The sequence below is a fragment of the Citrus sinensis genome, chromosome 5 (assembly GCF_022201045.2).
Source record: "Citrus sinensis cultivar Valencia sweet orange chromosome 5, DVS_A1.0, whole genome shotgun sequence".
NCBI classification, from domain to species: Eukaryota; Viridiplantae; Streptophyta; class Magnoliopsida; order Sapindales; family Rutaceae; genus Citrus; species Citrus sinensis.
In genome coordinates, this window is record NC_068560.1 from 20,024,780 (window position 1) to 20,168,958 (window position 144,179).

General features: G+C 32.0%; 4 protein-coding genes and 2 long non-coding RNA genes across 9 annotated transcripts; 4 read left to right on the plus strand and 2 right to left on the minus strand.

The window, feature by feature from the left end:
• Nucleotides 1–12,096: 12,096 nt before the first annotated feature.
• LOC107176158 (uncharacterized) lies at nucleotides 12,097–97,576 on the plus strand. Its single transcript, XM_052442642.1, has 6 exons — nucleotides 12,097–12,239; nucleotides 12,320–12,799; nucleotides 14,846–14,992; nucleotides 15,212–15,657; nucleotides 15,778–16,355; nucleotides 97,138–97,576. The coding sequence occupies exons 1-6, from the start codon at nucleotides 12,101–12,103 to the stop codon at nucleotides 97,148–97,150; spliced, it is 1,803 nt and encodes a 600-aa protein (XP_052298602.1). The 5' UTR covers nucleotides 12,097–12,100; the 3' UTR covers nucleotides 97,151–97,576.
• LOC112498620 (uncharacterized) lies at nucleotides 25,589–27,078 on the minus strand. The gene is made up of 3 exons (XR_008055297.1): nucleotides 26,642–27,078; nucleotides 26,311–26,354; nucleotides 25,589–25,676 (listed from the first exon to the last, which is right to left on the minus strand). It is a non-coding gene; the product is annotated as an uncharacterized LOC112498620 (long non-coding RNA).
• On the plus strand, nucleotides 50,689–53,351 carry LOC102620417 (uncharacterized). Its single transcript, XR_370005.4, has 4 exons — nucleotides 50,689–51,116; nucleotides 51,212–51,350; nucleotides 52,465–52,571; nucleotides 52,860–53,351. It is a non-coding gene; the product is annotated as an uncharacterized LOC102620417 (long non-coding RNA).
• On the plus strand, nucleotides 56,822–62,443 carry LOC107176159 (uncharacterized). Its single transcript, XM_052442641.1, has 7 exons — nucleotides 56,822–56,964; nucleotides 57,932–58,060; nucleotides 58,231–58,386; nucleotides 58,865–59,341; nucleotides 59,898–60,032; nucleotides 60,810–61,252; nucleotides 61,806–62,443. The coding sequence occupies exons 1-7, from the start codon at nucleotides 56,853–56,855 to the stop codon at nucleotides 62,409–62,411; spliced, it is 2,058 nt and encodes a 685-aa protein (XP_052298601.1). The 5' UTR covers nucleotides 56,822–56,852; the 3' UTR covers nucleotides 62,412–62,443.
• A 969-nt stretch (nucleotides 97,577–98,545) lies between the features above and the next one.
• Nucleotides 98,546–117,222, minus strand: LOC102611324 (uncharacterized). 4 transcript variants are annotated; one of them, XM_052440542.1, is made up of 8 exons: nucleotides 116,997–117,222; nucleotides 116,548–116,620; nucleotides 108,259–109,835; nucleotides 107,879–108,184; nucleotides 106,770–106,947; nucleotides 105,631–105,687; nucleotides 100,163–100,214; nucleotides 98,546–100,018 (listed from the first exon to the last, which is right to left on the minus strand). In XM_052440542.1, the coding sequence occupies exons 3-8, from the start codon at nucleotides 108,837–108,839 to the stop codon at nucleotides 99,903–99,905; spliced, it is 1,290 nt and encodes a 429-aa protein (XP_052296502.1). In that variant the 5' UTR covers nucleotides 108,840–109,835; nucleotides 116,548–116,620; nucleotides 116,997–117,222; the 3' UTR covers nucleotides 98,546–99,902. The 4 variants fall into 4 exon arrangements, with proteins under 4 accessions (XP_052296502.1, XP_052296501.1, XP_052296503.1 ...); XM_052440541.1 differs by lacking the exon at nucleotides 116,997–117,222 and having other exon boundaries at nucleotides 116,548–116,628; XM_052440543.1 differs by lacking the exons at nucleotides 116,548–116,620; nucleotides 116,997–117,222 and having other exon boundaries at nucleotides 98,546–99,985; nucleotides 108,259–110,436.
• A 14,987-nt stretch (nucleotides 117,223–132,209) lies between these two features.
• LOC127902552 (peroxiredoxin-2-like) lies at nucleotides 132,210–134,940 on the plus strand. Its single transcript, XM_052441965.1, has 2 exons — nucleotides 132,210–132,796; nucleotides 134,795–134,940. Exon 1 carries the CDS (start codon nucleotides 132,289–132,291, stop codon nucleotides 132,775–132,777), a length of 489 nt encoding a protein of 162 aa, XP_052297925.1. The 5' UTR covers nucleotides 132,210–132,288; the 3' UTR covers nucleotides 132,778–132,796; nucleotides 134,795–134,940.
• The last annotated feature ends 9,239 nt before the right edge of the window (nucleotides 134,941–144,179 follow it).

Here is a 144,179-nt window from a genome sequence, read left to right on the forward strand (position 1 = left end):
ACTATGTAAAGCACTGATTACTTGCTTTGATACCACTTTGTTGGAGAATTTGTAGAATAAAATAAATTTTTATTAAAGAAAGCTCCAGAACATTACAAGAATAATTCACACTCTCACAAATCACTCTCAAAAGCTTTATTTTTCTTCTTATCATTTTTCTTTTTAGACATGATGCATACAACACAAATGACAAGGGTATTTATAGTACTTAAAAGTTAATTATAACCACACACATAAACTAAACAAATTTAATCAAAACCACTCCTTTATTCTCAACCACCACACTAATTGTCAACTTAACTCATTTCACTTCACCTACAACCCCAATTTTATCTACCAAATATACTGTTGAGTGCTTGAAAGTGTATATTTATAAAAGAGAAAATTGTTATCTTACACTCAAAGTCTCACTAACATCCCTACTTTTATGTATTTAAGTCCCTTGTGATTATGTGTGTTTTATTATAATTAAGTATTTTATGTATTTTATGGGCATCATGGTCATTTCACAATGAACGAGAGATCAGATAGTAATTTTGAACTCAGGACAGTCGAAAACCTTAGTAGGAGCATAAAATGATAAACGACATTGTTCATATATACGGTACGATGACGTGATATTGACCATTGACATGGCACTGACCGATGATGTGTCATTGACCGATGATGTGGCATCATTCGATTGGACAAATGCAGTGGCATTGACTGCTTATGTGGTGTTGACTAATAACGTGGCTTGATTGATGATGTGTCACGATCCTATTGGACTAAAATGCTGATGTGGCGTTGACTGGTGACGTGGCAGTATGCTAGTGGACCGAAAAATCATGTATACGATACATGCATATACATGGAATGATAGCCTTGATGATGTGTTCTATTCAATCATAACTTGCCACGTGTCGCAATCCTGAGCGTCTAAATTGTTTTAATATGATAGCCATAATTTACTCATTGTATCTATAAATAGGGTGCTCCCCCCTAATTTTATTGAATTCATTTTTTAGGTATATTTTCTGTAATTCCTTCTCTATCTTGTATTTTCTACATATTGTAATAAATTCTCATTTTACCCCTAGTTCAGTTATGAGTAGCTAATTTTTTTTAAGCTTGGGTTGAAGATGAAGTCTCAACATGTTCCATGGGCTTAATGTGGTAAATTTACTTTCTCTCCCCCTCTAATTTTTGTGGATGTTTTGACTTTTCGTCGACAGATAATAATAATCTTGTCTAGATATTGCACTGGTATAGCAGTCTCCCTAGTACAAGGTTATTACTATTTGGCACGATGAGCACTTAGCACCATATTTATTGGAGTGAGGTTCATGAGGAGTGGAAACCCCCTCATGATTTAATTGGCATTAATAAGGAATATTAAGCCCATGGTGCATGTTGAGTGCAGATCCAGAGACTCAAGTGCTTCATTTTAATAATTTTCATCTTAATTTATTCCCGCCATTCTAATTTAAATTTTAGGACATTCTAATTTAAATTTTAGGATAGTCTAAATCAATTTCACTACAAATCCAACCACCCACTTAGAAAATTAACTCTACACACAATTAAAATCCACCTCCTCGTGGGATCGACACTCGTCTCCGTTGATCTATTTTACAATAGATTTGTGCACTTGCGAGTTCAATAAAATTTGCACAACACATACTACCACAAATCTTAACTACCACCCAAGCTCACCTAATTTAGAAAGTTTTATGAGATGGGCTAAGCTTTGTTTTTTTATCCACCTCCTCGTGAGATTGACACTCGCCACCGTTGATCTATTCTACAATAGATTCGTGTACTTGTGAGTTCAATAAAATTTGCACAACACATACTACCACAAATCTTACCTACCACCCAAGCTCACTTAACTTAGAAAGTTATATGAGATGGGCTAGGCTTTTTATTTTTTAGGCTTGGATAAAAAACAAGTTTATGACCTAACACTTCTTCCTTACGTTGCATGTCTACGAATGGATTCAGTTAAGCTTGGAACAAAAGTTAGTTTGGCCACTCAGGTATTATGTATCATTTCCTAAAGAGTAATGCCAAGAATTCTAATAATTGAGTCCCAATTAATGTGCTGTTCATGTAGTGAATGGTATATTATTAATTTTATTAGTAATATTTAATAGATAAATGACATATATCAATTAAATTCGAGTTAGGACTCAACTATTGGATCTCAATTATTATTTCCTTAAAGGTATTTTTGAAAACAATTTATGAAAATGAAAATATGTTTGATTTTTTACTTTTTATTTTCAGTATCTAAAGATCAAGTTTGGAATTAGTTTTCAAATGGTATTTAGAAATGAAAATAATATAAATGAACGAATAAAAGTGTAGAGTTCTTTTTTAATGCGGATGTTCGCAAAGTTTTAAATACGAAGATAGTTAATTAAACAAATAATGATAAAAATACTATAATACAATATAGTGTTAAGCTAAATGTAAAGTTAAACGTACACCTAAGATGCAAGACATACTCTATCCATTTAAGAGGCCTTCTAAATAAAAAGAAGGGTAATTATCTACCGACCATCTGTTTTTTCGTGGTACTTAAAAAATACACAATTCTTTTTTTTTTCGGCTAAATTCTACTTGAAATTATATTTTTTTACACCATCCACTGCTGTCTCCAAACTATTATAATGTTACTAATATCATAGGAGTAAAATGTCATTTTACTAAAACTAAAACATACAAAAACGACATCATCTATGCATAGGTAGTCTAAGACCTAGCTTTAAATTAGATTCAGACCCAATCCTAAAATCTGATCAAATTGCCCAATTAAAAAATTAAAAATTAAAACTAAAATATAAATACAAATGAAATTCACTATTCATTTGGTTACTTACACGTGTCTTCTACAAAGATTTAGCAGCCAAAGAATCCCCTTTATTTTTATGATTTCAATTTGATACTTTTTTAATTTAAGTTACATATTTTATTTATGAAAATAATTCAATTTGTTTTGCAAGTTTTCATCTTTTTTTTTTTGGTCATTTAGTTCAGGCAAAATGATCATTTTATGTTTAGGGATAAAATAGTTATTTCATCAATATTCTATTAATTTTTCTAACAAAGTTAAAATGGCAGTGGACAACTATAATACTTTGTAACTTCAGGTGGACATCAGTCAAAAAAATTAAATTTTGTGTATTTTTAAAAATGTCCGAAAAATCAGATGGTTGGTGGATGTTAAAAAAAAATTCACCACTAAAATCTAATGATGTGCGTAAAATTAACTTTTTGAATGTGGCCAGTCCTGTCACTTCGTAACTCACCTCAACTACTGGAAATGAATTGTTCTTAGGAAAATGATAAACAAACTAAAGGAAGACTAAAGGACAACAGAAACGTAGCGTGGGCTTGCCGTTTCACGCGTTCCCTTAAGCCAATTTGGAAATGCATGGGACCACAATAAATAATAAAATAAAGAATAAAAAATGGAAAAGCAGCTCAAATTTCTTCCTTTTATCTTTTTTCTTATACATTATCCAGTAAGATCTCCCCAGAGAGATAGAGAGGACATGAAATTGATTTTTCCTTGTTAAATGCATAACGAGCTTACTATATGCCCCGAGTCAAGCCCCGAATATTGTAAAAACGACATCGTTTTTTTAATCCTTTTTCCTCTTAATTTCAGCTCAGCACCGTGTGAGCATTCCCTTTTCATCAAACGATGTCGCTCTGCTCTGCTTCAATTCATTTTAGTTGGGCAACACGTTGTGAGCTCTGCTTTGTTTCGGAAATAAATCAGAAATATTTTGTGCCCATGCCAAACTGACAAAATTGGAAAACTGAACTGACTCTTATTGATTATCTCTATTACAAACATTGATTTTGTGCCCAAGTCAAACACTGATTACAGAAGCTTGTAGTTGAGACAGGAATAGAAACAGAGACAAACAAAAACAATCAGGAGTTCACACACACAAACACAAAAAAAAAAAAAATTCCAGCAACAAATTCGAGCACCAACTCCAGCACCAGTAACACTTCCAGCAAAAACATTCCAGCCGCAACAACTCCAGCATCAATTCCAACACCAGTAATACTTTCAGCAAAAAAAAATTCCAGTAACAGTTCCAGCAAAAAAAAATTCCAGTAGCAACAACCTAGCTAAGGGGAGCCGTGGTGTGGTGCTTTGTGAGTGGATGAGGAGATGAAGAGGGAGAGAGGTTGACCCGGTTTGACCCGCGAACCCGACCCGACCCGCGAACGTGACCCGGTTGGATTTCACGATCCCAGCCACTGTACCGGCCGATCAAGGTATTGATATGAAGCTTGGAAGCCGACCATCGTTTCCCTGCCATCCTTGCCGTCGAAAACCAACAGGAACGCCAGCGATTTAGCTCGAAAGAACCGCAAACCCGACCCGACCCACGAACGTGACCCGGTTTGATTTCACGATCCCGGCCACTCTACCGGCCGATCAAGGTATTGATCTGAAGCTTGGAAGCCGACCGTCGTTTCTCTGCCATCCTCACCGCCGAAAACCAATAGGAACGCAGGAGATTTAGTTCGAAAGAACCGTGGCTCCAACCACCCCCGTCGCCGTCGATTTCGTCGGAGTTTGGATGCACCACCGCGTGAGTTCTACTTCCTCGATCACGTGATGGTGGTGGTCCATCGTTTATGGGCTCGTCCGTCGTATGTGGTTTGTCAAAAGGAAAGTAAGAGTGCGTGGGTGATTGTTGATTGTGGGTGTGATTTTGTGGTTTATCAAAAGGGAAGTAAGAGTGTGTGAGTGAGTCTGTGGTTTGTCAAAAGGGAAGTGAGAGATGCAGAGAGAGAGAGAGAGAGAGAGGACAAGAAAAAAAATGATTGTTAAATGCTATATTGACTCACACGCCATGTTTAATTTAATTTTTAAACTAATTGTGGGCCCAATTTGAAATTCACGCGTGCTCATTTTCTGAAGAGAGAGAAGACAGGAAACGGCAGCACATGCTGCCGTTTCTGTCTTCCTTTTGTCGTCCCTGAGTCTGAATAGCAGTACTCTTGTTCTTATTCAAATGGAAAACGGAAATCTCCATATTATAGTACATGTAAAGACAACACACATAGTTGCTACAATTTAAGATCTCAATGGAGATCCTAGAACTAAAATCCGATGACTTTATTTAATGACAAAAAAACAACAAAATAAAAAAAAATTACAAAATGAAAAAAATAACACAATAAAAGCCAGCTGCAAAACGTTTCGCCAAAGAGCCTACTCAAAGAAAAACCACCACGTGACCCCTCATAACCTCCATGCACCACCAATCACTCAAACACAGGTGTATTATCTCGATTTGAGCACACGAATGATACCAGAGGTCATCCGGGAGAACAAAAAAAGAGAAGCAATTGAAAAAACAAAAAAAAATCAAAAACTGGTGGAAATTTTTAATAATTGCCGATAGTTATCAAAACTATTATGAATCAATAAGTGATAATTATTTCCCCTCTTATGTTCTTTAAATTTTATTAGATTTCTTATTTATCTCAATTGGGAAATTATTTTAAATTTATTAACAGAGATGCTCTCACCTAGTTTTGAGTTCTTCTGTGTTCTACATGGGTTTTTGGAGTTTCAAGTAGCGAATTGTTAATGCAGTTTCTTATCTCCTAACACATGGATTCTTCTCAAAGACGCAATAATTGACTAGTTCAAACCTTTTGTTATTTTTATTTATTCAATGATTATTATTTTGGGGAAATGTCTTCATTCTTATCTGTAAGCATGTTTCTAAACCCTGATTAGTTGTAACAGCACGTTCCTTGAGCTACTGCCACTTTGTTGCTACTAAATTTTATAATATAAATTCAATTACATATAAAGTATTTAGCTTTATCATATAAAAAGCCCTTTGATTACATCGATGTAGCGAATATCAAAGAAAGGCACGCCGGTCCATTTTTCTTTTTTTTTTTTAAAAAGGCAATGCCGGAAGATACTGCTGTCAACATACATACATACATACATACATACATACATACATACATACATACATACATACATACATACATACATACATACATATATATATATAGTTGGGACCCAGTTCGAGTCGCAGGAAAGTTGCCTTTGTAGGGAGAACCTGTGCCTCCCGGTTCGAGTGGGGACTTCTAGTCTAGGTTGTTGTACGGGCTTAAAGTTGCCTCCCACAGTTGGAGCCCTCCCCAGGATACCTCGTGGTTAAGAAAAAAAAACAAAAAAACATACATACATACATATATATATATATACACAGATCGGGTGCCCTAATTTTTTTTTTGTGTGGATATGTTATTAAATCAAATAATTTGATTGAGTTAATGTTCAATTCGCTATAAAGCCATATATTATAATAGCATGTTTAAACTGATATTTTAAACCATATAGCTTAATATAACATATTCACATGAAAAAAAATAAGGTTGTCCGCATGAGAGAAGTATGTGTGTGTATAGTCTTTCTCTAGTGAGGGCATCTTTACTTTACAAAGTGAGGATACACGCTAAAATACAACCAAAAAAAAAATTACAAATTTTCATACACTGAAAACTATGTTTCTTTTCTGTTATTAGCACCCTCTTTTAACAAAATGAGGATGCTCTCATTAGAGAGTGTGTGTTTGTATATATATATCCAGGGTCCTTAATTTTGTTTAAGTTTAGGAAAGTAATTAAACCATGCGATTTTATAGTGTAATAACCGTAAAAATTATTAAACCACATGATTTAATAATGTACTGACATTATACTATTAAACCGTACGGTTTAATAGTTTTCTCTAACTTAAAATCTTGGACCAAATACACACACACACTAATTTTTTGTTTTTACGAACTTTTAGAAAGTGTAAGATCCTAATTTGAAAAACTATCATATATATATATATATATATATATATATAGGATGAATGTCCTCATTAAAAAAAGAACATATAGTAGCACTTATTTTTATAAATGATCTCACACTTTATTACTGTACGAAAAAATTATTACATCGAATGGTGTAATAGTTCTTTTTGTACTGTAATGAAGTGTGGAATCTTATTGAAAATATTATGTATATAGAGAGAGATCCACACACATACCGCCAAGGCAACTTGACAAAAAGATTTCCGAAATTTGTGTGGGATTTTGTCTAGCGGATTAATGAGGGTTAGAATAAAAAATGCAATACAGTATAAATATACTAATAGTTGGTTATCTATATCATAATATGATTGTGATGGAGAAAGAAGGAAAGGACTTCTATTCTAAATAAAAATAAAACATCAAAAGGAATTCCTTTATAAATTAAAAATTAAGGAATTACAGATATAGAAGGATATTGAACGTGCATGCAAGCCAATAACTAAAGACAATAGTAGGCGCCGTCGGGGAACGAGATAAGTCAGCATTTGTTTTTAAAATTTTCATCCGAACATTTAAAAATTTAGTACCATGTGTACTAATAATCCACAGTTGTCATTGGGGCTAATAAATAAATAAAGTCAGTGTCATTTAGTAAATTTAGTAAAATCTCTAGTTAATGAAGTAAAATTTCTCGTTGAAAGTAAGAGATCTAAAATTGAAACTGTACTCACATAATTGTAAAAAAAAATTGAATTGTCATTAGATTAAATAATAAGAGAAAGAAAATTCACTATTAATCTAATTTTGTATTGATCATTTCATAAAACAAATGATCTGATCATTATTTATTAGAAGGAGCGTATATGTAATTAAATTTTAACTTTATAACAGCGAACAGGCCCATCATAATGCTGCCGTCTTAGATTTGTCTATTACATGAAGGATTGATTGCACATGTTGCCTGAAGTTTAATATGAGTACATTTCACTGTATAAATTTTAAAAAATAGTAGATAATCACTATGTGGATTTTTTTAAAGTGGAAATTTCACTGTATCCCTATAAGTTATGACATAATTCAATTAACCAACAATAATTGAAAAACATCATCGCAAGAATTGAGAATCAAAATATGAGTGATGATATCTCCACCCCACATTTTTTGTAAATTCAACCCATTTTTAAAAAATAATTATAATAATTGCACATTATTTTTAAAAGTTGCACATTAATTCACTTTTTTGTGACTTAGACTTTTTTATCATATTTGATTACAAAGATTGGTTTGACATAAATTTAAATTGACTATTTTACCCTTATAAAGTAAAATTATCAAGAATTTACTTTAACTTTAATATTTTTCTAATTTGTACCAAACTTGTTGTTTCTAATACTATTTTATTAGTATGATTATTATTTTTTAATTAAATTAACATAGTGTCGTTATAACACAATTCTTATATAAATTATTAGATTGTCAAATTTATGTCATTTGCACACAAGGGTAGTGAAATAATAATTAAGGTTCATTTAAAAATATCAGATTATAAGTTGCAAAATTAAATAACTAATTTATTAGATACAATAACTCATGTTTTATGAGGTTAATTTTATCTTTTTATATCATAATAATAAAATAGTGAAATAAAATTTATATTAAAACTTATGATCAAAGAACCTAAGAAAAAAAATTAATAGAAGGATTTAATTGATTAACTATACAAAACTTTTATTAATTTATATTTTTTAATAATATTGTGAACTTATAAATAACACAATTCTTATTGTAATTATTTTCTAGAAGTAGGGTGAATTTACAAAAATAGTGGGTGAAAATATCCCATCCTCAAAATACTCCCTAGGACAAGACTGTTTTACAACTTGTAACTACTTCAAAAAATAACATATTTTTATTTCAAGCAAAAGAACCGTCAACTTTTTTAACATATAAATATTTTACAAATAGTCAAATTTGTAATTTAATACTATCTATTATAACCAAATTTTTTTATTAACTAAATAAACTTCTGGAATGATTTTTGTTAATTAATATGGATAGTACTAGTTTACAAATATTAATAGTTTATTAAAGTAAAATACTTTTGCTTTAATTTTTTTGGGAGAAAAATAGCATTTTCTTTTTAGTCATTGTCACTGATCGTATTTATATTGTTGATCTAATTTTTTTTAAATATTGGAAATTAAATTGAAGAACGTGAAATTCTTGTTCCTTTTCCTGCCAACCCATCTAAAAGGATTATGAATCTAAACCTCCAACGTTTTGTACCACTCCAGAAGGTTTTTCTAACTAAACTAGCTAGAATGTTGTAGCAAGCAAATAATTTTAGACTAGGTTGAACAAAATATATATATTTTTTAAATATTTATGTCTTCATATATCATGTCCATTCTTTACTTATTTGATTTAGTTCCATCAGCAAGTTTAATAGCATATAAATTAAGTATAACTCGATTATGTAAATCAAAGAAAATTATAACTCAAATATAATATTTTAAAAATTCTAAAAAAGCCTAATCAAAATTAAATTATAATTTTTAAAAGAAAATTTAAAAAAATTATAGCTCAAGATGATATGCGATATAAATAATATTATGCTAGTATCTAGAATGATGATTTTCTTGATATTAAAAGTTTTAAAATTTGATGAAGTCTCTTTTCGAGCCAAAAAAAGAGAGGTATATTTGCTTTTCAAAGTTGTTTTATAGAGAAAATAATAAAATTAAAGTGAATGAATTGAAAATTAGAGGAGATAAATGGTGTAGAAGAAAAAATTAAATTGATTTAGGAGTTGAAATAATTGCTTATTTGTTACGGCATTTGAAAAAAGTTTGTTCAGGGCACATTGAACATTTACTCTTTTAGCCGGAGTTAAAAGATATTATCCAAGACCAAGCCGGAACAGCCTAGCCAGTTCTCTCTTTTCGACCACTACCAGCTGGCACCTACTCCCTAAATATTAATATTAACTAATGATATAAAAAATTAACTAATGATCCTTTTTTTTTTTTTTTTTTTAATTCTTCGGGAAAAATAATAATATTTTACGGTAGGTGGTAATTGTATATTTTTGCCAAGTTATAGGCATGATATCCCTCATATTTTTAAAATATGTAAACTAAATGTAATTTCACAAAATTGCAGGGGTGGCTTCTGGGAGTTTGATTAAATAATTCTCAAACAACTTTCGCCCGTCACATTAGTTCGAATCTTAAAAATGTAAAAAGCTAAAAAAATGATTTTAACTCTATCCACGAAATTGTACACAATCGCTGGCTAGGCTAATTATAAATTAAAATTGAAAAAATATTCAAAATGGCTGGTCACTTGTAGTAACAGTTAACTCCTCAACAAACGTCTAGCGGTAATTAATTCAGAATTTTACTGAAAGTTGTTAAAGACTTCTCATATTTTTTAAATCTGAAAAAATCAAAAGAAAATGCTATCAAACGAAGATAGAATCGTAGAAATAACCAAAAATCGAAACCAATAGTACATGCATATAATCATAGCCATTATGGACTACACAATCTGGTAACTAAATTATACCCATTATAGAATGCAAATATGGCAAAATAATACTTATAATAATTGTATTTGATTGTTTTCCGTTATTATATTTTGTTAATAGAGCAACATATTTACAGTAAAATTTCTATAAATTAATAATATTGGGAGTATACAAAACCTACTAATTAAAAGATGTATTAATTAATTAAATTAATAATTAATTAATGTATAAAGTATATATACAATTCAATGAAGATACATTTCACTCAACTAAAAATTCATTGTAATTTACCAATCTAATCAATCAAAAGTGAATTAATGCACTAAATATAAATTAAATTAACAAAAAATTTAAAATTTATTAATTTTAGAATTCGACGCTAGAACCTATAAAAGCAAAAGAAAAATCAGAGATGAAATTCAACTATTTTTAAATTCAAGAAAAAAAAACTAGTAACAACAGAATCATTTTTTTGTTTAATAAAATATCATAAAAATTACATTTGTAATTTTAAGAAATTATTAATTTATAATATGAATGGGACCACATAGTATTTTCAAAACAAAAATATCTTATTATTTTATAGAAATTATTAAGTTTGCCCTTTGGCTCAAGTCAGGACAACAAAAATTATAATATAGTAGAGGTTATTAATTTATTAAAAAATAGGTTATAGAGGTTCTATTATATTTTGTTTATCTAAATTCTTCATTTTCCACTTGATTTTTGGCATATGCACAACACATTTTTGTGTAGATAGGGATAATGCAAACATTTAGAGTACCTATATTCTCAAGCTTAAGTAGAAAACAGAAATAAAATTAAAAATTAAAAAGAAATGGAAGAAAGGGTACACGAAATTTGGGGGGGGGGGGGGGGTTAAGCTGAATGTGCCTATATATGTTGAGTACAGAAAGTGGAGTACATTAATCATAAGTCAAGTATTACTTCTAGTGGGGTTGATTTGGTGACCATATCTCTGTTGGAAGCTTTCTCCAATCAAACTTTTTTTCAAGTATCTCTGTCCAGGTTTTTATTTTTTCATTTTTTTTAAATTTTTTTCAAGTACTGAAGAATCATCACTCTGAAGTCCATTTATACATATGTTTGTATACACTCGATTTTAGTTCATTTCTACATATACTTGTCTATTATAAATTAATAGTGGAAGTGGAAATCAAGTAACGCTGCGCTAATTAATTAACTTAGGTGATGTAAATTTAAGTCAGACTCAGTGCCTGTTTGGTATGGCTTATTTAAGAGTCATAAGTGCTTATTTAATCGTATAAGTACTTTTTAAAATTTTTTATGGTGTTTGGTTATTTTTTTAATAGAGTTTTTTTAGCTTAAATAAGCTAATTTACCTCTACTAGTAAAAGCCTAAAATTTGAGCTTTTGGGAGTAGAGGCTATAGAGCTTTTCTAAAAATATATAATATAAAAAATATCATACAGTTTAATGGTTCAAAAGTACTTTTTTTATTGACAACCAAACACCCAATGACTTTTTGTCCAAAAGCTCTATTAGTATAAGCTCTACTGCTATAAGCTCTACTGTTATAAGCTGTAACAAACGGAGCCTCAAGGTATTTTATTTTCACATGATGGCCTGAACTAAGAAAACAAATGTACAAATTGTTTGTTAATAAGTATTTGCAAGATGAAGTTCAAGACCTATATATGCAGTTCATGTAACTTGCATAGACATGCAAATATGCAGTTCAGGTGAAATGGCTAAAAGGGATTTCAGTTCGAACTCTTGTTCACAAATGGGAGGTTCGTTTTCAATACAAGTGTCAGAATTTGTTGAGAGCGAGAAAAGTTCATTAACTCGAGTACTTAGACAGCCTTCTCTTCACTTGCTTTCTGGTAAGAATTTCTTTTTCTTTTGTTTTCTTTTTTTGATGTTACATAAAATTCAACTTTTATAAGATTCAAAATTTTAACAGGGAAAAAGAGAAAACTATGCTGCAGTATACGTTTGCTGCTTTATAAGGCTTCACTAAAAGGAGAGATGAAGGAAATTGAAGGTTTTTTGGAAAAGGATTATCGATCAATACTATGTGCGGCCATTACAGATGGACATGAAACTGTTCTTCATGTGGCAACAGGAGCAAAACGAACTAGTTTCGTTCAGCAATTGCTAAACTTTATGGATCCAGAAGATTTGATACTTCAGGACGAAAATGGGAACACAGCTTTTTGTTTTGCTGCTGCTGCAGGAGCTGTGGATATTGCTAATTTAATGCTTAAAAAGAATCCGAGTCTGCTGGGTATCCGAGGCAGTAAAAATATGCCCCCGCTCTACTTTGCCGCTTTGTTTGGACAAACGGACACAGCGTCATTTTTATTCCATAGAAGTAAAAAAGAATTGACAACTGAGGACCGGAAAGTTATATTCATTACAAGTGTCGACACTGGTTTATACGGTAAGTACCAAGACATATTCAGATTATAAATTTCTATCTTTTAGATACATAGCACGCCGAGGCTAAGGTTTAGCTCTAGTAGTAAGGAGCAGTTTTTTTTAAGGTTCAAGTTTTGTGTCGAGTTTTTTAAAAGGCACATGATTTATACTAATAACAAATGTCCTTAATTCCATTATGCTTTATTTTGGGACATTAAAACACACATAGATTCAAGAAGATTTAGCCAGAAATTATTTCAGCCTGAGATAAAGAAACTACACTTTATTTTATTTTAATTTTCTTTTGAAAGACCTTTATTATAACATATATCTGAATCATAGAAATTGCTAAAAAAAGTTTCAAATGACATTTCGTTAATATGTAAGAAAAAAGTGTACAAAGAATACAAAAACATGCCACCGCTCTACTTTGCTGCTTTGTTTGGACAAACGGATACTGCATCATTTTTATTCCATAAAAGTAAAAAGGAATTGACAACTGAGGACTAGAAAGTTATATTCCTTACATGTGTCGACACTGGTTTGTTCAGTAAGTACAAGACATATTCAGATTATAAAATTCTATCTTTTAGATACGTAGCCCCCGGAAGTTAAGTTTTAAGTATTATGTTCGAATTTCAATGGGTGCGTGAGTTATATTAATAGTAATAATAAAAAAATTCGATGTTAAGCAAGTGTCCTTAATTTCATTATGCTTTAGTTCGGTACATTAAAACACGCATATATTCAAGAAGATTTAACCAGAAATTTTTTTCAGGCTGAGGTAAGGCCTTTATTATAACATTCATCTCAATCAAAGAAATTGCTAAAAAAATTTGAAATACGTTTCGTTAATATGTAAGAAAAAAAAATATGTACAAAGAATATACATATAATTAAGCACTGTCAAAGTTGCGCTTGACAATACTATAGTATAAAACTGATTAGATTTTGAGAGTTATGATTCAAATAATCAAAGTAAGGACAATAACAAAACTGTAAAGTGAATGCATTAAATATTAAGCTAATATTTGAGAGTTGAAAAAAAAAAGTACTAAAACAAAGAGAAAAAAATAAATTTAAAATATGTGCTAAATTCTTTGGCTTTTACAAATTTGTGTACATGAGAGAAGAAAGAGGAAAATAAAGATTAAGAAATTAGTAAATGGATGTTGGGTCCCCAGATTACAATGACAAACCTCTAATAAATTTTTTAATAATTGAAACTAAAGGCATTTGTGTAAATAGCTATAACTTGAAAAAGAGGCAGGTGAACTAAATTTTGAAAACAATTCAAACTTGTCTGTCAGGTTTGTAAATTCATAAATATATTAGTGGTAAACGTGGTAATAGCTGATAACCTTAGAGGCTCAAACAAAATTTTCCAAATATAGCCTAGCCTTTTGGACCAAAAATTTATTAAAAAATTTCATATTAAATGATGTAACATTTATCAAGTAGATAATGATAACACAATAAATTCACTTGAAATTTAAAAGAAATTATCAACCACTCCATGGATGGATGCTACATCACATTTTATATTATTTTTTAATGAAGTTTAGAGATGCCTATGTCTTTATTCTTTGTATTTGAGTAAGGGTATATTTTAGTTGGTGGGGATAATTAGAAAAAATAAAAGGAAATAGACAAGGAATAATTATTTCTTTGTCTAATTAGCGAAAAGTGACCTATGCAAGAATTTAATGTTTGAACTCATGACTCATGGTTAGGAAACATAATTCCTTCCTGTTGTCGTGTTTAATATTCTAATATTGTCATTTTAAAGTTTTTAATTCACATAATATATAACAATAGCAATAAAAGAACAAAAAGTTAGTCTGTCACTGGCGTGTTACATTGTCTTTTTACGTTGCTGGCATCATAGTAACCAAAATTTTGTGTATCAAAAGCAAAGATTGCAGTTTTAATATATTTATAGAATTTATGGGGAATTTGTAGTGTAAGTAAATCGTAGAGATCGCATAAATAAGATTTTCTAAGTTGCAGTCTATATACTTTGGCACTTTCTGGGTTTGGGATAAAATTAATTATGGTGATTGGCCAGATCTGGCGTTGAAATTGTTGAAGAGTGACAGACAACTAGCTCTAACTCATCATGTGCAACATGGAACGGCCTTGCATATGTTGGCTCGAAATCCTTCTCCATTTGCAGACACAGGTGGAGGACAACCGAAAAGCCTTATTAACTCAAGTAATTAGTTTCTCCATTTATTGACACTCCTTACAGTGTCTTTTATTTTTAAATTACTTTGGAGCCAAATTATTAATTATTTAACCCCTACCTTCTCGAGTAATCAATCAAAGAAAACTACTTTAAAATCACTCGGTCGAACCCTAAGATAGGTATATACTAGCAGTATTTTTTTTTTCTTTAAACTATCAGTTGTTAATCACTTGTTTCTGACCTTAGTCCTAGGAATAATGAAGTGCAGTCGAAATATTGAGCTGATGAATAATCAAGCCCTTGAACTAGTCAAGTGCCTGTGGAGAGAAATAGTTGGACAAGAAGATGTGGATGTTGCAGAAGCGATCAGAAAACCTACAAACTTATTGTTCGATGCAGCTAAAGTAGGGAACATTCAGTTCCTGGCTGAGCTCATTGGCTCTTATCCTGATTTGGTTCATGAATTAGATGAAAATGGTCGCAGCATATTTCACGTTGCCATTTTGCATCGTCATATGAATATATTCAATCTAATCTACGAGCAAGGCTTCAATAAGCAGCTTTTAGCAACCTATTTAGATAGCTGTGGAAATAACATACTGCATCTGGCTGCAAAATATCCAACTCTAAGTCCGTACAGAACCGTGTCTGGTGCAGCTCTAGAAATGCAACGAGAGTTACTAATATATAAGGTAAAAAATAAAAATAAAAATTCATTTCCCAATTCCTAATTTTCCTATGATATTCGATACTAGCCTTATGAAGATTCAATGCAAGTTATTAGTGTTAATAATATTATTTTATAATGGCAGGAGGTTGAAATGATCGTGCAACCTTCTTATAAAGAAATGAAAAATTATGACGGAAAAACACCTAGAGAATTATTCACTGTGGAGCATTTGGAGTTGTTGAGAAGAGGAGAACAATGGATGAAGAGCAGAGCCAGTTCAGGTATGATTGTTGCAACACTTGTGGCTACAATGGTATTTGCAGCAGCCTTCACAGTGCCGGGTGGTAAGGATGATAAAACAGGACTACCCATTCATCTTAGAGAGAATTGGTTTCAGGTCTTTGCAATAGCAGACGCAATCGCATTCTCCTGCTCTATAATCTCCGTACTTTTCTTTTTGTCCATCCTCACATCACAATTTGCAGAAGATGATTTTCTAATGTCGTTACCGCTTAAGCTGCTAGGTGGACTTTCAGCGCTCTTCGTGTCTATTGTATTCGTGATGGTAGCTTTTTTCTCAACCTTTTTCTTAGCTTATGATCATGGAGTAAATTGGATCGTTATGCTTTCGGGCCTAGTTGCATTCGTGCCAACGGTTGTAATTGCTCTGCTTCAGGTTCCTGTTTTGAAGGATATATTTTGTTCAACATGTTGTCCTAGGTTATAATTTTGCCATGTCACCTATCTTTGGTAGAAACGTCCATTTGTAAACTAATGTGAATGAAGTAATGGAGTTTTAATTTCCATTGTACAATGTCCGTTAAATTATGTGGTTATGTGGTTATGTGGTTGGTGCAATTTTTTTTTTTTTTTGAATTAGACTATTGGCACCTGCTTAGAAATTTGCTAAAACTCCAGTTTTGTATTTATATTTTCACCCATAACTGAAATTACCTAAAAAGACATTAAAAAAAAACTCTCATAATTTGATTTGAGTGAATACTCCTTGCTATCATTAAAAAAAAAAATATGAACACTCCAAACAGGTGTAAAACTCTGAAGAATTTGCGGTAAGGATTCTTAAAACTGTAAGCTCCGCTGTGAAGTTTAAGTAAAGAGTTTTCAGTAACTCCATTTGAATGTGAGCTTGAACCCACCATCACTGAACTGTTAGAGTGGCGCATAGCACTCTTTAAGGGTTGTTTCTACTGGAATTGCCGGAAAAATATTACATGAGTTTAGTATAGGTAAGAATTTTACGTCATTATTGGGGATTGATGATAGTTTTCTTTTTTTAATTAATTAGGCTTATTTTGGGAATAAATGAGGTGTTATGAAATTGTATAACTATTTTTAATATTTTAATGGAGTTAATTGAGAAAAATGGTTAATTGAGAATAAGGGTTCTAAGAATTTTCTACGAGGGCGTTAATAATTCCACTCTCTATTGTTAAATTATTGCATTTGAGTGATGGATTTAATTGGATGTTGGCATGCAAACCTACTGAAATAAGGTGGTAATATTTGACTTCTCAATTTTCATAAGCAACCTCACTTTTCAATTAACGTTATCTATTTTCAAAATTGTCCTTATTGAAACTTAAAAAAAAATGTATATTTTTAAACTTGTTTTTCCTACCTCTCACTTATTTAGTTGATCAAGGACAAAACAATGATGATCAAAAGCAACTAATGAATGCTGGTCGAAGTTGCTTGTTGGGAAGTTGATTGATGATTGAATGAATTATGCGTGAATGGTGATAGAGGGCTTTGTTTATAGGTTAAGCAAGGGGTCAAACCCTAATCCTTATGGCCAAAGGAAACATACTCCTATATTGTTGATATTCGTGTCGTGCATATTCAATATAAAATAAATGTGTTGATATTTTGCATATTCAACATATTATTAATGGGTAGATCCAAAAGGTCCATTTTAATCCTTGAACGCGGAAGCGAATTACAATGAGATTATGTCATTGTCAATTTGAGTAAAGACAGAAGATGATTACAAGGAATATCCTCATTTCACTGTATGCTTATGGTCCGAGAGGAATCATAGAGATGAAAATCTCCTCAAATTACAGTGCAAGCGCCCAAAGACTTTTTCTCTCGTCTTTACACACCCACACCTTTGGTAAGTCTGTTTGAATTTTTAATATGTTCTACGTACATCTCATGTCTCAAACTCACATATTTTAAATACAATAGACGTGTTTATGTAGAAGCTCATAAAAGTGGTAGAAGCTCATGAAAGTGATATAAGTCAACCATAAGACTTTATAACTCTTAATTAGAGTCCAATTAGACTTACAACAATTATACAGAATCTATTAGAAGTTTCTAAATTGTTCTTTATGTTGGCTCCGTCCAACCTACTATGGCTGCCAATTCTAACATATATGAATCCACGTAACCTTAGAAACTTGGAGCCAATTTTAGGGATGCTGTCCTAGGGTTTCGAAAAAATTGCACAAAGTAAATAATGGAGAGCCGACCGTAAAGGTATTTTGGAATATATTGCTTAGTGTCTAAGCAATTAAAGCCGTGTAGTATACAACATCAAGGTTCTAATTAAGAGAAATCAAATATTTGGAGATATTATGATGGTGGACACTACAGCTATAGCACTCCATCGTAAATAAGTTTTTTCATCAGATTGATAGTACTTATTACCTTGTAAATAATTTTTTTGTACTACTAATTTGTCCAACATCAAGTGATTTCTTTTTTACAATTTTCTCGTAGTATTATGTTGATAACCATTTAAATCTTTGCTACTAATATGAAAACACAACTTTTGTTGATAGTACACTATAAGGAATTAAGGATAGCAAAATCTTCCATAATTTTGGGGCCTCATATGCAGCAGTAGAACCAGAATTTTAAGTTAGGAGTTGCCGTTAATATATTGCAATCTTTTTTTTCAAACGAAAGAAATACTTTCTATCATTAAACCGAAATTAAAGACAGCACATCACCTAGGGAACGTTTTTACCAGATAACAGTTTCACCAGTTCTTATAGCTCTCTTAGCTAAATTATGAGCAATATCATTACAAGACCTATGAACATGTTGACATCTAACTGCTTTGAAATCTTTTCAACTGCTGCTGTGAAATATCTGAAATAGGCCAAAATATCTCAGTCCTCCTGCCTTTTCTATTATTGACTAACTAAACTACCTTTAAACAATCACATTCAATGATCACAGATGAGAATCCAGCAGTTTTAGCTACTTGTAAACCTCAGCTTCTGCAAAAGGAACATCACCATCAAAATTTATGCTTTTGGCAGCTGCTTCTGTAACCTTCTTAGATGAGTCTTTAATAACAACCGCAAAGCCTCCAGTATGCAAATTGTTGTCGATAGCAGCATCCATATTGATCTTGTACCAGCCGTTTGGTGGAGGCTTCCAGTCATGTTGTTTTCCAGACTTTCCTTGCTCAAGTTGCTGCTGTTCAAGCTTCTTGACTTTTTGATAGGCTTTCATAATTACAGTGGCCTTTGCTATTGATATGGCGGGATCTGGGTTCTTTTGACACAACTTAAAAATACTTTTTAACTCCCAAATATAAGAGTGTTTTGTTGTATTATAACTCGGTGAGTCCGAGGTCGATCCACAGAGAAAAGATTTAATTTGTTTATTTTATTTTAACTAAAAATTAAAATTAAAACTTGAATATAAACAACTTAATTTAAATGAAACTATGAAATTGAACTAGTTAGGGTTGTGGATCCACTCGTAGTAGTAAATAAAACTTAATAAATTCTTTTAGCCTTTTTTTTTAGATTTATTGCCCAAAAGATTAATTAAATAAATTATTATTATTTTCCCTTTAATTTTATGATGGATTAAGTATTTATTGTGCCAAAATTTAATTTGACCACAATAAGTCAAAATACCATTTTATCATACCTTATATTAAGATATTAAGAATTTATTGTGCCAAATTCATTTGTTTGTCTACAATAAATCAAAATTTCAAAATATAAAATATGTATAAAATTAAATAGAAAATAATTTAATTTATAAAATTAAAAATAGAATTTGATTAAATCATATTTATTTCCTAAAAGTTTCATCTTACCCTAACTAATATTATTTAGTTAAGCATAATTGAAATAAAAAGAAATATTAAAATTGAATTAATTATAATTAAAAGTAATAAAAACAACTAAAATTGAAAATAAAATTAATTTTATTTATAAAAATAATTATACAAAATATTAAAAACACACCTGAAAATCAAGATTACAGGGAGATGGAGAGAATTTGAGAAGAAGAGAGTTGTAGAGAGATGATTAAAAACATAAAAATGAGGTTGTATTTATAGAAAAATAAATTTATAATCCAGTATTTTGCGGTTCATCATAAGCTTCATGCATGTGCTCCTCACAACCATTAGATCAAGATCCAACAGCTGGTCAAACTTCAAAAGTCAACATCACACGTGGCATCGTTTAACCCGTCCAATTTGGCCAAAGAACGGTTGAAATTTGGCGGGTTAATGGGTGGATCTGGTCGACCCGAAGACAAAGATTCGGATCCTACAACTTGCTTCACCAACCATTGCCACATGGCACAATTATGGCCATTGAATCATGAACGGTTGAGATTTAGTCAAAATTGCCAGCTATCTCATGCACTCATATCTATTGTAAGCTCATTTCATCATCTAATCAGTGCTCCGTCAATAGGAAAAGTCAACTCTTTTTATACAAGCCCAATTTTAAGCCGATCTTGACTGATCTTAAGATTTTCGGACCTCCGGAATCCAAATTTGACCTCGGTTTATCTGTTTGGAGCCTCAAATTACGTAGAATTAATATTTTACCTAATAAACACATAAAAATACACAAAATTAGATATATTTAAAACTTAATTAATAATTCCTAATATATTACATAAACACAAATATAAATTATAACATAAGCACAAAATAATATTATTATCACTTGATAATTAAACAATTTTTAATACTAATAATCTTTCTCTAAAAAATATATTTGTTTCTTGCATTCCGCACCACCCACAACACAAAAGTTACTAGTTCAACCTCCATGATAGTTAGCTTTTTGTCAAACTTTGCAGCATACTCAAAGTATTCTGCCTAACTTGAACTACTTTTCAAATTTCTGCAATAAGATGTGTGTACCTTTACATTTTCTTGGCAAATTTGCAGTCCAAAAAAGCATGAGGAACTTTTCTTTTTATAGATATGACAAATAGGTTCTTGTACAACTTTTCTTTTCCACAAAATTTCCACAATTGGTAGCAAGCTTTTTTAAGCTTTCCATAAAAAAAACTTTGACCTTTTTTAACCTTTAAAATCTAGTAATCAATTTGTTAAATAAAAAAATTAATTGGGGGAAAAATTACTAGGAATCAATTTAAAATTATGCTAAGGTTACAAGATTCACTCTCAGTATTCAAACTATAATTTTAATACTCTCTCATTTGTTTATATTTTTCCTAACTATTACTAGTTAATTATTATATTATTAATTATTAACTAATTATGTGTGTAGATAAATATGGAATAAAATACCTAATGTGCCACAAATGTATTAATATGTCAACATTATGTCAAAATACCATATAAATCCAAGAAAATCTATAAATTAACATGACATTAAAATAACCAGAAAAGAATAAAATAAACTTAAAACTCACTTGAGAAAGTAATAAATTTAAGAACTTGAAATATTGAGCTTCACCCTTCACCTCATCTTAATAAAATTAACTACTTATATTGAAAGAAAAAAATTCTCTTTTATTTGATAAACTTTTGAAATATATTAAAAGGAAATTGATTACACAACAAAACAAGAAAAAGAAGAAAAAATAAAAAACGATTCCTCAGCTTCGCTCTCTCCTCTCTCTCTCTCCTCTCTCATGCATCTCATTACCTTTTATAGGCAAGGAATGCATCCTTCTTTATTTATTTTGTTTATTTTATTTTATTTTTATAATATAAATGTACATTGAGAAGTGTGATGGTCAGGTGGCATAATGGCCTCCTAACCATCATCAAGATGATTGCTCACTTTCTTTTATTTTGATTTTTTCAATTACACCTCCTCAATAACGATTTTCAAATGACTCCAGCAATTATTCTTTGTTCCAACTCTTTTTTATTCTTGAAATATATTTACAATATAAAATTAAATTAACATAACATATTACAAATTTATTTAACATAAAATTATATTTGGAAAGTATTAAGATAATTTAAGAATAATGAGTGCATTAATCGACACAATAAGTGAAAAACTAATAATTTTATCCTTATTAAATATATACGTTTTAGTGTCAGTCACGGGGTACTTAACTTTTAGTTTGTTTGCCAACCTTGAGGGTCAAAGGTTGAACAACTGAGACTTTTAGGGAACCTAAGCTTGAGAGCCAATTGGTGTACACTTTCAACAGAATAAATCCTCTTTTTGTCAAAGTTCTAGAGCACCTCATCCTCGTGGGCTTGCTCGGTAAGAAAGTTGTCTTGATGGCTTCAGCATCATCTACATCAAAGTTCTTGTGAATAAAAACTTTATCTCACCTGTGATTAGAATCAATTAGTTTAAAAACTCTAATATCATCAGGCAACTTTGATTTCACAATTGGCTTATAAGTCATTGGCCTAGGTAACCAATTACTAGACTAAAATTTAATTTTGTTTATGTCCCCAACTCTCTATCTAATACCTTGTTGAAGAACTTGTCTGCCCCATGATGTACAAACAAAAGATAAGCTAGAACTTGTCTTAGCCTTGAGGAAATGAGAATTCTTGAAGTATTTAACTTTTAATACTTTTACCACCAAAGAATCAGGGTGTTGAGTTATCCCCCATCTTTGCCTTTCGATCAACGCTTGACTAAAATTAAAGATGTCTCTAAATCTCGTGCCTCCTCTATATTTAGCGTAGCTCATCTTCTCCCATTTTGTCTAGCGCATCCCCTTTCGTTTTCCTTAAAGCCCTTCTAAAATCTAGTCATTTTTCTCTGGATATCATTACACAACCGCATAGGAATTTTAAAACCACTCATTACATATGTAGGAACAGCTTGAGCTATAACTTTTGTTAGTATTTTTTTTATCTTCACTAGAAAAAAACTTGTGATGCTAGTTAGTTATCTTACTCAAAACTTTGAGTTTGATATCATTAAAGAAACTTGTCCTTTTTCCTTCTTATCATTGAGGGTAGCCCTAGGTATTTTTCATGCTTAGACACCATATTAAGTTGAAATATGTTCTTTATTGCTATAGTTTGCCCCCCCTAAATCTGACCACTAAAGGATATTGATGATTTTTCATAATTAAACACCTAGCCTAATGTAGAAGAATAGCAATCAAATATTGACTACAAACGTTTGCACTTTTCAATAGAATCCCTTGTGAATATAAGGCTACCATCGGCAAAAAGAAGAGAAGAAAGAATGATATCTCTAGAAAATCTCAGCCTATGAATTTAACTTTGTCTTTCTCCCTGTAACAAAAGATTTGAAAACAACCTCTGCACATATGATGGATAACTATATTGATAGGGTGCATCCTTGTCAAAGGCCTCTTTGAGGCCGAATTAAGCTTTAGCAACACTATTTATATGACAAAGAAAGTGGTAGTAAAAATATAGTTCATGATCAAAGCCATCCATTTATCCGAAAAGTTTAACCTCTCCATAACTTGCTTTAAGAAAGACCATTCCACTCTATCAAAAGCCTTGCTTATGTCAAGCATTAAAGGTAACAAGCCATTTTTATTTCTCTTACTAACTCTAATTTTTTGAAAAGATTCATATCCAATAATAATGTTGTCAGTGATTAGCTGATTTGGTATGAAAACACTTTGAGTCAGAGAAATAATTTGGTGGAGGATTTATTTTAACCTATTCACTGTGGCTTTAGCAATGATTCTATAGATAACATTATAGATGCTAATAGATCTAAATTCAATAGTTTTTCTAGGCTTAGTAGTCTTAGAAATTAAAGTAATATATGCATTACTTAGAGAAGCTACAGTACCTTGCTTGTTGAGAACAATTAAGTAGGTCTTGAGAACACCATTTCCAACCACATCCCAATCCTTTTGAAAAAAATACAATTGGTAAGCCATCTTGATAGGAGATTTTGTTGGGCACATCCAAAAAAGGGTTGTTGTGATTTCTGCAACTGTAAATGGCTGATCTAATTGGCCATTTAATTTTGAAGTTGTCTTTGAAAGCGTTTATGATATAATGAAAGTTTAATGTTCAAAATATTTTATTGATTCTAGAGAATACTAGAATAAAAAAATAACTAAATTCACGTTGATTAAAAAAGAATATCGTGAATTTAGGGGTTAAAACTTGTTGATTCCGCATAATACCGAGAATTAACTGTTCAAATACTCACAAAGAGATTTAAAAATTTAAAATATTATTGAAATCAAATATGCCTTCAAAGGCTACAAGAGGGAGTTATTTATAGTAGTAGTAATTATCCTAAGGAAACAAAATTCTAAATTGGAAAGGAAATTAAAACGTCCTAAACCTTAGTTAATTAGGAAACATATCTTAGTATAATAATAAATTCCTAATCTACATCATTCCCCCAGGATGGAGAGAATTCGCCCTCGAATTTGGATTGTCAGTAATACCCTCTTCATCATGATCACCTCTGTAAGGAATAAGATGCTTGACATCGAACATATCTGCGGTGTGGATATCACTAGTAAGCTTCAATCTGTATGCATTAGGATTTATTTTCTCGATAATCTCTAAAGGTCTGATTTTCTTAGCAGAAAGCTTGTTGTACTTTCCAATGGAGAACCTATTTTTGGTTAGGACAGCCCAAACAAGATCTCCCACTTGAAATTTTAAAGCTCGACGCTTTTTGTTTGCCACAATTTTATAATCTTAGGTAGTCTTCTTCAAAGACTCTTGCATAGCTGCATGAATCTTCTTAAGCTGCTCAATAAAGTCTTCTGCCTTGCTGCTTTTGCGAACTAAATCCAGAACTAGAGCTAAGTCGAGGGGAGTTTGTGGATTTTATCTGCGATTCACTTGAAAATGGCTTAAACCAGTACTACACTTAACTGCTCGGTTATAAGCAAACTCAACTTGGTATAACTTCTAATCTCATGTCTTTAGGTTATCGCCAACTAGACTACTTAGATGGTTTCCTAAAGAATGGTTGACAACTTTAGATTGACCATCTGTTTGTGGATGATAAGCACTTCCAAAATTCAAGTAAGTGTTAGTCAACTTCCGTAATGTCTTCCAAAAATGGCTAAGAAATTGTGGATCCCAGTCAGATACTATAGCCATGCAATCTATAAACTTCCTTGAAGAATAGAGGAGCAACAGTCAAGGCATCTGTAGTCTTCTTACAGGCAATAAAGTGAGCCATTTTCGAGAACCGATCCACAACAACAAATATTGAATCCATACCCCTCTGAGTGCGGGGTAATACCAAAATAAAATACATGCTAATATTAGCCTAAGGTTATGTTGGAATCGACAGTAGTATATATAACCCAGCATTAGTTGCGGTACCCTAGGCAACTTGACAAATGCGACAAGTCTCGACATAATGATAGACATCATGCCTCATAGTAAGCCAAAAATAAGTGTTGGCTATTAGAGTTAAAGTTTTGTCACGACCTATATGCCCTTCATTATGTAACTTTGCAATAATCTTCAGTCTCATACTTGAGTCAAGAACACATAACTGATTACCCTTGAAAAGGAATCCGTCATATAAATGATAATCTGGGTAGAACCCTGCAGCAACGTCTTTAATAAAGGAGCAAAGAAAAGGTTGGTAGCATATAACTGTAACGACCCGCCCCGACCTCCACAGGGCGAATCTTACTGATAAATGCTTAAAAATAAAATAATAATAAATAATAATAATCCTTTTACAATCCATAAAAATTATATCCTTGAAAATACAAATATAAAACGTAATCTGCAGCAAAAGAATTTAAAATTCATGCCAAACCATTTAATTCCTCCATTCAAGTCCTTCTCGACGCTCATCACGAATTAATCCTGATTTACGGAAACTGAATCACAATAAACTATAATGAGTACGAAACTCAGTAAGTAAATTAGTTTTGCATATACCAAAATACATACATACATATATATAATGCAAATGGATGACGTGCCATGATATTCGAAAACATCGTAAAACAAATCATCGAAATCTCATTCTGTCTCTCTCAAACTTTCACATTGTCTTTCAAATCACTTACTTGAGCTACCTTCATTCAATTACCGCTTTGTAGGACACTCCCTTAACTTTCATAACTTTCATACTCTTTGGGCTTCTCGTCAATGCGTCCTTCGCCCACTTATCTCATAACTATATAAACATCTATAGTGTCCTCCACTAAGCTAGTAACGAATTCAAGCATTCAAGCTAAAACTGTAAAACAATCTTTCTTTCTACAAATTCCATTTGGCTAAAATCCACTTTCTCATTTTATAGAAAACATAATGCATTTCGTGCTCATGCCAATGAAATATTCACACATACGTATGCCCATATCCATAAACAAACATAACAACACATCGTATAAACACATGGGCAAAGCATATAAATCAATATCCGTACATATATAAAAATAGGCTTTCCAAACATGTCAAACATATATATTGTTTATTGTGATTCGTTTGGAAATCTAGTTTACTTACCTCCTAGTATCCTCGAGTAACAAATGCACATCGATATCATCGGCCTAAAAATAAATAAAAATACTCTCATAAGAATAAAATTAACTTATAATCATAAACTCCAATATTCTCAAATTCCTCAATATAATCACATTCCATACTTAACCTTAAAAAATCTTAATTTAAATCATAAATCATCAAAATACTCATAATTCTTGAAATTACCTCAAATATCAAAATTACCAAATTAACCTCAAAATCATAAATTACCAACTTTATCCTCAATTTCAGCAATTACTAAAATACCCACAAAATTTAAAATTACAAAATTGCCCTTAGACTGTGAAATTACCGAAATACCCTTGCCGGTCAACAGTTACCGAAATTCAACTGACGGCGACGGGAAGCTCAGAACTGAAAGTTCAAGCCACGCTGAGTCTAATGGTGGCGGTGGTGACCTCCCACGCGCGGTGATGGCTCCGGATCGAGCTCCCAAAGTCGTGAATCCTTCAACGGCCGATCAACGGCAAAACGACGTCCTCGGCTTCAATGGTTAGTCGAAAATGGCAGAGCGAAAGGTAAGGAACAAAACCCAAGTGATGGCTTCACTGGAAACCGGCGAAATCACGGTGAATCGAGGTGGCGATTCCGCGGAACTTCAAAGCTTCGATCGGTGGCTTTCCGATCGATTTCCGGCGACAAGGACGGCATGGATACGTTGCTCATCTCTCAAGCTTCAAATCGGTACCAACCTTGACCGGAACGGTGGCCAGAAATGGGAGAACCAGCCGGGTCATTCTCGTGGGTCGGGTTGGATCTAGTTTAGTTACTCCTCTCTCTCTCTCTTCTCTTCTCTCTTTCCTTTCTCTCTCTCTCTCTCTCTCAATTTATATGGGTGGTCAATAGGTTCAAAATCGGGTGTGGGGTATTACAATAACTCTTGAAATGTGTTAAATCAAAGGACCTGATGATGCATTTGTGTTAAGTTCATCGACTAAGTGCATATGCTACCCGATTGGATTCACTAGAGGTATGCCTTACCACAAAAGTAAACTATTGAAGGAATGATATCCACGTGACATGCCTGTGAGAGAACTTATCTTAACTATTGAGATGCTTCAATGCAGCATGATCAGTATATGAAACAAAGTCTTTATGAATTAGATAATGTCACTAATGTATTAACACATACTTTGGACGCATCATGATGCACCTCAAAAGTGATACAGAAGTCTGGTAGGGCAAGTACTAGAGCCATAATCAACTTCTCTTTGATAATCTCGAATGCCTTAGTAGCTGCTTCTGTCTACGAGAATTGTCCCCTTTTCATGCAATCCGTGATTGGTGCCATAATAGTACTAAAATGAGGAATAAATCATCTATAAAAAAGGATACCAATCCATGGAAACTTCTTATTGCAGATAAAGTTGTTGGTTGTGGCCAATCTCGAATAGCATCCAGTTTCGATTGATCAACGGATATACCATCCTTCAACACCACATATCCCAAAAATATTACTCTCTCTGTCAAAAAAATACACTTGTTTACTACTGGGTATAAACTTGCTGCTCTTAAGGCTAAAAGTACTTCTCTTAAATATTGTAAATGCAACTCGTGGCTGGCACTATATATAAGTATATCATCGAAGTAAACAACCACAAACTTTCCAATGAAAGGGCGAAGAACTTGATTCATAACTCGCATGAAAGTGCTTGGAGTATTGGATAAGCCAAACGACATTACCAACCACTCATATAACCCTTCGCGAGTTTTAAAGGTTGTTTTCCATTCATCTCTAGGCCATATTTGAATATGATGGTAGCCACTTTTTAAATCAAATTTGGTAAAAACTGCTGCTCCACTGAGTTGGTCTAACAATATCGAACAGTAATTTTATTGATAGCTCAACTGTCCATGCATATTCTCCAAGAACTATATTTCTTTGGAGTCAACAAAGCAGGGATTGCATAGGGACTAAGACTTTCACAGATAAATCTCTTTTCTAGTAACTCTTCCATTTGACGCCTTAATTCCTCATATTCTGTAGGACGTATACGATAATGAGGTCGATTTGGTATTGTAGAGCCTGATACCAAATTAATTTGATGTTGTATATCCCGAAGAGGTGGTAAACCCTGTGGTAGCTCGTTAAGGAACAAATCTTGAAATTCCTCCAGTATAGGTGTCACAGCTTTATGAATTTTTGAATTATTGTGGCTCTCTTTTCCTAATAAAATATAAACCTTTTTTTTTCTTTGTTATAACATCTATAAACTGCTTCTTACCTATCAAATAATTACCCAAGTCCTATTTGAGAGTGATCTCCTTGTTAGGTAGAAGAACAATCTTAGTGTTGTTAAACACGAAGCTGTAAGTATTTCTTTTCCCATCATGCACTATGTTTCGATCATATTACCAAGGTCTGCCCAATAATAAATGACAAGCATCCATAGCCACAACATCACACCAAATTTTATCTTTATAAATTGATCCAATGGATAAGGAAACTAAGCAATGTTTAGATATTGTTACTTGATTGCCTTTCTTTAGCCATCTGAGCTTGTATGGAGTTTGATGAGGTTCTGTCTTTAAATTAAACTTTGTTATAACTTCTTCTGAAATAACATTCCCGCAATTGCTTGAGTCTATGACCATACAACATACTTTTCCCCCAAGTGTGCAAGTAGTCTGAAAAATATTTTATCGTAGCCACTTGTCTTTGTCTTGACCTTTAGGAGTGAAGAATGTGCGGTTCACAATCAACATTGGTCCGTTGTCACCATGTTCTTCAACGGATTGTGCGTTACTACTACTATAAAAAATTGGCTCTTCAACAAACTCTTCAGTTTCTTCCTCCTGGTAGTCTTCATTTTCCTCAGTGCCTACGAATAAGCTTTTACCATATTTTCCTCTTTTTTTACATTCTATCATTCGATGAAGGGTTTTGCTGCGTTGACCGTTTTCACAAGATTTACTATTTTTATTTAGAGGATTAGGAGGAGTGAAATTGTGAAATTAGGAAGTTGGGTTTGAATTATCACGAACAACACTTTGAGGACCCCGAAAGTTTGAGTCATTAATATGCCGAATAAATTACTTCTCCAACTACAAAGGCTGTTAGTGTGCTTCTGAGGTAGAGTATGGATCAAGTCAACTCAACTAGTCTTAAAACTAGGATCGTAAGCCTCCAATATAGTCGAAAACCTATTGTTCTTCTGTCTTTGTTAGGTCGTTTCGCGCTACCAACCAATGAAACTCTGTGGTGTGATCATCTACTAATCGATTACCCTGTCTTAAATTATGTAACTGTTGGTATAACAATTTGGCATAATTTTGAGTTACGAATGCTCCACGCAAAGGCTTCTTCAACTTTTCCCAAGAGTCAGTCTTCTTTTTACCTTGCCTTATACGTGTTAGCTTCGTTGGTTGCCACCAAGCTATCGCTCTTCCATAGAAACGACTTGCAACAAGTAAAACTAGTTTATTATCAGGGACTTCCTTGTATTCGAAAACTTCTTCAATGGCATTAATCAAATCCAATAATTCTTCAGGTCGACCACTTCCCTAGAATTCAAGAAAATCAATTCTCAACTTAGATTCCCATCTTTTGTCATCAGTAGACTTAGATCTATGCCTACGGCTGGAGAATGGGTTAGCGAAGCTTTCACTTGACTTGTCTTCGCGTTTCGGTGTACAATGTCATTCGTCAAGTAACTTCGCCATTTGTGCCATTTGTACAGTTAACATATCAATTCTGTCTATTATGCTAGCCAGAGCTCCATCTTTAGAAACATCATCTTGATTGTAAGTTATAGCATTAGCATCACAAGTTTTTCTTGGAGGAATTTTCCAAATTAAGGTTTTAAAAAGTAATGGGGTTAAACTGAAAACTAAATAAAATTTTAGGCTGAAACTCTAATTAAGTAAAAGTTTTAGATTTCTGGTGACGGTGGTCGAAAATTGAGCAAGGATGGGTGGATCTAGAAGATTTCTGTTCAGTGAGTGTGATGGTGGTAGTGGTGGTCTACCTAAAAAGGTGGTGATTTTGCCGAAAATTGGAGATAAATGTTGCGAGTTTGTTGTTGTTTTGATTTCCGACTATCGGTACGTCAATTAGAGGTGAGAGAGGTTCAACTGATGGAGATGATTTTATTGGTGGTGGTGATGACAGTCAAAACGAGGCAAAAACTAGTGAACGATGGCGGTTGAATCGCAACTATTTTGGCGATTTTTCTAGCATTATGTGGCTAATCGGCGGTGGACGATGTATAAGGTTTGACGGCCGGTGCTTTATGATGTGTATGGTGGTGGTTATGTTCGGATCGGAGATGGAAAACTAAAGCCGGCAGCCTTGGATGGTGGTCGCGAGCTGGAATTTTTTTTTTTTACTTCTGTTTCAGTTTTTTTTTATATATAAAGCTAAAGGGAAAAAAATCAAAAAGGGAAAAAGGAAAGGTTTTGTTGTAAATGGGATTAGATTGGTGATACCAGGTTTTGACTCTGATATGAATCTGATGCAGCAGAAGTTTAATGTTCAAAAAATTCTGTTGATTCTATAGAATACCGGAATAAAAGAACAACTAAATTCACATTGATTCAAAAAGAATATCGCGAATTTAGGGGTTAAGACTCGCTAATTCCGCATAATACCAAGAATTAACTATTCAAATACTCACAAAGAGTTTTAAAAATTTAAAATATTTTTGAAATCAAATATGCCTTCAAAAGCTACAAGAGGGAGCTATTTATAGTAGTAGTAATTATCCTAAATTATGAAGGAAAACAAAACTCTAAATTGAAAAGGAAACAAAATTCTAAATTGGAAAGGAAATTAAAAAGTCATAAACCTTAGTTAATTAGGAAACATATCCTAGTATAATATAAATTCTTAATCTGCATCAATTCCTCGTAGGCTGTAAAAATTTGTTCTTGTCTTAGGTTGGAAGTAGTAAAGAGTTCTTGATAACACTCACAAAATCCTTTCTACTTCTTCATTATCTTCTCTCCATTGCCTAAAATTATCTTCAACTTAAATTTTGTTCTAGCTGTAGCTTTATAATAAAAAAAACTTCATATTTTTGTCTTTCTCTATTAACTAATTAGCCATCAAAATGTTTCCAGTACATCTCCTTATAAATCAACATATTTTTAATCTATAGCTCAATGATTCTTATTTAACCCCCATCTTCATACTGAAAATTGCATTGCTTCACTATTTTTAGCTTCCTCATAGCTCCTTAAGCTTTTTCTCTCTACCGCCAAAATCTTCCTTGCTCCATATCTACAGCTATGCCATAGAGCTTTCGATAATCTTCTTAAGAATCTGAATAGGATTATCTTCCCTTCAATTTCTCCATTTAAGCCACTCATTCTTCATAATATTTTTGCAGTCTTTATATGAACTTTATAAATCCTTGTAATAAACTCTAGTGAAGGTTCTCCTTTTATAGTTAAGACTTTTTATGCCTATCTTGAGCCACCATCTTAATAGGCAATGATCTGATTCCCCGTGTATTAAATTTGTTGCCAACCAATCATAAAATTTAGATCTCCACTCCTGGTTGCACATGAATCTATCTAATTTCTTCTTTATATAGTGAGGTCCAAGCCGTTTCTTAGACTAAGTAAAAGGTGCCCTTTACATCTTACATCCACGTGCTTATAGTTTTTGACACATTCCCTAGAATCAGCAACCATCCTACCATCTCTATCTAAGCCCACAATTTTCTCATTTAAATTCAAGATCTCATTAAAGTCTCTGAAACAAAGCCAATGGCATGTAGACAAATTTGGCAACCTTCTTAAAAAGGTCCAAGTATGGTTCTTTTGACTAGTTGATAACTTTATGAAATGAGAGTTATCATAACACTTTTAGACTTGAATCAGTAATACTTAGAGAGTAAATGACATATTTTTATTGCATTTTAGTTATATTTTGCATGAACATTCATTTTAGTTTATTTTTAATAAATTTAGTTTGTTTTAGATTAATTTGTGCTTAGATTATATGTATAATTGTAGGTGACCGGAAGTTTAAATTTTAAGTAACATGCAGTAGCCATTGCTATAGCAATCCTAGAGTATTGATAGAGAAGATTTCGCGCGAGATATTTAGAAGATTATGATCTGGAGTTTCCAAAAATGGAAGACTTATACTTCTGGGTGCTTTAATTCTAAGCCATAAAAGGAGCACACATGCAAAGAAAAAGAGAGAGTCATCCTCCAAGGAATAAACCGGAGAGAAAAGCACAAGAAAAACAGAAATCAAGAGAGAGATTGAAGTCTGACAGAGGAGAAATCACAGAGATCAATTGGAAATCAGTTCTTCTTATTCTTTTCTTGTTTTCTATTTATTCATGGAGATGTATTTGATGGTTAAAACTCTTTTGTTTATTTTTCTTTAACAAATCATGAACTGAATTTGATTGCAATTGAGTAATAAACGAACTTAATGGATGTTTGACTAATATACGGGCGTTGCTCTGTGTTTGCTATAACATTTTATCTTAATTGTATTTATTTTATTCTTTATTTCGTTTGATCACTCATTTAAGAATACTAACTAAGAAAAAGCCTAAAAAATGTTTGACTTAGTGGATCTAATTAAGACAATACTTAGTTTTAGATTGGGTTTCCCAAGTTGAGTTAATCTCAATTTGAATAGGGTCATACTTGATTTAAAATTAGTGATGAACTAGACATAGAGATTCACTTTGCGGGGTAAATGAAACCTAGATTGTTTAATGCTATATTTAATGTTGGCGTAACAATTGGTCACTGTTAGGTTGCATTAGGTATAAAATATCCAACAGATGACAACTGAGGATACATGAGGGATTCTACCCATTGCTCTAGTAGATGTTGTAGCAACGGTACTATAATTGAAAAATAGTCAATGCCATTAAGTGAGTTTATTCACTCAACTACTTTATTACCATTGGTTACATCCTTGTGTTTGACGTGAGAATTTTCTTTATTGCATTTTTATTTTAATTAGTTATTAGTTTCATAAAATTGTTTTATTTTAATTTAGAACAAAATTGCATATTAAGATTACTGTATCAAATTTGATAACATCAATTCCTATGGAGATGATTTGAATACTCATCAGTATGTTACTTGTTATGTACACTTGCACATTGACACCCTTAGCATTAGAGATTGCACAGACCACTAGCTTTAGGATGACCATATATTCCAGTGCATCTCCATCTTCTCTCATTTTGTATTTTGAATCTCTACATCTATATGACGACTACCATATTATGTTATTTTGACTGCAATCTTTGAACTCCACAACATAGTTAATGCTTCAATTTTTCATTTGCGATCTACAGTTAAATAATTCTCAATACCTAACTCCTTACACACAACATTAACGCGCCTAGATCTCAATTTAGTCTTGAAATACTAGTTATGCAACCCAAAAGGGGGAATGAATTGGGTTTCTAAAAATTATGCAATGCTTGAACAAAACTTAATGCAAATCTTAAACAAATTTAAAACAGTAATAAATAAACCAATCAAAATGTAAAGAGATAAGGGAAGAGATATTCAAACACAAAGATTTTTACGTGGTTCGGCCAACCCCGCCTACGTCCACGCCTCCATGCTCACCGGGCTTGAGGATTCCACTATCCAGACCTCTAAGGCTTCAAGAACTTTTACAATTGACTTCACAGGTTTCAATCAACCTTTACAACAAGAGATTATTCCAAATCTCTTACCCAAGTGTTTCCCATACTCACATTTTTTTTGAAATACAAGATTTTTCTCACACACAATCTATATGTTTACAAATATATGCCCAAGATATGATTTAAAGAATTAATGAACAAATTAAAGCTCAAGAAATATTGTATTCTCAATAATATGCTCTATGATATTCATTGAATTCACTTTGATTTGGATCTAATGCAACCCTTTTATAGTTGGAGCTAGAAACTATCCATTATTGATTTTCTGTACAAAGTCAGATCGCTGTTAAGTATTATTGGATTGCTGTTTTGACTTGAGCAAGTGAGCGTTGTGCCAAAATTTAAATTGTCGATGTCGGATTGCCGTTTGCTACAGTGTTTGCTACAGTGAAACTATTTTCTAAAATTATAGTTTTACCTCAAATTTTTTTTAATTATACTATGGCCTAAAACTTTATTAAAATTTTCAAACAAATACATTTCTAAAATTTCAAGCAATACTTGTTGATTTCAAAGTTCTCAAAAATTTTTCAATTAGATCATGAATTGAAAAATAATCAAGTTCATAAAATCATTTTTCCATTGAGTATAAAACCTTTATAATGTGAAAATAATGATTTATTTAAAATGTATAAAAAATAATTTGAGCTTTTAAAAGATTAATCATTCTTAATTTTATTTGTTATCATCAAAATCAACATTATGAATACATATATGTTAACAAGACTCACAAAAAAAAATTAATTGAGATTTGTGTGTGTCTAAGGATTCCCCAAACTCTAAAGTTCCAACTTATAATTTTTATGGCTGTCGGCGGGGTTGGTCTCCAGCCTCCATCGATAACTTATCCAAAATAACCATCTGAATGTCTATAGCCTCCTATGTTGCTTCCTTCCTCGCCAGCTTAAGTTTTGCAAATGGATATGACATTTGAATCTGATTTACCCGCGTGACATTTGGGCTTCCTATCTTTGCTTTCTCATTTCTTGGGCTTGGGTTTAGGGCTTGGGTTTAATGCTTCTTCAATGGGCCTTTTTAAGGAGATTGGCGCAGCTTCCACCTCACTCTTTTTTGTCTCTCCCTATGCTTAGAATTTTTATTTTGAGTGACGCTATTGGCACCCCTGCATTTTTCTTATAAAACCCCTCTTGTTATACATTTACAGTTTTATCTCTTTTGTTTTGAATTGTATTAGTTGTAAAATCTTATCTTATTAAATCCATATATGATTTTTCTCACCGACTCTTTCTCCACTAAAGCTCTTAAAAGTTACAATTTTTTTCCAAAAAAAAAAAAAATTGTAAAAGAGTAAGAATTTGATATAAAGTATTTTTTTCACTTAACAATTTATTTTTGTAGGAAAGATAATTTTATAAAATTTTCATAAATTACTAACGTTATTAGAATACTAGGAGATAACTAAACCTTGTGTGTATTTTATACATATTTATTTTGAAATAGAATATTGTCATAAATTGAAAAGTATAAAATGAAAACAAATAGAAACCTCATAATAAATTAAGCGCATGGGATACAAAATATTGGGTTGTTATCAACAGCCTTTCCTACAAAAAGAAGAAACTTGAAGTGGGAGTGGTTGAAGAGTGATAATTGAAAGGAGGTTGAAATTTTTTTGCGGAAAAATGACTATTTTAGGAATTGAGGAGGAAATAAATAGAAAAGGGGTTTGAAAAGGATATTAGAGGGGTGCCGATAGCCCGACTCTTTTATTTTTTACCCTTTTTATAGCTTTTTCCTACCCAGTTACTTCGTCTCCTCTACTTAATACTTGCTAGCCTATTTCTTCTTTTGTCACATTGTTGGACCCAGTTAAACCCAACTCCCATTTTTTAATTGCTGAATCAATTTCTTGCCTTTCAAGCTTTCCCGCTGCTTTGCTCATCTCCTAGATATCAACTCCTTGTCAAATACATTGGCAGGCTTTTTGCCATCTAGACCCTACTGCATAACCTCTGCATTTCCTTGCATTAATGAGCTCTTACCTACCTCTTTTACATTCTCGTCCCTCATTGGTGTTTTGGCTTTCCTAGGTTGTTTTGGTTTGACCTGGATCCGCTTTCCACACTCGGGTTGATTGGACTCTGCTTGTGTTGGAGTTGATTCTGGTGATCAGAGTTTGGTTGACTTGCTTCTCTGTTCCATCGATCTCAGTTTCTGTTCTGTCTAAATCTCTCAGCTTCTGTTATCGCCTTCAACCAAGCTCCAAAAGCCAATTGTTTTTTTTTTTTTTGGCTGCCCCTTGTAGCTTAAGCATAGTCTATATCGATGGCTAATGAGTCCGCAACAAAAACAAAACTCAGGCAACTTCTCCTAGAGGACTGGTATCAGAATGTTTTCTCCATTCTCTAATTCCAATGTAAATACCTTGTCGAGAGGTTGTGTTATATCCACTTAGATTCGGACTTGAACAAAAAATCCAATACACTCCCCTGACTCGTTGTTTTTAACTTCATCCCCCTTTCCAATTTTCTCACCTGTTTCTTGAATCGCATCTTTCTCCATACACATTGGTGGAACGTTATTTAACTGGACCCATAAGGATGTGTACTGGAAAGATTGTTTTTTTTTTATATCCTCCATACCGCTTGGTTCTGTAAACACCATAAGGGCTTTATTAAAATGCCAAGGCCCCCCCTATAAGATCATTTTCTTTTCAGCTTCAGAAGGAAACTTGAAAACAGAAATGTTGTCTCCCAAATTATCTACTTTGATTTCTGTACCGATTTCTGTGTTCACTTTTCTCGAAAGCAAAATCTTCCCAATGAGGCAGCGCCTGCAAGTTTTTTCCCTTTTTTCTTCATATTTCCTGTAAAGCTAATCTTTTCTGCTTCTTCTTCTTTTAAAGTTATACCTTTACATTTCCGTATTAACTCTTCAGTATCCATCTTTAAACCTTTAAACTTTCCTTAGCCTGAAATTAATTTGCACACCAACACCTACCTGCCACTGCTCTGACCTCCCCTTGAGATTGAATTGGTCCCAACTAATTGAAACCCCTAACCATGGATCTTACTATGTTTTAGTATAGATAATAAAACAGAGTAACGTAAGAGCACCTGATACACTCAACCTGCGACCGACAAAATGGACCATACCAATCCCCACTTTTTGCATCCATTCCAAATTTCTCTTTCTGAGAGAAAAAGAGTCCTCAGGAAGGAGACCGAACCCTTACTAATATATAGCACGTTAGTACTTTAAGAAATTTTTGGTTGGCTTGATTAAACATAGGTTAGGTGTCATCTCAAAAACGTTTTGGTTTTTACCTTACTTCTCAGAAAAAATTTCAAAAAGTTAGAGGTCAAGGCAATCCCAAGCATAAACTAGTTCTGCCTCAGCCTATATTGAGATTCCTCATATGAGGTGAAATTGAAATGAATTTTTGTGGAAGCGAGATTAATTCTATACCTGCACTTCACCCCCGACCTAGTTTAACCTGTATTATGTCTTTATATTTTAATTTAATTATTATTTATCTAAAACTCTTCCTTTGCTGTTGCTTCAACATATTGTTCCAATAACTGAAAAAGCAAATCCATGGTGCAAATCTTTTATTTTCATCTTCTATCCTCAAGCAGTCAACCAACAACTTCGAGTCTCTGGCCAGGGAGGGAGTTTCCCTTTGTGGCCGACATTTTTCTTTCGTCTTTTTTGTTTTTCTTTTCTTTTTTAGATTTTATTAACTTCCTCAAGGCTATTTTCCAATGACCTTTTGATGGAATTGGTTTGATGCTCGGATCGGGATAATACGCTCGTGTTAGAGGCGATTGTGTCGACTCCGATAATGGTGCATAGAGATTCTAATGGCCCAATGGCAGAAATCTTTGTATAGGCTTTCCAAAAAATTATTTGGATAATATTACTTTTGGTGAGGTAGTTGCCTTTGATATATCATGACTCAAAATTTGTAATAAGACAATAAACTTTGAATTGTTCTAGTGCTTTTGTATAGATAAAATTTTTTCATCGCACTCTACTTGCTATCTTTTAAGATATTTGATAATATAATTATTCTAGTTTCTATTTTAAAAAGAAGATGTTGTCAATTTTCTAATTTAATAACGATAATACTATTACCATAATTGTAATAGTGGTTTCTTTGAACTAGTTTAACATCAACACTATTGAAATTATGTACTAGAATAGTGCCAACTATAGTAGAAAATTGCTTCTTGGATTACTTGATACTTGCTGTGTTGGACAGGTGGGTCACCCATGATGGGCTGACCCAATCCGACTCGCACATGGTAACTACCATGTAGTTACATGTATGATTTATGGAGATTGAGAGGGAAGTTAATTTTAAATTAACTTCCTCCACTTTGGCTAAACTCTCCCTAATGATAAGAACAAGAGTAGAGATACGTAAAAATTACAAAGTCATCTTCTTCTCTTCTTCATGAAGGTTAAAATTAAGAACATTGAACAATCCATAAATAGGCCATTTATATTGTGATCAACGAAGGATTTCCGCTTGTGATTTCTTTCTGACCATTAACGTGATCCAATACTCGATTACTCTGCTGCTTAATTTGAGAAAAAACTGTATTTCTAGAATTTTTTATTTTCCCTTCATTGGTATTAGGGCATGGTTTTGTGTTGGATTCGTGCGAATGGTTGAATTTATTTCATGAAAAATACATGAACTTTATGTGTTAATTATTTTTTCATGAAATGTATTATCCGATGGCTGTTAAATTTATGTTCTCGATGCTAAAATCACTGTAAAAATTCTGGAATTGAAAGACATCAAAATGGCCTAGGGTTTAGTTCATATGAACCCTAACAAAAACATGAAACTGAAATTTTATTTGATCATATCTTTTGATCTAGACAATCTGATATTGCCATTATGTATTATAGGAAAGATCTTTTCAAGGGCTTTCCGAAGATATGTGATTTGTTAAAAATAGACTTAAAATGAGAAAGTTATGGCTAAGATACGAATATGGTAGCATAAGGGTTACAAAATTTCAGAAACCCTAATTTTGGAGAAGATGATGAACAATATCAGAATCGGCTTTTTAATGATTTCGGCTTATTCTGACCTCTAATTGAAAATCGAAAGCCTAAATTGGAATTAGGATGAAAAATGAAATCAGATGATGCCAGACCCGACGTCATCGGAGCCGCGAAAGGGGGCACGTGGGTTCCACTCTTCCACTATGGGCATGGGGTGTATGATATTGTAGCAAAACTAAGTCGCCTGTTAACAAACACTAATATAAACTTTATATTATTTGTCCTAGATGCCTCTTATTAGAAAATTACAGACTGAGGAAGAGTGATTAATGACAAATAGAGCTTAGGTTTGACTTATGGATCTAATTGAGACTAATAATAACTTATCTCATGAAGAACTTGTGAAAAAAATGGAGAATTATAAGATGGACCATGATCGTCCTATATGCATGAACATAGAAGATATATATGGTATTTTTATCTGTTTAATGTACGGAAAAGTGTATACTAAATATACAAACTAGGATTATTATCAATAGGTCTTCATAAATTCATTACCTAATGATGATAATATGCTTTTATTTAAGGCTCGCATGTTAAAAGAGATCGAGAATCCCTCGAACACATATTATATGCTGAGGTGTGAAATTAAGCTGATGGAGGAGCACCATCTTACTTAAAAAATGAGGCAAACCTCAGTACTTAGTATTCACATAGGCCTTCGAAATGGAAGACAAGGTAGTCGCTTTGGTAGAGGGCAAAAATTATGGTATGAGAAAACCATAAAAAAAATCATGAAGAAGGAATAATTGTTTTTATATGGAAATAGACTCGAGTATAAGTTGGATGAAAGAGTCATGAGTAACAAAAAATATTTTAAAAACATTTAGAAGAGTCTATATATTAGTTTAATTATGTTTGGTCATTTTCTTTCATTTGTGAGTTTTTATTCACTTTGTTGGTTGAACAATATGTTGCTATGTTTTTCTAATTGAATTTCTACATTAGTTGTTGCTTGACTCTATATATACTTTTACAATATCTTATGAATTATTCTATTGAGTGGGAGTTCCGATCAAATTGAATTTGATGAATTCATGATTAGAACTAATAATTGTGCGCATTAAAATCGAATTAATGATGAATATAATAAGGGAATCAGATAATGATTGGAAGCTTCGACGACCTTTTGATTTCATTCATAATATTAATTTATCATGTTTTTAGTTTATGTTTGCGCAAAATTAATTGTTTGTGTGTAATTATTAGATGCCTTTATTGATTGTATTTTTGAATTATCTATGTGTTAAAAGAAAGTTGAGATGGCATCTGCATCTAAGAACATTATGGCTGAGTTAAACAAGGATGAGAAGTTGAATGGTGATAATTATGATATTTGGCACCGTAACATTCAGCACATCCTTAAAGAACAAGGGACTCTAGAATCTCTCAATATACACCTTAGTTGAGCCTGAGCATTGCAATACTGCTCAATATATGAGGGATCTTTAGGCTTACCAAGCCTAGAAAAAGATGAATAGCAATGCTTGCATAACGATGTTAAACAACATGCAAGATAACCTCATGTATAAGTTTGAGAAGTATGAGACTGCTTAAAAGATATGGCTCACTCTAAAAGACAAGTTCAGTGGCACTTCAACCACTAAACTGAGAAGGCTTGTGAAAAATTTGATTCTTATCAGAAATGCCAAAATCATACTATGAGGCACCATCTGAGGGAGATGTCAAACATGATTCACGAACTTAAGGCTGTTGGACATATTTTGATATACAACATTACCTAGATTTGGAAGTAGAGCGCCTTGAAGTAGCTAAGCTTTCAAATCATATTTATATTGCTGAGTCAAGTTCGCGCAAAGTTTCAGACTTCATGCGCAAAAGGGGTCATAAGTATAACCAGAAGAGTGAGAGATTTGATCATAATAAGAAAAAGGGGTCATAAGTATAACCAGAAGAGTGAGAGATTTGATCATAATAAGAAAAAGTCAAATGCTAAGAAACGCTGAAGGGGTAGGTGTGCTAGTAAGAAAAAGAACAGATTCAACATGAAATGCTACAATTGTAGCAAGCTGGGTCATTTTACTCGTGAGTGCACTGAGTCAATAAAGGTGAGGCCCAACTCCACTTTATTAAATTATGCTCTAGTTATGAGTTCTGAATTCCTAACTGATTCTCATCCTGTGTAGACTGTAAACTCGGGAGCAACAAACCATATAACTCGTGATCAAGATGCATTTGTGGAGTATTGTCAAATTAGTCAATGAATTAAATGAATATACGTGGGCAACAACTCCAAAGTTGAAGTAAAAGGAATAGGCACCTGTAAATTAACTTTATGTGATAGATGTATTCTTTTGTACACGATATCCTATATGCATTGGAGATTCGATGAAACTTGGTTTTTGTTCTTGTTCTTCTTGAATTATGATATAATTTAAACTTTCATGATGTTTGTTTGGAGATTTTCTTAAATTCATTCCTTATTGGAACTGAGCATTTGGTTAATGATTTCATTGTATTAGATACAATACTTGATAATTCAAGTTATGATAATAGTTGTTTTTCTTTTGTTACTTCATCAAGTAATAATGAGATAGATTATATTACTTGGCATGCTAGATTAGATCACATAGGACAAGAAAGAATGCATAGACTTGCGAGAGAGGACATGTTGGGTGCACTCACTAAGGTTGAATTGCCCATACGTGAGAATTTTCTAGCTGGAAAAACAAATAAAAAATCATTCGACAAAAGAATTAGAGCTGAAAAACCATTGCAATTAATCCATTATGACATCTGTGGTCCAATGAATGTAAGGGCTAAACATGGAACCTTATATTTTATAACATTCATTGATGATTATTCATGTTTCGGTCATGTCTACTTGATTTCTCACATATCAGAAGCATTGGATTGCTTTAGATTATATCTAAACACGATAGAGAATCAATTAGACAATAATGTTAAAGTCCTAAGGACTAACTGAGGACGTGAATATCTTTTAAACAATTGACTATTCTTGAAGTTCCGCAACAAAATAGTGTGGCGAAAAGAAGGAATAGAACTTTTTTGGAAATTGTCAGGTCAATGATAGCGTAATCAAATCTTTCAATATCATATTGAAGAGATGTATTGTTAACTGCTGCCTATAAACTTAATTGGGTTCGTTTAAAATCAGTCAGTTCTACTTCATATGAGTTATCGACGGGTAAGGAACCTGACCTATCTCATCTGCGACCTTGGGGGTATGTGGCTTATGTTCATAACTCCATCCATAAGTCTGGGAAATTGGGAGCTAAGAGTAAAAATTGTATCTTTATTAGATACTCAGAGCTCTTCAAAGGATATGTGTTCATTGGTGAATATGAAAATGGAATTGTGATTGAACTGGAATCATGGGATGTCAATTTTGTAGAAAATGAATTTCCTAGCATTGGAGAAATTGATGAGGATTTTCAAATTTATGAATTAGAATATCCGAACAAGGTTGTCACTTCTAATGTTGGTGTTGACACTAGTACGAATCCTGTTAACATTTATGCACCCATAATGTTGATTTTGATGATAACAAATAAAATTAAGAATGATTAAGTTTTTAAAAGCTCAAATTATTTTTTATACATTTTAAATAAATCATTATTTTCACATTATAAAGGTTTTATATTTAATGAAAAAATAATTTTATAAAATTGATTGTTTTTCAAGTTTATGGTCTAATTGAAAGAGTTTTGAAAACTTTGAAATCAATCAATATTGCTTGGAATTCTGGAGAATGACTTATTTAAAAAGTTTCATAGTATTTTGGGCAATATCATAAAAGTTTTGGGAATAACAAGCATTATTTAGAAATTCTAAAATTGGACATTTGTGTAAAGTTTTATGACGTTTTGGGTCATAGCGTAATTCTATAAAGGTTTAGGTCAAAACTATAATTTTATAAAATATTCACTTTAGCAGCCATTGTAGCTAAGCGGCTAACAGGATTTTACAAAGCAGGAAGCCAGATTATGGGCAGTAGCTCACTGGAATGAAAGTGGTTAATTGGATTTTGAAAGCAGCATGCCGGATGTTCTAAAATTCAAATAGTTTCTATAACAGTGACATAAAAACGGCTAAGCGGATTCACAAAGCGCCAAGACGGTTATCACCAAAAAGTCCATAATGGCTAGTTTTTTGGCTCAAACTATATAAACTCAAATTCAATTCATTTTTGGTAATCTTGGCATGCATAAACAAGTGCACACAACATATATTGAGTTTCAATTTCGCAAATCATTATAAATTAAATCTTCATTGAGCTATCATTTGTATATCCACTCTAAAAGAGAGTTGTTTATTGTAATTTTTATTTCTTATCAAATTGTGAGTGTACAAGTATGATAAACACTTGGGGTGAAGAGATTGGGGAGATAATCTCTTGATTGTAAAGGTCCATTGACACTTTGGAAGTCAATTGTAAAGAACTTGAAATCTTGCGAGGATTGAATAGTGAAATCTTCAAGCTGGGTGAGCTTGAAGGTATGGACGTAGGCGAGGATTGCCGAACCACGTAAAAATCATTGTGTTTGTTTTTTTTCCCTTACTCTCTTATTATTGTGCTTTATTGAATTTATTACTTTTGATTCCATTAAGGCATTAGATTAAATTGTTGTGTGGTTTGCTTAGCTTAAATTTTAAATTCCTAATTCACCCCCTCTTGGGTTGCCTAGTTTGTATTTCAAATTCTTTGGGAATTGCTACTCTAAGTAGGATTGAAACACCGGAGCTTCGATTCCAACTAGGGAATTGACTCGAAAAAGTGGTCATAAGCCAATTCCTCGTTGTCATTTTAAGATTAACAGAGAAGTTTTCATGATTGCTTTACACGATAGTGAGGAGCCAAATACTTTTAATAAAGCTCTCACATCGTCTGCTGGAGATATACAGAAGAAGAGATGGAGTCTATGAAAGTTAATTAGGTCTAGGACTTAGATGAACTTCCGTTTAATCATTAAACTATCGGAAACAAATGGGTTCTCCGAATAAAATGTAAAGCGGATGGGACAATCGAGAGATATAAAGTAAGATTAGTCGTTAAAGGCTATACCCAAAAGGAGGGAATAGACTATGAAGAGACATTTTCTCCAGTGGTAAGGTTTGTTTCCATACGATTAATCTTGGCTATTGTTGCATATCTAGACCTTGAATTATATTAGATGGATGTAAAAACTGCATTTTGCATTGGAAAACTAGAGAAAGAAATTTATTTCAAATCCTTTGGGAATTGCTACTCTAAGTAGGATTGAAACACCGGACGCTTCGATTCCAACTAGGGAATTGACTCGAAAAAGTGGTCATAAGCCAATTCCTCGTTGTCATTTTAAGATTAACGGAGAAGTTTTCATGATTGCTTTACACGATAATGAGGAGCCAAATACTTTTAATAAAGCTCTCACATCGTCTGCTGGAGATATACAGAAGAAGAGATGGAGTCTATGAAAGTTAATCAGGTCTAAGACTTAGATGGATGTAAAAACTGCATTTCGCATTGGAAAACTAGAGAAAGAAATTTATATGCATGCAACAACCACAAGGTTTCATTGTTAAAGGCCAAGAGCACAATGTATACAAGCTTAAAAGATCTATTTATGGCCTTAACCAATCCTCTAGAGAATGAAACCTCAATTTCCATCAAGCTGTAGTTTCTTATGGCTTTAGGATGGTTGAGGAAGACCATTTGTGTACATTAAGAGGTCTAAAGACGTTTTTGCGATGTTGTCTTCGTATGTGGATGATATTTTATTGGTATCGAACAGTCAAAGGTTTGTCAAAATATTAAAGATCAACTACATTCAAATTTTGACATGAAAGATATAGGTGAAGCAACTTATATTTTAGGAGTAAAAATTTTTAAGGATCGTTCGAGGAAACTTCTAGCTCTGTCATTAAAGTCTTACATTAAGAAGTTCTTTGAAAGATTGAACATGGCTAATTGTAAGCCAAATGATACCCTATAGCCAAAAGACAATCTCTTATTATCAATATGTGTCCCAAGACTCCTCAAGAAAAGGAAAGAATGGTTAGAGTTCCTTATGCAAATCCTATTGGAAGTCTCATGTATGCCATAATGTGTACAAGGCTTTATATCAGTTATGCTGTAGGACTGGTGAGTATAATTAGTCTAGTCTTGGTCAGAAGCATTCAAGTGTTGTTAAAAGGATTTTAGCATATCTCAAAAGCATTGCAAATTATTGTTTATGCTATCAAGGAGGTTGTTTGTGACTTGTTAGATATTCAGACGCCAATTAGGGTAGTGATCTGGATGAGCACAAATCGACTTCAGGATATGTATTTTTGCTAAACAGAGGAGTAATAACATAGAGTACAAGAAGCAAACATGCACAATTTTATCAATGATGGAAGCCGAATATATTGCATGTTCTGCAGCAGTGCAAGAAGCTGTATGGCTTAAGAGATTTATAGAGGACTTAAAGATTAATATTAGCAATGATAATCTAATGACTGTCTATCGTGACAGTCAAGCTATTATCTCTTTCTCTAAGGATACTAAAAACCATAGCAACTCGAAACACATTGAGACTAAATATAATTTCATAAGAGACATTTTGGCAAATAAGGAAGTAGTCATATAGTATATATCTACATATAGTATGATAATTGATCCATTTACCAAAGCTATAATGAGGGATGTATTCGCCTCTCATGCTAAATCATTGGGGCTGCATAGATTGTAAATCAATATTATTAAGATGTACTTATTTGCTGTGAACATCTTCATTACATAAGTTGTTTGAAAATGTAATAGTATCTCTTATTTCAATTTATTCTATGAAATGCATAATTACACATATAAAAGTATGTTTATTGGTCAAGACCGACTTTCTTACATGAGTAGTCACCTCAGTTGCTCTAAAAGCAAGCTAAGATGAGACAATTAGAATAATAAAACAATGTGTTTGTTTGAGAGCCTAAAAGAGTTATTCTACAAGTTTTGTCACCTTGATTAGAATCAATATGAGGTCTTACATGATTTTTATCAAAAACCGACTACGATGTACCCCACTATCATGGAGACCTAAATAAAACCATATGTGAGATCTTATTTTTCACATCTTATTTTTTATGCTAAAGGAGAGCATTCATTCTAAGAACTTAGGTCAGGCACTCTAGAAGAGTGACTGGACTAAGATATGCACAGTGAATTAATATAATAAGACATATGCCCTGAAATGTAAGATTTACTTTAACACATGTATCATACCACATGTGCTTAGTGACCAAAATATAAAATGAGAAAATCTCCCTTCTTCCTCATTGTGTAAGTTCCATATGACTGTCCATAAGTCAATCCTGGTATCCTTATGACTATGAACAATGTTTCTGAGATCTTAGACTGGTGTTTGCTAGTTTAGCATGTTATCTATGACCTTGGCATAAATCGGTCTATGAAACATGACTAGAAAGCAACTATTCTGAATTGATGGACATGAGTGTGATGGGAAGATTTAATTTTTCTTTTATGTGATTCAGTAGTTGACTAATTTGTATAATATCTTTGGGATATTACAATTGTGAATACATAAAGTGATTACGCAATTTTAGTATACTGAGGGGATTTAGTATGCTTGAGTATTAAAATAAATTAAATTTAGGATACAATGAACATATTTTTAAATTCTCTTGCATACAATTGCATTTGAGACATCTCTTACTTGAGTTAGCAATTGAGAAATGATTTTGACTCACCAAATGAGTTTTTGGATATATTCATGGTCACACGGTATATCTATCTATATGCTTGAAGATATGTGGTTATTCATTATTTCCTTGTTCACTGCTCTGCTATTTCGACGTCGTCCCGCAATGTGCAAGTGGGAGATGTTGGATGGGTGGGGTCGGCCCATCTGACATGCACATGTAACTACCATGTAGTTACATGTACTGTTTATAAAGATTAAGAGGGAAGGTAATTTTAAATTAACTTCCTCTACTTTGACTAAACTCTCTCTAATGATAAGAACAAGAACAGAGATACATAAAAATTACAAAATCATCTTCTCTTCTTTGTGAAGATTAAAATTAAGAACATTGAACAATTCATAAATAGGGCATTTATACTGTGATCAATGAAAGATTTCTGCTTGTGATTTATTTTTTACCATTAACATGATCCAATACTTGATTACTCCGCTGTTTAATTAAAAAAGAAAGGTATTTCTAGAATTTTTTATTTTTCCTTCATGCTGCATACTATAATAGAAAATTGCTTATTGGATTACTTAATGTATACTGCATACTATAATAGTTGTTGTTAGACATTGTGAACAAAAGTGTATATGGTCGATACCTTCTGTAACTTGGAATGAGGCTAAAAATTAGTTAATTGGATGATATCATATCCAACGTTAAAATTAATTTCTCTATAAATTTGGCGAGTGTTTCTCTAGTTTTTCCCCTTTTTTTTATTACTAAAGTTTATTCCCATCAGTAATCCAAAAAGTAATTTTCTATTACAGTATGCAGTATGTATTAAGTAATCCAAGAAGCAATTTTCTATTATACTATATACTATAATAGTTGTTGTTAGAGATTGTGAACAAAAATGTACATGGTCGATACCTTATGTACCTTGCAATGAGGCTAAAAATTAGTTAATTGGATGATATCATATCCAATGTTAAAATTAATTTCTCTATACATTTGGTGAGTGTATCTCTGTTTTTTTTTTCTTTTTTTTTATCACTAAAGTTTATTCCCCATCAAAATGATTATTGGGGGTAGACAAACCCAATACAACTCAACGGACTCAATCCAATTAAATTATTGCATTGAGTTAGATTAATTATGATAAATACATTTAACCCAACCTAGCCCACGTAAATAATAATAATAACAATAAAAATATATTAATCCTCAATTGCAAAACCCTAATGATCTAAACAACTAACCTAATTTTTATCCTCTTTTTATTATTTTATTAAATATATTATTTCATTCCCATATTTACTACTTTAGACTCCAATTTCAAAACTAAAATACTCTCTCAAAACCCATTTCCCATTTAAAGTAAGGCATTTTTTTTTCATTTATTCATACTTAATCCTTTTTTATGTATTTTCAACTTGTAATATTGAGTTCATTTATAGAAATTTTCTTAAATTTAAGACAAATGGTTTTTTAGCTTCTTTTTTTTTTAATCGAACACTAGACAATAAATGAAAATTTCACGTTATAATAAATTTATATTCAATTATAATAAGTTTTATTTCAATTTCCATATCATTTTTTATTTAATTTTTAATTTTAATTTGATTTTCAACTCAAACAACCCAACCCAACTCAATCTGATCATTTAAGGGTTGTGTTAAATTATGCTGAACATGTTTATTTAGTTAGACTAGATTCATTTTATTTTAAACTTATTTAATAGTGGTTATCCAACCAAACCCATACCCACCCCTATCAATCTAACCCAAAATCAAAACAATTATATCATGTATATTATGGCAAGAATCATTTGCAAATTATGATGAAAATATGACAAATATCATTGCCATCAATTATGGAATGCAAACTAGTAAGAGACTTTCAAGGTATGGTGATGATAGGAATAGAATCAATATGCTTTTTTTTTCTCATCTCTTTGTCTGGATCTCTTTTTCCAATTCAGTAATAAATTTAACTATTAATATTATGTGTTTTTCTTAACAATAATGTTAGAGGTTCCAATGTTTAAGTTCCAACTTGAGTCTTAATACTATGTGTTACTCATTTGTTAAATGATGAACTTCATAGTTTATAAAATTACTTGACCATTATTTAATAGATGAATGTTACTACAAGAAATTTGACTTTTTAAGACGATATTTTTTACAGCAATTTTAAATTTGGTCACTGAATGGTACTTATTATGACGAACTTTTGAAATTGTTACTAATAGTCTCATCTTGATCTATGTTATATTTTGTAACCAATAGGTTTTATTTTGAGACTTGTTAATTGGTCACTAATTTGATTTTTTTTTATAACAAACATTATTTTAGTCGTAAAAAGGAATCTATTTTTTGGCGCAAAAATTTCCCTCTTAGATTGAATATTTTGGGACAATATTTCATCATTTATGAAAAAAAATAATGGTCACGAGATATAATTATAGATGACAAAACTATTTTCTAACTACAAGAGGCGTTTAAAGTTGGTCAAACTATCTGTGACATAAAATATTAGTCTCTAAAGTTATTATGGTTTTGATTGATTTTAAGACAATATTTTTTTGTCATAGATCATTTCCGAAAGTGACAAAAATAAAAAATAGTAGTTGAAAATTTTATCGTAAATAAATTTATATTTTATGACCAATTTTTTTTTTGTTTCTGACATGCATTACTTAATACCTGATTCAATTTTTTTGTCACAAATTTTATAGTTGCCACAAAAAAAAAAAAAATTTATAGCATAAAAAAGTCTCTTCAAAATTAACTCTTTCGAGACAATATACCATCTTTTATGACAATTCATATAGTGGCAAAATATTTTTTCTTTTTTCAAATTTACTTTGTTCCTAAAAAAGAGGTGTAAATTTGATCAAATCATCCATGACATAAAATATTAGTCTCTAAATCTATTATGATTTTAGCTAATTTTAAAACCCCATTTTTGTTGTCACAGATAGTTACATAATGTGATCAAAATATTTTGTTTCAATGAAATTTTACTTAGTTTATGATTAAAATTTTAGTGACAACATTATATTAGTCACAAAAAGGCTTTTTTTTTTAACCATTTAGGGATAATATATCATCTCTTATGAGAAAATACAGGGCGGGGAAATATAATTATAGGCTATGAAAATGTTTTGTAACTAAGAAAAAATACGAATTTTGGCTAACCATTTGAGGCACAAAGCATTATTCTTTGAAGCTCTTTCACTAATTTAGAGACATCATTTACTTTGATTAAAACAAAAAATCATTAATGCATGCCCCATTTGCCCTCATCTTCTGATAAAAAATTAGAGGTAAATTAAAGTTTTCATACTTTTAGGGGTAAAGTATTCCATCCAAGGGATGGATGGCACTTTACCCTTTATTTTATTAAGTATTGATTTATTTTCCTTTTTTTGTAAGATTTATTTATTTTAATATAACTCGAACTAATATAATTTATCTTTGAATTAAGGATGTCATAGTCTTTTAAACATTTTTAATATGTAGGATTATTACCTTAATACTGTAAATTCATGTATGTTAGTAGAAAATATTAAAATGACCACTAAGATTTTGTGGTCAAATTATATAATAATTAGACTATTAATTAAGTTGCTGCAGACAATGATCGAACTCATACTGATACGGGATACTATCACAGCCACAATACTAATCAAGCGGACAATTTTAATATATTGTAAAAAAAATTTAATAACAGTCCCTAATATTTAAACACTACAACAAATATCACTTCTTTTGGTGGCATTTTTCTTTTTCACAACGCTATTAAATGTCAACTATGATAGCATTTCCTTAAAAAAAAATGCTACAATTAAATATCCCAATTATAAAATTTTATTTTTGTTATAGTTATTAGTCAATTAGTCGTAAATGTTAAATGCTATGTATCCCACTAAGTAGTGTTGCGCGTGCCACATAGCACCGCAAAAGGAAACATTAATTTGGTGATAGTGTACAAATGTTATCAAAGAAAAAAAAAATTTAAACCGCCTAAAAAGAAAACAAGCGCTTGTCTTATATTTTGCCCAAAATATTTTACTTGATACAAAAAAATTTATAAATTCCTACCTTTCTTGTCTCTGCTAATCTCCGAAAACCCCTTTTTTCTTCCGTATCCCTCCTCTTATTACTTAAAATCAGTTAATCAAAACAAATCTTGAGGAGGCTGCCATGGAGTGCTTGTTTTCAATCAAGGCAACCTTAGGCTACAAGTTCGTTGGTCAATTGATTATTGTTAAATATGATATTGGACTATTTTGCGCGAAACTTTGACCTCGCATTTCATCGGCTGATGCATTCAGAGGAATCTACAGAGATAGGCCCGAAGATACAAAATTCACCTTTCCAAAGATTCATGCCCATGGATTCTCTAAAGCCTCCGGAGTTTGATTTTCACGAGGTTTAGTACTGAATTTACCCTCCATATATATGTTTGTGAATTAATGGAATGTTGGGTTTATATGTATCCCTTATTTATTTTTTGGTTCACGGCAGTGCATAAGAATCGCTCTTGCTCAGGTTGCAATTAATGTAGAAATGCGAAGGGTACGTCTTTTGTTCCAGGAAAATGGATGTTATGTGCATCATTTGTCCTCTCTGAGAGCGTAGCATTTTCAAGAAGATCACCCAATATGTAAGTAGTTCAAGTTAAAGCCAAGACTTGTCATTAGTTCTAGGCTTGTATCATAATACAGTGCATTCAATTATAGTATTATAAATTTCTTTTACTTCATAGTTTTATTTATTTAGTTTCCACTTACTTCCCTTGTTTGGAAGAATTGCAAATAACTCTATGAGAATCCATAGGGAAGGTGAAGAAACATTTTGCTATATGGGGGGCCTGTTTCCTTGTTTATTTCCTAGTATACTGCTCCCTATTGATCATTTTTTTGATAGGTCATACTTTTATTTTTGTTTTATTCTGCATCAATCCCTGGTCAATTAACTTTTTTTTTTTTCCTGGTATTCACTTGATTTTTTAGGAGTCAAAGTTAAATGCTTTTTCCCTTGAATTCTTTTTTTTTTTTAATTTACCCTTTGTGTCTAATGGTTTGGATGGACAGCATGAAAATAATAGAACGATGGGGATGCATATCAAAGAAGCAACGTGCATGCCCTATATTGGATGAATAATGGAGGAGTGTTTTCAAAGTACAAAGCTTGCATGTTTTTATTGTTATTTACGTTGCTGCACGCCAATTATTTGATAAAATACCGCAACGAATACACTTACTTGATTTTCTTGTAAATTTATTTCATTTTCTAATCTGAACCACTTGAATGTTTAGAAAATTTTGAAGGTTTTGGTATATTTATTAATATTTTTATTCTGTTTATATTGTTTAACTAGAAGAAGATGATACATATAGCATTTTTTTCCTTTTTTCCTTTTTATTATGCTTTTATATATGGTTCAAGTGTTATATTTTTTTATTTTTCTTTTATCTACGGGGTCTCATGTATCATTACATATGGTAATTCTTGAAAAATTGGTGTACTATAATATTCTATAGAAACAAGCTTTTATGTAATTTATTCTTTAGAGCCACTAAACTAAATTCAGGAGGAAAAAAAAAAAAACAGAATCGTAGTAAAGTGTCTTCTGTACATCGTGGTGGATCAAAGTCTTATGTACAATATCTGAATGAAATGGTACTCAAAATGATGGAGACTTTGTTTTAACTTTTTCTATTATGTGCTTGTATCATGTTTATAAATATTAAAATGCTTTTCTTCTTTTGTATTAGGAAGAGGGAAATGCTTAAAGAGTCTACTGGATTGATTGCTTTGTTTCAAAAGATGTTCTAGAGTGAGGCCAAAGGGTGGAGTAGTATGGAAGCAAAATGCTTAATATGTAAGTTATTCCAATTTATTTACATTTAATTGTAGAAATTAAATTTACATATTTATTTTGAATGGAAAGTATATATATTTGGGATTGAGAACATGTTTGCTTGAAAAATTTAGTTAATGTTTCATTCTTACTTTGTGTTATTTTTGCACTCATATATTTTACAAGTGCTATCGATCTTGCTATTTACTATTTGTTTATTCTTAGTCAATGGGGCTTATTATTCAATAAGGACATGATTCTCTTATTATTTTTAAAGGTATATTAATTTTTCAACTTCTAATTATGCAGGACTAAATGATAGAAATGAAGAAAAAACTCCAATGTCGAGGAAAGTGTTGAGCCATTAATTGATAATCAAATTTATGAAATCATTTTGGGAAATAAATCTGATTTTGTGAAGAAAATGACAGGTCCTTCAAAGTCAGCATCCACCATTGCATTGTGTCAATAAAATCAAAAGATGGCGAAGACGATTAAGGAGCAATAAAAAAAAGATTGAGAAACAAGATTATAGACTACAGGTAGTTGAAGATTTCATGAGATTAATGAAAGAGCAACTATCGTTTTCACTTACACATTCTTTTGATCTTGGATTATTCCAATGTCATGCTTTGTGTTCGAATCTTTTGGATTATAAATAAATATTTTAAAGTCTTTTTTTATGTTAGTCTCATTGTTGTTGGTTTGTTTATTAATGACTATACTTGTATTCAATAGTCACACCAATTTTTCTAGTACGATGTAACCAGTTGTAACATAATAACATACATCTTCCTTAAAAATAATGTTAGACTATATTGCTTTTCATTTGAAATGAAAGTAATTTTCATGGAATACTTTTTTTGAATCAAAATTTTTTGGTCACTAAATATTTATGTGACTACAATATGTTGTCAATGATGCTTTCTTTTAATGACAATTGGAAGTAGTCATTTTAATTTTTCAAATACAATATAAATACTCATTAAATAATAAAGTATATTATGATTAAAAATAATTTGAGACTATATTACCTATATTTTGCAATGAAAGAATCCGTTGCAACATGTTAATTTTTCTGACTAAATGTTATAGTTGCGAATGCTTACATTTTATGATAAGAGATAGTGGTCACTTAAAATTTGTTGATACAATATAATTAGTCATGAAATGGTAAAAACATTGTACTTAAAATAAATTTGAGACTAAAATAATTACCAATTTTATTTGCAAAACTTGTCACAAATGACAACTACTTGCGACGATTATGTAATGACGCGATATGTAAACTTCAATGGCAGAAAAATAGCATTGCTGATTGTATCTTCGAATCTCTAAAATGATGATTTTTAGTAATTGTTGTGACTTCATTTACATACCCTTGAGACAAAATTATTGTCACTATAAATCACATATCATGACAAATGTGAAGTGCTATTGATTGCATTTTTAAATCTCCAATTTGACCATTTTGAATACCATTTGTGAAAATTTTAACTTAATTTTAAGACAATTATTTTTGTCACAAAAACATATTTTTAACATGACAAAAATAATTTTAGTCGTTAGAACTTTTTATGACGGTCTTTTCACGAATATTGTGAAATTATTTATTTTTTGTCATAAAAAATATAAGGTGACTAATTTTCTTCTTTAATGACTAAAGTTTTTGTAATAAAATATTAATCAAGATTTAAATTAGAACTTAACTGTTAGTTCTTATCATTTCTCTTTTCCTGGTAGATATATGCCCATATTTGAAACAGAAAGAAAAGTGTAACTCGATTGCTTGATACGACAATTAATCCGCTTAAAGACCAAGACCAAGTCAGTGAAAGGCAACATAAGTATATAAAGGGGAAAAAGTCACCCACACCCGTAGTATTTGTTTAAATGATCACATAAACCCATTGATTTTATATATGGTCATACAAACTCATTTTTTTAAAAAGTTTTTTTAACTTTTATACCCTTTGATTATAGTCAAAATAAATACTAATATATATATATATATATATATATTAATAAGATAAAAAATAATTAATAAAATATTGTATAATACAAATAAAATAGTTCAATAAGTATAATTAATAATTTATCAAATATATAATGAAAATTATTTTTAGTATTAAGTTATTATTAGTCCATCCTAATTAATTTTATTAATACTAAAATCTATTAATCCTAAAATTGACATTAAGATTTATATTAATACAGACATAATTAAAAATTGTAAATAAAATAATATAAATTTTATAAATTATTTTGAATGTTAAATATAATTAATTTAAAATTATTAATTTGTCAAAAAGATTTTTACAATTATTAAAAATGACATATTAATAAAAAAAATTAATAATGAAAATAATTTATAAATTTTCATTATTTCATATATTATATTATTTTAATTTTTATTCGTATTTATTCTAAAAATTTATTTAAAGTCAATTTTTTGTTGTTATAACTAAAGGGTATAATAGTTAAAAAAAAAAGGAAAAATCTCTGTTATTATTTAAGAAATTAAGAAATTTTTGTGACCATTGAGGTGGTGGCTGACGTTTTCCTTATGTAAAGACTTACTATTAATTTCGTTATACAAAGACCATTGAGTTGTTGTGTAAGCATAGCGGCAATTTCCTTGAAGGTAATGAAATGAACATGGTCAAAGAATCTGAGTGAAGGTGCAATAATTAATCCTTGTAGCTACGTTTATAACATGATGTGCTCACATGCAACCCTCTCCAAATTAAGCATAATTAATTAAGAGGTTTTAAATGGATTCCGACCCACTTCAAATTAATTAAAGCTATTTAAAAGTGCATTGCCCATAGCCTCTCGTCTTAGCTTTATGCCTTTATTGCAACAGTGAATGATGAGGAGTCTAAAGTTGATTACTCGATCGCCACGAAGGGGTCATTATCTAGTACTGATACCCGCACAAAACTTTAAGTTCATTGTAATGTTGATAAAGGCTTATACAATATAATAAAGGCGTTTTCCAATGTTATATGAAAGTCGTGTCAGTATTTCATGAAATGCAAATGTTGGTATATTTTAGACACAAATTGTCTGTAATGAAAACTGAAACAAAATAAAAATAGAAAAGATAGAGATAGGTACATTTGAGGAAATTTAGATCTCCTAAAGATGTTATTGGTGCTTTAAAGGACCAACACCACTAATAGATAACCATAGTTGTCAATCAATACTGTGGAGTTGTTATTGATGATGATAGTGCTAGTTTAAATAATTGGTTAACTTTCATATGAAACTTAAACCTAATTAAAGAATAGGAGTAAAATAATCCAATGCTTAAGATCAAGAAACACTGGTAACTAACACAAATATTAAGCCGAAGTACACATAACAACTAAAACGAGAAATATAAATTAAAAAAAAAATCTAAGAAATAATTTGAATAATCATATCACCGCACCTGAGAATTTTTCCATCACTGAGTAAACAAACCTATACGAGAGAGCTTCTTATAAATTGGCAAAACCACTAACCGTGGGTTCTTTTTTATCTGCGCCGAAAGTATGTTTCAATTGGGGAGTCACCCCACGTGAAATTAAAGCTAAATGATAGTGCTCATATTATTTAATTATTTTATCTGAGAGAGCATTTGTTCAAGGATCGAATAAAGGAACATCAATTGTTCTTAATTATTTATTTCTGTCACCCCACCTTAATTAGGATTGAAGTAAGCACATCGGGAAGGATCTATATATACTGGCATACCATGGAATGTTAATTACTAGTTAATTAAGGATAAGTCTTTTCAAACGAAAACAGAATCTGGTGGCGACCAACACTATTCAAGTATTCTTTCTACAAGTTCTTCAAGTTACATATCTTCAGTTACTCAGGTTATTGTTCGAACATCACTGAAAGCGTCAAATTTGTTTGTGTCAATATGTACCTAGCTACATAGATTGATAATTTTGTGAGGAAATCTACATTACTATATGCTTTTTTTTCTTTTTTCTTTAATTTTTGGGTAAATTGTCTTCCTCTTAATGAAAATTTTATGGGGTATATAAATATAGTGCTTACCTACTTCAGGATTTTGGAATAGATAATTTTTAATATATATACAAATAATTTCTGAACTTACTATCCTTGTTGAATATAATCAACTGATACTTTAAATCAATTCAAAGTTATTAACTTTTAGTACAATTTTGCTTGATATAGATGTAGTAAGAGAGTTATGCATGAACTTTTATTAATTTATGCATCATTAACACTGCTTAAAATTAAAGGGGTATTACTATTGTTGTAAGGAAGAAGCTTTTGTGTATGGAGGCAAGCGATGTCAATTCAATGCATCATTCAGATATAGAATATGGATCATCTTCAATCACAACTTTAGAAGTACATAATTCGACACAAGCCCCAGAGTCAAATGCAGGTAATTAAGCTCCTCGTCTCTCTCTCCCCCCTATATATTTGAGTAACAATGTTAAAAAGTTGTAAATGTAAACAAGATCTAGATGTAAATGTAAATGTAAAAGTAAAGACAATTCATGATGGCTGTAAACAAGATCTAGAACTAAAAGCTGATTATATACATACTTCTATATTGAGTTTCTAAAAAGAAATCTCGCAATTAAAAAAAAATGGAATAGATTTTTTACAATGCTATAAATAGTTTATTTTTTGTAAAAGATCATCTCGCATTTCATTAAAGTACTGAATCCTTATCTAATAAGTTCTCTCTCTATGCATATATATAAGAGAATGAATGTAAATAATAGTAATAATAATAATAACAATGGAGAATTTTTTTAGTAATGGAAAAATAATTAACATGATTAGTCAAAGAAAAAAATTGCTATATTTACTTACAAGGAGTAAGTTTACTATATACTTTGATGCAACGTGTTCCATGGACCCCCTGCAGCAAATCTTTCGGCGGCAAAAGGATAAATTGATGTATGGTGATAGATTAATACGGATATTTTCAAAACTTTGTTGGTTATAAGAGCACCGAAATAAAAATTCTCGCTGATTATAAGAGTATCCACGAATTTAGGCAATTAAGTCTCCTTAATTCACATAATACCAAGAAATAACAAGACCGATCGAAATTTAAATTTATTATATAGAAAGTATTAATAACAAATCTCAAGTCACTAGTCAGATTTTAAATTAAAGGTATAAAATACGCTTATTTATATTAATATATAACCCAAGCCTCGCATGTGACCTAGGCTTGCAAATCCACTAAAACAAAACAATTAAACAATAAAACTACTAACATGAAAATATATCAAATAAGATATTCGTAGAATAGATAAAGTGTCTTTACTATAATAGTTGTCTGTCCTGCTTTGCATCAGTACTTCATGTTTATATGGTGCATTAATTATTTAAAGTGACCAATGACGTTGCTTCGGAAGAAATGGAGAGAAGACGTACCAATGTAGCTCCTGCATCGCAGCAAGAAATTAGTATCTCAATAACAGGTCGAGATCCGGCTAATTCTGTACAACCCCTCCAAAATGGTAATTTAAGAGTCGAGTATAAACACTACTGACTTTGTTCTTGTTATATGTGTGATTCAGCTTTTTCAAGCACCATTAATCCTTAATTACAAAAGATGTAACTATTAACTGTTGCAAAAAAGAAACAATGACACATCTTCATATATGTATACATACATATACATGTATAGGACTTCTGGAGGCAAACATTGTGCATTCAACTTCTTCTTCATCTTCAATCCAAACGCCAGATATAAATTCTAATTCCACTCAGGCCCCTGACTCAGACACAAACCAGGGTGGTACTTCATCTCAATTCAACTTGCCATCCCTTCATCTACTTCAAGGTGAGTTCTTATACATTAACATTCATGCATACCATTTTGGCTTATCAGCACATAGAGTCCATTTTTTATTAGGAATAAATGAGAACCGAGCTAAAACATAGAAAAATATAAATTTTAATCTGTTAAAATTAAAGACAATAAACATTGCTTTGAAAACTGTATTTTTTTTCTATCTTTTAGTTTGTTTTTTATTTTAGTAAAATGAGAGCTTCCTCTTCGAAAAATTTTGCTCAGATACGGATATTTGCACTTTATTATAAAGTGAGAACACACTTTTACAAAAGTTGTAAAAGAATTTGTACTCGTCGCACTTAAACATATTCCTAAATATAGTAATCTTTCAATAAGGGATTCCTTCATTCAGTTAAAGGATAAAACTAAAGCATTATAAATTGATATATTTTGAAGAGTGGATGTCTAATTCGTTTTATTTTTGCATGAACGATACGAACATGGACCCACCAAAATTGAGTTGCAGATAAAAAACTGTACAGCCACAAATGTGTGCCTCTCTATAAGGCTGCATTAAAAGGTGACTGCAACGAAGCAAAACGTATATTAGGAGACGATCATCAGTCGATGCTACGTGCAGCTGTAACAAAGGGATATCAAACTATTCTTCACGTTGCAACAGGAGCAAAACAAACAAACTTTGTAAAGCAAATGGTAGAATTGACGGGGCATGACAACTTGCTATCGTTGCAAGATGAAAATGGAAACACAGCATTCTGTTTCGCTGCTGCTGTTGGGAGTGTAGAAATCGCTCAGTTTATGCTGCAAAGGAATCCAAATTTGTTGACAATCCGAGGCGGTGGCCAGATGACGCCGCTCTACATTGCTGCTTTGTTTGGGAAAAGTAAAATGGCATCATTTTTATATCGTCAAAATGAAGACAATTTGGAACCAGACGACCTAGAAAATACTTTTTTTGTCTCCATCGAAACTGGTTTGTATGGTAAGAATATGTTCAATTTCTTCTTTTTATTGGATGATCCCCCAAAGAAAAGCTAACTTTTTAGGAGAAACCTGTATCCGTTTAAATGATTTATAAAATTTTATAACCGTTCGGCACTATTTTACAACTAATAAGAAATGGCCAAATGTGTTGCGTATATTTCATAATTGAGTGCGACACAATTCTAAAGTGGTTCTAAGGGTCAGTAATTCCTAAAGTTGTTATCAAACAGATTTTTTTTTTTGGTCTTTTTTATTCTATATGAAACAAGATAAAAAATTTTATTTTATTTTATCAACACGTATGACTCCCATTTACCTTAATTTTTTGAACATGTTGACGCGTAGGAATCCTAGGCCGAAAAAGAATTAGAATATTAACTAAAAATTAGCTCATTTTTCTTTTCTTTTCATGCTTTTAACTGTAAATTCTATATTTTGGCTTCGTCATGCATGTGCTTACAGTGTTGACATTATTATCGCCTCGTTGAACCAAAATCAGTTTGAAGAGTCATGTTTTCTGCTGTTTTACAAAAACATTTGAGTGAATTGCTCAGGTTTGGCGCTGCAATTGCTAAAGAAGAATAAAAAGCTGCTAGCTGGGGCTACTCATGCGAAATATGGGACAGCTATGCATATGTTGGCTAGAAATCCCTCAGCATTTACCAGCAGTTGTCCGGGATGGTTGAAAGGTAATTAGGTTTTAATTATGCTTAATTAAAGTACATATATAAGTTGTGATTATATTCAATCTCTATCTATCTATGTGAGGATGTTGAGGTAGTAAGACCAATCAATATAATCTTGTCGTTTGGGATGGGTGGGTACGTTTTACTTTAAAAATCTTGTAATTGAAGTTGGTGGGTCTCACTTAACCTACTCAAATGACAAATTCTTATTGGTCAAACGCACCAACTTATTATGCTGATTCAATATGCTTGACTTATATAAGTTTCTCTCCTATCTATGTATACAAAACAAGACAAGAGACATAAATAAAATTTAATTTACCATGCAAAATATACTAATTTTCCCCTCTTCAAATATTAACCTAGTAGGCTAGTACTACAGTAATGATGATAGCGCATATGAGTTACTACCTCAAGAGTTGGTTAGACCAGTAACACTATTAATGACATATGTTCCTTATCACCATTACATACAAGCCAGTCTTTTTTATTAGTACTTGTCACGCTTTAAGCAAAGATATTGTGGCTCACTTGTGCACAAGTCTACCATATAAAAAGCTATATATGAGTCTAACTCATCCTTGAAAGTTAGGTAAAAAAGTAAGAGTTAGGCTTATATTATTAGCTGATGTAACTAATCTCAGTGTGGGATATGTTCCTTATCATGTGCATAATAATGTTTTCCTCAGGCTAAGAAATTGGATCGAGTATTGATAGAAAACCATGTTGATTTACTAGTGCGAGCTCTTAAATGATAACTTGTAATTTTCTGTCTTTCAGTTCCAGGAATAAAGTTCATCACCAACAATACAGACTCTTCAACTCAGGCACTTGAATTAGTCAAATGTCTATGGAAAGAAATATCAAAAAGCACACACAAGGACGTCCTGAAACTTATCAGTAAACCTTCAAAATTATTATTCGATGCAGCTCACTCGGGGAACTTCAAATTCTTGGCTGTGCTCACTCGTTCTTATCCTGACTTGGTTCATCAATTAGATGAAAATGGTCGAAGCATATTTCACATTGCAGTTATGCACCGTCATGCAGATACCTTCAAACTAATATATGAGATGGGCTTCGATAAGGAGTTGATAGCAACATATGTAGATGTGTCTGGTAATAACTTACTGCATCTAGCAGCACAATATTCAAATCCAAAACCAATCAGTAAGGTGCCCGGAGCAGCTCTAGAAATGCAGAAAGAATTAAAAACTTTTAAGGTAAATGTTTTATTTATTATTTCACTATGGTCGTAGTTAACAATTACTTGATTTATAGCTAGGTACATTTGGCTGGCCTTTTGATAACAAAGAGGAACCCCTCCTACACACTTTTGAGGAAGAAGTTAATTTGTATTATTATTTTTACCTAATTCAATCGTGTCATATATAGAGTCGTTATATGATCGTTCTTAAGTTTCAAAATTTTGGATTTTATTAAAATCTGGAACAAGTTAACAACAGTATGTATATACTTCCACAGCGTTGTAAACATATATATATATATAGGATTGAGTGAATCTCATGGATAAAAAATTAATTCACTTTGTTACATCAAAATCTTATGTTGAGGGACCTCTCCCATATATATAATTATTCTCAAGTGCAGCGCTCTCTTACATTAGTGTAAACACCTTTTATAATACTGTAAAAGACTTTGCATCAATATAACTATAAAGGTAAAAGTATGCCTTCTATGAAGTGCACCTAAGAATTTTTGTATATATATACTTCTTAATATTGCATTTTTATTAAAAATGTTATTAATTGGTAGGAGGTGGAAACCATCGTCAAACCTTCATTCAAAGAAATGAAGAATAATGATGGAAAAACACCATGGGAGTTATTCACCGATGAGCACAAAACGTTGTTGGAAGAAGCTGAAAAATGGATGAAGAGTAGAGCAGAGTCATGCTCGATAGTTGCAACACTAGCAACTGCCGGGGTGTTTCAGGCAGCTTTCACTCCACCAGGTGGCAACAAAGATGGAGAAGGAACGCCCAATTTCCACTCAAAGATTTGGTTTCATATTTTTCTCATGTCAGAAGCAATCGCATTTTCCTGCTCTTGCATCTCAATGTTGATTTTCTTGTCCATTCTGATCACGTCCCGATACAGAGAAAATGACTTTCTGAAGCGGTTACCATTCAAGTTAACATTCGGACTCTTAACACTCTTTATAGCTTTAGCAACCATGATGCTATCCTTTAGCTCAAGTTTTTTCTTGGCTTATCGTGATAGAATGAATTGTTTCTCTATGCTTACCATTATACTTGTATTTCTTCCAGTCGCTCTGTATCTTCTATTGCAATGTCGCCTTCAGGGAGACATACTCTATTCCACTAGTCGTTCTAGGTTTCTAGTTGGACCAAAATATTGAAAGCTAGAAATTTGGACCCCAATTGTCAAGCTTGAGGAAAACTCATGGGTGCTTTAAGAGAATAGAAAAAGTTCAGTGTTTTAGGAACACTATAGATTCTATATTTAATAGTGGGCCAAGGCTCCTAATCTCATCTTTAAGCAAATACACTTATATGATTAATAGCTAATAAATGAGAACATAATAATTAAATAAATCTTGATTATGAATAAATAAACGTGATATTTATCCAGCCTGGAAACTTTGTCAAGTAAAAATTTTTAAATACAATATTTATTAGGTGTTTATTTTTAAATAAATTAAATGACTTAGATGGATGTATAAGAAATAAATATACATCAAGTCAAGAGAAAGAAGCACACAAAGTTAATAATTGATTAACACTAAAAAGTGTACATTTACTAAATATAAAATTATCAATTTTTCATTTACAATATTAATTAATGTGCTCATTATTTCTAAATTATCTTAATACTCGCCTAATAAATTTTTATGTTAATTTACAATATGTTAATTTTTATATTGTAAATATTTCAAGAATAAAGAGAGAATGGGAATTGAAAGCAGGAAATAAAGAAAAATTGCTAGAGCCATTTGGAATGCATTATTAAGAAAATGTAATTCATAAAAAAATAAAGAAAAGGAAAGTGAGCAACAGGCTCGCGACAATCAGGTGGGCATTTTGCCACTTGACTACCACACATTTCTATGTATATATATTATAAAAAAATAAATAATAATAAAATAAAAGAAGATGACATGACTAGTTGCCTATAAAAGGCAAGAATATGGAGATGGAAAGGGAGAGGGCAGAGAAGAGGAGGAGTTGAGACTGAAATTAGAAAAAAAAAATTCTTCTTTTGTAGTTAATTTTCTTGTAGTATATTTAAGAAGTTTGTTAAATGAAATGAATATTTTGTTTATCAATATGGGTGGCTAATTTTCTAAGTTGCGGTGAAAGGTGAAGTTCAATAATTCAAATTATTAATTAAATACTCTCTCAAGTGAGTCTTAAAGTTTATTTTATTTGTTGTATTTTTTCCTTACCAGTTTTTTTTATATCAGGTTAATTTATAGATTTAGATGTCATCAGATTTATATGGTATTTTGACATAATATTGACAATTTAATATAGTTGCAGCACATTAGATACTTGGTTCTAGATTTATCCACAGTAATGGTTAGTTAAGAATTAAGGACATAATAATTAACTCGTAAAATAAATGTAAAATACAAATATGAGAGAGTGTTATAACCATAATTTGAAATCCAAGACTAGATCACGTAATTTTAGCATATTTTTAGATTGATTCCTATTAATTTGTTTTCCTATACGTAATTTTCTTTGTTTAGTAATTGAGTGCTAGATTTTAAATTTCCTGTGGTCTAACCCCAGACTAGGGTCGGCTCAACTATATTTGGGGGTTTAGGTAAATGGTTTTAATTAGTTTTTCTTAAAATTTAGGATAATATATATTATTTATTGAAAATCAATTCTTTAAACACTCTAAAATGTAAAATTATTAAATAAAATTCTATTCTACTGTTGCTAATCCATGAAATTTTAATTCAATTATAACATTTCCACTTATTTTTTTAACTCAAATTATATCTTTTTTACTACTCCTTTTCTAAATTAAACTAATTTTTCTATTGTTCTATTCTCTAAAAGTTTTCAATATAGTTTTATTTCAAAATATATAAAACAAGCATACACAAGAAAAATTAGATGAATAAAATAATTTATTAAAAAGAAATAAGAAAAAAGAAATAACACAACTAATTAAGAGAATAATAAAAAGATAAAATCTGAAATTTGAGATGAAATCATAAATTAACTTATGTTTATATTAATTGTTTGAGGATTTGAGTAATGATCAATAATCACAGAGAATACAGAGAACTATAAGATTTTTTCTTTTTCTTATGGAGTGGAAAGTAGAGGAAGCAAGATTTTTTTCCCTCTCTCTCTTTCTTTCTCTCAAACACCAAGAACATATCATGTCTTGATTGTTGGAGGAAAAATTTAATGGATAAGTAATAAAATGTGGGGCTTTTATAGAAGTTTAAAATGAATATAAAACTTTTGAAATATAACATATTAATTCTATCAATGAAATGGAGAATTTGTAGAATTGAAACTATTAATTTATCGGTTTTGTAGAAATTAAAATTACTAAGTACTACATTAAATAAACTTTATAGGAATTTGATAGTTTATTTAGGAAAAGATAATTAAATAATAATAAATTAAATAAATAATAATGAATTTTAAATTCACTTTCTCCCTTTATATACACAATATTCATCTCGTGTAGCTTTCATGTAAAACGGGGCTCTATGCAACTGCCAAAATTGTCTAGAGGTCGAGTCGCTACTGCCCCAGACTCACTGAATTATATTATAAACAAACACTTTTATACTTGAGAGTAAATAATACTTTTGAGTCGTGTCAAGTTTTGAACACCGTTGCCATGAAGTTTCTTAAATTTGGTGTCAACTTCATTTCTATTTTATTATTCTCTTTTGTCAATTATTATCTATGTTTTGCATCCTCATTTACGTCATTCTTTTGTTTGGTTCTAATTTTTCTTTCGTAAAATTTCAGTTAGCTCCTTCTTCTCTCTTGTAATCATAGAATTGCTATAAAACTTGTGAAGAATCTCATTTTAAACTAAACACTGTTGCAACTCAGTCCCTAAACTAAATTGGAACTTGAATCTTTAGATTATAACTTATTCTTTATACTTTTGAATTTTAGAACTATGTGAACTCGGATTTTTTGACTTTATGAACATAATGGACTTGAATTTAATTAGACTTTTAAAATTACTATTAAGGCCCAGAACTTAATTTAATTGCTGATAATTCTTAAAAGTTGTTTTAAAAAAAGGTGAAAGTTCCACCTCTTGAGGTAAGTATTTTTTTTTCTTTCTTTGCTTTAATTTCCACACTTTTTCTTTTATTTTTTTTTCTTTTTTTTGTTAATTTATATGGTCGGTTTACCTACCTAAATTGTAATATAACTTTTATTCCACAATTAATTTACATTTTATTATATGGATGGTTTTAAAATACTGCCTAAATTATTAATATTTTGTTAATATGTTATTTATTGTTTGCCATTAATTATTTTGTTTTTATGGCTGTGTCTAATATTTTAATTTTAATTAATTAATTTTCAGTTTATTTATTTTTATTTCGCATTTATTTATTTTTAATTTTTGTACATTTATTATTATTTGCTTATTTAATTTTCATTTTATTCTAATTGTACAAATTTCATTTGGTGTTTTATGCATTATCCATTTGTTTGTGCACCATCTTCCTAATTTAACACACTTCATCAGCATTATAGGGATGTTGGTCTTGCACAGATAGTGGCAAATTAATTAAGAAATCATTTTCATCTCCTTAGACATAGTTGACATCAGAATTGATAACTTTTTAGAGCACAGAGATAATCAATCCTTACAAAATCTTCCTGAACAATTCAGGACACTTAGAGATTTCATGCATCTTGCTACAATATGGTCACCATCATACATCATTTTTTCTCCTGACGTATCTCATTTCAATTTATTAAATTTATTAAATGAGTGTGTAAAATATATCAGATAAGTGTAATTGCCACTTTTTCCATATAATTCTTTAGTTTTATCATTTTTCTTTTATAGTTTTCATAATAACCCATTGATGCAAAAATTTTAAGAAAAAAAATGGTTTCTACTAAGAAAAGTGATAAAACTAACAAATTTTGGCATTTGGTGCAAGTAAAAAGTGAGAAAATTTAGATCTATTACAAATAGATATAGACAATTAAAATCCAAGAACTAATTAATCAATGACTTAATTAATTAATTTCTTAATAGAGTGAAGCCTGAGAAAATTTCCAAGATAATTAACCTAATTATATTAGAAACATAAAATTAATTTACTGTTCACAGTTACTATTCATGAATATTGTTTACAATAACTACTCATGAGTACTGTTTATGTTACTGTTCATCCTCATCAAATCATTAATTTTGCTGAAAACAATAAATTGTAGAAATTAAATGATATGGAGATTTTTACGTGATTTGGATTAATCGATCCTACATATACGAGGCCATGCCTAGAAAAGAAATTCACTAATTTGAAGTGTTAGAACATATGAATTTACTGAACTTAAGACTCTCATTTACAATTTATGACCATACAGCTTACTCAACCTTAGACTGAATCTGCTTCTCTTGAATAACCGCTACCTCTCTTGATCTTGATCTTCAAGGCACTTCGCAAAGTGATCAATAATAATTCTTCAATTTTTTAATATCTAGTGATAAAATATCTATATAGACACTCCACAGAGATAAAAAAAAACAGTTTCGTTACAAGGCATGAATGAAGAAGACAAGAAAACAAATCAACACAACATCGTGTGCCAAATCCGGATTCTCTATAGAGGAGGCCAAATTTTGCTTCTCTACTTTATGCTTTGTTTTCTGTTACTTCAATTGTGGAATACCTCTCTTTATATAGGTATTAGAGTTTCACAAAAATCACAAGTCTTGAAAGATGTGGATTCTTTGTAAACAAAAGTTTTTTTTCTCTTATAATTCTTAAAAATCTAAATAAGAATAGATATGATATTTTTGTCTTACTTGTCTCCTAAGAAATATATTAGAGCATTTGATAAACTTCCTGTTTGAACTAGCTTCTTGCTCTAAATAAATTTTACGCACCAATTATAGAATCTGTCACTAATTGACTTGCTAAATTAAACATCTAATTAAACTAGGAAACAAATATTCCTAATAAATTGAAATTTCACAAAATTAAGGAATTAATAAATTAAACCCTATTACAAGATATTCATCAATAAAATTCTAATTTAACTAAACTTGTCGTAAGATGCCAACTTTATAAATAATGGACTTAATAATCTACCCTTTTGGCATCCTTGTGGCAAAAGTAATCCTATACACGTCTTGTAATACCCCACACCCGATTTTGACCCTGTTGACCACCCTTATAAATTAAGAGAGAGAGAGAAAGGAAAGAGATAAGAGAAGAAAGAGAGAGGAGAAACTGAACCGGATCCAACCCGACCCGCGAGCGCGACCCGGTTGGTTCTCCCATTTCTGGCCACCGTTCCGGTCAAGGTTGGTACCGAATTGAAGCTTGAGAGACGAGCAACGTATCCATGCTATCCTTGCCACCGGAAATCGATCGGAAAGCCACCGATCAAAGCTTTGAAGTTACGCGAAATCGCCGCCTCGATTCGCCGTGATTTCGCCAGTTTCCGATGAAGCCATCACTTGGGTTTTGTTCCTTACCTTTCCCTCTACCATTTCTGACTAACCACTGACGCCGGGGACGTCGTTTTGCCGTTGATCGGCCGTTGAAGGATTCACGACTTCGGGAGCTCGATCCGGAGCCATCACCGTGTGTGGGAGGTCACCACCGCCACCATTGGACTTAGCGTGGCTTGAACTTTCAATTCTCAGCTTCCCATCGCCATCGGTTGAATTTCGATGACCGTTGACTGGCAAGGGTATTTTCATAATTTCAAAGCCTAAGGGCAATTTTGTAATTTTAGATTTTGTGGGTATTTTAGTAATTGCCAAAATTGAGGATAAAGTTGGTAATTTATGATTTTAAGGTTAATTTGGTAATTTTGATATTTGAGGGTGTTTTGGTAATATTGAATTCAAGGGCATTTTGGTAATTTTGATATTTGAGGGTAATTCCCTAATTTCAAGAATTATGAGTATTTTGATGATTTATGATTTAAATTAAAATTATTTGAGGTTAAGTATGGAATGTGATTATATTGAGGAATTTGAGAATATTGGAGTTTATGATTATGGTTTAATTTTTTTCTTATGAGAGTATTTTTATTTATTTTTAGGCCAATGATATCGATGTGCATTTGTTACTCTAGGATACCAAGAGGTAAGTAAACTAGATTTCCAAACGAATCACAATAAACACTATATTTGTTTGACATGTTTGGAAAACCTATTTTTATATATGTATGGATATTGATTTATATGTTCTGCCCATGTGTTTATACGATGTGTTGATATGATGTGTTGTTATGTGTGTTTATGGACATGGGCATACGTATGTGTGAATATTTCATTGGCATGAGCACGAAAATGCATTATGTTTTCTGTAAAATAAGAAAGTTGATTTTAGGAAACGAAATTTGAAGAAAGAAATATTGTTTTACAGTTTTGGCTTAGATGCTTGAATTCGTTACTGGCTTAGTGGAGGACACTCTAGATGTTTCTATAATTATGAGATAAGTGGGCGAATGACACATTGGCTAGAAGCCCAAAGAGTATGAAAGAGTATGAAAGTTATGAAAGTTAAGGGAGTGTCCTACTAAGTGGTAATCGAATGAAGGTAGCTCAAGTAAGTGGTTTGAAAGAGAATGTAAAAGTTTGAGAAAGACAGAATGAGATTTTGATGATTTGTTTTACTATGTTTTCGAATACCATGGCACGTCATTCATTTGCACTATATATGTATGTATGTATTTTGGTATATGCAAAACTGGTTTACTTACTGAGTTTCGTACTCATTATAGTTTATTGTGATTCAGTTTCCGTAAATCAGGATTGATTCGTGATAAGCATCGAGAAGGACTTGAATGGAGGAATTAGATGGTTTGGCATGAATTTTAAATTCTTCTACTCCAGTTTGCGTTATATATTTATATTTTTGAGGATATAATTTTCATAGATTGTAAAATGATTATTATTTTTATTTTTTAAGCATCTATCAGTAATATACGCCCTGTAGAGGTCGGGGCGGGTCGTTTCACGTCTTCAATGAAACCTTGGCACTAAAACATGAATCTGAAACAAGCACAAACAACGATAAAGAACTAAGCAAAATAATAGGCAACTAGCATGTTAGTCCATCAAATAAACCAATGCAAGAATTAAAAATAAAATACTTATTTTGTTAATCAATAAATTGCAAGACAATATTAAGCACAAAATCAAGATCAATAAAAAGATAAACTCCCCCTAAGAGTTAGAATCCTAAGATCTAAAAAGTTCTTTAACAAAAATAAAGCTCTTCCTAAAATTGATAAACTACTCCCCTTAACTTATTGCATTATACAATTAATGATGACTTTGTTTTAAATCTCCCTCTCTCTTGCCAAAAGTTTGCAAAAGTGAAGAATTTAAACCAGCTGAAATTATAATGAGGAAGCTAAGAAAATTGAGTGAAAATAAATGATCTTAGAGGCTTCCTTATATCGATAAGTCAATCTAGTCCAAAGAGGGGTAGAAATCCTACTTTCACAAGGTAAGGATTGAGAAAGAAGATTTTGATCCAAGTTAAGACACCATCAATCCTAAACTAAGTAGAAGAATGATAAGAAAGTATAATCTAACACAAATAAGTCATTAATATTAAGTGAAATGCAAAAAATCGAATGAGATGCATGATAATATTTTGAATCGAAAACACAGTACAGATGAATAAAATTCAAAATTAAACTGGGAATGAATTGGACGGATTAGAATGCAATCCATATATTAATGTTGGAAAGATCTTTGAATTAGCTTTTGTTAGAATTTTACATAACTGAATTTGGAGTTCTATAGACAACGTTATGACCAAACGAATGCAACCTGTTTAGTTTTGACTGGCAGAAACAATTTAATGCACTTCAGAAAACAAAATTAAGGTTTTGCTTCAAAACTATGTAACTCTTAAATTTAAAATCATACCAATATGTAAGAACATGATGATGCACATGCATCATGAACAAAATTTTCAAAAATGAATTTTTATTTTTATTTTTATGCATTAATAACAAACTTAAACAAGTGAAAAATCAATGTATTAGGGAATTTTCCACAACAAGCATTATTAATCCATGAAGTTAAGACTCTAGTTTCCTCAAATAAGTAAAGATTATAGAAATATAAGTTTTTGTAGGTGTACGAGGCAATTCAATTAAGATCTTTTCCCTAAAAATTCATCAATATTCATAGTCAAAGTTTCAAATATAAAGCAAAAGGTTGGTGAAACTAACCTTATCATCTTTATATCTAATTTTGACCATTTCAAAAATGATAGACATATGTGTGAAGTGAAACTTTGCTATCCATTCGGATTTTGCAATTTAGCACAAGTTTATTTTGAAAAATAATTTAGCTTATTGATAATTAAAAAATGTCTATATTTAGGAGCTTTTACTCTATCACTTAAGGTAGCCTTCTTCTCATGGTGGTTCGTCCTCTATCATATTTGTGATACGTAGACTCATATCACTCAAGGATAGCTTCATTCTTAAGAGTTGTAGGTAATTATGACAAGATAAGAATTAAGGCAAACAATTATAACTCAAATTTAATATTCTCAACAAAGATCATGTCAATATCAAACCTTGAGTCAAAGTAAAGATTGAATTGAAATTCGTGTGCTTTTGAAAAAAGGTTAAGTATCTCTAATGGAATCTTGTTCAAAGCTTTCAAGTCTTTTAAAACAAGAAAAATTGCTTGTCGTTTATTAATCTAGGAACTTACCAATTTTTCACAAAAAAACACAAAAAATGAAGACTCAAAAATTAAAAAACACATGAATGCATGGCCTATATCTAATGCAAAAATGAATGACATAAATCTAAATGCAAAAACATTTTGACTTATATAGAACACACACCCAAAGTTGTCCTTAAAGAGTCTTTTAAAATCTAAAGCTTTTATAAAGATATCTGCAAGCTATTTTTCAGTATCAATGTATTCTAAGGACACAATCTTGCCCTCAACTAAATCTCTAATAAAATGATGATGAATATCCATATGCTTAGTCCTAGAATGTCGAAGAGGATTTTTGGAAATATTGATAGCATAGTGTTATCACAAAATAGAGTCAAAGCATTCTAAAATATATCATAATCCACGCATTTGTTACATCTAGAGTAATTGGGTGCAATAATTTCTAGCTGCAATATATTTAGCTTCAGCCATAAAGAGAGAAATTGATTTATGTTTCTTACTATGCCACAACACTAAGTTATTTTCAAGATAAAAACATCCTCCAATGGTGCTTTTTCTATCATCAGCATTGCCAGCCCAATCTACATTATTATATCTTGCAAGACTTGAATTAGTCTCATTAATGTACCAAATACTATTATCGATTGTCCTCCTGACAAAACAAATGATTTGTTTAACAACTACAAAGTGTGACTCCTTTGGATTCACTTAGTACTTAACACATACACCAACACTGAAACATATGTCTGGTGTACTTGTAGTCACATAAAGTAAGCTACCAATCATGTTTCTGTAAAGACTAGGATCCATACTAGAATCATTATAGTCAACTTAATATTAGTACCTGTAGGAGTTCTCATGTGTTTTACTGAGTCTAAGCCAAATATCTTAACTAAGTTCTTGGCATACTTGGTTTGATGGACAAAAAATTTATTCTTCATTTGTTCACTTGTAAACCTAAAAAGTAAGTCAATTCACCCACCATGCTCATCTTAAACTCCTTTTCCATAGCCATTTTCAAGCAAAAACTTAGTCAATCTTTCATACCAAGCTCGAGGAGCTTGCTTTAAACCATACAAAACCTTTTTCAAATTAAAATATAATTTGAGAAATGGGCGTCTTCAAAACCTTCAGATTGTTTAACATAGGCATTGTTATTCAAAATGTCATTCAAAAAGGCACACTTGACATCCGTTTGAAATAAGTTAAAGCCTATTAGACAACAACTACAAGAAGCAAATGAATGGACTCTAGTCTTGTAACTGATGCAAATGTTTTATCAAAATCAACAACTTTGACTCGTGTGTAACCTTGTGCAACCAACCTAACTTTATTTATCACTATGTTATCAAATTAATAAGTTTTATTCCTAAAAATACATTTGGTTCCTATGACATTAGTATGACTAGGTCTAGGTACTAGCATCCATACATCATTTTATTTAAATTGTTCTACCTCTTATTGCGTATCTTTAAGCCAAAATTCATCAAGGCTTCCTTAACATTCTTAGATTCAAACAATGATGTAAAGCAAGTAAATCATACCATATTTGCATACCTTTTCCTTGCAACCATGTATTCATCAAGATTACTTAAAATAAGATCAAACTTGTGATTCTTTTTAACTTTTGATGATGGTTACTTTCTAATTGGATCATGTAATTCCATGATTGCTTAAACCTTTAAAACATTCGCTTTCACAATTCCTGGAGTTTTTTAAGTTTCTTTAGTTGTGTCTTCCACAACTGGTTCTTTTTCTTTCAAAGAAGGCTCATTGGATTGACCTTTCTCAGTGATTTGATTTGTAAGAGCAATTGAAACAATCTTTGGTGTTTCTAGAAAACTAATTATTTCTTTCTCAACTGAGTAATCTACAAAATCTTGATAATCATTAATAACTATATTTGCAGATTCAATAATGCTATGAGTTCTCATATTATAAACACGAAAAACTCCACTATTATTGGAATAATCAAGATAAACTTCATCACTTTTTTAATCAAATTTACCAAGATTCTCACAATCATTTAATACAAAGTACATACCCTTAAAAATATGAAAGTAATTTAGATAATATTTCTTACCTTTCCATAACTCATAGGGAGTTTTCTTAGTGAAGATTAACACGATTAATAGTGTAGTAGGTAGTGTTAAAAGCTTCAGCCCATAAACTCTTTAAAAGTTTCTTTGAGTTCAATATCACTCGAGCCCATTTCGTATAAGGACTTATTTTTTCTTTCTACAACACCATTTTGTTGTGGAGTAATAATGTAGGAAAATTTATGTGAAATTCCATGTAAATTACAATATTTCTCAAAACTAGTAGAGTTTTCAAATTCTTTTTCATGATCACTCCTAGTTCTAACAATATTGCAATCTTGTTCATTTTTTATCTTTTCACAAAGCATTTTAAACACATCAAATGTAACTGGTTTTTCTTGAATAATATCAACCCAAGTATACCTAGAAAAATCATTTACACACACAAATACTTATCTCTTTCTAGCTAAACGTTCAACTTGCATTGGTCTCATAAGGTCCATATAAAGTAGCTGGAGAAACTTATCTCCACCGGCATTATGTGACACCCTTTGTTGTTTGCAATATTGACATGAACCACATACTCCAAGTTATTTCTTTTTTAGCATTCGTACTCCTTTGATAGTACCTATTTTCACAATTTTAGTTAGTAACTTATAGTTTAAATGACGAAGCTTTTTATGCCATAAGTATGTATCATCAAGAGTGGTCTTATGATAAATAATTAAACTAGTCAATTAACAGCAATGATCAGATGATCGATGTCCTTCTAAAATGAAATTTTCATCAACATGGAGAACATGACATTTGTTTCTATCAAAGTTGACAAACAAGTTCTGATCACAAATTTGACTAATGTTGAGTAAATTTACTTTGAGATCTTTCACATGAAGAACATTGTCAAGCTTTGGAGAACCTTCTACATTCAGTTTTCCCTTTCCAAATGCGTGACCTTTCACACCATCAGCAAAAGTCACATTTTCTCGATCAATTTTTTGATAATTGATAAAGGCACCTCTATCACCTGTCATGTGTCTAAAACGACCACCATCAAAGTACCAAAAGTCAGTAGCACAAAATCTTAAAGAAATAAAAGAAATATATGCTTTATAATTAGTCTTTCTTATCCAAGTGGTTTTAAATTTATTGTCATTTGTCTCAACTTTAGGTCTAGGTGTCATCCTAGATTTCTTATAACAATAATTAAAGAACATAGCTTTTTTCATATATTTTATAAACTTGAAGCGATTAGGTCTTATATGTTCTTTAGCATGGCAAAAGTTAAAAATAAAAATAAACCTATTGTTTTTACCTTGATGAATTGGTGAAGAATGTGCAACGACTTTATGTTTTTAATGATATAGAACTTTAACTTCTGGTGGAGAAGCTATTGGTAGAGGAACTGTTGGTAGAGAAACTTTAACAAACACACATTAAGAATTTGAGTCTTTACCATGCTGATATCCAAGACTATGATGATCTGAGTTAGATTTTCCAATTAGCGAGATATGATTTAACAATTGAGTTTCAGAATTCATCATCTTGAGTGATTTTTTGTTATTTTGTAATTTTGTGATCACTATAAACAATTAGTTATCTTTTTCAGTAAATAAAAACTTGTAACGAATTACCTCACTCTCAAGTTTTGCTTTATCATCCAAACGATTAGATACTTGATTCATTAAAGTCATATTCTCATTGTAGATTTATTTCCATTTAGCAAACATCATCTTACAACTTTCATCAAAAGCTTTCTTGTTGTTTATATCAATGTCACTGACGTTACTATCTGAATCATTATTCTTTTTACCATATTGCATAAGAAGACGAGAATCAATGTCTTTCTTATAGGGAGCTACATGCAAGGTTTTAGATGAGCATGCACCTTCAATGTTTAATTCATGTACATGGTTATTAGTTTATCATGACACATCATCATGGGTAACAAGTCCTCCAATAAGGTTTTCTTCATCAATGCTATCATTAGAATCATCATAACTCCAAGTTAGTTGCATTGTTTTCTTTTTCATAAGAGTGTTAACATTGTGCTTGTATGTGTCCCATGCCTCCACATTCTCTGCATTGAATACTCTCAAGCTTGTAAAGATCATTTAATTTGGAATTAGGGTTAAAAGAACCTTTTTGAGTCATTGGAGCTACTGATTTAGAAGCCTTCTTTGGTTTGTTGAAGTTCTTTTTTTTCCATATCTTTTTGAAATTCTTTGCAATTAGTGTAAGAGAATTATCCATGTACACATATGGATTATCATCCTCACTTAGTTAGGCGATGACAACTTGTGTTTTAGCCTAAAATTCAATATTCTTTTCTTTTTTTTAGGATTTAAATTCAAGTAATTAGTCTCATAGACCATTGATTTCCTTATAAGAGGGACTCTAGTCACCATAGACATATCAATGTTAACATAAATATTTTCATAACATTGATTTTAATGATAAAAAACTAGATTAAGGATGTTGGAGTCTCTAAAATTGGTTAATTTTTAGGCCGTATAAAGTTTCTAGATAAGTTTAAGAATTTAGACAAAAACGAATAACTGATAATCTTGAAACGACAAACCAATTTTATAAGGATTACATATAGTTTTGATTTTGAAAGATAACGGTGACCGATTTATTGGAAAACAATAAATCGATAAATTCTAATAAGCAATTTTTTTGGAATTGGTGAATCGTTTATTAGAAAATGGTTAACCAACAAATTCCATAGATCAATTTAACTAAAAACGATTAGCTAATATCTCTTTGCAAGGATATTAAAATTAATCGACAAACCGATTATTAGCAAACAATAAGCCGACTTCTAGGATTAAGCAGCAAACCGATAACTTCAAGATGGTGAACTGACTATTTAAACCTCAAAATAAAGATAGCTTATACAAGTCAAAACGACAATCTGACTTTTGATTCTCGGTAATCTGATTATGTCTAGAAAGTGGCTAGTTTTCTTCTCCAACTATAAAAAAGCTAGATCAAATGCAAAATATAACGGATTCTACAATCATCATTGAGCTTATTATTGTGTATTCAATCTTTCTTGTGCTTGAAACTTGTTAGATCACACTTTAGGCTTTCATCTATAAATTCATACATTGTGTGAAAAAAAATTTGTTTAATTTTTATCCAATTAAGTGTTTGAGAGTGTGGGAAACACTTAGGTTACTAGGTCTGGGATAACCTCTTGTTGTAAAGGTTGATTGATACCTTGGAAGTCAATTATAAAGATTTTGAAGCCTTGCAGTGTAAATCTTGATTAGTGGAATCATTAATCCCGATAAGCTTGGAGGCATGGACGTAGGCGAGATTTGCCGAACCACGTAAACATCTCATATTCGATTCTCTTTCCCTTCTCTTTTTACATTTTAAGTATTTTTTTTTTTTGCTTAACCATAATTTTTAGAAACCCAATTCATCACTCTCTTTGGTTGCTTAGCTAATATTTCAATCAGCATATTCTATCTTAGGATGATATCTAGGATGGACATATCTTAGGATTTTTCTATAAATTTCTTCCTTAGAAATATGTTTTCCAAGAAAAATCATTAACAATAGTAAGGATTCTAAAATTAAATTAAGATATGGTTTCAAGATCATACATTTTCAAAGTTCTCAAAATCATATGTAAGTTTCTAAAGTTTAGAACATTTTACTGAATTGTCGCCTTCAAAATTACTTTAAAATATATCACAAACAACTTTATATGTCTTGCATGTAGAAACTAGTTAATTTTGAAACATAAACTCCATTGACAATAGCATTAAGTCCTTTTGCATATATCGAGATGCATCAAGTTCGTTATTAGACCATTCTTTGACTGGCTTTGGAGATTCTACACCATCTTCATAAGTTTTGGTAAGTGGATAACATCTAGTAAGTATGCACTACCAAACTCTTTTATCAATAGCTGTCAGATAAATTTTCCTCCTTTGCTTCTAAAAAGCATAATATGTTCCATCTAATACAAGTGGATGAGCTAAAAAGCTTCCCTCTCGTTGCAAATTCATACCTACAAAATATATATAGGTTCCAAGATTCTCACCAAATAAACAATTAGTGTCCTACTTGACAAGCATGAAGCCAATATGGTAATTGCAGATTTGACGAAAAGGATTTCAACAATGTTATCTCAACAGCACCATCAACGAAAATCAAATATAGATTTCCAATCAATCAAGGATTCCTAGCTTGATTGTACATAACCACTTTCAATCACATTCCAAGACTTATGTAAATACCATAGCTAAACTAAACTCTTGTGTATAAATATCATTTGTGTTCTTTTGTAAATTACTCAATAAAGATATATACCTCTCAACTTATCAAAAAGTGTTTTATGGTATCAGAGCCCTATGGCTTTAATTTCCCAAATGGTCGAACCCAAACTTTCTCTCCAAACATTCCACCAATGCTCCAGCCTAGTCTCTGTCAAACTTACTTCCCAAAACTATCTTGTATGGAAGTCCCAGATTCTTCCGCTTCTACAAAGCCTAGATCTTGAGCATTACATTAACAATAATAGGACACCATCTAATCAAGTTATTATTGATGGGAAAGAAGTTAACAATCCAGAGTTTTCTAATTGGAAAAACAATGATAGATTACTCACGACTTGGCTAAAGGGAATGATGACCGAAGATATTTTGAGTCTAATCATAGGCGTTCAAAATGCAAGAGATGTTTGGCAGTCCATAGAGGAGCAGATGCTTCCCGCAACCAAAGAGCAAGAGTCCTGGTTAAAAGACAGTTTGTATTCACTAAAGAGAGGTTCACTAAAGTTGGAAGATTTCCTAAAGAAGTTCAAGGGGACATGCGACAACCTCGCTACAATTGGAAAACCTTTATCTGATGAAGATAAAGTTTTTCAATTGGCTCGTGCCTTGGGACCAAAGTATGCCAACTTTAAGACTGCAATGCTCACCAAACCTCTTTACCCAAGCATGATGGAGTTTATAGTAGCCCTTTATAACCATGAACGGATAGTGATGGTATCAAAAGAGGAATAAGGTAACAAACATGCTGATCATAATTACGCCTTTTTCGGTCAAAGAGGAAGGGGCAAAAATTATAGAGGAGCTCGTGGCAGAGGGCACTCTCAAAACAATGGAGGTCGAAGAAATAATAATAATCAATATATGTGGGCCAATAATAATCAAACTCAGCCAACATATGGTCAAAGATCCCAAAAGCCACCGCAACAGCCATCTCAAGTGCCAAAGAAGGATGAAATCAAACAAAAACAAAAGGAAAAGCCAGGCACCATATTTTGTCAAATTTGCAGTAAAAACAACCATAATGTTGTTGTTTGTTATCACAGGTATGACTATTATGGGCCTAAAGATGAAGTACCTCAAGCTCCAGCCGCTATGAATATCGAGGATCCAACGAATCAACAATTCTATGTAGATTCAGGGGCTACTGCTCATATGACCAACACAACAGGTAATCTAGTTCAATATTCACCATATGTGGGATATGATAAAATTTATGTAGGTAATGGAAAAGGCTTACATATCTTACATATTAGTAATACCATTTTAAAAACACAACACAGTAATTTAAAATTAAATAATGTTCTTGTGGTTCCACATTTGAAAAAGAATTTATTATTTGTTGCTGAGCTTACTAGTAGCTCTAAATGTTCTTTTGAATTTAATTCTAATGGTTTCATTGTGAAGAACAAGGAGAACCAAGTTCTAGCCAAGGGGCGTAGAAAATGGAACCTTTATGCTTTAGAGGAGGTTCATGATGCTGCTCTAAGTGCAATAAAAGGAAATTCTGAGGAGTTTAGTTTGTGGCACCAACGACTTAGACACCCAAGTTCACGAATTTTGCAAGCTTTAAAAAATGATAACCTTATTTGTTTTTTTAGATGGAATAAAATACCGAGTGTGTGTGAATCTTGCCAATTAGGCAAAGCCGATAAACAACCATTTGGTCTCTCTAATAATAAATCAAAATTTCCCTTGCATAAAATACATTGTGATCTATGGGGTCCCTCTCCTATTAATTCATCTCAAATTTTTAGATATTATGCATTATTTGTTGATGATAATACTCGGTTTTCATGGTTATATCCTTTAAAATCTAAAACTGACTTTCTTGACTACTTTTTGAAGTTTCAAAGATAGGTTGAAAATTTGTTTGACAGGAAGATTAAAATCTTCCAAAGTGATGGCGGTGGAGAATTTAGTTCAATAACATTTATCAGTCACCTTGAAAAATGTGGAATAATAAGACAAGTATCATGTCCTTATACTCCTAAGCAAAACGGTGTTGCTAAAAGGAAACATCGTCACATCGTAGAAACAACTCTAACTATGATGTATCATGCCTCCTTACCAAAGCACTTATGGTATACTTGATCAACAGAATGCCATTATCTACTCTTGGAATGAAAAGCCCTTATCAAACTTTGTTCAAAAAATGGCCTGATTACAATGGTTTGAAGGTTTTCAGCTGCAGGTGTTACCCTTATCTTAGAGACTATAGAAAGAATAAGTTTGATAAGAAAACTTGTCGTTGTGTCTTTATTGGTTGTAGCCGTTACATAAGGGTTACCGTTGCTTACAACCTCAAACTAAAAGCGTTTATATTTCAAGACATGTTGTCTTTGATAAAAGAATATTTTCGTATAGCTTCAATTTGTCCTCTAATAATATTTCATCTAATGTGCATCAACAAGATGTGATTACTTCATACCCAACATATGATGAGTGGCTTACAAAAAATGATTTAAGCCGGGAAAAGGAACTTGAAGCACACTCAACTAATCTAGCTGATACCAATTGAAAGGAATTTAGATCCATTACAAATAGATGTAAGCAATTAAAATTCAAGAATTAATTAATTATAGACTTAATTAATTAATTTCTTAACAAAGTGAAGCTTGAGAAAATCTTCAATATAATTAACCTAATTATATTAGAAACACAAAATTAATTAAACTAAATTAATTTACTAATCATTGTTACTATTTGCGAGTATTGTTCAGGGTACTGTTCATCTGCATAAAAAACATTATTTTTTTTAAAACAATAAATTGTAGAAATTAAATAATACGGAAGATTTTTACGTGGTTCACATTAATCGATCCTACATCTGCGAGGCCACGCCTAGAAAAGTAATTCACTAAGTTGAGATTTTACAACCTATGGATTTACCAAACTTAAGACTCTCACTTACAATTTATCAGCAAACAACTTACTCAACCTTAGATTGAATCTGCTTCTCTTGAATAACTGCTATCTCTCTTGATCCTCGATTCTTAATGTATTTCGAAAAGTGATCAATAGCATTTCTTCAATTTCTAGTGATTCAGGATCACATGAACTCTCCATAGAAATAAAAAGAAATAGTCTGGGTATAGAGGAGGCTGAATTTTGCTTCTCTTCTTTATGCTATGTGTTATGTTACTTCAATTGTGAAATAACTCTCTTTATATAGACATTAGGGTTTCACAAAAATCACAAGTCTTAAAAGGGTTGGATTCTTTCCAAATAAGAGCTTCTTTCCTCTTATAATTCCTATAAATCTAAATAAGAATAAATCTAATATTCTTACCATGCTTGTCTTCTAAAAAATATCTAAAGCATTTAATAAACTTCCTATTTGAACCAACTTCTTGCCCTAAATAAATTTCATGCTCCAATTATAGAATTTTATCATTAATTGGTTTGCAAAATTAAACATCTAATTAAACTGTGTAACAAATATTCCTAATAAATTAGAATTTCACTAAATTTAGTAATTAATAAATTAAACCCCATCACATGATATTTAATAAATAAAATTTCAATTTAACTAGACTCGTCATAAGATGCCATCTCTATAAATAATGGACTTAACAAAAAGTTTAATAATAAATTTGTTTCTATTTTTTATTTTGAAAACTTCTTTTTTAATAAATGTAATTTTTTATTGTTGTTTTTATTAAATATTTTTTTCCCAAAGCGCAAGAAAAAAAAAAAGCTTTCTAAGCACATTTTGTCTGAAAATTCAATAAAATTATTCTTTCTTTCATGTGATTCAATTATATAAAATGTTACTACAATAATGAAAATATATTTACGTCAAGGTTTGACAACAAAGAAAAAAAGTGACAATGTACTAGAATCACCTTCACTCTAAAAATGTGTGTTTTGTACTTAATTTATAATAAAGAAAGACACCTACACCCTCAAAATTTAGAAAAATGGTCATGTAAACCTTTAAGTTTTTAATAAGGAACACCAAGACCTCTTTTTGACTTTAATATACTTTGGTTCTATTAATTAAAAAAATAGACTCCAATATTTTATAATAAATAGAAATATAGTATTAAAATAAATGTAACAATATATACATTTTAAATATTTCAACATTTAAAAAAAATATTTTAATACTTTAAAGTCTTATATTATATTAGACTAAATTTTATAATAAATAGAAAGATAATATTAAAATAAAGGAGCAATTACCATTATTCAGTAATCGTTTCTAATTTTCTATGTCAATCTTATATTACATTTTGTTCTTATACTTTTTTAAAAAATGAAATTGTTTTTCTTTTACAAATGATAGTGTTGTGTTTTTTTCTCTGAAAGGGGTGGTTCTTAGTTGGCCTTTGAATTTTTAACTTCAGAATACTAGAATCGTTAGGTGATGTAAAATATTCAAAGGCCAACTAACAAACACCCCTTTCAGAGAAAAAAAATATAAATAAACAAAAAGAAAACACGAAACAATAATTTGAAAAAGAAAAATAATTTCATTAAAAAAAAAGAACATTCGACCTCGCGATTCCTGAAATTTTTTTGTCACGCTGTTTAATGTTTACCAGTCAACAGTTGATAGGTGCTAAGAAATTATCTCTATTACTATTATTAGATTGTTGAATGTTTGGATGTGGCCGCAAGGATTCTCCCATGTACCTTACTTTTTTGCACTTTATTGATTTCATCAATTTTCTAAATTAATCGTTGGATCTCACATTAACAATTTTTTTTTTTTATATGTAATCTTTCAAAAGTACAACAACTAACGAAATAAATGACTCAGGTTATATGGATTAAAAGAGCAATTACCTTTATTTAGTAATCACTTCTAATTTTCTATTTCAAACTAAGGATATCGAAATCATACCAAATGATATATAGAGGAATGGTCCTATTTACATCCTTTTATTATCCTGTTATTTTCTTTTTTTATTCTCTTAATTCCTGAAATTAATAACTTTTATTTGGTTCTTTCTTTTTTCTCAATAAACTCCTCAGTCTGTCTGTAGTTATCACTCTTTCCTTTCAACCCCTTTTCAACTTCTTCTGTCTGTAGTTTATATTCAATAAACTGATGCGAATTTGTTGGAAAGAAAAAGATTTATTAAGCAGCATCAACTTCCCAAAAATAAAAATAAAAATTAAGCAACTAGAATTCCACTTCAAAAAGAAAATAGGCGCAAGATTTGGTTATTTCCTAAAATGTTCATAAAGTTAATAATCTATGAAAACTTCACATAATTATATTTTCAACAAAAATAAATCGTAAATTTAATAAAGCTTATTTTAAAACAAATTCATACTCTTTTGCAGTTGACTTGAGTTTGTAATGGAGAAAGAAACTGAAATAAAATCGTATGTGTTTAATTAGACAAGTTTTTGCTTAAATACAATATAAAAATATAAAGGACAAAATTGTAAATGCAAAACCATGGGGATTTATCCCTAAAAGAGAAATTTGAGTGCTACCAATAGCATAAAGTGCTATGCAGGTTGGGGCCCAATTCGGGCCCAGTGTGCTCTTAGCTTCTTCCTTACGTTGCGTGTCTAAGAATGGATTCGGAAAAACCTTTGGACAAAAATTGACTAGGACCCCTTAGGTATTTGGTACTGTTTGGTAAAGAGAAATGTTAGGGATTTTAATAATTGAGTTTTAACTAATGTGGTATTTAATGGATGATAAAATATTAATTTTAGTTATAAATTTATTATTTAATAAATAACAACACATAACAATTGAGACTAAGTTGGAATTCAATTATTAGTTCTCAATCGTTATTATTTTCTAAAAGGTGTTCTGGAAAATAATTAATGAAAATGAAATTACGTTTCATTTTTTCACATTTTATTTTTAGAATAAAAAAAGATGTTCGAAATCAGTTTTCAAAGGGTATTTAAAATTGAAAATAATATAAATAAAAAGATAGAAATAAAGAGTCATTTTCTTATATGGACGTCTGCAATTTTTTAAAATGTGAATTCCGCTTAACACCAGATGGTGTTATAATTAATTGAACAAATAATGATAACATCACTATAGTACCACGTGATGTTAAGATCGATTCGTATTAAAAAAATGAAGACATCTGCACTTGAGAATAATTACCGAAGTATAATTACTTTGTTTTAGAAGAAGAGAAACTTCATTAATCATAGGGCAAATTGGCAATCATTACACAACAAACGACTTTGGGCACAAATACAAATAAAAAACTCCAATATTCAAACTAAAGATGGCAAAAAATTATGGGTCTGGCTTAGATCTGCAAAGATGTGGAAGATCCGGATTAAATTCAAATCCATTTACTAAAAAATGCGGATCTAAATAATAAAATTGAAATCTGTGTGGATCCGAATGCAAATTCGTTTGGAAAATCGGATATTTAGATTCATATTATTGTTTAATTAAATTATTTATTAAATTAAAAATATACAAGTTAAAGGAAAAAAATAATAGGATTAATTAAAAAACATATAAGTTAAATTAAATTAAAAATATATCTAGATTCGCATCATTGTATATGGATTTGTGGTGCTTTAATAATTTTATTTGTGGATTTGTGGTGGTGTTACACTTGGATTTATATTATTCTTAATGTTTGATTTATGTTGCGGTATTTTTATTTATGGTGTAGTTGTAAGTTATACTATATATTGAATTGTTGATTGTTGAATTACAAATGAATTTTATTTGATTTTATTAGTTAAATTTGTTAAATTTTAAATTATATTTGAAAATTTAGTATTATATAGATCCAGAAGTCCCATCCTGTACTCCGCACGGGTATTACTTGCATTTGGATCTGCATATTTTTTTATTGATCCGGATGCGGATGTAGATATGAAATATTTATATGGATCCAAATCTGGATGTAATATATGGAGAACCGAATCCGGATACGAATTTGCCGTCCCTAATTCATACCATCAAACCGCTTGTAAAGTTAAACATATGCCTAAGATATAAGACACATTCAATTCGTTTAAGAGTCCTCCTAAGTCCTAACTGAAAAGAAATACTGTATATGAAGTTCTCATTCAAAGGGAAAACAGAAATGTCCTTAATACATGTAAAGGCAACACACATAATTACTACTATTTAAGATCTCAATGGAAATCCTAGATCTAAAATCCGATGACTTTATTTAACGACAAAACACCAACAAAGTAAAAAAGTAATTTTACAAAATGAAAAAAAAACACACATAAAAGCCACCCTACAGAACATTTTGCCAATGTGTCTACATGGAAAAAAAAAAAAAAATCGCCACATGACCCTCAAAACCTCCGTGCACCACCAACGACTCAAACTCATATGTAATATCTCAATTTAAGCAAAAGAATGACACCAGAGGTCATCGGAAAAATAAAAAAAAACGAGGTCATCGGGGGGGGGGGGGGGGGGGGAACTTGAGAAGCAAATGAAAAAAAAAAAAGAACCAGAACAAAAAAAAAAAAAAAGCTGGTAGAATTTTTTAAAATTGGCCAAAGTTATTGAAAATATTATGAATTCATAAGTGATAAATATTACATCAATCGGCCTTTGGTCCAGTGGAAGAGTACTTATATTCAAGTTCTCATAAAAGTATTATGAGAGCTTCATTCCTTCCTCAATTTTGATATAATTAAGTGAAAACAATTATCTTCCTTATGAAATTTGAGTGGAGTAAACATCTTTCAAATGTTAGTGAGACTTAAAATCTGGACAATACTTCATAATAATTAATATAAATTAGTCATAGCAGTAGTTTAGTTTATAAATATCTGTAATACTTTCATGAAAATATCAGTTATAGTCTAATTGTAATATCAGTGGATTATTTTTCCTCTTATGCTCTTTAAATTTCATTAGATTTCTTTTATCTGAGTTGGGAAATTCTTTTAAATTTGTTAACATAGATGTTCTCACCTAGTTTTGAGTACTTTTGTGTTCTACATGGGTGTTTGGAGATTCAAGTTGGGAGTTGTTATTGCAGTTTCCTATCTAACACATGAATTCTTCTCAAAAACGCAATAATTGACTACTTCAAACCTTTTATTATTTTATTTAATTAATTATTATTATTTTGTGGAAATGTCTTCATTCTTATCCGTAAGCATGTTTCTTGACTTACGTATAAACTAGTTTATCTTTATCATGCAAAAGCCCTTTGATTATGTCAATCCACCGAATTTTTTTATTTAAGCCAGCGCATATCAAAGAAGGGCATGTTAGACCACACAGCTGTCGACAAAATTGGGGACTTTGTAATGGAACTCATCCATTGTTTTACTTGGTTTCCCCCCTTTCTCTGTTTCTGTACAAATTTCTTCCTTCCATGGGTATGGATGTGGAACCTTAGGCTTCATACCCAAGATTCTCAACTCATCCTTCAAAGAACCTTTAAAGTAAAATGGTGGTCCAAATTTGACGAACAATCAAAGTTGACTGAAAATTTGGTCCGAGATTGGCTCTCTGCCAAAGGCCTTCTTCAACCCACCATAACACATTCCAAAGCCCAACAAACCTTTTTGACCCAAAAGTCCAAAGCCCAATCACTATTGGCAAGTGCCAAAACAGAAGAAGAATACTTCAAAGCCATGGAACAGCTCCTCTCGGTTTTTATACAAAGATCTTTAAATTGTTCACTGTAGCGGGATTTTAAGTGCACAGTAAACTCTGGAAATCTGCATTGTTCACTGTAGCGGAGCTTTAAGTGCACAGTAATATTTGGATCGTATATTTGAATAGTCGATTCTTTGTACAAAAATTGAAATACAATACGGGTGAAGAGACATGTGCGCTCTCACTTGTGTCCAGAGGACCACCCGAAGATACAGAACAAAATTTTTTTTTTTAAAGTAAATAACTAAATAGTTATTTACAATGCTTTAAAGGAGAAAAAATTCCAAAACAATCATCTTCATTTTCGTCTCCAAGAGAAATGAATGGCTCTTCATCTTCTGGCTCTGATACCAGAAGGAAATAAGATCAAAGGATGGATGTGTTTTCGAAATAATTCTTTATTGATTGCTTTAGATAAAACAAATTAGAAGGGAGAGAAGAAGAGAGAGAAGTTCTAAACTTAGAAATGAAAAACCTGAGGAGTCTGAGTCTTTTTCTGTAATTTCAAATCTTGACAAATCTTTAATCCTTCCTGAGGGTGCATTCTTTTTTAAAGCAAAAAAGAATTTATAAATCCCATGGTTTAAAAAACCAGCCCTTAGAGAAAAACTTTGAAATTGCTTGGAAAGGATCAACATGGTGAAATCCATCTTCTAAAGAAAGAATATTTTGAAAATGGGTTTTATCAAACCAATCGGAGGTTTTCTTTGAAGGTGATGGTTGGGAAAGCAAAATTTGGGAAGAAGAGCTTTCACCAGAGACAATCACATTTTGAGAAGAGGGTTTTGAGATTTCTTTGGAGATAGGGTCTTCTTTTTCTTCTTTTGAGAAAATCTGGCTTTGAGAAAGGTTTTGTAAGGCGAGCATAAGCTCAGGGGACTTTGTAATGGAACTCATCCCACCTCTTCGGAGTATAACCGTTGATCACGGTGAACCTCCTGTCCAAATTCGAGCTTCACCCTACAAAATTCCAAAACCAAATGATTCTGAGGCAAATTTAAGTAGTATTATCCAACAGAATAATTTCTGTAATACTAACTTAAATACAATTGGAAAGCAGTTGACTAGGATAGAAAACCAAATCCAGAAGTCAACCATTATTGTTCCATCAATTTCTCATATTCCAACAAAATCGGATTCTGACAAAAAGCTTAAGGAGCCTATTTTCAAACCCTTTCAGGTTTCGAAAATTAGCCAAAAGCTTGTTCAAGAGTCAAAATCAGATTTTGCTAAAGCCTAATGAGAACAATTAGATAGGATAGAAGCTGCTTCTTCCTCATCTAGCAAAGTTCAGATAGCCCCTGATACTCCTCAATCTAGCAAGATTGGAGTATTAGAACAAGACCAAATGTCAGCAAGATTGGAGTATTAGAACAAGACCAAATGTCTATAGTCTCTTCTGATATAGAAGCCTTCAAAGAAGAACCTTCTACTCCTAAAGCCAACAAAATTCATTGGGAATTAGCCCTTCCCACTGTCAAGACTCCACCGGATCTAGCAATAGATAATAGACCAAGTGCATTAAATCAATCCCGATATAATGCATCTTCAGTCTATGAGTGGAATATTGATGGCATGTCCGAATACAATATCCTAGGATTGTTGCAACAAATGACAATGGCAGCCAATGCCTATAAAACCCAAGCAGGAACTTCTGATCGTGCTATATCAGAAATCCTCATTGCCGGTTTTACTGGACAATTAAAAGGTTGGTGGGATCATCTTCTCACTAATCAGCAACAATTAGACATTCATTTAAAGCAATTTTAATTTCCGCACTTTAAATTTCAGCAATTTAGAACTTCTCTCTCTTCTTCTCTCCCTTCTCTCTAGAATTCTCTCTCTCTCTCTCTCTGGGAATAGGAATCTAGAATCCGAAGACAAAAAGGAATTTCTCCTGTCTTCATATTAATTTCCCATTATTTCCCTTTCTTCTCTACAAAGAAAACCAACCGATGTAAGCATTTCATTCCAGTTTTATTAAAGCATTTGTAATTTTATTTACTTTAATATCATCACCATCATCAGGATTGGGTTCATTGTCTGAATTATCCTGCAATTGTTTTTGTAAAAGAAGTTGGATAGTATCAGAATCACTTTTTTGTTTTTCTTTTAAATCTCTGATTTCACATTTGATTTCTTTTATCTCTTTCTGAAGATCTTGGATATTAGAAACCGTCTTCTTTGTTTTCTTTTTATCCAAAATTTGAGTAAGATCATAAGAATTCTTTTTAACAATTGGGACTTTAGAAGTCTCGGCTTTATTAAAATCCAAAGTTTTCAAAAGTTTATCAAGATATTCTTTTTGAAGATTTGGATCAGAAATATGCTTTACAAGTTCAAGAAAAGTTTCTCGGTCTTTAGTCAAAACATTGATTTTCTTTAAATATGAATCAGATTCAGATTCACTACTGCTAGATACAGAGTCATCTGAGTCAAAAAACTCATCAACTTGATATGGATCACTGTCTCCCGACATGGAAGATTCGGAATCAGAAGGTTTATATATATATATATATATTAATCCATAATTTTAGACTTTTTTAAAGTTTGTGTAATATTTTTCTCAAACTTTAATAACGGTCGGGATCCTAAATCATGTATATATATATATATATATATATCCTCATTTTCAAAAAGTGAGGATACCACTAATTAATATAAAAAAAAATATTTTAATGTGTTGAAATATATATATATTTTATATTTTAATATTATTCTAATTAAAGACGTCTATATTAGAGAAAGACTATATATTGGCACTTACTAATGGAGACTTCCACAAGTTATTCAAGTACGTGAAGTTAATTGTGTCGGATTTTGTCGAGCGGATTAATACATATTCAAATTAAAAAATGCAAGGCAGTATAAATATAATAATGAAAGGAACTGTATTTTAAATAAAAAGAATAATTGTGATGGAGATGGAATGAAAGGAACTGCATTTTAAATAAAAAGAATTCCTTTATAAATTAAAAATTAAGGAATTACGAAGACAAAAGGATATTGGACGTGCATGCCAAACCAACAACTAAAGACAAGAGTAGGCGCCGACGGGGACATTTGTTTTTAAAATTTGGCTCCGGACATTTAAAAATTTTGTATTAGGTGTACTAATAATGCTGCGGTTGTTATTAGGGTAATAAATAAATAAAGTTTAGGAAATGGATGTTGGGTCTACCTCCAAGGGCGTGGTCGGGTCGGTAACAGCATGAAGTTTGTAGCCATTGACCACCCGGGTTCGATCTTTGGAATAATAAGGAGGAAAAATTAAAAAATATATATTTAGGTTTTACCCACCCCTTACTTTTTTTTTTTTTAAAAAAAATGGATGTTGGGCCCTAAAATTACAATAACAAAACCTCTAATAAATTTTGTAATAATTGAAAATCAAAGATAATTGTGTAAGGAGCTATAATTTGAAAAAGAGGGAGGTGAACTAATTTTGAAAACAATTCAAACATGTGTGTGAGGTTTTGTAAATTCGTAAATATATTAGTGGTAAAATTGGTAATAGATGATAACTTTAGTGGCTTTAACAAAAAATTTTCAAATATAGCCCAGCCTATCCTAGCCCACACTAACCTCTGCCTTGTTATGTACTTATCTTTCATATTAATGTTCCCACTTTTCTGCCTAGCTATTTATTTATAATTTATGTTAGAGTAGTGACAAAATTCTAAAATTTTATTCAAAAATTTCATATCAAATGATATAGCATTCATTAAGTGGATGGTGAGATAACATAATAAATTCACTTGAAACTTAAAAAAATAATCAACTACTCGATGAATTCTACATCACATTTCATATTATTTTTTATGAACATTAGAGATGTCTATGTCATTATTCTTTGTATTAGAGTAAAGGGTATATTTAGTTGATGGGGATAATGAGAAAAAATAAAGGGAAATAGACAAGGAATAATAATTCATTTGTTTGATTAGCGAAAAGTGACCTAATGCAAGAATTTAATTTTTCTACTCATGACTCATGGTTAGGAAACTTAATTTCTTCCCGTTGTCGTGTTTAACTCTCTAATATTGTCCTTTTGAAGTTTTTAATTCTGATAATATAAAAATAGCAATAAAAGAACAAAAAGTTAGTCTGTCACTGGCGAGTTACATTGTTTATATTGCTGGTATCATAGTAACCAAAATTTTGTGTATCAAAAGCAAGGATTGCAGTTTTAATATATTTATAGAATTTATGGGGAATTTGTAGTGTAAGTAAATCGTAGAGATTGCATAAATAAGATTTTCTATATTGCAATATATATACTTTGGCACTTTCGGGTTTCGGATAAAACTAATTCGGGTGCATTGGCCAGATCTGGCGTTGAAATTGTTGAAGAACGACAGACATCTAGCTCTAACTCATCATGTGAAACATGGAACGGCCTTGCATATGTTGGCTCGAAATCCTTTTCCATTTGCTGGCAGAGGTGAAGGACTACTGAAAAGGCTTATTAACTTAAGTAATTAACCCTATTTGTTGATACTCCTTATAGTAATTTTTATTTTTAAACAAATTAATTATTTAACCCCTATTTTCTCACTACCTTCTCGAGTAGTAAATCAAAGAAAGCTGCTTTAAAGTTACTCGGTCGAGCCCATGTCGCATGTATATAGTAGTAGTAGTTTTTTTTTTTAACTATCGATTCCTAATCACTTGTTTCTCACCTTAGTCCTAGGAATAATGAAGTGCAGTCGAAATATTGAGCTGATGAATAATCAAGCCCTTGAACTAGTCAAATGTCTGTGGAAAGAAATAAATAGACAACAAGATGTGGATGTTGCGGAAGTGATCAGAAAACCTACAAACTTATTGTTCGATGCAGCTGAAGTGGGGAACTTTCGGTTCTTGGCTGAGCTCATTGGCTCTTATCCTGATTTTGTTCATGAATTAGATGAAAATGGTCGCAGCATATTTCACATTGCCATTTTGAATCGTCATATGAATGTATTCAACTTAATCTACGAGCAAGGCTTCAATAAGCAGCTTTTAGCTGTCAAAAGCAGCCATCTAGATGGTTTGAAACAACCATCTAGATGGTCAGCATCCATGTTGTTCAAAGAAGAGGAATTTTGCAGCAAGTTGGAAAGGAAAAGGAGCACACGGGTTTGACATTTAAAAGAAGAAAAAAGAACGTAAAAATAATAGAAAATTGCTGCATAGTGCCAAAGTTTTCTCTATAAATAGAAACGAAGAGAATGAGCAAAGGCATTCCATTTAGAAAGCAATTTAGGGATTTGAGAGAGAGTTCAAGAGCATGCATTTATAAGCTCTTGTTACAGTGATAGAGAGAGTTTGGGTGCATTGGGGTTTTGGGTAGTGAGCTAAAATACTACAATATTTGTAACTCCTTTTCACTAGTAAAATATTTCCTTCTGTCTTCGCCCGTGGATGTAGGCTAAAAGCCGAACCACGTAATTTCTGGTGTCCTCTATTATGCTTGTTCTTTATTTTATTTCCAATTTCATTTTAGCTGCGGTCCTACTTCACCCACCAATTTCCTAACAGTGGTATCAGAGCTATTGGTTGTATTTTTTGGAGTCGGGAACTGTTCACGTAAGGGGTACTATTCACGTATACGGCACTGTACACGTATACGACACTATTCACGTATACTGTACTGTTCACGTATACGGGTTTGTTCACATATACGGTACTGTTCACGTATACGGTACTATTCACGTGAAACGGTGGAAGCGATCCAAGAATTTTCCGGTGCAAAGCAGGGAATAGTAGTGTGAGAAAAGCAACTGTGGTTTTGTACATGTCTAGGAAAGTTCTGTCACAAAGGCGATAAGAGCTTAAGGAGTCTGGGTTTTAAGTGGGACCATTGTGACCCCTCCAGTCTTTCCTGGGAACTTTCCTGGTGTGCATTCTCACACATACTCACAACTATTCAAGGTGGTACACTAGCTTGTGTGCGGTATTTATCAACAAAATGGCGGCAAAGTATGAAATTGAGAAGTTTAACGGAAATAATTTTTCGTTGTGGAAAATGAAGATGAAAGCTGTATTGAGGAAAAATAATTGCTTGGTAGCAATTGGAGAAAGGCCCATGGAGATAACTAATGACAAGTGGAACGAGGTAGACGGTAACGCCATTTCTGATCTACACTTGGCACTTGCGGATGGAGTATTATCTAGTGTGGCAGAGAAAAATACGGCGAAGGAAATATGGGATACTCTCACAAAATTGTATGAGGCCAAGTCACTACACAACAAAATCTTCTTGAAGAGAAAACTCTATACTCTTCGAATGGCAGAATCTACAATGGTGACCGACTACATCAACACATTGAAGACTCTATTTTCACAACTCACAACGTTGGGTCATAATATAGAGGAAAATGAACGTGCAGAGCTTCTACTTCAAAGTCTACCAGATTCGTATGATCAACTCATCATCAACCTAACGAACAACAATCCAGTGGAGAGTCTAGTTTTCGACGATGTTGCAGCCTCCGTATTAAATGAGGAGAGCAGGCGAAAAAATAAGGAAAACAGACAAGCAAGTTCGCAACAAGCGGAGGCGCTATCAGTGACGAGAGGGAGATCAACGGAACGTGGCCCCAGTGGGAGTCAAAATCAGGGTAGATCAAAATCCAGAGGTAAGAAGAATGTTAAATGCTACAACTGTGGCAAGAAAGGGCACGTCAAGAAAGAATGTTGGAGTAACCAGAAGAGAAGAGAGGGCAAAGAACCTGAGACATCAAATGCTCAGGGGTGTGTAGCAAGTACCTCGGATGATGGCGAAATTCTCTACAGTGAGGCAACAACTGTTTCAGAAGGCAGAAAACGACTTTCTGATGTCTGGCTTATAGACTCAGGAGCTACCTGGCACATGACCTCTAGGAGAGAATGGTTCCACACATATGAACCTATCTCAGGAGGATCTGTATATATGGGTAACGATCATGCCTTGGAGATCGCTGGTATTGGTACTATCAAAATAAAAATGTTTGATGGTACAATTCGCACAATTGGGGAGGTACGACATGTCAACGGCCTAAAGAAAAATCTATTGTCTTTGGGACAAATAGACAATCATGGGTGCAAAACTCATGTGGAGAATGGAATTATGAAGATTGTTAAAGGCGCGCTTGTATTGATGAAGGCAGAAAAGATCAGTGCTAATCTATTTATGCTTAAAGGAGAAACACTACAGGAGGCTGATGCGTGTGTCGCATCAAATGGAGAAGAGTCAACGATGATATGGCATCTCAAACTTGGCCACATGTCGGAACAAGGTTTGAAGATTCTCTCTGAGCGAAAATTACTTCCGGGGCTCAAATCGGTAAGTTTACCATTTTGCGAGCATTGTGTTACAAGTAAGCAGCATAGATTAAAATTCAGTAGATCTATTGCTAGAAGTAAATATATTCTAGACTTGATTCATTCTGATGTCTGGGAATCACCGGATATATCCATGGGAGGTGCAAAGTACATGGTGACTTTCATTGATGATTATTCCAGAAGATGTTGGGTGTATCCAATTAAGAAAAAGTCAGATGTATTTCCAGTGTTTAAAGAATACAAAGCGCGGGTGGAACTTGAATCTGGTAAAAAGATCAAGTGCTTGAGGACAGACAATGGTGGAGAATATACAGACGGTGAGTTTCTTGCTTTCTGTAAGCAAGAAGGTATTCAGAGGCAGTTCACGGTGGCATACACTCCTCAACAAAACGGAGTGGCAGAGCGGATGAACAGAACTCTTACAGAAAGAATAAGAGCTATGTTGAAAACTGCCGGTCTACCTAATTCATTCTGGGCAGAAGCAGCCAAAACTGCCTGTTATATAGTAAATCGGTCGCCATCTACAGCAATTGGGTTGAAGACGGCGATGGAGATGTGGACTGGAAAGCCAGCTGATTAGTCCTACCTACATGCATTTGGATGTCCTGTGTACGTGATGTACAATGCCCAAGAAAGAACAAAGCTGGATCCAAAATCTAGAAGATGTATCTTCTTGGGATATGTTGATGGAGTAAAGGGGTATCGTCTGTGGGACCCCACTGCCCATAAGATCGTCATTAGCAGAGATGTTATCTTTGTAGAAGATCAACTGCAAAGAAAAGATGAAGATGATGGCACTGTAAAAGAAAAGTCAGAGACTGTGCCGGTATATGTCGAAAATAATCTAGAAGATTCAGATTCTTCTAAAGTAGCATCAGAGCACGAGGAACAAGAACCAATTGAGTCCGAGGCTCCAGAAGTTCGTCGGTCAACTCGTGAGAGACGACCGCCAACGTGGCACTCGGAGTATGTCACAGAGATCAACGTTGCATACTGTCTTCTAACAGAGGATGGAGAGCCTTCAACTTTCCATGAAGCTTTAAACAGCTCAGATGTTGCTTTGTGGATGACAGCAATGCAGGAAGAAATTGAAGCTCTACACAAGAACAAGACATGGGAACTTGTACCACTACCACGTGGAAGAAAAGCCATTGGAAACAAATGGGTCTACAAGATCAAACGTGATGGCAATGACCAAGTGGAGCGGTATCGTGCGAGACTGGTAGTGAAAGGATATGCTCAGAAAGAAGGTATTGACTTCAACGAGATATTTTCTCCGGTGGTTCGACTCACAACAGTCAGAATAGTCTTGGCAATGTGTGCTACATTTGACCTACATCTAGAGCAGTTAGATGTTAAAACTGCATTTCTTCATGGAGAACTTGAAGAAGAAATTTATATGCTCCAACCAGAAGGTTTTGCAGAAAAAGGAAAGGAGAACTTGGTTTGCAGGTTGAACAAATCTCTATACGGTCTCAAACAGGCGCCGAGGTGTTGGTATAAGAGATTTGATTCCTTCATCATGAGCCTTGGATACAACAGACTCAGTTCAGATCATTGTACATATTACAAGAGGTTTGAAGATAATGATTTCATCATTTTATTGTTGTATGTGGATGACATGTTGGTAGCAGGTCCCAACAAAGATCGAATCCAAGAATTGAAGGCACAGTTGGCTAGGGAGTTTGAAATGAAGGACTTGGGACCAGCAAACAAGATTCTAGGGATGCAAATTCACCGAGACAGAAATAACAGGAAGATTTGGCTCTCACAGAAGAATTATTTGAAGAAAATCTTGCGGCGCTTCAACATGCAAGATTGTAAGTCAATTTCTACCCCACTTCCTGTTAATTTCAAATTATCCTCAAGTATGTGTCCTAGCAATGAAGCAGAGAGGAAGGAGATGTCTCGAGTACCGTATGCATCAGCAGTGGGAAGTTTGATGTTCGCTATGATATGTACAAGACCGGACATTGCACAAGCAGTGGGAGTAGTCAGTCGATACATGGCGAATCCTGGTGGAGAGCCTTGGATAGCTGTGAAGAGGATTCTGAGATACATCAGAGGAACCTCAGATGTTGCATTATGTTATGGAGGATCAGAGTTTACTGTCAAGGGCTATGTAGATTCAGATTTTGCAGGAGATCTTGATAAAAGAAAATCCACTACTGGTTATGTGTTTACATTTGCGGGAGCAGCTGTAAGCTGGGTTTCTAAACTGCAGACCGTTGTGGCTTTATCTACAACAGAAGCAGAGTACATGGCAGCTACACAAGCTTGCAAGGAAGCTATTTGGATACAAAGATTATTGGAGGAGCTCGGGCACAAACAACAGAAAATTCCTGTGTTTTGTGACAGTCAGAGTGCCTTGCACATTGCAAGGAATCCAGCCTTTCATTCCAGGACAAAGCACATAGGAGTCCAGTATCACTTCGTTCGTGAAGTAGTGGAAGATGGAAGTATGGATTTGCAGAAAATCCATACCAAAGAGAACCTAGCAGATGTTTTGACCAAGCCGATAAATACTGATAAGTTTGTCTGGAGTAGATCCTCTTGTGGCCTAGCAGAAACGTAGGCAACATGATTATGGCGAAGCAGAAAGGATGGTGTGGAGATTGATTGACTCTCAATCTAATCTCCAAGTGGGAGAAATGTCAAAAGCAGCCATCTAGATGGTTTGAAACAACCATCTAGATGGTCAGCATCCATGTTGTTCAAAGAAGAGGAATTTTGCAGCAAGTTGGAAAGGAAAAGGAGCACACGGGTTTGACATTTAAAAGAAGAAAAAAGAACGTAAAAATAATATAGAATTGCTGCATAGTGCCAAAGTTTTCTCTATAAATAGAAACGAAGAGAATGAGCAAAGGCATTCCATTTAGAAAGCAATTTAGGGATTTGAGAGAGAGTTCAAGAGCATGCATTTATAAGCTCTTGTTACAGTGATAGAGAGAGTTTGGGTGCATTGGGGTTTTGGGTAGTGAGCTAAAATACTACAATATTTGTAACTCCTTTTCACTAGTAAAATATTTCCTTCTGTCTTCGCCCGTGGATGTAGGCTAAAAGCCGAACCACGTAATTTCTGGTGTCCTCTATTGTGCTTGTTCTTTATTTTATTTCCAATTTCATTTTAGCTGCGGTCCTACTTCACCCACCAATTTCCTAACATTAGCAACCTATTTAGATGGCTGTGGAAATAACATATTGCATCTTGCTGCAAAATATCGAACTCCAAGTCCATACAGAACTGTGTCTGGTGCGGCTCTAGAAATGCAAAGAGAGTTACTAATATATAAGGTAAAAAATAAAAGTAAAAATTCATTTCCCAGTTTCCTAATTTTCCTATGATATTCGAAGCTAGCCTTTTGAAGATTCAATGCAAGTTATTATTTTTAATAATATTATTTTATAATGGCAGGAGGTTGAAATGATCGTGCAACCTTCTTACAGAGAAATGAAAAATTATGATGGAAAAACACCTAGAGAATTATTCACTGTGGAGCATTTGGAGTTGTTGAGAAGAGACGAACAATGGATGAAGAACAGAGCTAGTTCAAGCATAATTGTTGCAACACTTGTGGCTACAATGGCATTTGCAGCAGCCTTCATTGTGCCGGGTGGTAAGGATGACAAAACAGGACTACCCATTCATCTTAGAGAGAATTGGTTTCAGGTTTTTGCAATATCAGATGCAATCGCATTCTCCTGCTCTGTAATCTCCGTAGCTTTCTTTTTGTCCATCCTCACATCGCAATTTGCAGAAGATGATTTTCTCAGGTCGTTACCGCTTAAGCTGCTGGGTGGACTTTCGGTGCTCTTCGTGTCCATTGTATTCGTGTTGGTAGCATTTTTCTCAACCCTTTTCTTAGCTTATGATCATGGAGTAAATTGGATCGTTGTGCCTTCGGGTCTAGTTTCATTCGTGCCAACGGTTGTAATTGCTCTGCTTCGGGTTCCTGTTTTGAAGGATATATTTTGTTCAACATGTCCTAGTTTAGCCATGTAACCTATCTTTGTTAGAAAAGTCGAACCTGTAAACTGATGTGAATGAAGTAGTGGAGTTTTAATTTCCATTATACAATGTTCATTAAATTGTTTGTCCTTGGTGCAATTTTCTTTCTCTTTTTTTTTTTTTTTGAGTTGAACTATTTGCATCTCCTTAAAAATTTGTTAAAACTCCAGTTGTGTATTTATATTTTCACCCATAATTGAAATTACCTAGAAAGACATTAAAGGAAAAAAAATCGCTCATAATTTGATTTGAGTGAAGACTCCTTGCTGTCAAAAAAGAAGAAAAGAAAAGAAAAGAAAAAAAAAAGGAACGAAGACTCCGTACAGCTGTAAAACTCTAAAGAATTTGCAGAAAGGATTTTTAAAACTGTGAGCACCGCCATAAGGTTTGGGTAAAGAGTTTCCAGTAACACTATGTGAATGTGAGCTTGGACCCACCATCGCTGAACTATTAGAGTGGTGCATAGGACTTCAAAGATTATTTCTACTGGAATTAAAAAAAAAATTACATGAGTTTTTAGTTTGAGTAAGAAGTCTACCGTCACTGGGGATTGATGATATTTTTTTTTATTAATTAGGTTTATTTTGAGAATCAATGGGGTGTCATAAAATCATATAATTATTTTTTTAATATTTTAATGGAGTTAATTGGGAAAAAGGGTTTTGAGAGTTGTCTAGGAGGGTGTTAATAATTCCACCACTACAACAAAAATGCCTTTTACCGAGGGAAGAAATCCCTAGGCAATACACGATTTCCCTCGCCAATTACTATTTCCTAGGGAAATTTTCCATCGGCGTCCGTTGTGAAAACACTTGTCGTTAAAGGCGCAAATCCCACAAGCCTTCCGGAAAATTATTTTTTACCAAGGGAAACGTTCCTCGGTAATATGAAAAAGATTCGTCGGTATAATTTTTAGGATAATGAGATAAAAATATTTCCTAAGGAAGATTTTATCGGTAATAGTTTATTGCCGACAAAAAATTTTGTGGGTAACCCTTTTAGTTCGTCGTAAAATAGTTTACCTACAAGTTCTAATTTCTCAGTAATGAGCACAAAAACCGTAAGTTATATATGTACTAATGAGGGAATTTTTCCCTCAGTAATAAGACTAAATTCGTAGATGCAGTTGTTAGCTAGAAATTTTTTTCCCTCAGTAAATAAAATATTTCCAAGGGAATTTTGACGTCAATGGAAATACATTCTCGTCGAACCTAAATACCAACGAATTTTGTTGATCGATCGCCCTCGGCATTAAGTGATTGGAGATATACATTAATCCCTTGGAAATTATTGTTTTCCCTTGGAAATGTAATTTCATGATATTGAGTTAAATATTAAATGATTTTTAAAAATAGATTATTTATTTCCTTTGTCATTCATTAAGCCATTCATACTTAAATTGGATAAGAATGTACCTAAATTTGATGGAAATCATAATAGTATTAACACAATCATCTAAAGTTGTTTAGTCATTGTTCAACCATATACAAAATGATTCATCTTCATCAGCTGTTGTCAGGATTAATTAACAAAAAGTTACATTGCATATTCTTACTTCTTCAACATTCCATCAAGTATTTGAATCATCACTTGCAATTTGTTCTTCATCTTCTCCAATATTATCCTGCGTAATTTTAAAACCATATTTTGTTACTCTACAATAATTAAAGAAAGAAAAAGACATTAACACGACTCAATTATAGCTTTTCAAATTTGGGATTTGAAACTTCGTGGCACTGTTTAACTTCACAAACAAGGTCACACATGTATTGAAACCAGATCTAATGGACAAACTGAAAACAAAGACCAAATTGCAACAAGACCACCCAGTTGATTGACAGGGTGAAAGAGAAAGAGGGGCTTGTTAACTCTAATCGGTGCAAGTTTCTTATAAGCATTCCTAAGCTTTGTTGCAGTGCATTCCTTATTCAATCCCAACATTGCATTAAATTCACGACTTTTTTCTTCTCCATTAGCTATTCTTGATACTTCTATCATAAACTAGACCAAACCGATCCAAAAACACAATCTTTTTCCTTTTGTTGCCGACAAACCCAGCCAAGAAGCCAAAAGCACAAAAAAGAAATCATGTAGGCTTTTATGTTGTTAAATAACACAACTATCAAGCCTATAGCTTTGGCTTAGCTTAATACATGGAACCTTAACATTAGCTGTCATGTGTCGGAGAAGAGAAGAAGGATGAAATTGGAACAAATAGAAAACTAATATCTCTATTTCTTTCCATAAGCTTTTTGTTCTCCCCCACCCTTGCTGTAAACTAAGGCCGGAGAACTCTCTAGAAACCAGCCATTTATATATAACATTTTTTTATCAGCCATTGTTCACTTAGTGTATTTGCAAACTTCCATTTACCATGCACATATGTTAAAAATAAATCAAGTCATATGTATTCCCTCAAATATGTGTTTCCCACCTTTTTCAACCATCAATCTTTAATAACATTATGAAAATATCATTATCAACAAGAATACCATAGTCTGGCAATTATTATCAAGGGCCCTTGAAAGTAAAGCAACGATACTAAAGTAGATTCATGACAACAATACTTATTAAGATGTTTATATATCAACAATAAATTTTCATAATAACAAGTTTTACTCTCGAGTAAGAGAGAGGGGTAAAGACAATAGTCATACCTTATTAAACTCTTGTTGGAATCTCGATTGAGACAAAATAAAATTCATTCTCTTCCATTTTTTTCATTTACTCTTTCACATTTCTAAGCTCACTTAATTCTTCTTCCATTTTCTATACTTAGCTCCAATTCTCTTCTTGGTATCACATGAATGTCCTTATGACTCCCTTCATCTAAAGAACGGTAAACATCATTTGGTTTCATGCCTACACCCAGTTGAAAACATAATTTGGTGTCAAAACAAAAATGCACAAATGGAGTCCAAACAAATTAAGTACTAACCTAATATTACTAACTTGCAGCTACATTATTTTTTGTAATAAAAGACTCAATTACATTTATAATAATACCTCCCCAGCCCACAACTCGACATTTCTTAGGTGGTCCCACTATTTGACGATAAATAGCTGATGAAGAGTAGGAATCCATATTATACTAGGATTAGTTTCCTTATTAACTAAAGTTTAAGACTTTTAAATTCCTTTCTAATTTAGAATTTTGTTTCCCTTTCAATTTAGGATTTTGTTTTTCCTTCATGAATTAGGATAATTACTACTACTATAAATAGCTCCCTCTTGTAACCTTTGAAGGAGAGAATTTTGAGTTTAATAATATTTCAATTTTCAAATCTCTTTGTGAGTATTTGAACAGTTAATTCTTGGTATTCTACGGAATCAACGAGTCTTAACCCCTAAATTCACGGTATTCTTTTGAATCAACATGAATTTAGTTGTTCTTTTGTTCCGGTATTCTCTAGAATCAACGGAATATTTTGAACATTAAACTTCCGCTGCATCAGTTTGGTATCAGAGCTAAAAATCTGGTATCACCAATCTAACTTCATCTACCACAAAACCTTTCCTTTTTCCCTTTTTGATTTTTTTCGTTTAGCTTAAAAAAAAAAAAACATAACTTTTTCAGACAAACCACCACCACCATCATACTTACCAACCCAAAATCTTTCAGATCCACCCATCCTTACTCGATTTCTGACCACTGTCATCGGAAATCTAAAACTTTTGCTTAATTACAGTTTCGGCCTAAAATTTTTATTTACTTTCAGTTTAGCCCCACTACCTTTTTAAACTCGAATTTAAAAAAAAAATGCCTCCAAGAAAAGCTCGTGATGCTCAAGAAGATGTTTCGAAAGATGAATCCCTGGCTAGTAGTATGACAGCCAGAATTGATATGTTAGCTGCACAAATGGCACGAATGGCAGAGTTACTTGACGAACGCCATTGTACTCCAGAACGTGAAGACAAATCAAGTGGAAGCTTTGCTAACCCATTCTCTGGGCGTCGCCCTAGAACTGAGTCTACTGATGACAGAAGATGGGAATCTGGGTTGAGAATTGACATTCCCGAATTTCAAGGAAGTGGTCGACCTGAAGAATTATTGGATTGGATTAACGCCATTGAGGAAGTTTTCGAATACAAAGAAGTTCCTGAAAATAAACTAGTTTCGCTTGCTGCAACTCGATTTCGTGGAAGAGCAGCAGCTTGGTGGCAACAAACTAAGCTCACAAGGATTTGGCAAGGCAAAAAGAAGATTGATTCTTGGGAAAAGTTCAAGAAGCACTTGCGTGGAGCATTCTTGCCTCATAATTACGCCAAACTGTTATACCAACAGCTACAGAATTTAAGGCAAGATAATCGATCAGTGGATGATTACACTACAGAATTCCATTGTTTGGTGGCACGCAATGACTTGACAGAGACAGAAGAGCAACAGGTTTCCCGCTATATTGGAGGCCTACGATCTCAATTTCAAGACCAATTAAATTTACTTGACCCATACTCTGTTTCAGAGGCACACCAACAAGCCTTGCAGTTGGAGAAGCAATTTAGTCGACGTACTAATGACTCAAGCTTTCGGGGTGCTCGAAGTGTTGTTCGTGATAATTCAAACCCGACTTCCCAATTTCGTACTTTCACTCCTCCAAATCCTCCAAATAAAACTAGTAAGCCTAGTGAAATCGGTCAAAGCAGCAAAACCCAATCCTCGGGTTCGGGATTACGCTGTTTTAATTGCGGAGAAAATGGGCACCGAATGACAGAATGTAAAAAGGGAGGAAAATATGGTAAAGGCTTATTCATAGGCACAGAGGAAAGCGAAGACTATCAGGAGGAAGAAACTGAAGAGTTTGCTGTAGAACCAACTTTTGATAGTAGTGGTAGCGCTCAATCTATTGAAGAACATGGTGATAGCGGACCAATGTTGATCGTGAACCGTGCATTCTTCACTCCTAAAGGTCAAGACAAAGACAAGTGGCTACGACAAAATATCTTTCAGACTACTTGCACAATTGGGGGTAAAGTATGTCGTATGGTCATAGACTCCGGCAGTTGCGAGAATGTCATTTCAGAAGAAGCCATAACAAAGCTAAATTTAAAGACAGAACCTCATCAAACTCCATACAAGCTCACATGGCTGAAGAAGGGGAATCAAGTGACAGTATCGAAATGTTGTTTAGTTTCCTTATCCATTGGTTCAATTTATAAAGACAAAATTTGGTGTGATGTTGTGGCTATGGATGCTTGTCATCTATTACTAGGTAGACCTTGGCAATATGATCGAAACGTAGTGCATGATGGGAAGAGAAACACCTACAGCTTTATGTTTAACAACACGAAGATCGTTCTCCTACCTAACAATGAGTTTACTCTCCAGCAAGACTTGGGTAATTATTTGTTAAGCAAGAAGCAATTTATAGATGTTGTAGCAGAGACAAAGAGAATCTACATTTTATTGGGAAAAGAGAGTAACGGTAATTCAAAGATTCCTGAAGCTGTGGCACCTATTCTGGCGGAATTTCAAGATTTGTTCCCCAAGGAGCTACCACAGGCTTTACCACCTCTTCGGGATATACAACACCAAATTGATTTGGTACCAGGTTCTACACTACCAAATCGACCTCATTATCGTATGAGTCCTACAGAACATGAGGAATTAAGGCGCCAAGTAGAAGAGTTACTAGAAAAGGGATTTATCCGTGAAAGTCTTAGTCCCTGTGCAGTCCCTGCTTTATTGACTCCAAAGAAAGATGGTTCTTGGAGGATGTGCGTGGACAGTCGAGCTATCAATAAAATTACAGTTCGATATCGTTTTCCAATCCCTCGATTAGATGACTTGTTAGATCAACTCAGTGGAGCAACAATTTTTACCAAACTTGATTTGAAAAGTGGCTACCATCAAATTCGAATACGACCTGGAGATGAATGGAAAACAGCTTTTAAAAATCGCGAAGTGTTATACGAGTGGTTGGTAATGCCGTTTGGCTTATCCAATGCTCCGAGTACTTTTATGCGAGTCATGAATCAAGTTCTTCGCCCTTTCATTGGAAAGTTTGTGGTTGTTTACTTCGATGATATACTTATATATAGCACCAGCCACGAGTTACATCTACAACATTTGAGAGAAGTTCTTTCAGCCTTAAGAGCAACAAGTTTATACACAGCAGTAAACAAGTGTATTTTCTTAACAGAGAAAGTATTATTTTTGGGATATGTGGTGTCGAAAGATGGTATATCTGTTGACCAATCAAAAGTGGATGCTATTCGAGATTGGCCTCCGCCAACTACTTTATCTGCCACCAGAAGTTTCCATGGATTGGCCTCTTTTTACAGGCGATTCATTCCTCATTTCAGTCCTATTATGGCACCAATCACGGATTGCATGAAAGGAGGAAAATTCTCTTGAACAGAGGCAGTTACTAAGGCATTCGAGATTATCAAAGAAAAGTTGATTACTACCCCAGTACTTGCTCTACCAGATTTTTTGCTCACTTTTGAGGTACATTGTGATGCTTCTAAGGTCGGCATTGGAGCTGTTCTTAGCCAACAAGGTAAGCCTATAGCTTATTTTAGTGAGAAGTTGAATGGAGCAAAGGCACACTATAGCACTTACGACGTGGAATTTTACGCAGTAGTCCAAGCGTTAAAACATTGGCGACATTATCTAATTCATAAAGACTTTGTTTTATACACTGACCATGCCGCGTTAAAATACCTCAATAGTCAAGACAAACTCTCTCACAGACATGCCACGTGGACATCATTCCTTCAACAATTTACTTTTGTGGTGAAGCATACCTCTGGTGAATCCAACCGGGTAGCAGATGCACTTAGTCGACGAACTTCTTTATTGACACAGATGCATAATCAAGTTCTCGGATTTGACACATTTCGAGAGTTATATGCTTCTGATCCTTACTTTGCTCCTATACTAGAAGACGTTGTTGCAGGGTTTCGCTCAGATTATCATTTACATGACAAATTCCTTTTCAAGAGTAATCAATTGTGTGTTCCTGACTCAAGTTTGAGATTGAAAATCATTGCAGAGTTACATAATGAAGGGCACATGGGTCGTGACAAAACTCTGGCTCTAATAGCCAACACTTATTTTTGGCCTACTATGAGGCGTGAAATCTATCACTATGTCGAGACTTGTCGCATTTGTCAAGTTTCCAAGGGCGCAGCAACTAATGCTGGGTTATATATGCCGCTACCGATTCCAACACAACCTTGGGCTGACATTAGCATGGATTTTGTTTTAGGATTACCCCGCACTCAGAGGGTTATGGATTCAATATTTGTTGTTGTTGATCGATTCTCGAAAATGGCTCACTTCATTGCTTGCAAGAAGACTACAGACGCTTTGACTGTTGCTCGCCTATTCTTCAAGGAAGTCTATAGATTGCATGGTTTACCAAGTTCTATAGTATCTGACCGGGATACACGATTTCTTAGCCATTTTTGGAAGACATTATGGAAATTGACTAACACTCGCCTGGATTTTAGTAGTGCTTACCACCCACAAACAGATGGTCAAACTGAAGTTGTCAACCGCTCTTTAGGAAACCATCTACGTAGTCTAGTTGGCGATAACTTGAAGATGTGGGATCAAAAGTTATATCAAGTCGAGTTTACTTATAACCGTGCAGTTAAGCGTAGTACTGGTTTAAGCCCTTTTCAGGTAAATTACGGATATAATCCACGAGCTCCCATTGACTTGGCTCTAGTTCCAAATTTAGTTCGCAAAAGCGGTAAAGCAGAAGACTTTATTGAGCAGCTTCAGAAGATTCATGAAACTACGCAAGAGTCTTTGAAGCAGACGACCGAAGGTTATAAAATTATGGCAGACAAAAAACGTCGAGCTTTGGAATTTCAAGTGGGAGATTTTGTTTGGGTTATCCTAACTAAAGATAGATTCTCAGTTGGTGAGTACAACAAACTTTCTGCCAGGAAAATCGGCCCTTTGGAGATTATAGAGAAGATAAATCCTAATGCCTACAGATTAAAGCTTCCTAGTCATATCCGCACTGCAGATGTATTTAATGTTAAGCATCTTATTCCTTACAGAGGTGATCATGATGAAGATGCTGCTGACAATCCGAATTCGCGGGCGAATTCTCTCCACCCTGGGGGGAATGATGAAGAGTAGGAATCCATATTATACTAGGATTAGTTTCCTTATTAACTAAAGTTTAAGACTTTTAAATTCCTTTCTAATTTAGAATTTTGTTTCCCTTTCAATTTAGGATTTTGTTTTTCCTTCATGAATTAGGATAATTACTACTACTATAAATAGCTCCCTCTTGTAACCTTTGAAGGAGAGAATTTTGAGTTTAATAATATTTCAATTTTCAAATCTCTTTGTGAGTATTTGAACAGTTAATTCTTGGTATTCTACGGAATCAACGAGTCTTAACCCCTAAATTCACGGTATTCTTTTGAATCAACGTGAATTTAGTTGTTCTTTTGTTCCGGTATTCTCTAGAATCAACGGAATATTTTGAACATTAAACTTCCGCTGCATCAATAGCCAAGCTGGACTTTTCAGCACCTTCACTTTGATTCAAAGATACCATGTTCTCCTGCAAATTTTTAGATAATAATGTATTTTTGATACATAAAATTAAAAAAGGTAAAAATAAATCACAAGTAAACTAAGTATGTCCATGCAATTCCTTTGCATGGTCACTTGCCCAGTCACCATTGCTTTTGACATGAAACTTTCTGAAGCATTCAATTGGATTAAGTTAAACTCTTGATACAGCTAACTGAAATTAAATAAAAAATTAGGGTATAAAATAGACACCAGCTCATTCACACATATGTATGCATTTTTGTAGTCTTTAAATGTTGAAAACTCATAAAAAACTTTACTAGATCTTTTCTACACTTAGCCATAAGAACTGAACCTGTTGTATAAGCAGTGCGCTTCAATGATCGATTACCCTTGTTTAGCATACTTTTTTTCTGCACGTTATTAAATAATGAAACCATTAGGATATATCTTGTATGTTAGTTAAAACTAAAAAGAAGAAAACTTCCACATATTTCCTCTAATTCTCATTCGTCCACTTATCAACCATTTGTCTCCACACAATAGGTGGTACACAATCTGGATTATGAGTGTAGCGCTCTCTATGTGATTTATACTTCTCAAAAATACCATTTCTCAACCCTAACATTCAATCTGGATAGTGAGATTTTACACATTTTCGGACAGCTTCTTTAAGTTCTTCCTCAGTACATTTATAAATAAATCCCACATTCTCAAAATTTCCAAAAAATCTATCAAAAGCTTCTTGTGGATATTCAGAAAATGTTATCCAAGGTCCTGCGATACACTCATGGAAAGTAATAGAAATTTCTCAAACGACTTTCGTAGTTATGATCCTAATAAATTAAACCATTATACTTATTAGTTAACTATGCATAAAAATAGACTAAAGTTTGCTTATAAATCTAATAATAGCATATGAATATGTAAATATATATTTCATGTATAACTTTCCTTTTATTTCTAACTGAAAAGAGTACAAAATAAAAATTCTAGTGTTTAGAAATAGTCAATTAACTTATTTTTCATTATATGACAATCTTTTCAATTCATTTAAATAATTACTTGCATCCAATTTTTAAGATTCCGTGCGAGAAACACAAGCTTCACCCTTTTGATGTTGCGCCTCACTATTTTGATGTTGCACGGGAAGCAAAATATATGATGCAATGTTGTTAGCCCGAGAAGTCTTGCATCATCATTATTGTTACTGTTGATCATATACTGATCTAAAGTGGTGCCAGCAGTCACTAATCCATTGCTTTTCTTGCCCATAATTGCTAAGTATCTGCATTTTCAAAATATAAGCCATTACCAACAAGAACAGTAATAGACAATAACATTCACATGAAAAAAAAAAGAGAAGTGACTAGTAAATAGCTCCAAGCAAAAGAAATAAAACAATCAAGAATAATAATTATAATGAACAACAGCCAATGTCTGAATTCTTTTTTAACTTACTTATCTATAATGGAAAAAAAATAAAAAAATTAGTTCATTCCAGATCCATTTGAATCTCTTCTTCCTGATATGGTTCTCCTTCATTATTAGGCATCTTATAAAAGTTACGAGGCTTTGTCTCAATTATAGTACTCCATGTAGGATCTTTTATCGCTCTCACACAGTAAGCTTGTTGTGCTTGGGATGCCAACACAAATGGCTCTTGAGTGCTGAGCTTTCTTGACATGTTAAAAATTTTACCATGACGATCTCTCTTAAATCCAATTCCTTGTCGAACTGTATCAAACTAGTTACAGTTAAATAATACACTTTGATTATCACTTCTCACTACAACTCCATAGTTTTGAGTTTTTCTTGTTGCATCACGTTGTATTGTGTGAAACCTAAATCCATTTATATTGTAGCCCGAACAAAATGTTGCTCTTTTTCGACGACCATGATCTAAAGAAAGCATGTGCTTATTAGCTTGCACTTCATTATAAAGTTTTAAGATCTACAAATAGAATGACATGATAAGATGTCACAATTGCAAGTTATGCTGAAAGTCACAAGTCTTTCAGTTATTACGTAAAAAATAGTTTTTACGTTTTCTTTAAACCAATTAATAAATTATTGTCTATGTACCTCTTTTACATTTCTACACCTGAATTCAACAACATATTTTTGTGTTCCCTATAAGCAAATAAACTTTTTTAAGTAAAGTTGAAAACATTTTATAATGACATTAATATTAATATTAGCCTAAGATTTCATCTTACTCAATAAACGGGAGACATCCATCATAATTTTGAATCATATAAAGTGTCGCAGCATTGTGAAGAGCATGACTCAATTCCCTCACATGTAAGTTCCTATATGATCGCCCTGGTGTAGAAAAAATGGATAATGTATCTGTAGAGAGCTGACCTCCATCATAATTTCTCTCTTGTCTGTTCAATTTAGTTTCCACACTGTGAAGGTAGCGAGAGCAAAAGGTTAAGCACTCATCAGCTAAGTCACCTTCTGCAATGGAACTTTCAGGACGAGCTTTGTTGCAAACATATCCTTTAAGCTTATGTAAAAACCTAGAAATATTTAAATTATATTGTAAGCTTATTTTATTAAAATAAAGTCAGTAAAAAAATAAATTGGACATTACCTTTCTATTGGGTACATCCACCTATATTGCAGAGGACGAACAACCTTTGCTTCCCAAGCCAAGTGAATCGGTAAATGTATCATTATATCAAAAAAGGCTGGAGGGAAGATCCTTTCTAACTTGCAAACAGTTACAACAATTTGACTTTCAAGTTGATCTAACTCATTTTCTTTCAATACTTTAGCACACAACTCTCTAAAAAAATTTATTAGCTCAATTAATGCATCAGATACATGTTTAGGCAAAATATCACAAACTAGTAGTCGTAACAACCTTTCTAAAAATACATGACAGTCACGTGTCTTCATGCTGGAAATTTTGTCATCCTTCACATTAACACATTGTGACAAATTAGCAGAATAGCCTTCAGAGACTTTTATATCAGACAACCACTGCAAGACACTTTTCTTCTCATCATTTGTCAAAGTATAACAAGCAGGGGGTAACATAATTTCTCGATCCACCTCAATTGGGTGAATTTCCTGCCTTATCCTCATTTCTTTCAAATCCAACCGAGCATTTAAAAAGTCTTTGCTTTTTCCTTCAATGTTCATAATAGTGCCAAGCACAATGTCACACATGTTTTTCTCAATATATGCATAACATCTAAACAATGACGCAACAATAATATTTTTCAATATGCCAATTGGAAAAAGATGCTATATTTCTTCCAATTATGTTTCTTCTCAAAATAAGCAATTACTTGCTTTTTTCTAGCCTTTCCAAATGTTATAGCTCTCAAACCTTCAAGTTCATTTAAAACTTCATCACTTCTTGACGCTTTGGTACAGCTCTTTTATCTATTTTTCGATCAAATTGCATCTTTTGATCCTGCCACAAGTGATCTTCAGGCAAAAATCGTCTATGACCCATGTAGCATAGTTTGGAACCATTTTTTTAACCTACGAGATGAGGTCCCTTTATTGCAACATGGACATGCTAACTTTCCTTTTGTAATCCAACCAAACAGATTAGCATATGCAGGAAAGTCATTAACAGTCCACATGACTGCTACTTTCATTTGGAAATTTTGGCTTTTTGAGACATCATATGTATCTACACCACTGTCCCATAATGTTTTCAACTCATCAATTAAAGGCCTCAAATATACATCAATATCATTTCTTGGGCCTTTCAGTCCTGGAATAAATAATGTCATAAATATATATGGTTCTTTCATACTCATCCAAGGAGGAAAATTGTATGGAAATAAAAGAACCGGCCAAGTATTGTGCACAATGTTCATGTTTCTAAAAGGATTAAACCCATCAGTCGCCAACCCCAACCTTACATTTCGTGGATTAGATGCAAAGGACTCATGTGTTTTATCAAAAGCCATTCAAGCCTCACAATCTATTGGATGCCTTAACAACCCATCTTTCACACGATTTTCAAAGTGCCATCTCATGTCTGCAACAGTTTTGGATGACATGAATAACCTTTGAAGTCTTGGCGTTATAGGAAAGTAGTGCAAGATTTTCCATGGAACCCTTTTAGTAGATCCTTTAGCACATTTTTCCTCTAGGCTTCCATCTCGAATCTCCACAAACCAGACATTGAGATAGTTGTGCATTTTCCTTGTAATAAATAACACAACCATTTTTACATGCATAAATTTTCTCATAATGGAGACCAAGGTCTTTTACAATTTTCTTTGCCTTATAGTTGGAAGTAAGCATCTTTTCACACATTGAAAACACATCTTTCAATAGCTCCAACAACATGTTGAAAGATTTATTGCTCTAACCATTGATGTATTTAATGTGCATCAATTTGACCACAAAGGATAGGTTGAAGTACTTCTCACAATTTAGATATAAAGACTCTTCAACCACTTTCACCAAATTAAAGAACTTTTGTGCTTCCTCATTAGGATCTTGAGAAAACCCTTTCTGGATCAAGTTATACATCTTATTTTGCTGAATATTCTCATAATTTTTATTGTTATCATCAGCATCCCCATTAGGGTCATTATCACTATCACCATTCTCCCCATGGCAATACAAAGTCGTATAATCACGCCTTATCCCTTCTTCTAATAGATGTTTGTGTGCTTCACTTCAAACCCTTCTATACCTATTACTACATTTGACACAAGGACATAATATTTTCATATCCTCTTCTTGAATATGACGATACACATAATCAAGAAAAGATGGTACTCCATTGTAATAAGGCATTGTTTAAAAGATAATTTGATATAGATTAAATAGCTAAAGGAAAATATTATTTCTTCTTCACTTCTTTTCTTTACATGATCCTATACAATTTATACAAAGATAAGGAGGTATTTTAGGACTATGTTATGGCTTGACATAGGAGAGTTTCCTATTATATCCACGAAGATTGTGCTTTGAGAAAGTTTAGGCTAAAACTAATACTAGTCGTTGTTGTCAAGTCTTGACCTTTAGCTGGAAAATTTATTCCTTCCTTTTGTAGAGTTCATGATTGCCTTGCTGTCATTGTCTTGATTGTGGTTGATTTGAAATTGATTCTTATCAGCCCCCTTCAAACTAGGAATTGCCACGGGGTGTATTCCAAGTTTGTGCCGAAATTTTGAGAACAATGCTTTAGACAATGGTTTAGTGAATAAATCTGTCGTTTGCTGTGATGATGGAATATATCTTGTGTTGAGTAATCCACTTGTTACTTTTTCACGAACAAAATGATAATCAAGCTCAATGTGCTTGGTCCGTGCATGGAAAACAAGATTTTTTGACATATGGAGGGCGTTGATATTGTCACAAATAAGAACTGGAGGCTTTATCAGGTTTATGCCAATCTCTTTGAATATGTACATAAGTCAAGTGAGTTCGACTGTCGTAGATGCCATGCAACGATATTCAGCTTCTGCACTCGAATGACCAACGGTGGTTTGCTTTTTTGAACTCCATGAGATACAATTTGATCCAAGGTAAATGCAAAAGCCACTAGTACTTCGTCGAGTTAAAGGGCAACCCGCCCAATCTGAATCTGAGAACCCATAGAGTGTCAAGTAACTTTGTTTCAAATAGCGAAGTCCAAAGTTAAGTGTCCCTTTGAGGTACCGCAATATCCGTTTGGCAGCTCGAAGATCAGCCTTCGTTGGTTGTTGGAATTTTTGACATACTTTGTTGACTGCATGTGTGATATCTGGTCTGGTAAAAGTGAGGTATTGAAGGCTTCCCACTATTTTTCGATACTCAGTCGTATTGACGGGTTGTGCATCATCAAATCTTGGTACCTCTTTCACACCCATTGGCATGGCAGCGACTGTACTATCTTGCATCTTTGTTTTGTCAAGTAAATCCTTTGCGTATTTGGCTTGCGAAAGAAAGATACCTTGTTTAAATTTCTTGATTTCAATACCTAAGAAATAATTTAATGAGCCAAGATCTTTTAAGACAAATTGAGAACTAAGAGTATGAATGATGTGTTGAATTATTTTGCTATTATTGCCCGTTATTATCACATCATCAACATAAACCAATAATAAAACAATATTAGATTCAAAATGTAGTATAAAAAGGGAAGTATCCGCCTTGCTATTTTGGAAGCCAAGATTAAGAAGTGCACGACACAAGCAATCAAACCATGCCCCGCGAGGCTTGTTTAAGCCCGTAGAGTGATTTGTTCAATTTGCACACATGCAATGGTAGTTTAGGATTGATAAAACCTGGTGGCTGCTCCATGTACACCGTTTCATTTAAATGGCCATGAAGAAATGCATTTCTCACGTCAAGTTGTTTCATTGACCAGTTGAGATTCACGGCAAAGGCTAAGACAAGTCTAATTGTTGTGTGCTTGATGACTGCACTAAAGGTTTCTTCATAGTCAATTCCAGGAACTTGTGTAAACCCTTTTGTTACAAGTCGTGCTTTGAATCTTTCAATGGCTCCCGTATCTGTGTACTTAATTCGATACACCCACTTGGACCAAATAATATTTGCATTTTTTGGTCTAGGAACAAGAGTCCATGTGTTATTTTGATTTAAGGCTTGAAGTTCTTCATTCATTGCAGTAACCCATTGAGGATATTTGAGTGCACTTTTCAATGTTTTTGGCTCAGTAATAATAGATGTTTGCAATGCTAAACTGGGGTTATTTTTTAACTTATGACGGGTGACCATTGGGTGTGTATTTGAAATTGTTTCAGTTAAGGTCATAGGCTGATTGTTTGTGGTGGCTTTTGTTTAGGATAATGCATTCACAGGTTTAATTGGTAATTCAATGGAAAGTCGATTAGATATATCAGGGAAGTCGTGGTTGGTAATTTCAATCAAATTTTGGGGTTGAGTTGGCATGGCTATTGGCTGTATTACAATTTCTTTGCTAGTGTTAGAGACATTTTCTCCAGTATCCTCAGAGCTGTTATTGCCTTTTGAGTTGCCTTTTTCAGCTCCAGATGGTAAGTTTGGCGTCATTACAACTTCTAAAATGTCAATGTTTTCAACAATTGTGGGCCTTTCACATGACTCTAAGCAACATCATGGAAGTAAAGATGAAGAATTTGATGGCATCAAATTGTCTTGCATCAAATTGTTTTCTTCACTGCTAGGATATTCTTCATTGTTAAGTTTTTCCTACAAATTCATTAAAGGAGATAATTCAGCAAAAGGAAATACACTTTCATCAAATTTCACATGTTTAGATAGATAGACACGTTTGGTGTTCGGATCCAAGCAACAATAGCCCTTGTGTATGAGGCTATACCCAAGGAAAACGCATGGAAGAGATTTTTTGTCAAATTTATTTTTATTGTAATCCCTTAAGTAAGGAAAACACCTGCATCCAACAATTCTTAATTGCTTGTAATCAGGAGCCTTTTTGAAAAGCTTTTCATAAAGAGATTTCATAGAAACAGTAGAGAGAGGCATGAGATTAATTAGATATGTGGCTGTCATAAATGCTTCAACCCAAAGAGTCAAAGGTATTTGAGCTTGGAACATTAATGTCAATGCCGTCTCTGAAATATGCCGATGTTTTCTCTTTGCCACTCCATTTTGCTGTGGTGTGTAAGGGCATGAAATTTATCTGGTAATACTGCAAACCTGCAGATGATCAATAAATATTTTTGAATTAAATTCACCACCCCCATCAAGTTGGAAAATTTTGATTTTCCTTTCCAATTGATTCTCCACTTGACGCTAAAACCTTAAAAAACAATCAAAGAAGTCAGATTTTCATTTTAAAGGAAATAACCATGAGAATCTAGTGCAATCATCAATGAAAAGCACATAAAATCTAAAGTTTTGATTGGAATGAACTAGGGCAGGACCCCACAAATCACAATGAACGTTTTGTAATAGAAATTCTGATATTTTATTAGACAAATTAAATGGAAGTTTACAACTTTTTCCTAATTGACATGAAGCACAAATACTAGGTATTTTATTCCAACTAGAAAAGTTGATCACCTTCCTTGATTTTAAAATACGTAAAACTTCAAGACTTGGATGTCCAAGCCGTTTGTGCCAAAGTTCTATTGTATCAAAATTTCCTTTTATTGCATTTAATGCTTTCTAATTGCTTTCCTCCAAAACATAGAGATTGCTGCTTCTACTGCCTTTCGCCAGCACCTTGTTCTGTTTATTCTTAACAATAAAGTCGTTAGCATCAAATTCAAGAGAACAAGGAAAATCATTAGTAAATTGTGCCACAGATAGTAAATTCTTTTTCAATTAAGGGACAACAAGTACATCTTTTAGTAATAAAGGGCCATATTTAGTTTTTATAGAAATATTTCCAATATGTGATATATTAAGTTTTTGTCTGTTACCTACAAAAATCTTATCATGGCCTTTATAACTAAAAATTTTGTCGAGTTTACCTGGATCATTGACCATGTGTGCAGAAACCCCCGAGTCCACATACAAATGTTGATCGTTTGATTTATTGAAGTTCATCACGGCAAGGGCTTGTGGCACTTCTTCTTGATCCAGATATTCATATCGACTCCAACATACAGCAGCACTGTGGTCCTTTTTTCCACATATTTGGAAAATAATGATGTCTTCTTTTTCTTAATGGTTGGCATTGCTTTTTGGAGCAGTTTGAGCATTTGAGGCAGTTTGTCTTTTTTGAGAATTAATGACTTTGTTTTCGTTTTGATATGAATGGCTTCCATTTTTGTTTGGGCCCCCACCATTTTGCACAAAACCTCTTCCACGACCACCGTTTCTACCTCCTCTTTGGTTTTTTCCCCTTCCTCTAGCACCAAAGAACGTCTGATTTTGATTAACAAGCATAACATCTTCTTGTTTTTGTACCATTATGGTTTGTTCATGATTCTGAAGGGCAAGGATGAACTACTTTAAAGTTGGATATGAATGCTTAGTTAGCATGGCAATCTTGAAATCTGCGTACTTAGGCCCCAAGGATCATGCAAGTTGGAAGACTCTGTCTTCATCAGAAATTGGTTTCCCAATTGCTGTCAAGTTTTCGCACAATGATTTGAATTTCTTAAGAAATTCTTCGAGCTTGGTATTTCCCTTTTTAAAAGAGTAGAGGCTATCCTTCAACCAAGATTCTTGTTCCTTGGTGGCTGGAAGCATCTGCTCTTCAATGGAGAGCCATACTAAACAAGCGGTTTGGCCTTCTACATTCAAGCTCAGAACATCTTCAACCATCATCCCTCTAAGCCATGTCATCAATAATCCATCATTATTCGTCCACTGGATAAATTCCGGATTTATTATTTCTTTCCCATCTTGTGTAACCATCTTTGTTGGAGTCTTGTCTTTTGCAATGTGATGCTCCATCTCAAGGCTTTTAATTAAAGGAAGGACTTGAGACTTCCATAGAAGATAATTATTTGATGTGAGTTTGATAGAAACAAGACTGGCACATTGATGGAAGGATTGAATGGTGAGTTTTGGTTCCGCAAAATTTTCAGCCATATGCTCTGATACCATAAAAGATAATTTGATATAGATTAAATAGCTGAAGGAAAATATTATTTCTTCTTCACTTCTTTTCTTTACATGATCCTATACAATTTATACAAAGATAAGGAGGTATTTTAGGACTATGTTATGACTTGACATAGGAGAGTTTCCTATTATATCCACGAAGATTGTGCTTTGAGAAAGTTTAGGCTAAAACTAATACTAGCCGTTGTTGTCAAGTCTTGAACTTGGTAAGCCTTTAGCTAGAAAATTTATTCCTTCCTTTTGTAGAGTTCATGATTGCCTTGCTGTCATTGTCTTGATTGTGGTTGATTTGAAATTGATTCTTATCATTGTTGACCTTGGCAATTGCATCCAAGATTTATTTAGTGGCATCTTACTAACAACCTTGACAAAGAAATTAATATGAACATTTCATAAACTACAGAAACAATTGACAAAGAAATCAAGCAAGGTAAATGTGCTTTCTTCTCGAAGATGAACATTTCAACTGAGAAATCAAGATAAACATTTCATAGAAAACATTTCAAGCAGGGCAAATGTGCGTAATGTGCTTACTGTTCTAAAGAAATTAAGATAAACATTTCATAGAAAACATTTAGTAAACAAAGAACTTAAGATAATCATTTCATAAACATTTCAACCTTGACAAAGAAATCAAGTAGGGCAAATGTGCTTACTGTCCCAACGTTACAAAACTCCAAAAACAGTTGCCGGTTCTTACGGTTTTGTGCTCTAAACTTCATAAATAATAGCATCAATATGCTTGTTGTTTTTTCTACTCTAAAACTATAGAAAAAGTTTGATCTTTCTGCCCAAAAGTGCAAAAACAACAAGCATATTTGTGTAGCTATTTTTTTGTTCAAAAGTGCAGAAACCACGACTGTTTTTACTGTGGAAAGTGCAGAAACACCAGTTGTTTCTGCTGTGCAAAAGTGTAGAAACAACAGTTGTTCCTGCCATTCTAAAATGCAAATACAACAGCTATTTCTGTTATTTTAAACTACAGAAACAGCAGTTGTTTTTGCTGTGCAAAAGTGCAGAAATAGTTACTATTTCTAATGCTGAAGACTATAGATACAGTAGCAGCATGCTTGTGCAGTTTTGAGCATTAAACTATAGAAACAATTACACATTTCTGAATGAGAGAGGACAACTCTTAGCATGTTTAGGAAATTTTAAATTGAAAATGTCTTTAACTCTATTTGGCAATATATTTTATCTACTTGTTTCATGTAGATATAAATTATAAAGAATGAAAATATATTGCATAACTTGTGAATGTTGGAACATCTATACAATATAAAAATGAATAGCACAAAACAAAAGCTGAAAATCTAACACTTTACCCAAAAGTCATAGGAAGTTCAACATAAGTCATGAGCAATTGGAAGACATATACCTAAGTTATCAGAGGCTTTCCGAGCACATTGTGAGAATGACAAGAGTAAGCTTTTCTAAGGTTTACTTCAATTCTTGATAAGATGCCAAAAAAAAAAAAAAAAAAAAAAAACCAATGTAAGATTTATAGAGCAAACAAATTTCATAATAGCTTTGAACTATTATAATAAAGTATTTTAGAACAACGAGATTTTCTGCAGTTCAAAAAATCCAAAATTTGTCCAGCTTGAACACCATTAAAATCAAGAAAACAATTTTTAACATTTAATAGGTCGTCAACTTGTTCTAAGAACTGAAAATTCAATTAATCAACCTAACGAAATTAAACAGAATCTTAAAAATTCAAGTGAAAAGCTAAAAAAAATATAATAAAAATTAATTAACTAGAGATTGATGTAGCAATAAAAGAAATAAGAGTATGAAGTATCAAAATTAGTTGAAGGTGCTAACCAAACTGCCGGCTCTATGATCAACCTCCATTTGTTTTTTCTTCAATTGATTTTAGGGGAAACAGAAGAAAAGAAGGATTTTGGCCTCCGGCTCATTCGTGAAAAAGAACATTTTGACTTTTAGTAAATTGGTGAAAAAGAAGGATTTTGGCATTTGGTAGATTGGCTTAAAAGAAGGATTTTAGCTTTTGGCAAATTGGGCAAACTCTGAAATAGACAAGGGGAAGAAGGACTGGAGACTTTTGCCCTTTTTTTTTTTTTTTTTTTGGTGGTATATTAAAATCTTTTTAACCTTTTTTTTTTTTTTTAGCATTTATATATTACTATCAAATTAATGTTCTTTTTGTAGCATTCAAAATGTGCAGTGTTAATTAATTTTTTAAATACCATTTAAAATATGATACTAATTGAAGATTAATTATAATAAAAAAATAATAAAATGCTATCACTTGCCAATTAAAAAAATGTTACCACTTGTAACAACTTTTTTTGTAAGCATTTGTTTATTGTCATCAAATTATTGATCCTGTCGTAGCATTCTATAAGTGCTATGTTAGATAATTTAATAGCGCATCTAAAATTTTCTACTAATTGAAGAATAGTACAACAAAAAAAAAAGAATGTTATTATCTAGAAAACTAATTGTAGAATTTGTTTTTTGGGGAAATGTAACCATATGGGAAAAAATGATACTATATCATGTTATCAAAAGTGATATTTGTCGTAGTGTGCTCGAGAATCATTAAAGACATCTAACATATTTAGCATATAAATGTTATCAGACAACATTCCTAAAGAACATGGTTTTTTATCGCAACTCATTCTGGCACACTTATGACAAGCAATAGAAATTCTTCGACCTTGTCGTTTTCTTGCATAATTTCCTTTACCACAACCAGGCATGTATGCAATAAATTTTGGAGGTAACTCACCTGCCAATCGTACTTTCGCCTCGATTAACCAACGGATATCAGCAGGTATGTTATTCCTCATGAGCAATCGCATGCGTTCAGACCGAGCTTTATAGATTGTAAGGATGGCATTCTGAGGAAGTAAAGGGAATCGCTTGTGACGCTTCGCTAGAGTCTCATTTCTGTCCATACCTTCGCCTCAGAATATCAGTTATTATAGGAAACTGAAGTAACCGACTTGATTCTCATGGAGTACCGTTATCCGCCACTTCACCAGGGTAACAAACTAAAGCACACAAATAGAAAAACAAATTAAAACATACAAAGAAAATTAAAATCGTCCTCTTATTGAATTTACCTCAAGCTCCAACTGGATGTCGTAAACACTTCTCTCAATGTCTCTGAGTTGGCTTTCTAAACCCTCAACATAGGATACTAACTCTGGTGGTTGCAAAGTCCAAATACGATGTGTTTTACAAAATTGAATCTGCCTTTTGAGATGAGTTTTGACACGTTGAAGTGGTTTAAGTATGTTTAGGAGGAACGGTCTAAGTATGGTACTCATGATTAACAATGATAAGAGAAAACTTAATGGTAAAAGAAACACACTTATGCAAAAATAATTTCAATTAGCAAAAGAATAATAAAAAGAAAGAAAGAAAAATCAAATCAACGAAAAGAAAAAAAAATCAATTTAAATCTGGTGGGTCACTCAAATTTATTTCGGTGTCTTCTCCATGTGGTTGGTACTCTAGATATGGCCTTAATATTTGACCATTAACTTTAAACGTGACACCGTTCTTTGGGTCCTTAATTTCAATTGCCCCATGTGGAGAAACAGTATAAACAATAAAGGGACCAGACCATCGAGAGCATAACTTACCTGGGAATAGGTGCAAGCGAGAATTGAATAAAAGCACTTTCTGACCTGGAGTAAAAGATTTTCTCATAATTTTCTTGTCGTGGAAGACTTTCATTCGTTGCTTGTAAATCTTGGCATTTTCGTATGCGTCATTGCGAATTTCTTCAAGTTCTGCCAGTTGTAATCTTCTTTCTGAGCTGGCTTGCTGCATGTCGAAGTTGAATTTCTTGATGACCCAATATGCACGATGCTCGAGTTCCACAGGTAGGTGGCAATCTTTTCCATACACTAGCCTGTAGGGTGACATCCCAATCAGGGTCTTGAAAGCCGTTCTATATGCCTATAATGCATCATCAAATCTTAATGACCAATCTTTTTTGTCTGGCCTCACCGTCTTTTCTAATATGTGCTTTATTTCTCGATTGGAGATCTCAACTTGGCCACTGGTTTGCGGATGATATGGGGTCGCCACTTTATGAGTGATTGAATACTTCTTCAAAAGAGCCTTGAATGCTTTATTACAAAAGTGGGCACCACCATCACTGATTATAGCTCGAGGGAATCCAAAGCGCGAAACAATATTGCTTTTCAAAAACCCTATTACCACCTTGTGATCATTGATTCTACATGGAATTGCTTCTACCCATTTCGATACGTAGTCAACAGCAACTAATATGTATTGATGGCCAAAAGAACTACTAATATATATATATATATATATGTGTGTGTGTGTGTGTGTGTGTATTTATTTATTTGTCGACAGCTGTGTTTTCTAACATGCCTTTCTTTGATATGCGGTGGCTTGTATAAAAAAATTCGGTACGTTGATATAATCAAAGGGTTTTTACATGATGAAAGATAAACTAGTTTATATGTAAGTCTAGAAACATGCTTGTGGATAAGAATGAAGACATTTCCACAAAATAGTAATAATTAATTAAATAAAATAACAAAAGGTTTGACGTAGTCCATTATTGCGTTCTTGAGAAGAATATATGTGTTAGATAAGAAACTGCATTAACAATTCGCAACTTGAAACTCCAAAAACCCATGTAGAACACAAAAGAACTCAAAACTAGGTGAGAGCATCTATGTTAACTAATTTAAAACAATTTCCCAATTGCGATAAAAAGAAATCTAATGAAATTTAATGAGTATAGAGGGAAAATAATCCACTAATATTATAATTGGACTACAATTGATATTTACATTAGAGTATTACAAATATTTATAAATTAGAGCACTGAAATTATTTTAAATTAATTCTTATGACGCATTGTCTAAATTTTAAGCTTTATTAATATTTAAGAAACATCTACTCTACTTATATTTTCTAAAAAAGAAAATTGTTTGTACTCAATTATATCAAAATTGAGGAAAGAATGGAAGTCTCTAAATACTTTTGTGAGAACTCGAACATAAATACTCTCCTATTCGGTTAAAGTCCGATTGGTGTAATAATTATCACTTATCAATTCATAATATTGTCGATAACTATTGGCCAACTTAAAAAAATTCTACCAGCTTTGAATTTTTTTTTGCTCTGTTTCTTTTTTTCATTTGCTCCTCAAGTTTTTTATTTTTTCGATGACCTCTGTTATCATTCTTGTGCTTAAATCGAGACAATACACGTGTTTGAGTCATTGGTGCTTGGTGGTAAATGGAGGTTTCGAGGGTCACGCGGCGTTTTTTTTTTTTTTTTTCCCGTGTAGACACTTTGGCGAAATATTTCGTAGGGTGGCTTTTAATGTGTGTTTTTTTCATTTTGTAAAATTATTGTTTTATTTTGTTGGTTTTTTCTTATTATAAAGTCATCGGATTTTAGATCCAGGATCTCCATTGAGATCTTAAATTGTAGCAATTATGCGTCTCGTGTTTACATGTGTTATGGAGATTTTTGTTTTTCCATTGGAATGAGAACTTCATTTATAGTATTTCTTTTCAGTTAGGAGGAATCTTAAATGAATAGAATGTGGCCTATATCTTAGGCATATGTTTAACTTTAGAAGCGGTTTGATGGTCTGAATTTGGGATGGCAAATTCGGATACAGATTCAGATATAGTGCATTTGGATTTAGATCCGTATAAATATTTTGATATTTGCATCTGGATCGGTGAAAAAAATATATATATGCAGATTCAGATACAGATAATAGTCATGCAGATTTTTCAGATATCTGAATTCACATAATACTAAAAAATTTTAAATATAATTTAAACTCTAATAAATTTACCTAATAAAATTAAATAAAATCCAATCGTAATTCAACAATCAACAATTCAATAGCTGGTATAACTTACAACTACATCATAAATCCACAAATAAAAATACTACACCATAAATACCACAAATAAAAGTCCAATTGTAATTCAACAATCAACAATTCAATATTTAGTATAACTTACAACTACACCATAAATCCACAAAGAAAAATACCACAACATAAATTAAACATCAAGAATAACATAAATCTAAGTCAACACCACCATAAATCCACAAATAAAATTATAAAAGCACCATAAATCCACATAAAATAATACGGATCCGAATATATTTTTAATTTAATTTAACTAATATATATTTTAATTATTCCTATTATTTTTTTCCTTTAACATATATTTTTTAATTTAATAGATAATTTAAGGGTTAATTCCGTCCTGCCGCCAGATGTTTCAACATTTTCCACCGCACCCCCAAATGTTTCAACAACTTTCACCACACACCCAAATCCGTTAATTTGGCCATTTATTCTAACGGTCAAAGGGTAAATTTGGAAGTTCATGCCCTAAATATTAGTGGATGATGATAAATTAAATTTATTTGATAAGTTAATTGATGGAATTTATTGTGTAATCACCTTTAATTAAGAATTTTTTTAATGGAAATATCAATTATTGGATTAGCATTTTATGTCATTTAAATTCTTTTCCAATTCAAGATAAGGGGCATTTATGATATTTAATTAAATTTCAAATAGCTTCATTAGAAATAACGGTCAAATTAATGGAAATGGGTGTGTGGTGGAAAATGTTAAAACATCTAGGGTTGGGTGGAAATAACCCATAATTTAATTAAAAAGGAGTGAGAACTACAGATGGGCTGAGGAGTTTATTGAGAAAAAAGAAAGAACCAAACAAAAGTTATTAATTTCAGGAATTAAGAGGATAAAAGTAGAAAATATCAGGATAATAAAAGGATGTGAATAGAACCATTCCTCTATAAATCATTTGGTAGAATTTCGATATCCTTTGTTTGAAATAGAAAATTAAGAATGATTACTGAATAAATGTAATTGCTCCTTTAATCCATATAACCTGGGTCAATTATTGCGTTAGTTCTTGTACTTTTTAAAGATTATATATTAAAAAAATTGCTAATGTAAGATCCAACTTCTATCCTAGTTTAGCTAAACGATTAATTTAGAAAATTAATGAAAGCAATAAAGAGCAAAAAAAGCAAGGTACACGGGAGAATCCTTGTGGCCACTTCCAAACATTCAAGAATCTAATAACAGTTATAGACATAATTTCTTAGCACCTATCAACTGTTGGCTAATAAACACTTAAAATAGTTTGATAAAAAATTTCAGGAATCCCGAGGTCGATTTTTTTTAAATGAAATGATTTTTCTTTTATAGATTATTGTTTGGTGTTTTGTTTTCGTTTATTTATATAATTTTTTTTTTCTCTAAAAGAGGTGTTTGTTAGTTGGCCTTTGAATTTTTAACGTCACTTAATGATTCTAGTATTCTGAAGTTAAAAATTCAAAGGCCAGCTAAGAAACACTAGTGACGTTAAAAATTCAAAGGACAACTAAGAACACCCCTTTTAGAGCAAAAAAAAAAACACACAAAACTATATTTTTTAAAAGAAAAATAATTTCATTTTTTAAAAAAAGTATAAGAACAAAATGTAATATAAGGTTGAAATAGAAAATTAGAAATGATTACAGAATAAATGTAACTGCTTCTTTATTTTAGTATTATGTTTCTATTTATTACTTTAATATAATATAAGACTGTAAAGTATTAAAATATTTTTTTAGATATTGAAATTGTTTAAAATGTATATATTGCTACATTTATTTTAATATTATATTTCTATTTATTACAAAATATTGGAGTCTCTTTTTTTAGTTAATAGAATCAAAGGGTATTATAGTTAAAAGGGGGTCTTGGTGTCCCTTATTAAAAATGTAGAAGTATATATAACTATTTTTCCAAACCTTAGGGTGTAAATGTCTTTTTATTATAAATTAAGTACAAAACACATATTTTTGGAGTGAAGGTGATTCTGATGCATTTTCAGGCAAACCTTGACCTAGATATATTTCCATCATTGCAGTAACATTTTATGTAATTGAATCATACAAGGGAAACAATAATTTATTGAATATTCAGACAAAATGTGTTTAGAAAGGTTTTTTTTTTTTTTTGTTCTTTGGGGAAAAGATGTTTAATAAAGGCAACAACAAAAAAATACATTTATTATAAAAAAAGGTGTTTTAAAAAATAACAAAAACAAAAAAAATTTATTATTAAACGTTTTTTTAAATTCATTATTTATAAAGTTGGCATCTTATAGTAAGTCTAGTTAAATTGGAATTTTATTTATTAAATATCTTGTAATATGGTTTAATTTATTAATTTCTTAATTTAGTGAAATTCCAATTTATTAGGAATATTTGTTATCGTGTTTGATTAGAAGTTTAATTTAGCAAGTCATTAGTGATGGAATTCTTTAATTTAGTAAGATTTATTTAGAGAAAGAAGTTGGTTCAAATAGAAAGTTTATTAATTGTTCTAGATATTTCTTAGGAGACAAGCTAGACAAGAATATCATATTTATTTCTATTAAGATTCATAGGAATTATAAGAGGAAATAAACTCTTATTTGAAAAAAATCCAAGTCTTTTAAGACTTGGGACTTTTGTGAAACCAAATGCCTATATAAAGAAAGATATTTCACAATTGAAGTAATACAACACAGAGCATATAGTAGAGAAACAAAATTTGGCCTCCTCCCCAGAGAACCCGAATTTGGCACATGATGTTGTGCTGATTTGTTTCTTGTCTTCTTCATTCAAGTCTTTTAATGAGACTATTTCTTTTTATTTATGTGGAGAGTCTATATAAATTTTGGATCACTAGACATTGAAAAATTGTTATTAATCACTTTGCGAGTGCTTTGAGGATTGATGATCAAGAGGGATAATAGTTATTCAAGAGAAGTAGATTTGATCTAAGGTTGAATAAGTTGTATGATAATAAATTGTAAGTGAGAGTTTTAAATTTGGTAAATCCATAGGTTGTAACAACTTAACTTAATGAATTGATTTTCTAGGCGTGGCCTCGTGGATGTAGGATCGATTAATCTGAACCACGTAAACATCTTTAGTGTTAATTAATTTATGCAATTTATTGTTTTTAGAAAAAATAATATTTTTTATGCAGATGAACAGTAACATAAATAGTGCTCGTAAACAGTACATGTAAATAGTACTTGTGAATAGTAACTATGAACAGTAATTAATTTAGTTTAACTAATTTTGTGTATCTAATATTATTAGGTTAATTATATTGGAGATTTTCTTAGGCTTCATCCTTTTAAGAAATTAATTAATTAACTCATTAACTAATTAGTTCTTGGATTTTAATTGCCTACATCGATTTGTAATAGATCTAAATTTCTTTCAATTGGTATAAAAGAAATTGTTTATTTGGTAAGAATCTTGGAACCTAAATCCATTTTGTAGGTATGAATTTGCAATGAGAGGGAGGTTTTTTGACTAGTCCACTTGTACTAGATGGAATAAATTATAGTTATTAGAAGTAAAGGATGAAAATTTATTTGACAACTATTAATGAAAGAAAAGGGTCCAAAGCCAGTAAAAAAAGGGTCCAATGACGAACTTGATGGATCTCCATATAATGCAAAAGGACTTAATGCTATTGACAATGGAGTTGATGTGTTTCAACATCAACTAGTTTGTACGTGCAAGATATCTAAAGCTGCTTGGGATATACTTCAAAATACTTTTGAAGGCGACAATTTAATTAAACATTCTAAACTTCATAAACTTACATTTGATTTTGAGAACTTGAACATGCATGAGAATGAATCCATATTTTAATTTAATTATAAAATCCTTGCTATGATTAATGATTTTTTTGCTCTTGGAAAACCTATTTCTGAGGAAGATAGTTGTAGAAAAATCTTAAGATCTGCCCATCCTAGATATCATCTTAAGATTTCGGCCATTGAAAAATATACTGATATGTCTACAATGACTAGAGGCCTTTTTATGGGGAAATTGATGGTCTATAAGACTAATTACTTGAATTTAAATCCCAAGAAAGAAACGAATATTGCTTTTTAGCTGAAACACAAGTTTTTGTCGCTAAACCAAGTGAGGATGATAATCCATATGTGTACATAGATAATTCTCTTACACTTATTGCAAAGAATTTCAAGAAGATGTAGAAAAAGAAGAACTTCAACAAACCAAAGAAAACTTCTACATCAATGGCTCCAATGACTAAAAAAGGTTCTTCTAATTCAAAATCTAAATTGTATGATCTTTATAAACTTGAGGTATTCAATGTAGAGTATGTGGAGGCATAGGGCACATACAAGCATGATGTGCTAACACTCTCATGAAAAAGAAGGCAATGCAATCAACTTAGAGTGATGATGATTTTAATGATGTTCTTAATGAAGAAAACCTTATTGAAGGACTTGTTACCCATGATGATATGTCAAAACAAACTAATGACGATGTACAAGAATCAAACATTGAAGTTTTATGCTCATCTAAAACATTGCATATAGCTCCCTATAAGAAAAGACACTAATTCCCGTCTTGACATAACTGTGCAACATGATAGCAAGAATAATGATTCAGATAGTGACGTCAGTGATATTGATATAAATGACAAGAAGCTTTTTATGAAAGCTATAAGATGATATTTTTTAAATGGAAAGAAATCTACAATGAGAATATGACTTCAATGACTTAAGTATCTAATCTTTTGGATGATAAGACAAAATTTGAGGGTCAGGTCATTCATTACGAGTTTTTATTTACTGACAAAGACAACCAATTGCTTGCAGCCACTACAAAATTAGAGAATACTAAAAAATACTCAAGATGATGAATTCCGAAACTCAAATGTTAGATCATATCTCGTCAATTAGCGAATCTAACTTAGATTATCATGGTCTTGGATACCAACATGGTGAAGATTTAAATTCTCAAGGTGTTTATTAAAACTTCTTTACTAATAGCTCCTCCAACACCAGCTTTTGCACCGATAGCTAAAATTCTATATTGTCGAAAATGTAAAGTTGTTGCTTATTCTTCACTAGTTCAGCAAGGTAAAAACAACAAGTTTATTCCTACTTGTCATTTTGCCAAGTTAAAGAAGATATAAGACTTAATTGCTTCAAGTTCATAAAATATATGAAAAGGCTATATTCTTTAATTATTATTATTATAGGAAACCTAGGATGACACATAGACTTAAATGACTTTTGGTACTTTGATGATGGTTGTTTTAGACATATGAAAGGTGATAGAGGTGCATCGATCAATTATAAAAAAATTGATCCAGAAAATGTGACTTTTACTAATAGTGTGAAAGGCCGCATACTTGGAAAAGGAAAACTGCATGTCTAAGGTTTTCCAAAACTTGACAATGTTCTGCATATGGAGGATCTCAAAATAAATTTACTTAGCATTAGTCAATTTTGTGCTCAAAACTTGATTGTCAACTTTGACAGGAACAAATGTCATGTTCTCGATGTTGATGGAAATTGTATTTTAGAAGGACATCAATCATCTAATCATTGTTATAAATTGAGTAGTTCGATTATTTGTCATAAGACCACTCTTAATGACACAAACTTATCGCATCAAAAGATTGGTCATTTGAGCTATAAGTTACTAACTAAAATTGTGAAAACAAGTGCTTTCAAATGAGTTCGGATGCTAAAAAATAAACAACTTGGAGTATGTGGTTCATGTCAATCTGGCAAACAACAAAGGGTGTCACATAATGCCATTCAAGATATAACAACATCTAAGGTACTTTAGCTACTTTATATGGACCGTATGAGACTAATGCAAGTTAAAAGCATAGCTAGAAAAAGATAAGTATTTGTGTATGTAAATGATTTTGCTAGGTATACATGGGTTGATTTTATTAGAGAAAAATTAGATATATTGAATATGTTTAGAAAGCTATGTAAAAGAAAAAATGAACAATATTGCAATATTGTTAAAATTAAGAGTGATCATGGAAAAAAGTTTAAAAACTTTGCTAGTTTTGAGGAATGTTGTAACTTACATGGAATTTTACACAAATTTTCCTTACCTATTACTTCACAACAAAATGATGTTGTGGAAAGAAAAAATAGGACGTTACATGAAATGGCTAGAGTGATGTTGAACTTGAAGAAACTTTCAAAGAGATTGTGGGTTGAAGCTCTTAACATTGCCTGCTACACTATTAATCATGTTTATCTTCGTTCTGGTACTAAGAAAACTCTCTATGAATTGTGGAAGGGTAAGAAACCTAATCTAGATTACTTTTATATGTCTAGGAGTATATGCTCTGTATTGAATAATAGTGATCATTTTTGTAAATTTGATTTAAAAAGTAATGAAGGTGTTTTACTTATTTATTCCAATAATAGCAGAGCATTTCATGTTTATAATATGAGAACTCATAGTATTATCGAATCTGTGAAATGTATTTATTGATGATTATCAAGATTTTGTGGATTACTCAGTTGAGAAAGAAATAAATAGTCCTCTAGAAACACCAAAGATTTTTACGATTGCTCCTACAAATCATATCACTGAGAAAGGTCAATCCAAATGAACTTTCTTTGAAAGAAAAAGAACCAATTGTAGAAGACACAACTAAGGAAACACCAAGAACTGTGTAAGAGAAAATTATAAAGCTTAAAGCAATCATGGATTTATATGACCCAATCAGAAATGAACCATCATCAAGAATTAAGAAGAATTACCTATCTAATCTAATTTTAGGTAATCTTGATGAACAAATGGTCACAAGGAAAATATATGAAAAGATATTAAGATTTACTTGCTTTACATCAGTGATTGAGCCTAAGAATGTTAAGGAAGTTTTGCTTGATGAATTTTCAGTTAAAGTTATGGAAGAAGAGTTAGAACAATTTGAATGAAATGATGTATGAATGCTAGTACTTAGATCCAATCACACTAATGTTACAGGAACCAAATGTGTTTTTAAGAATTAAATTGATAAATTTGGGAAAATAGTGAGAAATAAAGTTAGGTTGGTTGTACAAAAGTTACACACAAATCAAAGTTGTTGATTTTGATGAAAATTTTACACGAGTTGCTAAACTAGAGTCCATTTGTTTGCTTCTTGCAGTTGTTTATTTGATAGGCTTTAAGTTATTTCAAATGGATGTCGAGTGTGCCTTTTAAAATGATATTTTGAATAAAAAAGCCTATGTAAATGTTTTGAACACCCCCATTTCCAAACGATGTTTTAAAATTGAAAAAAGACTTTATATGGTTTAAAGCAAGTTCCTCGAGGTTGGTATGAAATATTGACTAAATTCTTGCTTGAAAATGGCTATAACCGCGATCGGGAGTAGATACAACACTATTTGTTAAGTAACTTAATCTAAGGATTTTAATTGTTCAAATCTATATTGATGATATAGTGTTTGGTTCTACTTTTTATGATCATGTACAAGAATTTGTGAGTCAAATAAAAAAGGAGTTCAAGATGAGCATGTAGGGTGAATCGACTTACTTTTTTGGTTTACAAGTGAAACAAGTGGAGAATGGAATTTTTATTAATCAAAGTAAGTATGCCAAGAACTTAGTTAAGAGTTTTGGTTTAGACTCAACAAAACACATGAGTACTCCTATGGGTACTATAGCAAGTTGACTATTGACGATAGTAGTTGTAGTGTGAATCCTACTCTTTATAGAAGCGTGATTGCCAACTTATTTTATTTAGCTGTAAGTAGACCTGACATATGTTTCAACGTTGGTGTATGTGCTAGGTACCAAGCGAATCCAAAGGAGTCACACTTAGCAACTGTTAAACGAATCATTTATTTTATTAAAAAGATAGTCAATGATGGCATTTGGTACATTAATGACACTAATTCAAGTCTTGCAGGATATAATGATGTAGATTGGACTGGCAATGCTGATGATAGAAAAATCACCACTGGAGGATATTTTTATCTTGGAAACAACTTAGTATTGTGGCAAAGTAAGAAGCATAATTCAATTTCTCTCTCCACGGCTAAAGCTGAATATATTGCAGCTGGAAATTATGGCATCCAATTACTTAGTTGAAAACAAATGCTTGTGGATTATGATATATTTTAAGATACTTTGACTCTATTTTGTGATAACACTCGTACTATCAATATTTCTATAAACCCTGTTCAACATTCTAGGACTAAACATATTGATATTCTTCATCATTTTATTAGAGATTTAGTTGAGAGCAAGATTGTGTTCTTAGAATATATTGATACTAGAAAATAGCTTGCGGATGTTTTTATAAAAGCTTTAGATTCTAAACAATTTGATTATTTAAGGATAGCATTGGGTGTGTGTTCTATGTAAGTCAAAATGTTTCTACATTTAGATTTAAGTCATGCATTTGTGGATTAGATATAGGGCATGCATTTATGTGTTTTTAATTTTAAGTCTTCATTTTTTGTGTTTTGTTCGTGAAAAATTTCTAAGTTCTTGGATTAATAAACGACAAATAACTTTTCATGTTTTTAAAGACTTGAAAGCTTTAAACAAGTTTTCAACAAAGTTATTTAACCTTTCTTTAAAAGCATATGAATGTCAATTTATTCTTTACTTTGACTCAAGGTTTTGATATTGACATAGTCTTTGTTGAGAATATTTAACTTGAGTTATGACTATTTGCCTTGATTCTTATCTTGTCATAAGACATCTGATATGTATAGATACTATGGTTAGAAATAGCTACCTATAAGTTTACATATTACAAATATGACAAAAGACAAACTACCATGAGAAGAAAGTTATCTTAAGAGGCAGAGTGAAAGCTCCTGATCGTAGACACTTTTTAATTGTCAATAAACTAAATTATTTTCTAAAAAAAATTGCAAAATCAAAATGGTTAGCAAAGTTTCACTTCATACATATATCTGTCATATTTGAAATGGTCAAAATTGGAGACAAATATTATAAGGTTAGTTTGACTAGCTCTATGTTTTACATTTGAAATTTTGACTATGAATGTGGTGAATTTTTTGGGAAAACGATTTTGATTGAATTGCTTATGCACACACAAGCTTAAATTTCTCTAGTCTTTACTTATTTGAGGAAATTAGAGCTTTATCTTCATGGATTAATGCTTGTTGTGGAAAATTCCCTAATACATTGATTTTTCACTTATTCAAGTTTGTTATTAATGCATGTAAAAAAATCATTTTTGAAAATTTTGTTCATGATGTATGTGCATTATCATGTTCTTATATATTGGTATGATTTTACAGTTAAGATAACACATTTTCGAAGCAAAACCCTAATTTGTTTTTCTAAAGTGCATTAAATTATTTCTGCCCATCAAAACTAAACATGTTGCATTTTTTTGTCATAATTTTGTCTACAGAACCCCAAATTCAGTCTTGTAAAATTCTTAGAAAAGCTTATTCAAGATCTTTCCAACAACATCTAGATTGCATTCTAATCCATCCCATTCATTCCCAATTTAATTTCGAATTTCATTCATTGCACTGTGTTTTAGTTTTGAAAAATTATCATGCATCTTATTCGGCTTTTTGCATTTTACTTCATATTGATGACTTATTTGTGTTAGTTTATGCTTTCTTATTGTTCTTCTATGATTGATGGTGTCTTAACTTGGATCAAAATCTTCTTTTTCAATTCTTACCTTTTAAAAGTAGGATTTCTACTCCTATTTGAAGTAGGCTAACTCATCTATATAAGGAAGCCTCTAAAATCGTTTATTTTCACTCAATTTTCTTGGCTTCCTCCTCATTATTTTATCTGCTCTAAATTCTTCACTACAAGAAAATAGGTAATAGATGACGGGAAATAACTATCATAAAAGGGACTGCATGACAAACAACTTATCCGTCATCTATGTCACAGTCATTAATTTATGACAATATATTTTCCATAATGAATTCATGATGGTAACTCACAATCATATATCCATCACATAACATTTTAATATAAAAATAATTATATTTAAATTTATTTAAATTTTCACACCATTTTTTTTATTTTTGGCAGGAAATTCAATTATCATTTGGAAAACTTAATATTCAATTATGGTGGAAAACTTTTTATGATCGACTTTATGATGGATATTTCCCGTCATAAAGTTATATATTTTTTAAAAAATTATATTGCAATTATAATTTATTGATGAATTTCAGTTTACAAATTTAATTAATTAATAACATGAATATCATAAAAAAATAAAAACAATTATATTAATTAACATTCATTTGATCCGACAAATTAATTTTAAAGGGATACATCTAGTATCTAATGTGATCACCACCAATACATAATAAAACATCCCAAATTAAAAAAAAACATCCAAAAATATAAAAACAACAGTTAAATTCCTTGATAGGTCCTCTTCACAGCTCCTTCACTTTCATTCCATTCAACAATAAATGATTCCCCATCTTTACTTGTCCTGCATGAAAAGAGGCTAGAGTATCCACCCACCAATACAGTAAGGGGAAGTGACACAAAAACAAAGCCATTCAAGCATGAGCCCATGCAACAACAAATAGCATAATACTGGAAACACAAGTAGAATTGAGTCCAACATATTAACCTTGTACCATCAGCACTGTAGGCCATTGTTGTGCACCAGCGGCCACAAGCCTCGTAATCAACTCGAGATCCCAAATTGGCATACAATCAAGCTTTAATCTTTCCATCAAGCACTACTAGAAAAATGGTCTTTACTGATACTTGTCTTCTGACACTTTAGTTAAAAGTATCAGTATATACATATATTTGGATCATTTTCCGCGTTTAACAGATATGTATCACTAATTACTAATACTGAAGTATCAATAGTTTTAGTAATAGCAATCAATGACGCTTTGGTATCAGCAATTAAAAATCATCATTTTAATTTTGTTTTAGTCTGAATTCGAACCCAAGACCTCTTAAAACTAAAGCTTCTACATTGAATCAAAAGACCACTAGGCTATGAATTATTTTTAATTTGTTTAGAGTTGTGCTTTTTGAGTGGGTAAAAACAAAACAAATGGACAAGTCTTATCTTATCCAAAATATAACTTTTCAACTCCCTCTACCAAAGTATTCGTTCCCTCCTAAGCTCCCAAGATCTGAAAAATCCCTAACATCCAAATTGTCAAAAAGTGCTCCTCAAATACAAAAAGCTCTCGCTCTCCAGTGGCAATCGTGTATTTAATCACAGGCGTGGATCAGATTCTATCTCTAAATGGCTCCTATCGCAGTCGGTGACCCCTTGCCGGACGGTACTCTCGTTTACTTCGACGAACAAGATCAGTTGCAACAAGTGTCCGTACACTCGCTTGCTGCCGGTAAAAAGGTCATCCTCTTTGGTGTCCCCGGTGATTTCACTCCTACTTGCAGCTTGAAGCATGTGCCTGGATTCATCGAGAAGGCTGATGAGTTGCAGTCAAAAGGCGTCGATGAAATTCTCTGCATAAGCGTTAATGACCCATTTGTGATGAAGGCATGGGCCAAAACATTTCCTAAGAACAAGAGCGTGAAGTTCCTGGCTGATGGCTCAGCAAAATACACCCATGCTTTGGGGCTTGAGCTTGACCTCAGTGAGAAAGGACTTGGCACCCAATCAAGGAGGTTTGCTCTCTTGGTTGATGACCTCAAGGTGAAGGCCGCAAATGTTGAATCTGGTGGAGATTTCACTGTCTCCAGTGCCGATGACATCCTCAAGTCTCTTTAAATTTGCAGTTCCATCCCAGGTTCTTAGTGTTGGTTGAGTTATTACTTCCTTTTGCTGTGCTATGCTTAGGATGAATATAAACCAATGGATCTCGAATATTGTTATGTATGACGAGAGAAGTCTTTTGTTTAAACTGTTGTTCATCTTTATCGAAAAAAAAACCAAAAACAAATTGTCAAAAAGTGCTCAGCCATGATCTTGTCAAACCGATGGCACATGTTCACCATTTGCCTTTAAAATCCTAACTTCTTATTTCTTTTCTTATTTTATGATTTCGGGTCTCTCTTATTGTCATTAGATCTTGAGTTTTTTTTGTTTTAATTGTTCTTTTAGGTTTAAATAAGTGATTTGGAGAAGAGCTTCTATGTTTCTTTGGCTACTTAGAAGAAACTAGAAGGTATTGTTTCTTTGGCTACTTGGAAGAAACAAGAAGGTAAATATTTAGCTTTTATTGTGTTTTTTTTCTGCTACTTTCTTTTCTTTTATTGGCACCAAATATTTTGGAATGAACTCTCAAATTATTGAAATATTGTCCAAACTTTATCATATGTTTGAAATAATTCAAGTTAAATGTGTATGTTTCAGTTCTGGAAATTTTGGAATGAATTGGGGCTATAACTAATTTTTAATCGATTTTTCAAAATGGTTGGTTGCTGTCCAATCTTTTATAAATTGCTCATGTATCATGTTTGGTGGTGCAAAACAATAGTCTAAACATGTCTGAATGAGCTGAAATTTGGAGAAACTAAAGTTCTATATGAATACTTCAAATGTGAAAAATTTTATGTTGATTGAACTTGCAGGTTATTTTTAATGATTTTTTAAACTCTGCTGCTCTGCAACAAGTTCTTTTGACATAACTATTTATTAACTTTTGATCTTACAAAACACCAGCATAATAATATCAAAATAACCTCAAATTTTAATATGTTGTTCATTCCTATGTGTTGTTAAAAACTAGAAAATATCATTCCAATCTATTAAGTATCTTAAATTTTATAAGATTCATGGCCAAAATCATAAGACTTGTTTATAAGTAATGATTTTGGAATGAACTCTCAAATTATTGAAATATTTTGTCCAAACTTTATCATATGTTTGAAATAATTCAAGTTAAATGTGTATGTTTCAGTTCTGGAAATGTTGGAATGAATTGGGTCTATAACTGATTTTTAATCGATTTTTCAAAATGGTTGGTTGCTGTCCAATCTTTTATAAATTGCTCATGTATCATGTTTGGTGGTGCAAAACAATAGTCTAAACATGTCTGAATAAGCTGAAATTTGGAGAAACTAAAGTTCTATATGCATACTTCAAATCTAAAAAATTTTATGTTGATTGAACTTGCAGGTTATTTTTAATGATTTTTTAAACTCTGCTGCTCTGCAGCAAGTTCTTTTGACATAACTATTTATTAACTTTTGATCTTACAAAAAACCAGCATAATAATATCAGAATAACCTCAAATTTTAATATGTTGTTCATTCATATGTGTTATTAAAAACTGGAAAATATCATTCCAATCTATTAAGTATCTTAAATTTTATAAGATTCATGGCCAAAATCATAAGACTTGTTTATAAGTAATGATTTTGGAATGAACTCTCAAATTATTGAAATATTGTCCAAACTTTACCATATGTTTAAAATAATTAAAGTTAAATGTGTATGTTTCAGTTCTGGAAATTTTGGAATGAATTGGATCTATAATTGATTTTTAATTGATTTTTCAAAATGGTTGGTTGCTGTCCAATCTTTTATAAATTGCTCATGTATCATGTTTGGTGGTGCAAAACAATAGTTTAAACATGTCTGAATGAGCTAAAATTTGGAGAAACTAAAGTTCTATATGCATACTTCAAATCTGAAAATTTTTATGTTGATTGAACTAGTAGGTTATTTTTACTGATTTTTTAAACTCTGCTACACTGCAGCAAGTTCTTTTGACATAACTATTTATTAACTTCTGATATTGGCATCTAATTTTTTCTTTTCTTTTCCATGTATTCATATGCAGATTTGATCAATGTGTTTGAAGTGTTTATTCCTCAACTTCACTTATATCCTAACCCATACAGTCTATTGAATGGAGAAGCTACTGGTGTGATAATGCAATTATATTACTTATATTCAAAGAGTGAAAGGCAGTGATCCTTCCCAGTTTAGCTTCTAGATTTATTAAATTTAGCCACAAGTAGTAGGCATTTGATTGGAAGGTAGAAATTTTTATGTATTGAATTTGGATTATTTAGTTATGAGAGTAGGATATCTCATATTTTTGTTATTGAAGTTTTGGAATTTGTAATATATACTAATACTATTTAAATGTGAAATGAAAGATTTTGTGATATAAATCAATTTCTTTTCGTTATTTTGTGGTGCCTTTTAATTTTACCAATAAATCAATAGGCAATGATCCCATTTAATTTTTTATTTTTTTAAAATAAATTAACTAGTGATACCATGGTAACAGTAATCATAGACACTAATAAAATATCAATAACTACTAACACTATAGTGTCATAATATTGGTGATACTGTAGTAATAGTAATCACTGACACCACTTACAAGTGTCACTATTTTTCTGATTCCCAGATTACTGACACAATTAACAAGTGTCAGTAAAAGTAATTTCTGACACTATTCTAAAGTCAGTAAAGACCATTTTTCTAGTAGTGAAGTGCCGTTGAAAAGATGAACTAAACATAAAATCAAAAATAGAGGATCAAGAACTAGAAATAGACACAATAGGCAAAATAAGCAAGATAATCTCCAACAATGTAACCAAGACAATGAAGTAAAAATATAACACAGTTACCTGGATATTTTCCTTGTGATGAGGGCAGACAGAATAAACAAGAGCCTCGTGGCCTTCAAATATATACTGCTTCACACTATTAGTAGCATCTCACACCTAAATTTACAGACCAAATTAGCAATGAATTGCAACTTATATTCCACAAATAAACATGAAGAAATAATCATATAGAAAAAAAAAACCTTTATAGTTTTGTCGTCACCAATGGTTATCATGCAAAGTTACTTATTTGGATGCGAGAAAGCAATATCATTTACTCTACCAACGTGAGTATCAATCTAGATAACAAATTTTAGAATCATTTGCACATGGGAAACTAAAATAAAATAACAAAAAGGTCAAAAAACTGGACACGCATATAACTTAACAATGAATACATACCTCCAAGTGCTGTCGAACTTCATCTCCCCCATTATATGAATAGATTTGGACAATGTGCCTTGAGTATGCAACTCCTGTCAATGTTCATAGGAGATGATCCCTGATTCAAAGTCCTTGTCACAGTCTTTAGCAAGTCTTCAGGTGCACTATTGAGTGTCAGAAAATGTATATTTATAGAGGAGAAAATCATCATTTTACACTTCAAGTTTTACTAACACCTTTACTTTTATGTATTTAAGTTTTTTGTTATTTAATTATGTGTGTTGTATTATAATTAAGCATTTTATATATTTTAGGGGCATTATAGTCATTTCACAATAAATGAGAGATCAGACGGCAAAACGGACATCACTTTTGAACTCAGGACGGTCGAAAACCTTAGGAGGAGCATAAAAGGAAAAATGGCACTGTTCACACGTACGGTACTGTTTACGTCACTGTTCACATAGACGGATCGATGACGTGGCATTGACCGATGATGTGGAATTGACTGATGAGGTGTCGCGATCCTATTGGACTAAAATTCTTATGCACTGTTGATTGGTGACATGGCAGCATGTTAGTGGACCAAAAATTACGCGTACGGTACATGCATTACACAAGATTATTTTCAACCAAACTGCGTTACTATTCAAGTCGGGTCAAACCGTGTTACTGTTCAAACCGCGTGGTCAAACCGAGTACTATTGACTGATGACATGGCGCAATCTTAAGCGTTCGAAATATTTTTGATCCGATGGCCATGATTTACTCAATGTATCTATAAAAAAGAGGCCTACCCTCCTAAATTGATATCTCTGAATCCATTTTTGGACTCCATTTTCTATAATTCCTTCTCCATCTTTTATTTTCTACTTATTTTAATAAATTTCCATTTTGCCCTTAGTTCAATTATGAATAACTAATTTTCTTTCAAGCTTGGGTTGAAGGTGAAGTCTCAACATGTGTCATGACCTTTATTTAGTAAATTTATTTTCTATTCCCCTCTAGTTTTTGTGGATGTTTTGACTTCTTGTCGATAAATAATAATATTCTTGTCTAGATACCGCCCTGGTTTCACCGGCTCTTTAGTACAAGGTTATTATTATTTGGCACGATAAGCTCTTAGTACTATATTGATTAGAGTGTAGTTCATGAGGTGTGGATTCCCCCCTCATGATTTAATTGACATTAATAAGGAATATTTCTTATCTAGATACCTCCTTAGTTTCACTGGCTCCTTAGTACAAGGTTATTATTATTTGGCACGATAAGCTCTTAGCACCATATTGATTAGAGTGTAGTTCATGAGGTGTGGATTCCCCCCTCATGATTTAATTGACATTAATAAGGAATATTTAGCCCATGGTGCATGTTGATACGGATCCAGATACCCAAGTGCCGCATTCCAATAGAATTCTCTTCAATTTCTTCTCGCCATTTTAATTCAAATTTTAGGATAATTTAAATCACCTCCACCACAAATCTAACCATCCTCATACAAAATTAATTCTACATATAATTAAAATCCACCTCCTACAATAGATTGGTACGCTTGCGAGTTCAATAAAATTTGCACAACATACACTAAAGGCCTGATTGTGACTGTGACCCGTGAATGACACTGGCAATACATTAACAAGCAGGTTTACCTGAAAAAATGACAAAAGGTTAATTAAAGAATTCACTAAGAAAATAACTTGTATCAGGACAAATGACTACAGAACTTCACCGTGAGATGTCTAATTTCATGAGTCAAGTGAAAGCCAAAGCCAGATTACCTCATCAGATATTCCTATTGGCCTAGTCCTTTTGGAAAGATATTCAAAATTCCTTGATGGGTAGTCAACAGACGGGTTAGTTGGAGGAGTTCTGTAGTGCTTCAAAGCAAAACAGGGCAATGTAAAACATCCAAAGTTAAAAATATTGCTTAGGCATTACATAGATCTTAAACCTTTAATACAGAGAGGGTTGATGCCTACAGTGAGACAAGGATGTACCAGCTGGGATGGATGGACTACCAAGACCAATAGCTCCTCCAGAAACTACTGGATGAGTTACAGTGGGAGGATTAGACATCCAACCTTTAAAAGATAATGCCAATTACCAAATATTCTAAAAAGAAAGATAATTTCTTTCCCATAACCCTACAGAAAGGAAGCAACTTGAATACGCAAAAGAGTTCCAAGTACATATCAAGCCCCTGACTTAAGTTTCCAATTTCCAACATATATACATATAAACGCACATTCATAAATAAATAAACATGCATAATAGAAATGAAAGGCAAAGAGAGAAATAGAGAGTTAAATAATAAAACAAAAATGTTACCTGAAAAAAGTCTAACTGATACCAAACCAAAAACAAAAAATGATCCAGTAACTGACCTTATACCGAGCTATTTGATAAGTCTTAGAGAATTTTTCTCTGCCAAAACATAAAAAATGTCATAAAGACTATAGAACTGTGTTTGGATGCTAAGAAAACTCAAATTTTCAGAAACTAAAAATGCTCATTAAGCCATTACTCATTTCCCACACTTTCTCACCAACCAAATGTACTCGTAAAAACAATAAGCAACAAGAAGAAGAAAGAAATGAAAGAAAGAAACCCATGTGAAAAGACTTACAGGATAAACATGAAGCAAAAAAAAATTGCACATGTACAGTAAGTTAGGTTCAAAACTGGTAAGATTATTGTGAAGTTTAATGGAGTTCTGAAATCGACTAAACCAACAACAAAAAGTGAAAAAGAAATAATTCAATTTTTTTTTTCTTTTTTTAAGGTTCAGTTTGGTTTGGTGTTTGGTGTTGGGTGCTAAGTGCTTGCTCATTCAACAAAAGAAGCTGTGAGAAGATTAAATGTAGAATATAAAAAATCAATAAAAAAAGAAGAAAGAGAACAAATTCATTAACCATTGCACACAACATAGTCTCTATTTTGAACAGAGTGTAAATTCTCAGCACCCTTTACATCCTTCAATTTCACAGCAAGATATTATAAATGCAAAGAAATCAGGAAGTTTAGACAATCTGTGTGCACCCTTTACACCCATAAATTTAAACAATTTTCACAAAACAAGAATAATCAAAACCTAACTCTATCAAAGCTTGAAAATTAAAAATCAAAACAAGCAAGAACATCGAAATCACACAAGCTAACCCTAAATAGTGCGGACAAATCAAAGCTTGAAATTATGAAAACACAATCGAAATCATGACATAATGGATTCACACAAGCGACGAGAAACAACATGCGAACGAGAAATTGGACCTGAGTAGTGGCTAAGAGGTCGGGATGGTAGAGAGACTGTTGTTGAAGAAGCGCTTGCTGCACCAATGCTTGTTACTATTGCCGATGCTGCTTTAACCTCTGGTACTGCATTTTCTTTCAGAATCGAAGGATTCGTAAACTGTTTGTTAAAGGATTTGTAAACTGTTTGGTTCCCGAGAAAATTTCGTTAAGGTTTCTCGAGAAAATGAAAGAAAAGAAAAGAACAAAAAAAATGAGAGAGTGATGAGAGAAGTCGTGTTTTATTTTCTAAGTGTGTGAATGTTTAACACTTAGGAAAAAAAAAGGAAGAAAGAAAGTTTAAAGTACCAAAACGGTTCTATTTTGCTAGCTTTTTCTTTTATTTTTTAATTATTAAAACGCACCTTTTTTTTAAATAAAATAATATATAAAATTTGGGTCAAATATGGTCAAAGTAATTTTTCTATCACAATTTCTTGATAGATTAAATTTCTATCACAATTGTATCATAAGTTCGTGATAAATGATAATCCTATCATTAAACCATCATAAATTCATGATAGAAAACATTTCTATCACAAGACCATCGTTAATTTATGATAGATTAAAAATTATGTCACAAGTCTATCATAATTTTATAATATACCTAAAATATGTCATAAGTTATCTGTTATCTATTAGCAGTTTTCTTGTAGTGCTTCACTTTTGCGACCTTTTGGCAATAGAGGGGGAGATTTAAAACAAAGTCGTCTTCAATTGCATGATGCAATAACTTTTTTTTTTGATAAGTTGCATGATGCAATAACTTAGGGGTAGTAATATATCAATTTTTTAAAGAGAGAACTTTATTTTTGTTAAAGAATATTTTAGATCTTAAGATTCTAACTCGTAGGAGGAGTTTATCTTTTATTTGATCTTGATTTTGTGCTTAATGTTGCCTTGCAATTTATTGATCAATAAAATAAGTATTTTATTTTTAATTCTTGCCTTAGTTTATTTGATAAACTAACATACTAATTGCCAATTATTTTGGTTAATTCTTTATTGTTGTTTGTTTTTGTTTCAGATTCATGTTTTAGCACTAAGATTTCATTGAAGACTTGTGCAGGATTGCTTTTGCCACAAGGATGCCAAAAAAGGGAGATTGTTAGGTCCATTATTTATAGAATTGGCATCTGATGGAAAGTTTAGTTAAATTGAAATTTTATTTATTGAATATTTTGTAATTGGTTTTAATTTATTAACTCCCTAATTTAGTGAAATTCTAATTTATTAGGAATATTTGTTTCTTAGTTTAATTAGATGTCTAATTTAGCAAGTTATCTAGTAACGAGATTCTATAATTGGTGCATAAGATTTGTTTAGAACAAGAAGTTAGTTAAAAAAGAAAGTTTATCAAATGCTTTAAATATTTCTAGGGAGAAAGTAAGGCAAGAATATAAGATTTATTACTATTCAGATTCATAAGAATTATAAGAGGAAATAAACTCTTTTTTGGAAAGCATATAAATCTTTTAAGACTTGTGATTTTTGTGAAACCCTAATGCCTATATAAAGAGAGGTGTTTCACAATTAAAGTAACACAACTTAGAGCATAAAGAAGAGAAGTAAAATTTGGTCTCCTCCTTAGAGAATCCAGATATGGCACATGATGTTGTGTTGATTTTATTTTCTTTTCTTCTTCATTCAAGTCTTGAGATAGAACTGTTTCTTTTTATCTATGTGGAGAGTCTATGTAGATCTTGAATTATTAGACATTGAAGAATTGTTATTAATCACTTTGTGAAGTGTCTTGAAGATTGAGGATCAAGAGGGATATCAATTATTTAAGAGAAACAGATTCAATCTAAGGTTGAGTAAGTCGTATGGTGACAAATTGTTAATTAGAGTCTTAAGTTTCGTAAATCCACAGGTTATAACACCTCAACTTAGTGAATTACTTTTCTAGTAGTGGCCTCGTGAATGTAGGATAGATTAATCTGAATCACGTAAAAATCTCCACCTCATTTAATTTATGCTATTTATTGTTTTTGGAAAAATTAATGTTTTTGATGCAGATGAACAATACTCATGAATAGTAACTGTAAGCAGTAAATTTATTTAGTTTAATTAATTTTCTGATACAGTTAAGTTAATTATATTGGAGATTTTCTCAGGCTTCACACTGTTAAGAAATTAATTAATTAAGCCATTAATTAATTAGTTCTTGGATTTTAATTATCTATATCCATTTGTAATAGATCTAAATTTCTTTCATTTTTTAATTGCACCAAATGTCAAAATTTGTTAGTTTTATCATTTTTCTTAGTAGAAACAATTTTTTTCCTTAAAACTTATGGCATCAATGGGTTATTATGAAAACCATAGAAGAAAAATGATAAAACTAAAGAATTATATGAAAAAAGTGGCAATTATAGTTATTTAATATATTTTACACACTTATTTAATAAATTTAAAACTTCATTTTTACTTTACACAATCTAAAAAATACCAAAATGAACTTAATTAGATTAATTGTGTTACAGTATCACCAAAAGGCTATTCAAATTTTACTCTTTAAATATCTATTTGCTTGTCTATGTGGCAAATAGAAGAGTGAAAAAATAAACTCTCCTCCAAAAGACTGTTCAAATAACACAAGTAAATGTTATTTTAATCAAATATTTCCTTCACCAAATTTAATTACCCTTCATTTTATCACTCCAACTATTTTAGTCAAATTTTTGTTGTTAAGTAATTTTTCATTGATTTTAAATTTCATTATGATGATGATGATGATGATGATGTTTTAAATATGTTTATCTTTTACTAATTTTGTTGATGTGTTCTTATTATGTTATTCCATTATGTTTGTTCAATTTAATTTAATGCATGCTAATTAAAAAATAACTAGTAATTAATAAATTAAACATAGAACATTAATTACAAAATTGCTTGAAAACATACAACAATTTGAAGAAAAAATATTTGCCATGAGATGTGTATGAGTTTAATAATATTTAATAGGGTAAAACAATATTGTTATATAGCTATTTTTTAAAAGAAAATTAAATAATAATTATAGTTGTTTTCTCTCTCCAATAAAAAATAATAAAATATTAATATAAGAGAGAGAAATTCACTCGGTAATATTGAACAGTGAGAAGCATACCTTGTTTGAAAAATCTTAATTAAAGTGTCTTTTGAAATATTTAATGCTGGTGTGGCTCTTCAAATAAGAAATAAAATCTTATTTGAATAGTTTTTTTGTGATGCTCTAATTTATTTTCTCTTTTATGCACATTAGTAATTTAACACCCAAATTAAAGCTTTAAAAATAATAAATAGACAACGACAATTTTTCTATTCAATTAACCAGATTTGGTAGAGATGACTGGATTAGAATCCGTTTATACCCATGGAGATTGGTGAAGGATGAAATAAAACTAATATCGATAAATCTTTTCATATACTATTTGCATCTCTTTAGATAAACACTTTTGAAACTATTCATATTATTTAAATGATAAATTAGATTTGATAATTTTTTAAAACTAGGTTTGATATTGGAACATGGTAAGGTCAAGTGTTGGTGAATAAAATATTTTAATTTATTATTCTAATTTTTCCTTAATGGTAAATTAAAGAGATATTTTTAACCAACCATTTTGGTGCCTTGTAATTTTTTTTAAGGGATATTATCATTTTACTACCAAAGTTTTACTGACATATTATGTTAGTACCAAAGTTTGCCGAAACGTGCATTTTACTACCAAAGTTTTGCGCCGTTATCAATTCACTACCGTTCCGTTAACAACGTTAAAAATTTGCTGATGCCATAAGGGCATCAAAGACATTTCCAGCTGTAAGAGTAAAATTGTCTATTAATTTGATAGATAAATTATCATTTTACTACCAAGGTTTTAGAGGAATTATCATTTTACTACCAAATTTTTAGGGGAATTATCATTTTACTACTAAACTCTTGGGGGTAAAATTGAATTTTAACTCAATTTCCGTTAAACATTAACTTTTTCTTAACGGAATGGTAGTGAATTGATAACAGCACAAAACTTTGGTAGTAAAATGCACTTTTCTACAAACCTTGGTACTGACATGATATGTCAGTAAAACTTTTGTAGTAAAATGATAATTTCCCTTTTTTTAATAACCCATTTCATCATAATCATGACAAAGATACCGTTAATTGATGCTAATTATTATTATTATTTTTTATCTTTTTTACATATTTACCCATAGGCTACATTTGGAAGGTTGGATTGAATTGAATTAACTTTTAAGGTTAGATTCTAACATGCTATTTATATTGTACTGTCTTTTGTTTAGTATAATATCGATAAGGAGTATGTTAAATTTAATTCAATGAAGCTAAATAACTATTTAAATAAATAGTATATTATTTTAAAATTGTATTACAAATTGTTGGATTTGATATTTAATATTCAATATTATTGTAAGTATATATTCAATTATTTATGTATTAATATTATATACTAGTTGTTTTAAGTGGATTTTGGTTGCAAGGAAAATAGATAAAATCTCACCAAAATAATGAATTTATTTTTTGGGGATTCAGTGTACCTCACTGAATCGCGGTATGTGGGCTGTTTTAGGACTTTGAAGGAGATGAAAAAGAGTGGGAGAGGGGCTAATGATAGTGAGAGGTCATATGTGGGGAAGAGGACTTGAAAGTGCGCCTTTAAACATGTAAAATAAGGAAAGGAGGTTAGAAGTGGAGGCGGCAGTGGCCAGTGACCACACTCTGATGCTCAACTCAGTTGCTTCAACTCTTTATGGAGTTAAGAGCTTGCAAGCTCTCTAAAAATGGAGGTTGAAGAAGACCTCAGTCCCTTGTTTGTGTGTTTTTTTTTGCGATGAGTATCTAAGAGGTAGAACCTTTTTGCCTTTATATAGTTCACCTTGAATACGTACCTTGCCATGTGGCACCTTTTTAGTGGTAATTTTACTGTC

Bases quoted from the DNA above. Each gene is read 5' to 3' on its own strand.
- LOC107176158 (XM_052442642.1), top strand. From the start codon at position 12,101: ATGGCTAAAAGGGATTTCAGTTCGAACTCTTGTTCACAAATGGGAGGT. The intron at 12,240-12,319 runs GTAAGAATTTCT...AAATTTTAACAG, and splicing joins TTCTCTTCACTTGCTTTCTG to GGAAAAAGAGAAAACTATGC. The intron at 12,800-14,845 runs GTAAGTACCAAG...GTGATTGGCCAG, and splicing joins TGTCGACACTGGTTTATACG to ATCTGGCGTTGAAATTGTTG.
- LOC107176159 (XM_052442641.1), top strand. From the start codon at position 56,853: ATGGAGGCAAGCGATGTCAATTCAATGCATCATTCAGATATAGAATAT. The intron at 59,342-59,897 runs GTAAGAATATGT...TGAATTGCTCAG, and splicing joins CATCGAAACTGGTTTGTATG to GTTTGGCGCTGCAATTGCTA. The intron at 61,253-61,805 runs GTAAATGTTTTA...ATTAATTGGTAG, and splicing joins AAGAATTAAAAACTTTTAAG to GAGGTGGAAACCATCGTCAA.
- LOC102611324 (XM_052440542.1), bottom strand. From the start codon at position 108,839: ATGTGTGACATTGTGCTTGGCACTATTATGAACATTGAAGGAAAAAGC. The intron at 108,185-108,258 runs GTAATGTCCAAT...AAATATTTCTAG, and splicing joins TGGATGTACCCAATAGAAAG to GTTTTTACATAAGCTTAAAG. The intron at 106,948-107,878 runs GTAAGATGAAAT...TTGAAAATGCAG, and splicing joins GGATGTCTCCCGTTTATTGA to ATACTTAGCAATTATGGGCA.
- LOC127902552 (XM_052441965.1), top strand. From the start codon at position 132,289: ATGGCTCCTATCGCAGTCGGTGACCCCTTGCCGGACGGTACTCTCGTT.